The sequence below is a fragment of the Pomacea canaliculata genome, linkage group LG1, assembly GCF_003073045.1.
Source record: "Pomacea canaliculata isolate SZHN2017 linkage group LG1, ASM307304v1, whole genome shotgun sequence".
Classification (NCBI taxonomy): domain Eukaryota; kingdom Metazoa; phylum Mollusca; class Gastropoda; order Architaenioglossa; family Ampullariidae; genus Pomacea; species Pomacea canaliculata.
This window is the reverse complement of record NC_037590.1, coordinates 18118380-18225031: the sequence shown is the minus strand read 5'-3', so window position 1 is coordinate 18225031 and position 106652 is coordinate 18118380. Positions and strand designations below refer to the sequence as shown.

At 38.6% G+C, this 106652-nt stretch overlaps 8 protein-coding genes and 1 non-coding gene across 12 annotated transcripts; 3 read left to right on the top strand and 6 right to left on the bottom strand.

The window, feature by feature from the left end:
* Nucleotides 1-7044: 7044 nt before the first annotated feature.
* On the top strand, nucleotides 7045-20111 carry LOC112567037 (sodium/calcium exchanger 2-like). Its single transcript, XM_025243503.1, is given in 16 exon segments — nucleotides 7045-7296; nucleotides 11037-11560; nucleotides 11562-11621; nucleotides 11732-11824; nucleotides 11826-12035; nucleotides 12297-12432; nucleotides 14433-14509; nucleotides 14710-14877; nucleotides 15421-15573; nucleotides 15575-15618; nucleotides 15917-16146; nucleotides 16464-16696; nucleotides 16918-17023; nucleotides 17375-17553; nucleotides 17857-18189; nucleotides 18699-20111. Coding segments are annotated over 15 exon segments (2475 nt in total). The 5' UTR covers nucleotides 7045-7296; nucleotides 11037-11341; the 3' UTR covers nucleotides 18933-20111.
* Nucleotides 20112-33970: 13859 nt separating this feature from the next.
* LOC112564236 (protein disulfide-isomerase-like) lies at nucleotides 33971-39654 on the top strand. 2 transcript variants are annotated; one of them, XM_025238928.1, is made up of 11 exons: nucleotides 33971-34209; nucleotides 34931-35131; nucleotides 35502-35635; nucleotides 36026-36163; nucleotides 36396-36500; nucleotides 36698-36817; nucleotides 37334-37534; nucleotides 37949-38069; nucleotides 38239-38417; nucleotides 38600-38690; nucleotides 39025-39654. In XM_025238928.1, the coding sequence occupies exons 1-11, from the start codon at nucleotides 34065-34067 to the stop codon at nucleotides 39042-39044; spliced, it is 1455 nt and encodes a 484-aa protein (XP_025094713.1). In that variant the 5' UTR covers nucleotides 33971-34064; the 3' UTR covers nucleotides 39045-39654. The 2 variants fall into 2 exon arrangements, with proteins under 2 accessions (XP_025094713.1, XP_025094704.1); XM_025238919.1 differs by having other exon boundaries at nucleotides 33972-34209; nucleotides 38600-38686.
* Nucleotides 39655-39794: 140 nt separating this feature from the next.
* Nucleotides 39795-49524, bottom strand: LOC112564228 (protein C12orf4 homolog). The gene is given in 14 exon segments (XM_025238905.1): nucleotides 39795-40254; nucleotides 40582-40707; nucleotides 40990-41223; nucleotides 42785-42978; nucleotides 43217-43338; nucleotides 43768-43852; nucleotides 44429-44529; nucleotides 45005-45126; nucleotides 45687-45786; nucleotides 46293-46474; nucleotides 47067-47134; nucleotides 47137-47211; nucleotides 47613-47774; nucleotides 49367-49524. Coding segments are annotated over 13 exon segments (1659 nt in total). The 5' UTR covers nucleotides 47773-47774; nucleotides 49367-49524; the 3' UTR covers nucleotides 39795-40164.
* Nucleotides 49525-55278: 5754 nt separating this feature from the next.
* LOC112556395 (tetraspanin-15-like) lies at nucleotides 55279-66695 on the bottom strand. 2 transcript variants are annotated; one of them, XR_003097723.1, is made up of 9 exons: nucleotides 66517-66695; nucleotides 65933-66118; nucleotides 65368-65442; nucleotides 60806-60913; nucleotides 59449-59562; nucleotides 59161-59211; nucleotides 58542-58649; nucleotides 57876-57990; nucleotides 55279-55986 (listed from the first exon to the last, which is right to left on the bottom strand). XR_003097723.1 is itself a non-coding variant. In XM_025225370.1 (8 exons), exons 1-8 carry the CDS (start codon nucleotides 66655-66657, stop codon nucleotides 55900-55902), a joined length of 870 nt encoding a protein of 289 aa, XP_025081155.1. In that variant the 5' UTR covers nucleotides 66658-66694; the 3' UTR covers nucleotides 55279-55899. The 2 variants fall into 2 exon arrangements, 1 of the variants encoding a protein (XP_025081155.1); XM_025225370.1 differs by lacking the exon at nucleotides 57876-57990 and having other exon boundaries at nucleotides 66517-66694.
* Nucleotides 66696-67253: 558 nt separating this feature from the next.
* Nucleotides 67254-73608, bottom strand: LOC112556404 (matrix-remodeling-associated protein 7-like). Its single transcript, XM_025225383.1, has 2 exons — nucleotides 73340-73608; nucleotides 67254-71354 (listed from the first exon to the last, which is right to left on the bottom strand). The coding sequence occupies exons 1-2, from the start codon at nucleotides 73578-73580 to the stop codon at nucleotides 71083-71085; spliced, it is 513 nt and encodes a 170-aa protein (XP_025081168.1). The 5' UTR covers nucleotides 73581-73608; the 3' UTR covers nucleotides 67254-71082.
* LOC112556377 (exocyst complex component 7-like) lies at nucleotides 73600-84185 on the top strand. The gene is made up of 21 exons (XM_025225336.1): nucleotides 73600-73754; nucleotides 74487-74652; nucleotides 74762-74846; nucleotides 75367-75475; nucleotides 75594-75711; nucleotides 75943-76114; nucleotides 77112-77187; nucleotides 77860-77918; nucleotides 78070-78125; nucleotides 78253-78362; nucleotides 78686-78790; nucleotides 79111-79230; nucleotides 79412-79471; nucleotides 80520-80558; nucleotides 80878-80940; nucleotides 81357-81423; nucleotides 81591-81659; nucleotides 82027-82243; nucleotides 82363-82447; nucleotides 82611-82652; nucleotides 83143-84185. The coding sequence occupies exons 1-21, from the start codon at nucleotides 73704-73706 to the stop codon at nucleotides 83377-83379; spliced, it is 2106 nt and encodes a 701-aa protein (XP_025081121.1). The 5' UTR covers nucleotides 73600-73703; the 3' UTR covers nucleotides 83380-84185.
* A 391-nt stretch (nucleotides 84186-84576) lies between these two features.
* On the bottom strand, nucleotides 84577-100086 carry LOC112556383 (stereocilin-like). 2 transcript variants are annotated; one of them, XM_025225349.1, is made up of 23 exons: nucleotides 99935-100086; nucleotides 98323-98454; nucleotides 98033-98195; nucleotides 96316-96463; nucleotides 95692-95801; nucleotides 95192-95295; nucleotides 94734-94936; nucleotides 94516-94557; nucleotides 93734-93903; nucleotides 93124-93273; nucleotides 92606-92817; nucleotides 92007-92116; nucleotides 91516-91651; nucleotides 91222-91417; nucleotides 90847-90943; nucleotides 90081-90309; nucleotides 89366-89547; nucleotides 88525-88683; nucleotides 87776-87921; nucleotides 87346-87485; nucleotides 86966-87063; nucleotides 86645-86789; nucleotides 84577-86443 (listed from the first exon to the last, which is right to left on the bottom strand). In XM_025225349.1, the coding sequence occupies exons 14-23, from the start codon at nucleotides 91359-91361 to the stop codon at nucleotides 86376-86378; spliced, it is 1404 nt and encodes a 467-aa protein (XP_025081134.1). In that variant the 5' UTR covers nucleotides 91362-91417; nucleotides 91516-91651; nucleotides 92007-92116; nucleotides 92606-92817; nucleotides 93124-93273; nucleotides 93734-93903; nucleotides 94516-94557; nucleotides 94734-94936; nucleotides 95192-95295; nucleotides 95692-95801; nucleotides 96316-96463; nucleotides 98033-98195; nucleotides 98323-98454; nucleotides 99935-100086; the 3' UTR covers nucleotides 84577-86375. The 2 variants fall into 2 exon arrangements, with proteins under 2 accessions (XP_025081134.1, XP_025081142.1); XM_025225357.1 differs by having other exon boundaries at nucleotides 89366-89544.
* Trnan-guu lies at nucleotides 88309-88382 on the bottom strand. The gene has a single exon. It is a non-coding gene; the product is annotated as a tRNA-Asn (tRNA).
* A 1293-nt stretch (nucleotides 100087-101379) lies between the features above and the next one.
* On the bottom strand, nucleotides 101380-102736 carry LOC112572519 (pollen-specific leucine-rich repeat extensin-like protein 3). The gene is made up of 2 exons (XM_025252271.1): nucleotides 102700-102736; nucleotides 101380-101957 (listed from the first exon to the last, which is right to left on the bottom strand). The coding sequence occupies exons 1-2, from the start codon at nucleotides 102734-102736 to the stop codon at nucleotides 101380-101382; spliced, it is 615 nt and encodes a 204-aa protein (XP_025108056.1).
* Between the last annotated feature and the right edge of the window lie 3916 nt (nucleotides 102737-106652).

Here is a 106652-nt window from a genome sequence, read left to right as displayed (position 1 = left end):
CATCTTGCACGATCCAGTGGAGCATGGTGTATAGTGCTTGTCACAAGACAGGATCACTACCGAGTAGCTCGGTTATCTTCGCGTCTGACTGTGATTTCCAATCATTCTAATCATCCTTCAAAACTCTTTATGTCAGGACAACAAACAAAAACGTCTGAGAACAAAAATGAAATTAAATATTCGAGATCCACATGTACAAATATTGACATGCGCAGAAATAGAGATCAGAAAGAGGACACAGAAGGGAATTTCACCATAAATTTATCTTTTGTGTGGAAAGGCCTGGTTTAATGACGACAGGATTGTACAAAGATACGTTTGTGCTGTCACAGCCATATCCAGCGAGAAAGCTAGAACCATATGCTAAGTGGCTGTATCTGTGTACACACGTGACGTCACAATTTTGACCTTTTTTATTCGCGGTGATGCTTACATGCGTGTCTTGAGAACGGAAGGATGATTTGGGGAAATATTATCTAGCACTGAGCTTTGTCCATGAACAAAAGCTCACAATACTAGACCTTTAAGGCTCCTGTTTTAGCAATGGTCTGTCATCCATGCTTGATGAGATTTACCACAGCTCTGACAACGGAAAACCACACAAGAACGAAACAAATATATACACGTGACATTAATGACGGAAAAAAAATGTGTACACGTGACACCAACGACGGAGATACAAATAAGACATTTTTCTGCGCCAAGTAAAACATGAAACAAACGACAATGTCCCTCTGAGTTTTTGCTTGTTTTATATTCTTTATGTATAAATAGGTTAATAGGAATATTTTCTTGCCTTGAAAGTTTTTTTCAAAGTCGTAATGCTTTTAAAGTCATGACACGTCAGAGCTGGAGCGTGACAATAGCTTGCTCAGTTAGCACGCAAAGTGTTCGTCAGAGAAGAGCTGGAAAGGACAACCACTGCAGTTGGGCTGAGAAAAGAGTAGTTTTTTTCCCCCCATCTGGTTTGCTTTGCATTATTAATAAAGAAATTCCTTGTTAGATAAAAAAGTGTTTTACTATTGGACTGTAACAGCAGAGTTCGTTGTATTGAATACATGAACTTCTGACACTCTAGGTCAGGCAAGCACAGTAAATACTCCTTTAAACATGATTATTCGAGACCGCATACAATCGTTTAGTCAAAAACATGCAGTTTCAGCAAAAATACTTCAGACAATTCACAAAAGGCTAATTGCTGAATGCAGTGGAACAATAAACCTTTATGCTTTTGTTTGAAATCGTTGACTTTCCACATAAATTTCTTCAGTTATAGGTGCACACTAAGCAGCCACGATTTCGGTGAACGTGTCACGTTGGCTGTATAAGGGAGATAATGCAAACTCCTAAAAACGGTTTTGAGTTTCTAAGGGATGTAATGCTAATAAAACATTTTAATAGATTAATATGTAAAAAGGATCAAAGTTTTACTAATATTTCAAAATAATATAAAGCAATATTTTTGACAATAATTTAAAATGTTGAAAATTTGTTAACTTTTTTTTATATTCAGAAAAACTATTTTAAATTAGAAATTTGTAATAAATACAACAACTCACCTATTACATTGTTTCCATGTAATATGCGCTGGTTATGAACAGAAATAACACTTCGCATACCGAGGTCCGAAGGCAGTGAATTAGATCACTCAGTTACTGATATAGTCTCATGAATTTCAATGTACCTGTTCACTGTCGGCCCTTGACCTCATCTTTTTGTATTTTATGCTTGGAGCTAGTACTTACTTTTTTTATTTTTGGAGTTAGTACTTACTTTTTAAATGAAAGTCAAGCAGGAAAACTGCATCACTTAATTCGATCACGTGCTGCCTTGATTAGTTTTTCAAATTGTACCCGCTGGGAGCAACTCTGCGCGCTCTCTTATTCAACTTTATTTATATTTTGTTGTGCGTTGTGTATTAATGATTCTGTGTATGCGTGTTCATGAAGGTGCATTTGATTCCTGTCCTGAAAGCTGTGCACACTTGCCTGATGTAAAACGCTTTGAGTCCTAGCTGTTGATGCTGGAGAAGGCGCTATATAAATGTCGGGTACACCTGTCTCCAGGGTTAGTATTTACAACAGTCTCTACGGAGAGGCCACCATGGTCCTATGAGCAATATGTAGAAATCAGTATTTATAAGCCGTGGAGTTACTGTTTAACGGTTATTTTCTGTGGATCTCTTTGCATGAGTTCGGTTATCACCACACTGTACAGATCTCGAGTACATCACTGTACCTCGATCCTTTTCTTCAACAATTTTTGCTTTAAAAAATCATCTTATTGTTGTCTTAAACATACAAAGATGCATTTACAGTGACATAACTTTATTGTTTCATGAGTTATTCGTACACTACATTTTTTTTTCAATGGCTTACTGTTGTCTAGTTCTCTTTCGGAGCCTTTACAAACTGCTTTTCCCCCAACCCCCAGAAACACCTCCATTATAGTTACTTCCCTTAGTCCGTGTTTCTGTAAAATAGAAAACAAGTGCGAGGATTACTTTACTAGTTATTGAATTTATTTTACATTTTATCAAAGTTTAATTTGTCAAACGCTGAGAAGACTGGGGAGTCAATTGTTAGTGCCACACTGTGTTCTCCATTCACTCCTCTCAAATTCAGAAGCAGTCCTGGGATTGCGTCCCTTTTACAGGGCTCTATAGTGATGACAAGAGTAGTTTCCCCTGTAATGTCTGTATAAAGCGTGTACTGTATTATTATATTGTGCTGTAGTATTCTCGCCCTCTCAGTCTTTCCCGTTTTCACTTTATCCTTTTTTCACGAGACAGATGGGAGGGGCGACGGGGATTAAATGCACTAAACCTGATATATATTGGGTGAAAGGGTGAGATTAGCTCTATATAACTGCGCCACTGCCACTACTGATAATATTTATATATCGTCGTGAGTTTATCGAACAACCAAAGGATCAGTTTTCTGGAACGCATTTATGACTTTTGAGAATACCAGTGCTTATGTTGCTATGGAAGCAAGCAACTGACTATTATTAAGCAGAAACAAGCAAATTAAAATAATGGTAGATCAAAGCCTTGCAAGCGAGCTTGTTAGTTTCCAAGGCTACAGAAATTGTTGACCGTGTTTAAAAAATGTAACTCTGTTGTACACACGTTGTCTTAGTAAAAACAATAATATTTAGTTTGTCGGCAAAGACTTCAAATCCTTTGTTTTTAACAAATAGTAGTAGTTCGATCCAGTGTTTATGTGAGTTTATGCAGGGGAGCATTTGAGCTGAAATGGATATCTTCATTGAGTAGGCAGCTCATTTATGTAGTGACTAACATACTGCGACCCCTGACTACGATAGGCCCACGTGCAGGCCAAATAAAATGATGGTGTTTGCCGCCTCGCCGCCTGTATGAACACGGATGCTTGCCAAGCTGTGTAACCTACTTGTGCCGCCAGAATATTGACGGGCCGCGGCGCCGTTGCGTGAGCATCGAACCAAGGATAGAGAAGCCAGCGGGATTTTTTTTTTCCTCTTTTTTTTTTTTTTTTTCTTTTTTTGTGGCACGGCACATGGCGCTTAAGTGTCAGCTTGCAGTGACTGCCAACGAGAAAAGGGGGTGAGTGAACTTACAAGTCCATTGCCCGTCGGATCTTACAAAAAAGTCATCGTACCTAGGCTATCCTCGGTGCGCGGAGTGCATGCAGCTTCATTCAGCGAAAGTAGCGTTTGCTCATGTGGTAGTCGTGATAGTGGTGGTGGTGCCGCGCGTCTACTTGGCTTTGACTGTTGCTTGCCAGACGGTGAGTGTGCAGGTATGTAATCAAATGATTGATGATCCTCACGTGTATTTTAAACATCTGTTTCGCTGTGCAAGACCTCCACTCGATAAAACTAACAAACAGTCTGTTCGTGCTTGTGTATGCGAGAGCGTGCATGCGGAGTTTGATCGCGTCTGCATGTTGAATCTCCATCTTCATTCCTCTATATGAGATGAAAATCAAATTTCGGGTAAATTTTACAAGTCTTCTGTCGTTCTTCCCTACGATTATGTCCCTGCAGTGTATTGTAACTGAATAGCCAGAAGCTTGCTTGCAGATCAATACGTGTATTATCATGCAGATTACATCCCCCTGCCACCCCATATCATCACACCTTTCCACAATCCTTTGTGGGGGAGGCCCACGAGTTTTAGGCCCAGAGTCTCAGACCTGTGAAAGAAATACTTTTTTGGTTTTGTTTCGTTTACATATCAGTGAATGGCTACTTGGTCTTCCTACCACGAGTGCGTTTGACGCGGTGAGCTACTTACAGTTCAGTGTCCCTTGTCCAGAGAGGCAGGGGACTTTTTCTTTTAAAGTTTACGATGAGTACTCGTCAGTTTATAAACGTTTGAGTCAATAACGCTACATATAACTCAGACTTCCAAATGAACACTTAATTTATTTAAATTCGTTATATTAAGCCCTTTCTAAAAAAAAAAGGAAAGAAAAAAGAAAAAAAGAAGAAAAATAAGAAAATTCCGATAGTTTGTCAGGAAGACTCTTTTCTTGTTTACTGATAAACCAGCAGAGCACCGCTGCAGCTGTTGCTGACCCAGATTCCCCGTCCCCCCTACCCCTACCACTACCACCACCCTCGAGCCCAACGGTATTTGTGTTGGACACAGATACGCATGCAGTCCGGCCACACGGTTGGTATTTTGTCCATGCATAACTGTGTGACACATTCGATTACTGCACAAGCTGTCTAGTGGTTCTGTCTGGTATAACTATTGTGCACAATACACACAAACACAGCGGGGTAGCTCAGTCTCCCCGTTACACCTGACCAGTAGCTTAATTAGACACCTTCCAGGCACTGCTGCCTGTCTTGGAGTAGAACCTTAGTGCCATGTCCGGTTTTGGATGTTTAGACTTCTGGAGTAAAGATACTAATAAGTGATTCTAATTTTTTATTTTTTTATTTTTTTTATGTATTTATTTTTTTATTTTGCGTGTATTCTGCACACGAGTCAATTTGTTGAGGAATACAATAGCTATGGACAGATCACTAGCACTCGGCTATATCACAGTAAAGTACACCCTAACCCTGGAGCAACCAGTGATAAGTATAGCTAAGGAGAATCCCAAGGAAAGCCCTTGTACAGTAGCCACCGGGGATAAATATAGCTTTAAAATCTCTCAAGAAAATCTGTTTGAACAGTAACTATTGGCATAACGAAGTTCCCTGTGGGAAATGTCTGTCGCGATCAGTGAGTCACTTCCAAATAATTTTTTATTGTGATGTAGCAGCTGGTGTAAATAGCGGAACTAAAAAAATTAATTTCAAATTCTTTTTTCACTTTCTCAAAATCAATACGAATACCGCAAGCTGGTCCTCATTTATTACTAACCTCGAATAATTGCAGGAATCATTAACGAAAAAATGTAGGGACATAACTAACTGCTCCAGCAGTGACCAGATGTAGGTAATTGCTCACCCGAGCCGCCAACAAATGTTAATGTTAGTGCTATAGGTACAGGCAGGCAGGCAGCAAATGTTAGGTCTATATGTACATGCACTGATGCATACACATGGACACGCTTGTGCACTCTTCCTTCTTTGCCCTCCCTATGTTTGTCTCTCTCTCTCTCTCACTTCTACCTGGTGTTTCAAGAGAACAGTTTTTGTGTAAGTGTTTATGCGATCCTCCCAGGAGTTTGTCTGGAAATGTTCCGAGGGAGGAAGAGAAGCAATTGCTGCTGTGAATAATTGAACTTTGTGTGTGGAAAACGAACCCAAAAACAAATACAAAAACTGTTGCAGGAACGCGCGAAATGTTGTTTGTGCTATTAGTGTGGGAACACACGCCGTTGGTGGTGAAACATAACGTCACTGTCGACTGGGGGACGACACGTCACTACAGGACACTAGGGCGCCATGGACCTGTGCGGTCAATACCTTTGTGTCAACACTGTTAGCTGCTCCGATCGTTCGTTATGTGCATGTGGCATCTGTTTACAAGAGGGCTTCTTTGCTGTGATATACAGCTTCAGTTGTTGAATCGGTGTAGAAGGCCAATTTAAAAAACATCTTTATTTATGATTTGATTTGCTTGTTTTTTTAGCTTGTTATCAAGAAATAGGGGACCTGGGTAGGCGGGCTGTCGGGGTAAAGGGCCTGGGGTGGAAACACAACAGGCTTTTCTCACTCTTGGAGTTTTTTCTATGGAGCGGGTTCCTATACAAGTTCGATCCTTTAACCTGATTTGTCATCATTTCTCACGTGTAAACAACTCTATGTTCAAGTAGTGACGTACATCCTGGTGCCTTTGTCCTAATGTTTGCAGTCTATGTTATGTCACTGAATGAAATGTCGATTTTGACAATCGAATTGTCAGCAGATGTTTTATGTACTTGGAAAAATAAATTACGATTACAATTGCAAGGGGTCCAAAGAGGTCGTTATCCCCGGGGCTCGTGCTGGCTCTTCGCCGGTCCTGGAGAGTGGACCACACAGCTGGACAGACAATAATGTAGAGCCATATTATTCACCTACTTTCGAGGAAAAAAGGATTATCCTCCTTTGGTTCGAGTATCATCATCCATTTACTAATTACGCTGCAGTTGATACTTTTTTTTTAAAATCCTCGTCAGGGACACGGTGACGACCAGAGGTAATCAAGGTATGGTATACTTCGATCGTCCCTGAACCACATTAATGTCAGGAATGTTGGCGGTGGGATGCGTAGGAGGCAAGACGGTAATGGATCTCGATCCTGTAACACGAAGCGAAGAAGCATTCTAGGGTTTCATAGCCTTATAATCTGAGTACGCACGCTCGTTTGAAGCATGATGTTCGCTGAAGTGTAACGCTGTGACGTAAAGATGAAGATCGCTGTAGTAACACTACATCCTGAACTCTCTTACACACATGTGAACATAAACACAGAGAATACGGCCATTGCTTCTGAAGTCCCGAGTTTGATGCTTGCATTTACATAAAATCTTCGAGTCCTCACTAAGGCCTTGCAGCTTGACAACGCATACACACACCATGTTGTGGACAGTACTGTTCAGCTGCGCGCGCACACAGCGGGAGGGGGAGGGAGAGATCTGTTTGCCTACAGTGTGTGTTTCCGGTAGGAGGGAAGAGTCGCCCCTGCAAGGTGCACGCACGTCCTACAGCTACCACGACCCCTGATCGCGTCTCAGGTGACGTGTGGGGGCGAGGACGTGGGGGGTCGTCGTGCAGGTTGACTCAGACCTGAAGTGCCTTGAGGATAGTGTGTACTTGCGTGACCGTTCACTGCGGCGTGTGATCAGGAAGGCACGGGCTTCGATGAAGGTAAGTAAGCTTGCCGGTCTTGTCTGATGGTTTCCGCAGATCATCAAGTCACACCACAGACGCCGTTTATTTACATTGCACCTGTACTGTGGCTAGATTGAAATAACAAGAGAAGCTCTCTTCCTTTGATGATGATCCGTATGTTTTAGACTGCATGCAAAGCAGGAAGCTGAAGGGAGTTTTTTTTTTACTGTAAAGCTAAATGGTATTCCACGCTTACTGGTTACTTTGAGTACTTTAAATTCATTGCTGTATGTCGGAAATGAAACAATTGTGCAGTTTGACTACAGAAGTTTAATGCACTTGCAAACTTTTGAAACGTGATGATACTTTTTGTCTGGTGATATCTGTTGGTAGACCCGCAAAACTTTACTCTTACTTTCGAGTCTGTTGAGTAGACACTTTTGCTAATATAAATCACGGTGTGAAACAGACCAAGACTATACAAAATAATGATAATCCGATGAAGGATGTGAAATGTTCTGTCTTAAGATTGCGAGGATTTCGCGCAAGCCCCTTTTCAGCCAGTTAACTCAAGAATCGTATGCTATCTATACATGCAGAGACTTTTACACAAACATACAATGCATGCAACTCTCTCCTCATTGACTTCTTTTGCCGCTTATTCGTGACCTACCTGCAGTCATCATCAACTCACGAATATACACATTCGTTATCAATTATACTAACGAGGACAAATTATCCTTCACTCCAGTAGCCTGTTAATCAGCCATGACGCTTGTGTGAGCAGTGTGTGTTCATGGTTGTGAACCTGGTGTAAAGAAACTGGGCCGCACCCTGCCGGTGTCTGTCGTTAACTTTTTCACACCCAGTTGATTCTTCTTCCTTGTCTGTGTACATGTTATGTGTAAGTGTTGCTCTAATATATTGTGTGAGTAGAAACACCAGTTTGAAATGTTTGAGTGCTCTGAGTGCGTGTGAACTTACGAATTTGAAGTGCATACCTGTGGTCATTTATTAATTTGCATTTACACCTATTTACTACTGACAGTTGACATATATCTGTGCGTGGGTGACCTTTCTACACAGACAGGACATCTCTAACAGATCACTCATGATTATCATTTTTACTGTTCTCATTGCTGTCTGAACCCTTAGTCACTCAGCCGTGACCTACTGGCTGCAACGGTTTTTAATGAGGTTAAAGTGACCTCGTTATACCGACTACAGCAGCCTCGTACCACACGCGCTGCCATGTTACCTCGGACCAACGAGCCGCAGAGAGGCAGCAAGTTTCGTGTTTCTTACAGGAGTGATGGAAGAGGAGATGGAAGTGTGCGCCATTGATAATCATGTCAGTCAGCCATTTGCTCAGCCTAACCTCCCACGTCAGTGACGTCAGCTTGACGTCAACAGGCCCCCTAAAGTTACGTCAATAACCGATAAATCAGAAAGTCTATCGTTTGATGACAGACGAAGGACGCAAAAATTTGCAAAACACAAAAAAAAAACAAACAAACAGCAAAACTGGTCAAATAAAATGAAATGTTGATTTAGAGTGGAAACAAGCAGCGGTGTTTCGAACGCTTAGACATCGAAATGGACACGTATCTTACGTGGAGTTCAAACCACTTATCAAAGCTCGGTTGCTTGTCCAAAAAATATTGTTTATGACTTCTTTGAGGTTCCTGTACCTTTGTTTCTGCCTATAGTTTTGCACATAATGTCCTTTATAAGAGAGGACATCTGACGGTGAACGTGCCTGGTGATCTTGCTCCATGTTGCTAGTTTGACCGTATCATGTGGCCTCCTGGCTGATTGGAGGAAGAGATTGGCGGTAAATGCTGTCCCACTCACCCACTCTCCCTTCCCCCTGACTGTGAAATGTCATGGGAGATTAAAGAAACAATTGCAGTTCATTATGAGCTACTCGCAAACTCGAAATGTTGCTGGGTGCCTCCCATTAACTGTTGGGACTGGAGCGTATCGTGTCGTGCGCAAAGTTCACTGCGCTGGTCTCTCGGGAAGGTGCTGCTGCTGCGGCTGAACAATTTGCTGGTGCTACGAAATCTGGTAATTATCCTTCATCCATCCTCACCGATCTTCAGCTGACACCACAAGGACGGATTCACGGCTTTAGAATCACGAAAACAGGTGTACCAGCCAATGAATGAAAAGAAGATAATAACCGATTATCTCTCTCAATCATCCATGATAATAATAATTTTAGTTTTGAAAAAAAATTAAAGTGTCAATTAATCGTCAGCAATATCAATCTGTTGATAGGAACGTAACCATACTAATAATTTATTTTAACATATTCAATAAGTATGTCTTGGTACTGCTAATAATGTCCCTGCTGACACCAGCGTTTTAAGAATGACCGTAAAACAACGGCAACAACAGTCGTAGTAAATCCAGCCTCACTAGCTACCTACTCGATAGCTTCCAAAGTCTATGTCAGTCTGAAGTAAATCTTTCCACTACTTTGATGGAAATTCCGATGTTAATTGATATGTTCCGTGCGTACGACCGTATATTTACAGACAAGGGTGTGCCTCATCTTGCTCTTACTGCATCAATCCTCTATCATCCGACCCGCTCCCTGACTAAACCTCCATTATCCCTGTGGCGCAAGATGTCAACTAAATTTTCAGCAGGCTCTTTGGATCATTCAACCATGGACACTGCTCAGCCACTCGAACGAATCAACTGTGCCACAAGAGCATTTTTCTCACAAGAGCTTTGCAAACAGCACAGGGCTTTTCTTTTCAAAAAATTTCCCACGAATGTCTTCATAACCTGCTTTTCATCCGTCTAGTGCACTATTCATCGCCTGCGAGATTGTTCGTCTGCCCCTGGAGCTGAAATTTTATCTGGGTCGGGAAAATAGTGGATGGGGGAGGAAAAGGAGAGGGACAACTAGGCCTCGGTGGGAGGTTGCAGTGTGGAATGCAGTGTCAGAAACGAAGCTGAGCTTGAATGAGTGGGCGTCGACGATCTGAGCAAATAAAAAAATGTGCCAGGGCAAAGCCAGCCGCGTCTCTCGTGTTTGTACACTCGTCCCAACTCTCTGGCCAACCGGTAACAGGGAAGTAATGGCTGAGGCACGACAAAGCACGTGCTGACAATTGACATTTTTCAATCCTCTATTTGCTGCATGGACCCGAACACACGACATCTTGACTCAGAGCGATGTGCGGGCGTGCCGACACACATCTGAACATGTGCTCGCCGCCGACGAGGAACGGTGACTAAGTTGTCTGATGATGATGGAGGCAATAGTGTGTTTGCACCGTTCACAGGACTGAGAGTTCATACAGAGAAGCAATCGATTCCAGAGAATTGTGAGCTTTGAGCAGCAATTGTTGTGGTGATTGTGAGCGCTGCAGCTGTGCGTTTCTAGTCATAGGTGCCGGGTGTTGTTGATGGTGGAAAGGAGATTCTATGTCGTACTAAGTATACCAATCTATCTCCCTCCCTCTCTCTCTGTTTTCATACTGTGACTAAAATGCATTACAACAACACATTATCGGGTTATTTGTCATTTTGCCTGATGAGTGTTATCAAGGAACACCTACATGTGAAAAATACATGAAGAAGTTGTTGCCCTGTTTACTTGGACGAGATGTGTCGTTTGGTTTCTGTGCTTTTCACTTTTTCGCTTCATTTATCCGAATACTATAATTATTGAGTGCATATTATATGTAGAGGGAACAATAGATTGATAGAGTGATGAATGAACATACTGACAATACATTACTTTCTATAATCAACAGTTCCTTTCATCATCGTGGACCTTTCCTTGCACATAGGCGTTGCTGCTTGTCAGGACACTACTCGATCTCATCCCATGTCCACTGATCAACAAAGTCCGACAGCAATAGGTTCAACTGTCCAAATGAGCCAAAGATCGTCAGCCATTGCCAACTCCGACGCTGACGAAAATTGTGTCCAGTGTAAGCCACACTACACCCAATCATCAGAGTTAGGCAAACTCCGTTTTTAAGGGAACAGGACCAAAACGCATTAAACTAAAAAAGCCCGAGGCCTAGTTAATGACCCCAGCTAACGAAAATCCAAAATGGCTTCCAACGCCAGCAACGAAACGCTGCCCGTGACCTATAACCCCTACGACTACCCCTGCAACGATGGCCTGCTGCTGCCCATCACCAGCGAGTTCACATGGCCTACCTGGGTGCGCGCCGCACTGTACCTGACAGCCCTCCTCTGGAGCTTCCTTGCCGTCGCCATCGTCGCCGACATCTTCATGTGCGCCATCGAGCGCATCACCAGTAAGACCACGCATTGTCCGCATACCGGACTCGGAGGCGCCCGAGGGATTCCGAGAGCTCAAGCTCAAGGTGAGTGGGGTAAAGGGGCGAGCGTTTACAGTTTGGATACATAGAGAAGGCCAGGCTCTACTGGCGATACTTTCACTCCATCCTCTTACTCCTTACTCTATGATCATCAGGTGTGGAACGACACCGTTGCCAACCTGTCTCTGATGGCACTGGGCACGTCCGCTCCGGAGATCCTGCTGTCGGTAATCGAGATCGTGGGCAACAAAGTTCGTGGCCGGGGACCTCGGGCCTGGCACCATCGTGGGCTCGGCTTCCTACAACCTGCTCTTCATCACCGCCATCTGCATCATGTGCATACCCGGCAGTGCCACGCGGCGGGTGGCCAACATGCGGGTGTATGCTGTCACGGCCTTCACCTCTGTCTTTGCTTACGTCTGGCTCGTCATCGTGCTGCTGGTCATCAGTCCTAACAAGGTAGGCCGCGCAATTGTCTCCTCTTTGTACATTTGATCGCTTGTCTATAAAGCGGCCGTTCATCCGTCAGTCATATGCCTAACTTTATTATAATTGGGACTGTCTCCCTTGTTGAGTGGATAGATGGTGCATGAAGGGGTGTAGGGCTAGAAACGGGAGATGAGAAAGAAAGAGAGGCCTTTGTGTGACCTCATACTTCTGGATTTGCGGAGATGAAAAATGACCGCTTCTAACACTGCTTCTATATTTGTGAATCACAAGATCGAGCTGTGGGAGGCCATCGTCACCTTCATCTTCTTCCCTGTTCTCGTCATCCTTGCCTACGCCGCAGAAAAGAACTTCTTCCTTGCCCGCAAGGCAACTGAGATGGAGCCCACTTTTGGAGGCATTGCCATGGGTGAGTAACATTTGTGATAGTCTCGAATCTTTGTCACAGGTATCATTCAATGACTCGTGTGAAAAGGTCTTCGCCAAGGCTAATAGTAGGCGTGTTACTGAAAGTCCTCGCTATGAGCTAGTGCTATCGTCACTACCAGACAACTGCTACTAGTTACTGTAGCAGTTAGTATTAATCACTGGAGGGAGGGGTAGTTACTGCGATATAATTCTATCGCGGTAGATCAAGCTTGGTCTTGGATTAAGCATTTGGTCATCTAGTTTTCTTACTGGAAATGTGTTTCGGTTCTTTGAACGAAAAAAAAAACTTCCCCCTGCTCTGCACAAAACTATAATGTCCATCAAAACTTTTGTGGTTTGCTGTCAGTATCACTTTAGAGTCAATGAGGCGAGAGGAGGCTTGTGACTTTATTTATTTCTCCATTTTCTCTTCCTCCTATCTTCTCACCCTTAAGTGTTTGTTTCGTCATTTGTAAACTTTCGAAGATCCTATCAGTGAAGGATCAGCATGGACTATTTTAAATCACTTGAATACCAAACACTTTAAATCTTGGTTCTCATATATAATGATGAAGTCAATAAATGGGACTCACAATTAAAAGTCTTCTTTTCTTACTTTTTTAATTTGAAGTTAGAATCTTGTGGCAATGGAACACTACTGGGGCCAGAATGGTTGGACTCCTGTCCCACTGTGATGTAGTCCCCGAGTGTTCCTCACTTATCTTTTTCTTGAACTGTCTGGATGTACATTTACAGACTGGACCACATTTTCTTCCCTTAATAGCAGAGCTCTCCAGCTTGAAAGCCTGTAATCTGTGAATGGCGGAAGGCTTGTGGGATGTGACAGACTGGCAGCCTCTGATCGTCTGAAACAATTTACTCCACGGAATGTCAGGGATGCGCTTGTTACACGGAAACCTTTCCCTCAGGAAGGGACTCAACATAAGACGCTATGTTGTCGTGCTCGGCTTTGGGTCGCCTTTCTAGAATTGTCTCCTTTATTATACTCGAGGTTCATAACTATAAGCTGCACAATGTAGGTTAAACTGTGCAGCAGTGATGCCCAACCTTTTTCGGCCTGCGGGCCATACACATCTCCGACATGCGTGTCACGAGCCGCTTCACCGCAAAAATACAAAAAAAGAAAAAAAATCTGAGCCAACTTCTGAATGTCCGGCCTCATCGTAGAGACACCAAGTCAGAGCACTGAATCGAAATGTTCGTCCATCGAAAAAAAGATTGAGAGACGCCCCTACGTAGGGATAAATACTTCTTCCCTTTTTTCGTTTTTTAAGGTCTTTTTTTATTACTAACATGCCGATTTCCTGCACTGTGGGCAGAAGTTTCGCGGGCCGGATGGCACCGCGTCGCGGGCCGGATGTGGCCGCCGGGCCGTAGGTTGGGCATCCCTGCTGTGCAGGATCGTCAGACATGCCAGCTGTGGGGTGGACCTTGCTAAGGTCGCAGCCTGTCTAACAAGTTTTATAACAGTCTTATAACGTCTTATCGATGATGTGAAAAAGTCTTCGACGTATGAGATGAACGGAAATTTGTCGAAGGCTGATGACAAGAAGTACATCGGCATTGGCTCCCAACGGCATGTACTTCTACGACTATTGTTTGTTTATACTTCATTAATAATAAACAAACCAAGAAGAACAAAAAAAAATAGCATTAAAAGAATAAATATTTCATTGTAGCATTACGGTTCTTCAAGTATCAAATACTTTTAGTTAAATAGCCTGCTGTTTTATGTAAACCTCATCGTTTATCGGGTTTTTTTTTTTTTCTTCAAGCGCAAATTTCTATTTAAAAAAAACAACAACCAAACACAAGAAAACGGCGAATTTCTATTTTTTTTTAAATATAAAATTGGTTCGTGTTCTCTTAATGATCTGATAATTGTCAGAATAACAAGCATGTTGAAGTCGCATTGTGTATTAAGGTAGCCTATGGCAGACAAATACAGAATATGTTTTGAACAACATTGTTTTTCTGCAGATGGTAAGGTGACAGAGGAGACGCGACCTTTAAAGCCCAAGCTAGATGAGGAGGACGAAATTTTTGTGATGGCTAAGGTAAGTCACTCGTCTATAATTTCTTTAAAGAAAAAGACATCTGCTTCAGAACTTCCCACTCTCGCACCCACCCCTCACCAAAACACACACACACACACAAGAATAGAATATTAAGATAAAGGCCTTGGTTCTCGTTGTTTGCGGAGCTCTCAGAGAGAGAGAGAGGAACTGAACGTTTCTATCATTTAAAATGTGTTCAGGAACTTGGGCGCGAGGAGGACATGACGGAACAGGAAGCTGCCAGAATCGTTGCCAACAAGATTCTTGTGGAGCGACCACACGACAGGGCCTGGCATCGGATCAACGCCACCAGAGGCCTGACCGGCGGACGCAAACTCGTCCCTAAGGTCCTAAAGACATTTGAGGATGTGAGTAGCTTCCTTTGACATTTATCGCCATCATTGGCGTGAGGTTCTGGGATTGTTTGCCTTGCTGTGAGATAAATAGTCTCCCCTGCAATGCATTTCGTACGTATCTTCGATTGGACCTGATAGAATCTATCGTCTGATGTTCTAACATGGAAACCAAAGCATATAGACACAACCAATCTGAACTTTATCTGGAATTTACTTTTAAATTAACTTGCATTAAACCTGATCAGAAAAAAATATTCTCTGTGACTGATTTTCGAGAACATTTTTGTATCTCTACCTATTGGAAAATTTTAAAGATTTTTGTTTACAGCGGCCATACTGTCGGATGTGTGCCCCTGGTTACCATAAAAAAAAATTTAGTTAACTCAAAACTTTGTCCACGCGGGATCACATCAGGGAAATACAGTTATGTCTATTCTTTTGCTAAAATACTCTCACTCATCCTTCTACATCCTCACCTCTAAAAAAAAAGGTCGACTTTTCTGCTGATTTTAGAGAAGGTCTTTTAACACCTGCTTTTATTGTTGCTTTCTGAAGCTGTACGACAAGGTTCAGGGTCCTGGAGACGAACTAGAAGAACGAGCTTCAGCCATCGTGCCAGTGGACCACTCGGAAGGAGGGAGGCACCCGGTTGTGGAGTTCACGGCATCGGCTCTCGCCGTCATGGAGAATGAGGGCAAAGTTCGTGTGGGGTCTCAGACGGCACGGCAAACTCAACTGTCCCGCCAAAGTCCGGTCAGAAGCTCGTCACTCTGAGATTATATTTGCGATAATTCGTCTTCTTCTCGAAAATTTTTTTAAATTGTGTATATGATTTTGTTTGTCTTTTCTCTTTCGCGCTCTGTGTGTTTATGGAATGGCGGGGTTGAGGGGAAAGAACCGATGCAAACGATTTACTCATCTCGAAGGGGGAAGGGGAAAATAATTCTCGAGAGTTAAAAATAAAATAGGAAATTCGTCCCATGGCATTTACTTGTACATTTGTTTGCCTTTTTGTCACTTAAACTTTTTCGTTTTCTCGACATCCACCCAGGGTAGAGACAATCAACGGTACAGCCGTAGCTGGCGAGGATTACAAGCCCATAAACGAGGTGGTGACCTTCGCCCCCAACGAGACGCTACGGCAGGTTTACATCGACATCGTCGACGATTTTGAGTGGGAACCGGACGAGGTCTTCTTTGTCAGACTGCAGACCGAATCCGATGATGAAGTGCGACTGGGAAACACTAGCATCTGTCAGATCACCATCATTAACGACGATGGTACGTTGTTTGTAGATTTTCGGCGGCCAGTTCCGACACCGGTCCGAAAAAACACCCATTAGAGTCCACTTACAAGAATTAACAAACAAAAATCAAACACACATACATGCACTTTTCGGGCGCTCTCCATGCACAAGTATGCGCGCGCTGCTGCTTGGAAAAAAAAAAAGAAAACAGAACTACTCACACAACCCAACAAATCAAACGGCTCGGCGATGTTTGGATAGGAAAACATCCAACTGTGCGAAAAATTTTAGCATCCTCCTGGGCACCTCCTCTCTCCCAATCCAATGATTTCCTTTGTGGTCCGTTCGCAGAGCCCGGAGTGTTGGCCTTCCCCAAGCCCGGCTTCATCATGAAGGAGAGCGGCTTGGCGGCCCTCGTCCCCGTCGTGCGCACGGGCGGGGCTGACGGTCACGTGAGCGTCAGATGGCGCACGGGCGACATCACTGCCGTCAGTGGCAAGGACTACTCTGGCGGCGAGGGCGAGCTCTTCTTTGACAACCAGGAGACCACCAAGGTCATCGAGATCCCGCTGTTTGAGACCAACGTAAGTACGTGGTCACGTGGGCGCGGGGAAACCTGGGGAAACTCTTTGTCCCTGGGGAAACTCTTTGTCCCTGTGAAAGGTGATGATTGCATGTGACGTGCAGAAGAAAGCGACATGATGACTGATGAAGTGATGAACTATTTAAATGATTGTGTGGAACATTCTGAAGAAATGGACGTGAGAGTTGATGATTGATTTAAATAATTGTGCGTGACGTGCAGAAAAAAGAGAGGGACGACAGTTTCCAGATAGAGCTGATGGATGCAGGAGGGGGCGCCACCATAGGAAAACTCAATAAATGCATTGTCACCATCGTCAGCGATGCAGGTGAGGATAATCTAACCCTGTTTCTTCACTCTCCGCTTCACACTAGCAAATGTCAGAAGGAATGGAATACTTTAATTCCTTGTCTTACTTATTTTTTTTTTCTCAAAGCGATTGCTTTGTCTTATTCCTCTATTTTTAGCAGCTATGTCCATCACAATTTCGTCCTCAATCTTCGTTGGCTTTTTCTTTATTTTTAGTCATCCCTTTATGCTCGAAATTAAGCCATTTCGTTCTTGTTACCATACCGTCTCTCTTTCCTCATTTCCCTCCTTCCCAAATACGTTGGGGATTCTATTTTGGTTTTGTTCTGTATTTGCTGAGCGATACTCAGCCTACAAAGTGTCTGTACAGAATACACCGGCCTGGTGAGTCGCATTGTGAACCAAGCCAAAGCCAACCTGGACCCCCTGCAGCTTGAGAACTCCACGTACGCGCAGCAGTTCTATGAGGCGATGAACGTCAACGGCGGGGACGTGGAGACGGCCTCACTCTTTGACTACGTCATGCACTTCCTCACTTTCTACTGGAAGGTAGTCTAGTCAACGCAGGTTTAGTTCTTCTGGAAGATACTGGTCAACGTTGTCTTGTTTACACCCGTTTAGCTCTACTGAAAGGTACCAGCGAGCATTTTGTAGGCTACATGTAAATTGTCCTGTACCCGTTTTACGACTCTGAAAGGGAGGGTACGGCTTTCGAGAAAATATTATTTGGATATATAGGTCTGATCGGTTAGCGTTGGTTAGTGCCCAACTGTGACAAGTTAGTAAAACTACCGAGGGCCTCATTTTTTTGACGAGGAATCCAAGGTTATAATTTCTTCTTCTCTTCTTCAGATTATGTTCGCTTTCATTCCCCCCACCCAGTATTTCGGGGGGTGGCCTACTTTCGTCGTCTCGTTGGCCATCATCGGTTTTCTGACGGCGATCATCGGCGACCTGGCGTCCATCTTCGGCTGTGTCATCGGCCTGCCAGACGCCATCACCGCCATCACGTTCGTGGCGCTGGGCACCTCCATGCCCGACACCTTCGCCTCCAAGTCGGCGGCCATGCTGGAAAAGACAGCAGACAACTCCGTCGGCAACGTGAACGGTTCCAACTCTGTGAACGTCTTCTTGGGACTAGGGCTGCCCTGGCTCATTGCGGCCATCTACTGGAAAGTCCAAAACGTGAGTGCTCGTTCCTGGTGAATTAAACGCTTGTTTGCTGTTGATCCTTGTTCTCTCTATTTCTTTCTATGTCTCATTTTCTCTCCCTCTCTCTCTCACACACACAGTAGGGAGGTTGTCTGTTCGACATTTGTATACCAGCTTTCTGGTGGCGCAAACTTAACATCTAGCAGTCAGCTAAGTTCTTAATACTTCATAAAATATTTTTGTATACCAGCTTTCTGGTGGCGCAAACTTAACATCTAGCAGTCAGCTAAGTTCTTAATACTTCATAAAATATTTTTAAGCGCAACTGTGCACCCGGTCCTTGAAGGGTATCCGTGTCCGAACCCGAATTCGTACACAGTAGCATCCGTATGTTTTCCACTTGACTCACACACAGTCTCACCACCTCACTCCTCAATGACCGTAAAGTCACGTGACTACCCTTCCTTTTAAGAAAAATACTTCGTCTGTCGTGAGCCTCAAAACTCAGGTTATCTCCCCTATCTCTTCTCGCCGTGACACAGGGCTCGGACTTCGACGTGCCGGCGGGTTCGCTCGGCTTCAGCGTCATCCTCTACACCATCACCGCCGTCATCGCTATCGCCATCTTGATGCTGCGCCGCTTCTTCGTGGGCGCGGAGCTCGGCGGTCCTTCCATCCCCAAGTACGTCAGCGGCGCCGTTCTCATCGTCCTCTGGTTCCTCTACGTCCTCTTCTCTTCTCTGCAAACGACAGGAGTAATCGACGTCACTATTTGATGATCTGACCTTTCCTCAGCCTTCTTTTCCATGCATCGCCTCACCATCTGGTTCTAACACCATCATCAAAACAGAAGCTACCTACTTTGCCTTCCTCATCACTGCCTTATTTTGCCTACCCAGAGGACCAGCAATGGTTGAGTGCACCGTTTGATTTAATTCCGTAAAGTTTTGGTCGGTTTATATTATAATATTGATGAATATTGCTGTTTCAGATACTGTTTCGGGTCCGTTACTCTCAAACGGATGTTATATCGTGTTTTGGACCGCCACACTTTTCATATTTCATCAAAAATTCAGACAAGACTGGTCTAACACGAGAATGTATCTCTTAACTGTTTGGTAGGAATTGTGTATGGTAACTTTATAGTAACCCCTGTCATGTATCCTTGAAGCAAACCTCAAACACTGACAGCTGAGAACAGCAAACCACTACAAACCATATCTTGTCGTGTTACAAGGCTAGAGGGGATGGGGAGGGATGCAAGAAAGCTGAGTAGTATCTATGAACACCTGTAAAGAAAAATGAGCAGGATGGCCTCTATTAATTTATAAAAATACCAGCAGGTTCTTGCAGTTTGATGTTTTGTCTGAAAAAGCGGTGTGTAGTTCTCAGTGAGAATTCAATAAGCTCTTGGGTCGGCAACAAACGAAAGGACTGTGCAAGAATGAAAGCACAAAGTTTTGAGCTTTCTTGATTTATTACTTTGAATATTTTATTTTCTCTTTTTAACTTCCGCAATGTTACTTTTGCAAGTATTTCGTTTTAAAAATGTGCTGGGTGCATCATTTTATGAAGGTAGATGTCTTGGTACTGGTAAATATCCTTTATTAAAAGAAGAATCATTTCCTTTCCTATCTTTAAAGATTTATGATTAAAGATTTTTTTAAGCTATCGTAATGGAAGAAGTTTTATATCTTGTACATCATGTCTCAGATTTCACGTTCTTACCCTGATATTTTATTTGCCGAAAGCTGCAGAAAAATACCATTTCTGGAGTTCACAAGAACAGGAGGACTGCTGAACAAAGTTACATTTCTAACACTGCTGATTGTATATCTGAAAGTTTGTATTGCCAAGTTGACTGTGTAACAATGTGGCTCGTTGTGCGATGGTTTATGTGTATATAATTTAGACTGAAATGTTTCTGAATTTTGTCATAAACCTGTGTCCCTCTCTCGGCTTGTTGTCTTAGTAACACGAGTGCCGCGTGTCATAGCCTAGCCATGTGTAGTCTCAGTGCAAATATTACAGTGAATTATTTGAGTAATCACTGAGTAAAATTGTTCCAGTATCTTGTATGTGTAGGCTGGTTCCCAGTCACTTAATCCCCAGACACTTCATCCCCGACACTTCATCCCCGACACTTCATCCCCGACACTTCATCCCCTAGACTTTTAATCCCCAGACACTTCATCCCCAGACACTTAATCCCTAAACTAAATCCTTAACTATAAAAATTATGAAGTCAGCGAAAAATTTAATTGAAATTCAAATTCAAATCATGCTATTAACTTTAATGTCATTTGAACATCTACAACATTAGTTAAAGTTCATATAAGCTAGTAAATTTAATGTTCTTCAACAATATGATATGAAAATTGTTCTTGAGTGTCGGGGATGAAGTGTCGGGGATGAAGTGTCTGGGGATGAAGTGTCTGGGGATTAAAAGTCTAGGGGATGAAGTGTCGGGGATGAAGTGTCGGGGATGAAGTGTCTGGGGATTAAGTGACTGGACACCCTGTAGGCTGGCTGATTAACAATGTTGTATAAGGATTGCCGTATCTAATTTCAGTTGAATGACTGGAGTGACTACAAGAAAGTAATAAGAAAGAGGATTTTTGAAACAGCGGAGACAAGGGACATGTTTCTAACATAACTAAACTGCTTACACGACACTAGAAAATAAATACTCTGTAAAAACAGTTTATGATTATTTTGAACAGGGATTAATTAAAATATCTATTATTGTCCTTAGGGGATATATTTAGTGCCTAGCTTATTTAGCTTATCCTAATCTGTGTCTTTTCTTGACTGCCATGTTTTTTAAAGCGACTAGGCGATTTTAGTTATGTTGGTGCTATTTATTTATAAATTTTAATGTCAGAACTTGTGTTTGCTTAATGCCAGAACATAAACTTTGACTTCAGCTACTTGTTTTCAGTGCGCTTGTATATATATTTTCAGTGCTCTTCCCTTCCCAATGTGTCCATTTGGCATTAGTGTGAATGGGGGGGGGGGAACTCTGTGTGGGTGGGGGCGGGGATGTAGCAACGAAGATAAGTTACTAGTTGACACAGTGATTATGTCACTTTACTGATATTTTAATTTAAAGCAATTCTTCCTCCCCCTTCCCCAACTACATTTAACTACAAACACAAAACTTATATTTGTCTTTGCAAGCAAATAGTATTAGCTTTCTTTTGTAATGTCTTTCATTGACATCAAATATTACTTCAGCACTAAAGTTTGAGATTGGTCTCGAAATTAAAATAAATACAGTAGAACCTTCTAAAATCGTGGTTTTTGTCTCTAATTGTGTAAAAAAATCTCTACAACATAAACTTTAAAGGCTAAAGAATAAAAGGTAGAAAGTAAAGAAATATAAAAGAATAAACAAATGTATTTAAATTTTAAAGTAATATTGAAGTGAAAGCTACGTATATATTTAATTAATTGTAACACATTCACCTTCAATTGGCTGCGTTGTTATGAGTAGATTATTTCCCTTGCTATGCGGACATGAACGAGTGTGTGTCATGGTGACACCGTTTGTGTGCTTCTTAGAGAAAGGGGGAAAGAAATATCCACAAGTGCTTGAGAATTATATAATTTTCAAGTACAATATACAATATACAAAGATGACTTTGGCATCGTCGAAGAACGACAAACATCTCGTGATTCCTGAACGTGAGTCTTTAATTTCTTCCTTCAGAATCAGGCTACACTGTTCTGAAGACGATTTTATTTTATTTTTTAAAATCTACTTGTACTACTTTTACTGGGAAGTGTTTATCTATGTATATATTTAATGTTGTAGCAGCATGGAAATAATAACAAATCCTTTTTTATATATAAAAACGGAGATGGTAGAAGGAAAACTAAATCTTTACACTGACCATAAAAATAACACTCACTGGAACTTTCAACATGTATCCACCTGCCTTCTTCAGCAACTAAATGCTAAGTGATTAGTTTGTTCAGTGCACACCATCCGGAGATGAACTCGTGACATGTGACTGAATGCCATTGTTGATGTCCTCGACGACAGAGACATTCAGAAAACTTGAGCTGTTATACTCGTCTACTCCAAGGGATGCATACTTCTTCGAAATCATGCAACCATAATAATAATGTCCCCAACTACAATAAAAACTTTTGTTCGAATTTTATAGAGAAATGACTTTTTCTTAATCACGTTTTTGTAACTGTGGCTCACCTAACACTGTACGTGTGGGTAAGACCGTGGTCCGGATTGCGAAAAAAAAATCTCATTTCTTTCTTGTCACAGTCCGAGCCTTTACCATCTCGTCTGTTAACCTAACTTCTTTTTTCTCCATTTTAATCTTTCTCCATTTTAATTTTTCTCCATTTTTTTTCTCCATCTGTTAATCTAACTTCTATTGTCTCCTCTTTACCCCATTGTCTGTTAATCTAACTTCTCTTGTCTCCCTTTTACCTGTTAATCTTCACATTTTCTCTTCGTTCTCTTCCTCCGTCTCGTCTTTATAGATGTATTTTCAGCTTCAAAACGCCTGTGGTGGACTTGAAATAAAACACTGTTCTCGATCTTACAAGAATTAAATAATATGGTGTTGTATGATGAGAAGACAGGTAACCTCTAGGACACACTTAAGGTAATCTGTTCCAGCAATTGATGGGGCTTGGTAGTAGGACCTGTGGCCATACGTATATAAGCATTTTCCGAAGCGTTTTTTTTTTTTTTCGTTTTTTCACACGCGAGATCATACATCTCCATAATAACGCACACACGCACACACACATGTGTCCACACACAAACACATCCTCCACACACAAACACACACACACACGCAGAGAGAGAGAAAGAAAAAAAGTTCTCTGTAAGTCTTTATGAGGTGGCCACCTTAGACTTACTGATAACTTCAATATCGACAGGTATTTTTTCCCTCACATGTGCTGCACACAAAGCTTATTGATGTCACCTTACCTCCCTCATAAGAAACCTTGAGATAAGCCTTCAGGGGAGGGTAAGTCTGCTCCTGTCGCATGAGAAAGTCACGGCCAACCGTCATATGGTCCGAGATAGAGAGCCGAGGCCACACAACTAACTGTAACCTGAGCCTCGACCTGACAAGTGCTGAGTCCATCAAAACTGGTGGCAATATTTGCTTTTGTAAGACATAATTAAGATTGCTTTCACTTTCATTCTTACAGGTTTGGAAATTATGTAAACCTGAGAGTTTGCTTGGCTTTATACATTTATGATTTTAACAACTGATTGTCTGATTTGGATTGTCACGGTGTCTGAATACTCAGTGTACTCTATATCTCACTCGTTCCTAATTCCAGTATTGTACTTTCATCCTCTCCCTGCCCCAACTCACACACTCAAAGGTCTTCTCAAAGTAACTTGTAAAAGGATTCATAATTATATTATTATATTTGGACTTTTTTTTATGTGACAGTCATAGACGTTTTGCCAAGTATCGTTTCATAATGGCGATATTTCCTCTCTGTGTCTCACACTGATGTATCATCAAAACTTAAGTGACTCGTCTAGCGATAGCACACACAGATATTTATGCTACAATTATCTTGTCACCACCTCATCAGAGGAAGGGTCCACGGGTTCGCCTGTCTGTAATCCCTTTGCTATCACACTGGAAGCCCGGCAGCTGTCACGATCGCGTCTGATGCCGTTGTCTGATAATGAATGCTAATGAGGTGGCAATAAATTCAATCTTTAATTCCCTCACTGCGACTAGACGCTCGACAGAAGGAAGACTGCACGTGCGCAGGTGGAAGGAAGAGTGTACATTTGAAGTGCGTGGCTCTGTACACGTCACCGTACTGTGTACGTGGTGGTGGTAAACAATAATAAACGCGTGATTTATATTCACTTATATAACATGATCTTTGCGCTTGAGGCAAGAACGAGACATGGACAACATACAAAAGATGGAAGGATAAATATCAGTACTAATGACTAATAAAAGAGAAATATAGAAAATGGAAAGAGGAATTGATGACAGCTTGATTATGACAACAAAACAATGAAGACACCTAAGATGTTTTTTTCACATGACTTACACATCCTGTAAAGTAGATGCTATACAGAGCTGACACTTTAATCAAACTAAAGTTAAGCAAAGTTTCTTTGGTTTTTTTGTTTGTTTGTTTGTTTTTGTTTTTTTTTTGCGTTTTTGATATGTTTCAGCACATGCTGACTTTGACGATCATTTGCTTCACATAATTTTTGTTGAAATGATTCTATCCAGGCCGCACAACATATAAAATTTACTCTTCAAAAATGTATCCTTCATAAACTCTGCATATTGCTATTATCGTAAGCAGCTCCTTTCAAATCCTTTTCCACTCTTTCTACTCCACCCACCCCGACTCTTACCCCTCCCTCTCCTCCCTTTCTCGCACTGTACGTGAGACGCAATCACATCAGTCTCTGAACAACACTCACAGCGCCGCACCCAGTGTATGTCACACGTGTCCGCTCGCGGCCAACCACACAATCACACGCACGAATTCTCATGCAGTCAGCGTAGGACACGTCAAACGCTCGTACATATTGATAAGACTTCCCCTTTTGACGATCCGTTGCTCCCAAAAGGAAGTTCCTGTAAATGAAAAACTTTAAACTGTACCGGCAGTCGGAGGTCGGGTAGGTCTGTGGCTGTGCTTCTCAAACGTCAATGTGAGCGGACCATCTGTCGTCGGCTCTGTCGTTTCTCAGGGCGGATAGTCGCTTTGTGGGAATAGAACAGGGAACATGCAGGTCAGGGCTATGTGAGGACTGGGGCATATAATGCGTGCACAGCTGCATGCAGGCTGCTCTGACTTACAATGTCCACGTGTACACAGTCTAGTTTTCATATACTCTGTCAATTGATCCCTTTGATGCAGAGCAAACTGGCTTTTGTATTAGTGGTATAGATAGCATTGTGCTTGTGATGTGCTGTAACATAATATATCGTTCTTTAACGATCTAGTCCCTACTACTTTTTTCCAAATCTGAGGGAATTTCCTCTTCCTCCAAATATCTCCGCGCACAGAAAGAAGCCAGTGTAGATGCGTCACGATTGTACACATAATTAGAATGTAGTCTTAGCTCTCCTATTGGCTGAGGACTTGACAAGTAAACGTATTCGTGTACAATTCTGATGTTTGTTGTGTTGAGTAGGGATGTTTCTAGGTGTGCATCTCGAGAACAAGAGGTACTGATATTCACCCAGATTTATTAAGTCATTAAAAATGCATGCGACTTGTCATTTTCAAACCTTTGGCCATTGTCTTCATTTCTTGTAGTGATGCAGGCTTTGTCATCTCTGGTACTCTTGTGGCTGATTTTGTTATAGTGTTCAGTAACAAGTAAATATATCCCTTACCATATACTACAGATGGCTGCCTCGATTTTTTTTTTAAAAAGAGGAAAACTCAAGCGGTGTCAACATTTAACAGCACATCTCTCAATACTTTCTTTTATAAGAGTAAAAACAAGTGTTGCGGTCGTATGTAAAATAATGCTTTAAATTCTGCTTCCCCTTTGTAACCAAAAAAAAAAAAAAAGGTTTTGAAAATAAACGATTTACACTCGATAAACTTGGGTTTATACACATCCCATTTAAGCATGATAAGTGTGTGTTTCTTCTTCGCAAACTGACATCAGGCACTGACATGCGTGGCTCAGGCGAAAGAGGGGCTAATGAACTCTCGTGTGAAATGCAAATATATTCTACACACATACACATCTGTAATCTCCAGCTTATTAATCAGCCAAAATCAATGTTGACCGGCGGGTACGTTCCTTCAGTGAGAGCAAAGCTGACTCAACTCATTGGTGAGAAGGTGTAGGTAGCCCCATCTGTCTATAGAGCCTGGGCCACAGCTGTAGAGAAAACAAAAGAACACTACTTTGTTCTACCATACTTTGCGACACAGCTATTTGAATAATTGCCTGAGGATTACATTTTTCAAAGGTTACAGCCATGGAGGAGTCATGCAGTTTGGGGAACAGTCAAATGTGTGTGTGTGAGATTGATTCTTGATTGCTTCAAGAGATCAGTTCCATCACAGTGTAATTATCTAATAAAGTAACTACACACCATTTTAAAATATGTTATATATATATATGTGTGTGTTTTATATCTATTAACAAATGTGTTTACGTGCTTCAGTCACTGTTGATCGCTATCGATGGACACTCAAACTCACACCAGGCTTTGCCGATGTCTGCCGTCAGCTGTCGTTGCCAAGTGAACCGTTTCATCCAACTCGCCGACTCTCGTTTTATTCTGTTGATTTACTGATCCTTGCTACAGATCGACTGCCTCGTTGGTGTCCCGTTGATGGCTTGTCAATGTTGCATGAATTTAGTTCTGTTTTAAAACTGAGGATCATGAGCTCATTAAAAACATGCTTAAACTATCTCCTCTACATCAAACGGTAAAACAGCAACCTAGGTGTCGCACAGTAAAATTGTCAGACTTTTGAGAAATCTCGATTGACGAAGCTTCACCCACTCCACGGCTTTTGTCTTTCTACAAAGTTGGGCGACTTACCGGTGACTTTACAATCATGCAGTCTACCTCTTGTTCTAAAAAATTATAGTTTTAATGTTGCTCTCTACAGTTATTCGTCTAGCCCTTGTTCTGTTTTTCTTTAGTTCTTTTTTCAGTGAAATCACTGTACGATAGGGACAAAAGCAACTTCAGAGTTTTATTCTATGTTCGATTCTGACTACAGTCACGTTTAAAAAATAACAAAAACGCTTCTTGGTTTTATTTCTGTTTTTTTCCCCCTTTTTTTGTTATCGCTATGTTTTGTGGGTTTTATTATATTGTATTGAAGTGTAGTTAGTGTACAAGTTAGTTTTAGAGTTTGGGCTATGGTTATCTATGGTGAGGATTTGGGTTTGAGGCTGATTAAAGACAAAATAAACGGACAGGATGCAGAGGTGGTTGCTAAACTGGGTGAGAAAACAAAACTCGCGCTTGTGTCCCGTTCGTGTACCGGCTTGCGTTCCCTCATTTTCAACCGTTAGAAGGGAAATGGAATTCTGCACCGACGCCATCTGGCTTCTTGTTTGAATACTTTTCATCAGTTTTTGTGAGAAGTGGCCCAGGTGACATGTCACGAAGATCCAGCTGGCAGACGAAATTGCTGATATAAAATATGATTGAAAAAGGACGACGTGGCAAAACAAGACTTTATGCTAGAAGGTATACAGACTTGTTGTTGACATTAGGCTGGACGACGTGGTACAAACAATTTTGGAACAAACATGTTTACAGTCACCAGGACATCTTCCTCCTTTGCTAGAAATGTGTCATCGGCTATCGTTGTTTTATCAGATATGTTTCGGGCTGGCTTATTGACCGTGACTAAAATTCATGTTTTTAATTAATGCCTCCCCTTGTTTTATGTAGACTGATGTTTTGTCTCCACATTTGTCATTTAAACAAAACAGCTTTTACCTAAGCAGCAAGATGATAAACTACTGATATAGTCGTAGTGTTTTAGTTTGATGGTTGGTGACTGGAGGGATAAATGGAAGGACGGAGGGAGAAGGGTAGGGACTGGTAGCTTGCATGGTCGGGGGTGGGAGGAACTTGTATGGATTAAACTGAATTTGTGGCCATATGTAAGTGGTCGTTAATGTATGTGTTGATAATTATGATACCCAAGGTACTTAAGTATTTTTTAAAACGGCAAGACATCGGGAATCGGTCGTGTGTGAAAAAAGAAATTTTAAAAATTTCAAAAAGTATTAATTTTTCTTAACTTGTCCCACATTCCAAAAAAGCAAGTGCTACTATACTAAGAAAAGAATAGATATCTTTTAGACCATCTTGCTGTTAGGTGGTATACATAGTCGATGACCTGTACTTTAAGGTCTCAGGAGCAAACAAGCGACACTGGTATATTTACTCAGAAGACAATCACTAAAACCTGGACAAAATGTGTAATCCTTAGTCTTCATCGAAGTGATCTGCTCTACTAATTAAACATATCTCTAGCGGTGTGCTCCTTACCACCTGGTGCAGCGAAGGTGGTATAGTCTTTTCATGTTGGAAATAAATACCTCATTTTATGACATCTTTTGCATTTAAATGATGACTGTGAACTGATGAAAATAGCATGCTTCCTGATAATTGGATTATTAGTTGGTTTTGTTTATTTCTTTTTGCTCACCCTTCTTTTTCTGATCACTTGTTCCATTCAATGTCGTTTTTGCTATCTCTCTCAAACGCACATATCTTTTTAAATTAAAAAAAAGAGTTCGTGTTTCAGTAATGCAAATTTGACATGCTGACATTCCAATTTAAGCAGCTGACTCCTTGAATTGCTTTTAACCCCTAAAAATTGATTTTATTATCGTATATTCATAGTTATATATTATTATTTACAGTATTAATTATCTGAAGGTAATTATATATTTTACCTTTACTCTTTTTAATACAGGACACACTGTGTACTTTGCCCTCCTTCGAGTGAGTCAGTCAGTGTTGTGGTTTGGGGCATATGCAGCGGAATGCATACTTTTTATAACCTTCTTTACTTTATTATAGTTAATAGGAAATTATGAAGAAAGATAAAATGGCTGGTGAATGAAGAGTTTAGTAGAACTTCCTATAGTTTGCTATCATGCTCTTTCAAGTGACTTGTAGGTGCCCGCTTCATGCAGTTTCTTACCAGTATGCAGTGTCAACCATCGTCCAACATCAGTTTTCCGAAATATTGAACATTAAGCACTTATTTCAGCAGTATTCCCGTAGCTAGTACTAGAAATAGATTGTAACCTTTACAAGAATATTACACAGAAAAATGCAGTGAGTACAGCTATAAGGCTGAGGTAGGGGTGGGAGTGAACACATTTTCTGACCGCGCCACACATTCAGCTCTGAACAATCACATCTGCTCGAAATGTCACAGAGACCTTTTGGAGTAAACCTGTTGATGTTAGGCAACATTTCATTTCCCTTCGAAATAAAACTTTATTGTCATGTCACGTCAGGTACTTCCCAACACCACAACCACTATTGTCATCGACATTGTTTTTGTCTTCTCGTCGTTCATCCTCCTCGTCGTCGTTAATTCATCATCATCACCTTCTGTTGAGTTAACGTCTGTGACGAATTCTTTACGATCTTGCCTGCAGTTCGTGTGTCTGTTTGTAGAAGGAGGTATGTGTGTGTTGGGGTGGGTGGGTAGGAGGGTATAGATGGTAAGAGTGTAAAGAGACAAGTTCCGTCAACAGAACAGCAGTGTAAGTAAACAAGAGAACAGGAAGGTATAAGTAAACAGCTCCTTTTTTCCTGACCCACCTCCCACCACTGACCGGTAAAACATCCCGGCTGTACCACAAAACGAAGCATGACTATGTCTTGTCCTAAGGATCAAAGTAAAGGTCGCCAATTTACGAGATGACTTAACTCATGACGAAGCCTAAAGAAAGAGTACCAGTGGTGGTTGTGTTGATGAGCAGTCTTGCGAGTGGGGATTTTTTTAAAAAATCATATAGATTATTACTTTCGTGTGACTGGCGAATATTCATATTCAAGTGTACGAGAAAGAGAGAGAGACTATATTTATCGTTGAGTCAGATAACCTCACGTATGTACATTGCTGTATTACTGGGAGTGTCACGTAGCCACGACGTACTGACGTAGACACCTCAGAGCATCAATATCATGATGAGTGGAAACCTTCGCACGCTCCAGGCAGCCTCAGGGTGGCTGAAGAAAGAAGGAAAAATGGACAGAACACAGTATCGTTCGACTCTCTCCTTTCAACATCACACACATATGATTGTGGAAAACTAGCCACCCTGCAGTAACACGAAAGTAACAGCTATAAAACAAAACAATACCTAAAATTTCCCCGGAGACTTTTACAAGGAAGTCTACGTGGCTGTCGGTTTTATAGCCATGCGTGACTGACCTGCACAGCAACACCCTTCACGGGTCAAGAGTCATCATAATAATAAAAGCTTTTCTATATCGCATTTCCCTGCTGGTGTGCTTTGACATAAACATTCGGCTCACAGCATGAATGTAGACTAGTACATTTTATAGGACTTTTTTCCCCCCTCCGTAGGTAGGCGCAGTTTGTTGTACGGAATTTAAACAAGTAAAACCCACTACATTGCAAGGTTTACATTTCGCTTTTTTTACAGCCAGGGGAGGGCAAAGAAAGATTTGTCTGAATACTTAGCTCGAAGCTTTAGGCCAACACCGTTGAGAGCAGAGCACAGTCCTGTTACTGAGGAAGCGAAGGTGACAGTGGTCTAGAAACAGACGCAGAGCAAGATGCAGGATGACACAAAACACACTTATCATCAGACGACATCGCTGAGATGCAATCATCCAACATGTATTCTGCATCAAAGTAGATTAATGGACGAGGACAGAGAGGTGGGGATGTCTACGGGCAGACGATTGCTTTGTGCCTGTCGGATTTTTGTTTGTTCTGTTGGTTGGTTGGTTGGTTGGTTGGTTGGTTTATTTTTCATCTTTACGTAGTTTTCGTCACTTGTCCTGCAAGGTTTACATTTAAAGATGTGTATTTCTCGAGGCTTCAGGATAACTTTGATTTGTTGTTGTTGCTGCTGGATTGTTTGGTCGTTGGGTTTTGTCTGGTGTGGTTTGATTTTGCGTTTCGGTGCTTGCATGCCGTAAATTGTATTTGCTTTGCTTTCTATTGTTCTAACAACACCCGGTGGTAGAGCTACTGCTCGGTCGATGATATATGTTTAAAGCTGTTTCACTGTAACGTGAGCAAAATATTGGCCTTTTCGAGAGATAAATCTATCGAGAGGGAGGAACGACTAGAAGTTGTGGAGGAGAACTATGAGGGAAGGTCGACCTATTATATTGTACTCGTTAGAAGTCACAGATCAGGATTCTCGACCTAGAGTTACGGACAGAGAATAAAGAATAAATAATCTTACTGTCAGGCTTATTATCATTTCCTAGTCCTTGACCGAATATATGTCCACAGCTGTGTTCTACTCACCCACTCTGCAACGATTACAGTCACGGTTGCACGTTTCTGATTCAGGTCAGACATACTATGGAGAACACAGACAGTCCTGCTACCCTGCCCCAACCCTTTTATTTTTTTGACACGTAGACTTTATTTATTAATTTTTGGTGCTATACGAATTTCATGTAATTGTTCAATTAGCGTTATCGAAACCTTAATGTGCAATCAATGTCTGTCGTTCCTTCATTAATACGAAAACCAGACACTTTTCTAAAACAAAAACACATTTGAGGTCAGGGTGTATTTTGTTAAATTTCCACATCTGAAAGGTCGTGAATGATAGATTTTCTGTATAATGGAAAACAAATTTGGCACTTTCAACGGCTACAGTGATTTCGTGTCACCCGTGTGTAGTACAAAGATAAAGGGCCACCAACGTCGCGGTCGAGGACAATAGGGTTTCGTGTGGTATGTGCCACCATTTCCAGGTCCGGCCACTGTATGGGGTCCCGATTTGGGCGGCTAGATATGGTAATTGTCAGGAAACAGAGAACATGCAATCAAAAATCGTGCAACACATCGCATAAAACACACACGTGTCACTGGTGTGACTGCGACATAGTCTGATAACGGCCATCATTAACCATTGTGCACACCTGCCAGGTCCATCGATTGTACGCAGCTAATAACCTGAGTAATAAATATACCGGTAGTGTCCACAGAGTTTTCAATTTACTTGTTCAACGATCGGAAGTGAAGCTGAAGCTTGTTAGCAAAGATCGAATGTCTTTAAGTCGTGTGGGAAAGGGGAACCAAGAGAAGCCATTTAACTTTTTTTTCATTCATTTTTTTTTTTTTTTTGCTCTTGTTGAAGATTTTTACCTTTCCTTAACTTCCTTCCCTTGTAGCTTCTTTTCCCCTTCAGTCACACTTGTAGTTTCAGATAACTGCACACACTTGATAGCTATCTAAACTGCCTTCGAAATGGTTCAGAGGGTTGTGCTCATCGAAATGGTTCAGCGGGTTGTGCTCAAATGAAATATGTGATATTTATTTCTCTCAAAGCGATTTCTCTAATATATGATTTCTCTGACGTTCACACACACACACACACACACACACACACACACACAGATTGCAAATATACATGTGAACATACACGTCACAAAGTGAACAACAGACCCGAAGTTTAGTCCCTGTTTGCAACGTTTCGTATAAACTGACATTCATACCTATACAGTTACATCATAATAATGCATCTATAATTGAAGATACACGTAAAACACATCTTTCATAAAACGTTAAAATTCTAAGTTAAGGATACTCCTTTTCACTCTTATTAGAAGTAAACCTCGTGAAACTGATGATCGAATCACTTGTTCGAAACAGTCATATATTCAGTAAAACGTAATCGTGTACTGTAAGATATACAGCAAAGAAAAAAAAAACATCATCATATATTCGAGCAGAGGTGGGGAACGTCCAGCCCAGGGCTTCATCTGTAATGAAGGTCCGCGGTGTATAGCCCGCAAAGTAGTTTGACCCGGCCCTCCAACGAAAATGCAGATTTAAGTATGCATATAATAAAGCTTTTTTTTTCCCCCTTAACAACATAACTGAATATTAAGTGACTAATAATAATGTAAGTTTTGAGGGACAAGCAAGGAACCTCCATGAAGGGACAGGACACATACGAGTACATGACGGGATAGACACGCATATGCTTTTCAAAACTGCCTGCAGCCTGTATGGAGAACTTTAAAGAACTTAATATTTTACCTTCACCCCGAGCCGATGGCTGTCGCTATACATGCACATAGCATCACAGATATATGAAAAGTTTAGAAACTATAGCAGCTCTTACAATGAAAAAGTTGATTGTCAACATTGGTGTATACTTTAGTACAGACAGTACAGTTCAGGCCCACAAGTTTGCAACATCCTCCTTTCATGGATTTGTAGAGGATGACAAAATGAAAAAGCTTTGGCTGGTAAAAATTGGTTTGGGTTTATGAGTTTATTTGTGCTTGTGCAAACACATTCTGTAGCTGTAGACACTTTGTGAATGCCATATGAACTCCTCCATCAGGAGGCGTGTGTGTTAATAGTCATTCATATTTTCACTGCACAACCAAACAAAAAAAATTGTGCATTAAGAATAACAAGGTTGTGTTGCTACATGTACTCTGTTTCATCTATATATAGGAACTTTCTAATTATTAACATATATTTAAGGCATCTAAATAGTTGTTTCACTATGCTTTTCATAGAAGGAGAAGCATATTTTTCGAGCATCTCATAACGAAAAGGCAGCGACTGCCAGGCTGGCATTGCACATGCTGCAACAGTGTTAACAGGCTGTGGCGTAATATTTAACTACTTCACCAAATAGAGCAGGAAAATTTGTAAATAGATAATTTAATATTGCCCGTAAATTATGTTATAAATATCAGAATGGTCCGTGGAGGGGAAAATGTTCTCCCTTCTGCATTAGAGTATCAACATCGACTGCTTTGCCTTCAGGGTTGTTTTTTTTTAAAGGCACTTGGAACAGCAGCAGAGAAGATGAAAAAGACCACGCCTCCCTCGCAAACACAGCTACTCGACTTTGCACCCCGGGCCTGTCTTTTGATAAAGGCAGACCCTCTATCGAAATGACAATCTATGATTGAGTTTAAAAAAGTGAAAGTGTTCCCTCCTGACAACGCGACACGTTAGGTATCAGACGGATGACTGACGGTCGTCGGTGGCAAAATGAGGCTCACGACAAGCCTGTCTACTACCCACGTGACTTTATTTTAGCCAATCGTGTTTCAACACGCCTGTTGATCCGTGAATATTACCTCTACCGGAACTAGTACCGGTGCCACGTTGAGAGTACTGTTCTTTTACATTTTATCTTTTCCAGGAGCCACATCTGCTTGCACAAAATGAAAGTTTCTATCATAATATTGCTTTCGTGTTTGACTGCAGCATTTGCAGAAGATGTGAAGGAAGAAGAAGGAGTTGCTGTTTTGACAACCAAAAATTTCAACTCGTTTATTGACGATAATGAGTTCGTTCTTGTGGAATTTTGTAAGTAGCAACTTAAAATTAAACGGTGGTCACATACTTGCTACAAACACTTTTCCTAATGCCCTGCGTGACAGGGAATAAGTTAACGATGATAGTATTGTTGTTAAATAAATCTTGGCTGGTTGGTAATTCGTAGAATTTTGTCGTCTGCAATGTCGGGCGAGCTAGTTAATCAGCAACTTCCTATAAGCAGACACTTTTATTATTGGCGGAGAGCTAGCCATATGGCTGGGGATATATCGCACGTACCACAAAAAGGGCTATTTATCCATATTAAAGAATTTGTTTCCCACGAATAAAATGTCTAGATGTGGGTGTTCGAGTCAAGAAACGAGTTCATTTTGATATTAAATTGACCGTTGGTGGAGTCATGCAGTTTATCGTTTAATTAATAATAATTGTTCAGAGTTTATTAAATCAGTTATCCCATTGCTCTTTTAAGTCTTTTTTTTTTTTTTAAACCGTGAAATGGGTAACTAGCTGTCATTTTCCCTTTTATAGTTTACATTTAATGTAGTTGCTTAAATTAAAATCACAAGTTTTATTTACATTCCTGGTTTTAATATGTAGGCAAGACAAAGGATGAGGATACTTTTACGAATTAGTTTTAAGATTGATAAAACGGTTGCTTGCTTGCATTGGCAGTACATTTTGTGTAATGAAAGGTACATATTGTCCTTGTTTGTAAACAAATTTTATTCATAAAATAACTTGTCAACAGATGCACCGTGGTGCGGACACTGCAAAGCTCTGGCTCCTGAATATGCTAAAGCTGCACAGACTCTAAAAGATGAGAACTCCAAAATTCGTCTTGCCAAAGTAGATGCCACAGTTGAGTCTGAACTTGCAGAAAAATACAGTGTCCGTGGTTATCCCACTATCAAGTTTTTCCGCAGTGCTGGCACTCCATCAGATTATCAAGGTGAGTATTAAACCTATTTAATATATGTTTCCATATAATTCATTTCTGTGGTATTGCTTTATTAAAACATCAAAGCTGAATTTCTTTGCTGTTAACTAAATCACAAAATTCCTGAGGTTTGAAGATTTTTTTTATAGATTATGATGTATTAAGCATATTAGGACAGTGAGATACTTCAGCATTACATGTACATGATACTTGCTGCTTTTGAGTAGTCATTTGATTAGGACAGTTTTAATACCCTAGAATATAGCAATGGTTCAAGATTAGAGTAACGGGTTAGCTGAGGAGATATTGGCTAAAGCATATGTTTTGTCACTGTCTTGCACCCAGCTTGATGCTGTAGAGTACATATCATGTTCACATGCAGCTGGACGCCAAGCTTCAGACATCGTCAACTGGCTGAAAAAGAAGACTGGGCCACCAGCTGTGGAACTGAAGACTGTCGATGAAGCCAAAACATTTGCAGAGAAGGAGGAAGTTGTTGTGATTGGCTTTTTCAAGGTAATTTGTACAACTGCTCCTTCAGTTTCCATGCTTCAAACAAACAATTCATTTGAATGTTTGTATGCTTCAGAGAATTCAATAAATTATTGCATTCAAGTGCTATACTGTAAGTGCTGTATCACATAAGTCATAAGATGGAATCTGCAAAATTAAATTGGTTTCACATATGTATGTACATATCTCTTTTCTTGTCTGTTACATGCTTTAAGCAGTTATCTATAAACTAAAAATTAGTGTGTGATTCTTTGATGGAGCATGCCATGTTGGGAGTGAGGTCTTGCGTTGTTTAATTCCCTATATTGAGGTATATAAATGTAAGTACAATTACAGGAGAAAGTTGTGTTGCATTTAATAATATAGACTAAAATTCATTTTTGATGTGTATAGGATCAGGAGAGTGAACAGGCAGTTGCCTTCAAGAAGGTTGCTAGCACTGTTGATGACATTCCCTTTGGCATCACTTCCGAGGCTGATGTTTTCAAACAGTACAATGTTGACAAGGATGGTATTGTTCTTTTGAAAAAGGTAACATTCTTCTCCCTAATATTCAATAAAATCTGTATTTTTTTTTCGTTTGTAGTGAACTGATATATTTCTGTGAATTTTTTAGTTTGTTGTCATAATCAAATTAATGACACCTTGTTTTTCCAGTCATTTTCTTTTTTAAGATAGTTTATACACGTTTGCTAATTTTTTCTTCAGACGCAAAGCACAAGTAATCCAGTAATTTATGGGACATGTTGAATCTCTTTGGCAGTTTGATGAGGGCCGCAATGACTTTGAGGGTGACTATGAAGATGATGCCATCACCAAATTTGTCCGTGCCAATCAGCTGCCTCTGGTTGTCGAGTTTACACAAGAGGTTTGTTTCTTGTTGTTGGACCTATGTACATATATTATTATGGAATGTTTTTACATTCTTATGTAATGGTATTCTATTACAAAGCAACAACACATTCTCATGCCTTCTGCCTCCATTTTAACATGTCATTTTTTTACAAATTGAGCTATCTTGTTCCTTTCTCAAATTGTGATAATGTGTCTTTCATCTTTAACCAGTCTGCCCAGAAGATCTTTGGTGGTGAAGTAAAGAACCACATCCTGCTGTTTGTGAAGAAGGACGGTGGAGAAGACACAATTGAGCAATTCCGTGCTGCAGCTAGCAATTTCAAGGGAAAGGTATTAGCTTTATATATTGGAAGCTTAACTGGCTAAACTGGTGTCTAGCAGGATTCTGAGATCAAACTGTACATTGATTTTGAAAGTTAAATCAGCTACATGATATCCTTTAACCAAGAAGCTAGTCCATGATTTTCTTAATTATTGGGTATATTTTTGCATCGCAGTAGTTTTATACCTGTAGTATCAGAATTTTATTAACACAACACCAGTATACAGCATTTATCTTGTGTCACTAAAGCTGTTACTGTAATGAAGTGGACAAAAAAGTAAAATTTGTTTGATATAGTTAGGTGAGCCTGGCAGCAGTTGGCATAACACTTAACTGACAGCAAGGATTTCTAGTGCTTAAGTGGAGGTTGGGTCTGATAATAAGGTACAAAATACGTGGTTTGCAAGTAGATACTTCACAAACCAGTATGTCAGTTGCTCCAATTTACATAGTTGCTATTGATGCTTTAAACTGTTCACAAGTATTTGTATTTCTGCTGATTCTTCCAAGTTCTTTTTGTTTAGGTGCTGTTCATCTATCTTGATGCAAGCAATGAAGAGAATGGCCGTATTCTGGAGTTCTTTGGTCTCAAGGAAGAGGAAGTTCCAGCTGTTCGTCTCATCCAGTTGTCTGAGGAAATGTCCAAGTACAAGCCACCAAATGCTGACATAACAACCTCTAGCATCAAAGCTTTTGTTCAAGACTTTGTGGATGGAAAGCTGAAGGTACATATACTTAAATATTGCACAAAAATATAAAGTTTCTGTTGCACCTGTTTAGACACTTTGTTGTGAAAACAATCCTAGCAGTATTATATTTTTTTGTTTTATATTATATATAACTGTCACTTGCCTTCTTTTTTTCATTGCTAATATTTTTCATGTTTTATTTCTAATTTTATTTAGTAACTAGAGCACCTTCCCATGTTCATATAACCCACTGGGACAAATAAAGTTGATCATTGTCATTGTTAGTGTCGTAAGATCTAAAATCACTTAGCTATACTAATTGCCTGTGCTGTTTTTCATTTTTCTGTTACTGTGAGATAGGACTTACTAGTTATAGTGTTAGGTAATTTTGATAACTTTCAGAACTGCTTTGTTCATTGGCATCTTAAAACAAGTTTTTTTTTTTGGCAGCCACACCTTATGTCTGAAGAAATACCTGCAGACTGGGATGCCAAACCTGTCAAAGTGCTGGTGGGCAAAAACTTCAAGGAAGTGGCTTTTGCAAAGGACAAGAATGTGTTTGTTGAATTCTGTAAGTGCTTGAATGTAGTGCTACCCTGTGCTCCATCTTTATATATATATGCAGCATAAAATAACTGTCTTAGATGAAAAGGGGGTGGAGTATGTTATATCTTTAGCCATGTGTGTTTATATTTTGCATATTTGCATTTTGACAGTTGCTTGCTCTTGTTAACTTGCAGATGCTCCATGGTGTGGACACTGCAAACAGCTTGCACCTATCTGGGATGAGCTGGGCGAGAAGTTCAAAGACAATGATAATGTTGTCATTGCCAAGATGGATGCTACTGCTAATGAAATAGAGGAGGTTCGTGTGCAGAGTTTCCCAACCCTGAAGTTTTTCCCAGCCAACAGTGACCAGGTATGAATTATTTATAAATTATCATTTAAACCTGTCCATTAGTCACAAGTATATTATTTTTGATGGATTAGGGCATTTCTTCTTGGTTTTTTATAAATTTTATTTTTGCTTTGTTTTATTCTTTCATTTTAAATTTCTTTACATGACTGCAATTTGACACTAAAAATAAGCTTGTCTTGTAGGTTATTGATTACAATGGAGAGAGGACACTTGAAGGATTCACCAAGTTCATTGAAAGTGGGGGCAAGGATGGAGCTGGAGTTTCTGAAGTAAGTAAAAGCAGCCACTTAATATTTTGGTGGCTGGAAAAAAATGTTACGTGCTGTGTGGTACATTTAGAGATGCTGCCAAGTTGAATGCATAAACTGACTTTACTAATGCCGTGGCAGACAGAGCTATATGTTGTATCTTATGTGAACATGCAAGTTAAAGAATTCTGCAGGCTAGAAAAATTACCAAGATTGGCAACATATCGGTTTCATGGTAGACTTAATGAGCAGTTGAGAAAGTGTAGAGTAGAAATGTATACCAGGTCTTTAAGTTTCAGCTTTCAAATTTGTCTTCACTCTTTCAAAATTAGACAAAAACATTTGTTGTGATGTTTCAGGAAGAGGAGGAGGAAGATGAAGAGGAAGAAGAGGAGGATGATGACCAGTTGAAAAAGGATGAGCTGTAATTCTGTACCTTGTAGTTGAATTTTTGTTTTTTGGTCATGTTCGTCTTCATCCTGATTGTGTCTCATTTTGATGTCACCATCATTTGTCTTGTAATCATTCTTATCATTGTCTGTGCAAAAGTGTGATGTGTCTGGAGATTGTGCCTCCAGAAGAAAACAGGTCTTGCTGTAATGCCTGTTTTATAAACTTTTGTCCTGTTGAATGCTAATGGAAGTTTTTTTTTTTTAATTGAACACAGTGTATGTCAGGAAAAATATTGGAGGCATAGCATATGTTTGCAAGTAAGTTTTAGTAACAGGGTGTACCTGTTAAAACTACAGGGATCAGTACTGCAATTACAGCTTTGGACTTTTTTTATCAGTTGTCATTTCCAGAATGTTTGTCATAATTCAAAAGTTAGTAGCATTCATGAGTGCTTTTGAGAATATTGTTAACGTGGCTCCTGGGGAGAGATATAGCCGAGACTATCGGAGATTTCTGTCCAACATAAGCAAACTTGAGTGCATGTGTGTGCATGAAACCAGATGGAGTTTAAGGAAATAAAACAATATTTAAACAAATTGTTGGTTGTCTTCATTTTAGAATTTAACTCAACTTGAGGCATTTCTGTTTGATTATGCTTGAGGCAAAATATTGAAACAATGGAAGACAATTTATTGAAAAAAATGGTTTAAATAAACAACAGAAGACCTGACCAAAGTATCGAAACAATGCAAGACAATTTATTGAAAAAAATGGTTTAAACAGAAACAGTGTTGACAAGACCTGACCCTGTGAAAATGAGTTGAAACTATAACATGAAGAAGATTTGACAGTGTTTGTGATAACTCGTTTCATAGGCACGTAAATTCTATAGCCACAAGTCTCCAGGGAACTCTTGGTCAAAAAAAAAAAAAAAATTTCAATATATTTGCACTTGCACAACACATCCATTTGACTTGTACATCCATCCATGTGAGGAAAACAGCAGGCATGATAAAATGCTGAACACCTCAAATGCATACACTTGCTTATGTCTTGGTAGAATAGAATAGTGGAATCGCATGGGTGGGTGGATTCTGGGTTCAACATTATGTTGATTTCACAACCAGCGGATTAGATAGGCGAAATATGCCTGGTAACATGTTGCTGATCTGGGCAAACATTTCTTCTGACATCCCCTGCAGAAGAAAAGTCAAGCTGTACAATAATAAATTGGCACACTTTCAAGACATGGGCATCTCTTGCTGTTAAAAACAGCGGGCTATTTCCTGTTGGTGGTACTTTTGTTTTTTTTAAATCTTGTAGAAATGAAAATGTCCACAAAAGTGGCTGAAAATACCTTAGCCAAATAAAATAAAGACCATGGTTCAAGCAGCAAATTTATAATGTGGACATAAATGCCTCTGGTAGATATAGAGCAACAGATCAACCAGTAAGCATTCAATGTTAATAATTTTCATTAAGATACAATTACAGGATAAATGTCAAAAAAGCATGCGGCTTACCCTTGGGACTAGAAACTGGATTGTGCGAGAGACCAGGCTACTGTAGGTGGCCATCTCAATCATAAATCCTTTCACGCACTTAAACAACAGTTCAGCCCTCTTCAAGCACCATGGGATGGTCATTTCCTGAAACCAGCAGAAAGGGAAAAAATGCTATTTCAAAAACATCTTTAACATATTGATAGCAGCTTGTGAATATTTTCAATGCTATCTTAGAAACAAATCGAAATGTTTTTAAATTCCTTTGAATATGTACCAGATGTCAAAGTGAATTCAACTGACAAAACGAAAAGTTACAAAAAGCTTGAATCAAGCTTAACAAGTTAAAAAAAAAAACCAAACTGTATCAATATTAACATGTTATTTATAACATTTAAATTATAATTAAGTCTTAAATGAATAGTTTACCTCTGTCATCTCGTGTGTCAGCAAGAGTGGTATAGTCAGTGTTTGGATGTCATAACGAAAACACAGTCGAATGATGTTGCGGATGCTTAGAATGGCTGGGTGGCGTGAGGTGATGTCGCCTGTCCGTACATTTTCATCCACTACCAGGTGAAAAACCACATGTACTTCTGACAAATTGGAATGTTTTGTGAGGTAGAAATCACCAGTGTGCAGTCTTGCACCCATTGACTTATCCTGAAAGCCAGCAAATCAACATAGTCTAGCAACAGACTGTTGATAATAAGTGCACTTAATAACAAAATTGTTGATTTCTTATACATTGAAAACTAACCTTGCTTTACCTAGCAAGGGGAAAAGCGGTTACGAAGAGCATCAATCTTTGTAATTTCTCCATCAGCTTTTTCCAAACTGCTTAAGTTTTCTTTTTTTGATTAGAGAGATGGCATTAGAAATCTGAAACTGCTCTTTCTACATCAGCTGTCACCTAAAGTACTGACAAGCAAGAATGCACGTGAAGTATATGGGTGCCTGTCACTGTGCTCCATATTGGAACATTCAAGCTGCATGAAGTGAAATTATATGCACAGACTGCAACAAACTATTCACAAGTTAATGCTGCTTAACAATTTTATCTCCCACAGGGAATTTATGCCTTAACAACAAATATATAGTGTCACAATATCCCACGCTTATTGACAACCTATTTTCATGGTTTGACTCTATTTCCAACAAAACAAGTAATGTATTTTGGGAAGGGCCAGCCTCATAAGATCAAAGCCAAGTTAGCTGAGCAGGTAGAGTTTTAAGTACCTGGTGTAATGTTTTAATGCTCATGTTGAAAATATGTGTAAGAAGTCTAATCAGAGGCTTTACCTTTGGTGGCAGCTACAAGGTTTTGATGCTGAATTGCACATTAGAGAACATGTATAAAGAGCATTGGTAGACACCATTATTACATTTAATGTTATAACATTGTTTGAAAATCTAACCATAAAAAAGAAAATAGAGCAAAATTATCAAGGATAATCAAGTTAAGCCAGTAACATCACTAGCAGTAAGCAAAAGCATCTTTGTGTCCACCATAAGTCTGTTAAAAGAGGGAAGGATGCAAGATCCTCTAGGATTCCATGATCTACTTCACAAGTCTTTGCATATAATACTCCTGAAGAATGATTTCAATCTCCATTTACCAAGAAAAATCTGTAAAGGAATTTATTTGTCCCTCTAGTTGTAAACATCTTACTTTTAAAACCACATAAAATCACATCATGCTAAGCTTGATCTGAAGTGTTGTGATGATGCACATCCCCACCATCCTTAATCTTGGTGGTATGATGTGGGTTGTTCCTATGAACATTTTTTGCTGTTGCTTTCACACAGTGAGTTTTAAGGAACAGGGTGATATGAGTTTGAGGCCCACACTTTAACTCCTGCTTTTTGATTGATTTTTCTATTGTGCAATTTTCATGCACAATTATATTTTACTTGTATAATTCACATGTAATTATCTTTGTTCTTTTTCATACACTCTGTTTTGCTGCAAAAGGAAAATTTACATTGCAGCATTGTGTTATTTAACAGAGAATACATTATTATTAACAGATTGCATATACATGACAAAATTTCTCGAACTCCGATGACATCCATGAAACTTTCATGGTAGCTTTAAATAAATGTGAGCTAATGATATGAAGATGATTGCTGTAAATATGAAAAAAAATCTAAGTTTAAAGACTTTTACCCTACTGCTGCCAATGGAATGGCTTGATAAAATCTTAAGAGCAGTTGAACAAACCTGATTTTCTGAAGACCCACTGCTGTTGCTGCCACTGCTGTGCACACTAGAACTGTCAGTCTCTTGTTGCTGCTGCTGTTGTCGTGATGCTCGCACAGTACTGGCCTGTGTTAGAGCTGTCTCGACTGCTGACAGCTGCTGCGCCAAGTCTGGGAAATGGAAATCTGTTGACTGCTCGCAGACTGCTGCAAATTCTGCCCAAGCCACAATAATAAGTAGTATGTGTCTGCATCCATTCTTGAATTCTTTCACTTAATTTACTTTTATTTTATTACATATGCAAGAGTATCTGTAAGACCTTATTGAATACTTCAGTGGTAAATACTGTCTGCCTGCTATACTACAGTACATCATTATCCAACTTCTGACTAAAATTGCCTTGAAAATCTTTTACTGCTGTGATGAATGCTTAATAACAAATCTGACACAAACCTCGCTTAATGCCCGTGTAGGAGTTAAGCCTGTTGTCCACCAGGAGTATAAGACCACACAAAGAATTTGAGTAGAGGGACATGGCTGTTTGTAGCCTCTGTGGCTGTGGTACAACAATACCCCTGCAAACAAAGTCAAATCTATCAGACCTAAACGTGCTTTTAAGATGCAGAAATTAGATTTGTTATTAGTTCCTTAAAACCCTTGTTGTATTTAGGATCTGAGAACTGGGGATGGCAATTAAAGAGAGAAGCATTCATTCTGACAATTGAGATTATTTCCCATTTAAATTCTTAGAGGACAACATAGATCAAATAATACAGATCTCTCTATTTTGCCATCTCTCCAAATGCACACACACAGAGTTTTACTTCGCATTAGTATAAAGTGAATTGCCTTATAACATCTATTATCCAGCATCTAAAACAGCACAAACATATATGCTTACATTCAATCAACAAACAAGCGTAGGAATTCATGCTTTTCTTGGTGCACAAGTAATCACTACCTCCACCCACCCCCCACCCCAAAAAAAGAAAATGTAATGCTACCCAACAGTGTGTGGTTTATGACGGCATAAGTCCATTACATGGGTACACAGCAATCGCAAGTTGTGGGTTGTTTTCATTTGTGCACCTGAAAATTTCATTTAGCATTTGTTTACTAAAAATAATTGCTCCAATGTAAGTGAATTTCATCAACAATGGAACGTAAATTTTTTCCACCTGAACCTTAGTGACAAGTACTAGGTAAAAATTTCTCAAATCAAGTTCAATGAAATCTTTGCTGCTTGGTCAGAGTAATTCTTGATCACAACTTTTATTTGACTATGGCTGTAAGTTGGACACTTATGGATTTTGACTAAGTTTGAGCAGTCAAAGTGCAGTCTTGAGCTCTCTGTGTACAAGATAGGATATTTTCACAATGTAACTAGAGTGACCAAACCCAAAAAAGTAAAACAAGTCAGTGCCTCTTACATCTGTTAATGTATCAAATTAAGCATTAAGTTCAACAGGCCTCTGGCTTTATGTTCACATAAAGTGGAAAGCTAGATGGAAAATAAGTCTTGAAAACTTGCATATTGTTTAAACTTAAAAACTATGAACAAAGAATGATGGATCTCAAAACCAGTATTTTCCCTCCTCCCTTCCCCCCCAAATTTCAGCTCCTTATTCTAAAAGGCTTTAATAGTGCTGTTTCTGATGTAGTTACCTAGGTGTATGGTAAAACTTTCCTCTAAACGTGACAACTGAACTTGTCTTTCTTCATCTTCTGCAGCCGGGAGGGCAGTTGTCACATTACGCATGCGGTTACTGCATGAAAATAAGGGGAAAAAGAAATATACGTATGACAGTTTGTGCAGGAGCATTTTCATAGCCTCTAAAAAAAAAACCTGTTAATCTCACAAAATACTTTGATTTGCTTCAGTTCTCAAAACCAGGTCATCTTAAATATGGTCGATATTATTGTTGTTGCTGTTCCATACCAGTACTTGCATCTGTCCTAAAGCTGTATGACCTGTGATATACATCCTGAATAAAACAGTCCAGTGATTTAAGGAAAACAACAGTACAAAGTTTCAGAACATCTGGGATTCTTCAAATAGAAAGAGCTAGCGCACAAACGCATGCACACACACGCGCGCGCTCGCTCGCTCGCATTTGAGTACATACTGATGTGTGCGCACACACATTGTTTTGATATAGCTGAAAGAACACAATTTCTCTCTTTCTCTCTCTCTCTCTCGCAAGCTTACATGATGGGCAGTTAAAATACACAGTGGCTCACACATAAGGAGGGGTGCTGGCAGTCTGGGTGTCCTCGTACACTCTGTGCACCCAGTCATGATACTCTCTTTTCTGTTCCTCACGTAGTTCTGATAGCTCTTTTGCCCACTTAGCCTCAACCATCTGGAATAAAGGCCTCAAGTAAATATGATGGTAAATGGATGTAGATATTTGTGTATGGAATTAATGCAATAATTCAGAAGGATCCTTAAGCTACTGCTCACTATGGTATATTTACCAAGATGTGTCAATTAAAAAACTATGACTAAGAACTGAAATAATTTTAAAATTAAAAAAAACTTTTTCAAAAAGTAAGTGTATTACTGCAGTCCAAAGTTAAGACATTATTCAGCAATTTGATAAAGCCACTCATAAATTCCTTTTTTTTCCACTCTGAAACTATTCATGACCTATTTTAAACTTTTGAGAATGGATGGCTACATCTGTAATTTAGCTCATCTGTCAGCTGATTTATATTTTATAGTAATAAACAGATAAGAACAGCTGGAATGTTGACATATAAAGTTAATGGGAACAAAAACCTACCAGACAGGTTCATCTAGCTGTAAATGGATGCAAACATTATAGTTTGATTAACAAAATCAGTCTAAAGAAAGTTTAATAACTATTATTACTGTCTAGCACAGGTGAAAAAGGGGACATTGCAGTTTTCTATGACTTACCTGCATATTGTCAAAGTGTCTCTGGGCCAAGACATTGATGTCATCATCTTTGAAATTTTCCCCAACATGCTGCAAAGCCTCCTCCATCTCTAGCTGATGTCTACAAGCATTTCAAATATTTGAAGATTTATTACTTGCAGTACTATGCTATTGTGACTAAAACAAATTTATGCATGATTTCGCTGCATCTTCTGCAGATTAAAATTATGACTCAACTGTACTGGCTTACTTTTTATAATATATTTTAGTTATATTATTATTATGGTTTCAGTTGTGAGCATAAAATAAGAGAACAAAGCTATTGATCCCTGGCACAGAAATAATAGAACAGACAAGAAAACACTGAGATACATAAGACACATTTTAGAGCAGTGGTTCTTAACCTTTTTTGAGGTACCGAACCCACAAGTTTCATATGCACATTCACCGAACCCTTCTTTAGTGTTATCACGAATTGCAGGTGTGTCTTGACCTCTGTGGCGGACGCTCTGCCGACCCCTGAGACTGACTCACCGAACCCCTAGGGTTCGATTGAACCCAGGTTAAGAACCACTGTTTTAGAGGAATGTATTAGGAGTATCAAACACAAACTGCATAAACACTCACTTCTCTTCCAGACGCCGAAGATCTCTATCTCTCTGCTGAGTTAAATTCTCCATAGACAAAGCATATATATGTTCAAGATTAAGCAGTGTCTCAAGTGCCGGTGAGTGGATGAGAGTGTGGTAAACTTTGGGAAATGCATGTTCAGCATCCTTCTTTTCAACAGAAGCAAAATCTTTCACCTCCTATGTTGGGGATGAAAGAAATATGATCAGTAGTATTAAAATCCTCCTCTCTTTACACCAGATTTCTGCTTCATTATACACAGTTGGATTATAATCCTCCTTTCTTTACATTTGTTTTGTTTAATGTTGTATACCCAGTTTTCAAATCATTCTCAAAATCTTCTTCTTAGCTAATCCAGCCAAAGAATACCTTTTTAATCAATCTTCAAACACTTCTTCCCAGTATAAATTATTGGTTTAGAGAAGTACCACAGCAGAATTAAAGCAGGAAAATATTCTTTCAAGCATCACTTGAGAATGGACTATAGCTCTAAGCTCGCTAGACTAGCATTACAATTTCTCAGGAATAAAATAAATGTAAAGCAGCAAGCAGTTAAATGTACTGGGAATAAAAGGTGCATACCCCAAATTATCCATCTTTAAAGCCATACACACATGTAATCAAAGCATAAGAATACATGCTGAATGATTACAATAATCTTTTTTAGTGGCAATTAGAGGAGGAAGAAAGACAAAGCACACTATATCAATCATCAGCTGAGCAATTTTTTTTACTGATGTTTATGGATTTCTGACATATCTGCCATAATACCCGAGTGTAAGCTTTGATCCAACGGTCAGTCAAAATCTTGACATCACTTTTTCCTGTTTTCAGCCTTGAATGCATTCCTCTCCATTCTGATCATAAAACTTGCATGTTTCCTTCAGTACAAATTCACTCAACTTAGCTTCCAGCTCTGTCAACAGAATAAAACTGTAATACTGTAACTCAAGTCTCAGGCTTGAAGTGTTTGCCATTTGTTAAAGGAGACAAAAGTTCATCTAGAAATTTTACTAAAATTCTATATACAAACATGTGCTCTTTCATATATTATGAATGAATGCACTCTAGCCAAGTCTTTTCAAGCTCACATGTGCAAATATGCTTATTTAGTCTCGGTACACTCTGTGCATGCACTTGCATGCATGTATCTGTGTTTGTGCATTTTATGTATGCATGCATGCACAGGAATGCTTATACAGCTGCAGTCAAAATAATATGTAGCCCCAGCCAACAGAATAAGTTGGCTTTGATATTAGGGCAGAAATAATGTTTGCAACAATTCTAAATCAGAAGAAGCTATACTATTAAGCTAACCATCAAGTATATTGCATGGCAAGTTGTGCATTGTTTTCAAACGACCAACAAACTCTGCCGCCGAGGACCTCAGTGGAATTGTAACAGGAACTGTCAGCCGCGAGGAGAGGCCTCTGCTGCTGAAGTTAAACACAAAGTCCTTTTCCACACTCTTCGGCATCTCTGGGGGAAAAAAAGGAATAACTATGACACAACTTGAAATAAAATCTGTTTAAGTCTAAAATCCAACTATTCTCTAAATCGCAATCTAAGCTGCTTTAAGTATGATAATTTCACATCACTTAGAAAGAAAACTGTCTGGCTTAGCAAGCATATGTGCAGACTGAAAAAAAAAAGAATGGTAAAAAGATGCCTGTATTATTCCCACATCCTTATGTTATGGCATATTTCTGATCAAACTTGATTTGAAGAATTTATTTCTTGTCCACAGACTTGTTTTGTCCTTCAGCTGCTGAATGACAACGCTTCCTTCTTCCTGCTGTTTATGTTTGCTTCTTAACAGTATGAGTTGGATTATCAAATTTTAATTCAATTGTTTATCCATATTTATTCTTTATCTGAAGCTCAATTTGTTTTATATCAGGGCTTCTGCTAAGGCTAGATTCTTTGGGGTCCCAGGGACCCCTTCTTCAGATTTTTAAGGGTTCCCTGTTCTTCGGCCAAATTTGAAGGGGACCCCATTGACGAAAATTGAAGGGGTCCTCCAAACTTGTAATGCGTACTGTACGCAATTTTTTGAGTAAGCAGAAGCCCTGTATATTTTCTTTTCTTTGTCTATAGTAAAACCTATTCAATATTTTCTGAAGTCTCACATTTTACACTTGTTTTTTTTTTTAAACCTCTTCTTCTGCCATTTTGCTTTCACACAAACACACACACTTTTAAATATATATATATCTTAATGTGTGTGTGTGATTCTTGTTAAAACCTATGAAAATCCACTTCATCTGTACATATCTGACCAGATTTTGTAGGAATTCTCTTTTTATTTATAGGAAGATCATAGACTACATGTGGCTTAAGGATTTTGTTCTGGGTCATGTTTATTTTAATGTTTCTTTGAATCTGTACACAATGCTACCCTAACTCAAATGGAAGAAATCTATGCAGATCAAATTCTAGGGTATCCAATGAGAGAAAGTGAAAGACAGAGAGAAAGAAGGAGCAAACGAGCGAAAGTGTAAAGTGACAAGTTTTATTTTCCCTAAGATGCCATGCAGTTTGCTGGTGGCTCTGTATATATATATATGAAAAATTTAGGCAGAGCAATTTGGAAGTCATTCAAAGGATCCCTTACATCTGACATGAGATTTTCTTTACTTTGTTCCCCCTAGCTACATTACGAAAGCTGCCCCCCCCCCTCGTCTAGTCACTTTTGTCCCTTGAATTTGAGGAAAGGAAAGGAACTCTGCCAGTTACAAAAATATGAAGAAAGCCTGCAACTCTCCCTCCCCCGCCCCTTTTTATGGCAAAAGGGAGGTAAGAATTCGTATTTCCTATACAAATATCGAACGATGATATATGTGTTTGTAACTTGAGCGGCAACTGATTAGTTGACAATGCGACAGATTTACATGAGATTTGTTTTTGTCTGATAAAAAATATAGCGAATGTATATAATTTTAACAAAGAATGGAATCCCATTTCTTAAACATTGTTTAGCCAAAATATGTAAAATGGCAAGGACTTTTCCATTGGCATTTTTCTTTTCATTATAAACCAATAATGCATTTTTTTTACTTGAATATACATACTTGCTGTTTGTTCTGCCTCATCGATGCTTCGCGGAAGTGCGGGCGTGTTCTAGGAGAGACTACTCTTAGATTTAGTATCGTGCCACAAAGGCCCAAACCCTAAACGTAGTTCTGGACAATTTATGTTTGTGTGTACACTTCTGCTGCTGCCTCTAGTTTGTATAATTTACACAGATGTAAAGCTGATCTACGACTAGTATTTAAAACTGCTGACTGTAATATCTTCACAATACACAACTGAGTCTCTGTATATGTATGCTTTATTCACATGCTCTCTCAGTCCCAAATCCGTCTGCTAATTCTTTTGTTCGCCTCTTGCTTCTAGCAACAGCCCAGCAAACATGAAGATTCGGTGGGTTGGCCGAATCTTGCGTGTTTGCTGCGAGACGATTAAGTCCTTCGATGAAGTACTGATCGATCGTGCCTTACGGATGTGAAATGTAGACTCTGCTTGCCCATACAGAGAGGAAAATCAAGGCATTTGAGAACAATTAAGCCCGAAGAAGCTGCTCCAGATCTCATAAAGAGAACATAAAACCAATGACTGTACAAAACACGGTCGGCACACTCATAGATCACTATAAATTCCTATTTGCAACAGCTAGTCGATCTGGTTTGGCCATGTGACCCAGCACAACAGTCGATCTGTCGATGACTATTCTTGAAAGTACTTTGGAGGGAGGGGAAGGGGAGCATTGAAGCTTTTTCTTTTTTTTTTTTTTCGCCGAGCCAGCAACTAAGGCCATATCACGGCAAGGCAGCCAGCTCTGTAAACAGATGCCACATGTAAAAAAGAACAGCGTGCCATGGACTAGCTGAACGCAGGACAACCAACCTTGTATTGGCGACAGATGCTAACCGTTGCGCCACCGGACCTCTTATACTTTCGAGGGAGGTCGACGCTGCAGTGGCCAGAAGAACTAGCTTACGAACGTAAAGGAGTGGACCATCGTCCAAGATGGCCTGAGTAGCGGGCCTTGACAGCCCGATCCCACAACGACCGGCACCAGAAATTGTAAATGAACTAAAACTTAATCCGCAAAGGGATATCGAGAGATTGGGTTAATAGCCAATAAGTATTCCTCACGTAAAAGTTTTTTTTTATGCATGTTAATCATTAATGATGCCAGAGGTTACACATCATCTATAAACATATTCACATGAAAACAAATATGCAATTCTCCAACCCCACCAAACAAAAATATGCAGAATCAGTTCTGGGTTTCTCACTAGTAATCAATTATTAAGTAAATACTTTATCTGAAGTACAATTTTCAGTTGCTGATGCTGATTCTGTGGTATTCAAACATTTTTATTCATCTTTTCCTCCATTTCAGTTTTATTAGCTAGGACATCTCTTTCATGCATTTGAGTGGGTCAAGAGAACTACCAAACAGTTCATAATCTTTTTCACTCGCATATGCACATATATAAACAAGTAAAAATGGTACACAAATCAGCTGGCTTTTTTAATTGGACATAAATAGAGCACATAAAAAGCAATACAAAAGCCCATACATAATAAAATCAGGTAAGCTGGTAAGGGTGTTACTCCATACACAAATACCTATAGCCACAACACTATGATCACTGAGGCATTTTTTTAATGATTACTTATCAGTAATAAATCAATAACTGTATGTTTCAAGGAAGAAAAGTGATTAGATACTACCATTTTAAACACGTTTCTCTCCAAGAAAAATTGTGTTTGCACGAAGTTTACAATTTCTTAAAACATTTGGCATTAACAAAATTCTAAAGAATGCCAAAATAAAAATGACAACTAAAGTTGAAATACCTTAACAAGCATAGTTTGACACTCCGGAGTCGCTTAGATAATTTACCATATTTTCTTGATAACCTCACACTCAGTCCATAATGTCATCCAATTTAAGACCAAGACTTGGAGAAGATATCTGTACCACAGAATTATAAAAATCACTCATGTCGTTGTACTTACACAGTAATCAGCAATATCACTTGAAGCCATTTAAATTTTATGTATATATATACACACACCTATACAAATGCCACAAGACTAATTTTCTCACAACACAATTAAAAACATTCTAAATTCAGTATATGGGCTTTAGACTTCATCAATTGATTAGTTAAAATTACTGTGTTCCTCTAATCATCTATAAAAGTTCAAAACGGTAATCAAAGTCAGTGTACGCAAAGCAGTTATAATTGAGATAGGGCTTTCTGTCCACAAGCTCATGTGAAAAGGGACACAACAAAGGATAAATTTACTAAAGAGATGATCTGGAATGTGCCTACATGAACACAAAAAATGTTCAAATAGACAAAAGAAAGAAACAAACAAAAAAAAAAACACCAACAAAGTGTCTACTACATGTGTCCAAGTACTTCAATGTATAATTTACAGCCTAGATCACTACCCTGAATATCCCTTAAAACAGGAAAAGGAATGCATCAGTGTTTTATTAATCTCAAGACATACAATGCTCAGATAGGAAAATAATATTCTGCCATTGACATTGATTTAAGTACAGTACCAAAGAAAGCTCTCAATCTGCATTTCATGAACAAAATACTTAACTTATGCCAAAAGAATACTAACGAACTTTTTAACCTGACTGTTGAAGACTGAGATTTCAGGACTTTTTTTTTTATTCTGATAATTGAGGTAGAAGTTTTCAATATAGTTTTCCCTGGAAAATTTGTTTCTGTTTTTAGAGTATTCATAATGTGACACCAACTAAAGAAAACAACTGCAGTCGTTGAGCAAAATCAGCTTTACAACTGTTCCAGAAAATTTGTTTGCTTGCTCTTAAGAGCTTGTTCCCATTGTTTGTTAGAACATACTAACAGACACATGAAAATAGTGGTTTTAAACATATTTTTTGAGACCCAGATTGTCATGGAAGAAATCGGTAATAGCACAAGAAACAGAAAGGGCTGGCTTTCTTTCTTCTGCCCCACCCCATCCCTCCACCTTCGCCACAACAAAGAGTAAATAATTAAAAAATGCTGTGAATATTGTTTATCTTCAAATGAGCATTTTGTAGTGACATATTATGCAAATTAAGTTTTTGTAAACATTAAATGCTGGTTATTTGGCATTTATAAAACTATATACTGTTGATAATTGTTGAATATGCCAAACTATTTTTTTCTTCCAAACATGAACTACTCCAAAGTCATGGGATTTTAAACACATCCCCATCCAATGCCAAACATAGTTGACAGTCAACTGGGAGGTGGTTTATAAATCTGGGCTGTAATCTCTGAATGTTAAATAATAAACAAAAATTCAAGAGCTAGGGTTTTCATCTCTGCTGTTCCTTTTAGAGAAACCTGTGGTCATAAGGGATCCCACAGAATATGGCCAATCATCCTTTTTTTCCCCAAAACCTGAAAGCACTATATATTCTTATGATCATGCCACAGCCATTTATCTGTAAATGGCACTTGCTGGGAATTACAGATCTTTACAAACCAAAAAGCATAAAACTTAGTTTAAAACTAGTATAAACCTGAAGAATACTCAGAATATTATGCACTGCTTACACAAAAGCCTATTTTCAGCAATATAACAGTTCTGTGACTGGTACTGTTCAAAATATGTAAAAAGTGATTATTTCCATATATCACCGGTAGTGGTTCCATTCATTACTCCAACCACTGCTGCTACCATACAGTACAGGATAACAGCAATACACAAAAAGTCCAATAACAAATAACACCAATGCTCAGAAATGTAACTCATAAAAGTTTATACTAAAAGCATGGTATCAAATTATATAAATGAAAGGGGAAAAAAGGGGAAATATTTGAATTTCTTTAAAATTTAAACATCGATTTCAATTCTAAGAACATTAAAGATCAATATGATGGGGAAATGTAAATGAAAATAATGATGCCCCATTCATTAGTAATTTCAAAAGTAAAAGCAAAGACATTAGTCCTGATAATGGGCATAAGCTGACTAGAATCTGTTGATTATATATTAAATTAATTTAACCTTTTGAAATGTTAATTACCTAATCAAAAGTTTGTAATTAAAACAAATCTTGACCATACAGATCATACCCACTCCCTCTTCCCACAAAAAATATATGGTTACAATCACATAAAAAGCATTATTTCAATAACATTTTTGTGTAAAATCACAGCCAGATTACTTAAAAAGAACTGTACTGATCTGAAATGGGGGAAGGGATTAGTTCCAAATTACACCCTAAAAAAAATAAAAAGTCTAGTTTCTTTTCTTGAAACAGTATAAAACAAGAAATCATTCTATGTCAGTTTCATTCTCATTTAAGTGAAGAGAAAATACAACCAGCTTCACTTTTTTCCCAAAATGTTTAATGTGTATTTTTATTAGTGTTGATAGTAAGAGAAGATTTTTATTTAAATTTAAATGATCCACTTTAGCCAATATTCGTTATTTGTTGATCTAAACAATGCCTTCTTATTATGTTGATTTACTAGAAAAAAAAGGATTTACATATAGTATTTAGGTTTGGTCATGTTGCCTGACATGACACCTTGCCATAGACAGTTCTACGGGGTTATTTTGAAGGCAGTCAACACCAGAGCAAGCAGAAGCTGGGTGACTACTGTGAACAATTGGCGTGAACTTGTATGCAGCATTCCACTGAGTTTTCCCTACGACCTCGGGTACCAGTTAAAGGATGAGAAGAACACATACGATGTTTGCTGAAAATCTAAAGTGTCTGTCCAGTCAATTTAGTACCTGGATGCACAGAAACTCAGAAATATTCCAGATGCACCATCATAATAGGGACACAAATTAACTAAGCATTTATATAAATGGATGCGTATACATGCCAAAATATATACAAGAATTACAAGTCTGGTACGCTGTAAGTGATATTTATCAAGAGAGAATTCTTTTGTTTAAAATGTTGTTAAACAACCATCTATTGCTTCAAGCTGCATGAACTAAATGCATGCAGTGCAAGGTTACAAGGTGCATAATCTGGTATTATCACCCAAATCTATCAATATTTAGCACTTCGTTACAAAATACCACTGCTTTTGTCAAGTGAGGCACTAGTACAGAAGGTGTCATGAAAAGCCACTGACACCATACCTCTTCAACAGAAAATGCTATGGTGTATTAGTGGACCTACTGCTCAGCATGAACAAAATTCTCTCATTAAAACTTGCATTATTTGAAAAAAACCAACAGGTAGGTTTTCAGAAAACACATATGGTCCAAACTAATAATCCTACAGTTCTAAAATAATAATTATCCAGGACTACACAACCTTTGACAATTCTTCTCAAGTTAAAAGAAAAAAGCATTTCAATTTGATTGTACCAATATGCCAGTTCAACAGGATTTCTTCACAATATCTGTCAACAGACTATCTCTTTAATCTTTTCTCACCATGCAGCTCACTGAATTCTCTGTTACCCTGAGTCTTTGATCATCAGCTACAAATGAGGGGTGTGATTGTATGCAATATTTATACTATCACCATCCCATTCCCACCATCACTGTAAAATAGTTGTGACTCTGAAATAGAGTGTTTATACACAGTACATGACTCAACAACCCAGGCAGACAATTTAGAACTGGCAACTGCGATTATACAATCAAAAGACTAAAGAATGCACTTTTTCAGTGCAGCACATGTTTATATGGTGCTAACATAAATGATTTACAGTCTAAAGTGGCTGTTTGTAGCAAGAAAAATACAAACTACCATGGACTACAAAGTGCAAGAATAATGGTTCTGAGAGTGATAAGAAATTATGACAGTAGAAAAGAACAAAAAATGCACTCAACCTATATTTTTTATGTGTAATATTTTAGAGATAGAGGAATCAAGACTTCAAAAACATCAAAAGGTATTTGTAAGGCAGAGGTACATTTTCCTGACAACATGCAATTTGAACCCACAAAGTCCCGAAAACAGATTTTCACAGTTGACTTTATATTACATGAAGAGATCATTTCAAACCAGGATGTGACAAATCCAAGTTAGCGTAAAAAAAATATCAACAATATCCAATATCCAAAAAAATGTCTGGATGGAGGGAAGAGAAATGCCAAAAAGCTCATTAAAATAAAAACAGTAAACAAATAATGAAAAGGTGTGATGAAGACATCTGAGATTCAAAGGGAATTGCACTGCTCACCTTCTGCACCAGGTAAAGCCTGGAAAGCTTCTCACACAATGTCTAATGACAAATATCAAAGATCTTATCTTTTTATATGGCAAAACAGATAGATGCACCTGAAGAAATTGGCAGTCAGCATGGACTGTGATCAGGCAGCCTTAAAAGATTTTTTGTTGTTGTTGCACAAATCCTTAACAGTCCAAATATGCGGAAAAGGGAAAAGGTTTTTAACATGAAATGTTCCTTCAATGACTGCTTCTTCAAAAGCTAACTGTAACTGCTCCATCTGGTAAGACCAGCAACTAACAAGATTTCACAGCTGCTTTTACACCTGGCATTATTCTGATGTGTATTAGCCTACTGGTGCATGTGACTAGCATCTACAATTGGAAAAAAACTATGTCACAATTCTTCTAGCCAAAATACTGGCCCACACGATAACCCTTCTGGTACTGTCCAACACGGCGGATGAAAAAGTACACCAGCAGGATTCCAATAATCTGTAAAAAACATACAGAATGTATTAGTGATCTGAAAGGTTACTTACTAAATTAACAAGCATGAAGTATATCTTAAATAAAATGCATGTTCATAACACATTTTAACACTATTAAAGGTCTACCTGACTGGCCTGAGTTAAAAAACAGATTCTGGTAGATAGAGATAATATAGATATATTCTGAAACAGCAGTTTATTATTATCTAACTTCAAAGTTGGAGATTTGCACCTGTAGTCAGCAAGTTCTGCAAAATTGCTCTCCTGCATGAGAACAATGTGCGATATCAGAGCTAGTCCCAATCCACACTAAACATCTAAACAATGCCCAGTTGTCTGAACAGTGTATCAGATTCCTTGAAAGATGTCAATTTATTTTGCTCCTGTGAAGATCAAAGTCTGCATAGTCTTGAAGTACAAAGCCATACATGTTTGAATCTGAGGAATGTAGGGATTCAGACACACAAATATCAAATGAATATGCTGAAGTAGCAGATAAAGCAGATAATGAATGACTTCACTGTTATGACTAGCATGGGTCAATGTTCGTTAAAGTTTGCAAACTGCGGCTGACCATTAAGCAAAAGAGAAAAAACTTTCAGCAACATCTACTAAAATATTGAAAAAAGGAAACGAAGCAAGTGGAAAAAAAAACAAAATCAGATATACATTTTTCATAGTTTTGTGTTTTTTATATGAATTTGCAAATGCCCTTTAAAGTTTTGATCAGTAGCAATTTTGTAGCAGTTACCACTGTCTTTGCTTAGGTGTATGCATATAGTACTTTCATATTGAATTCAAGGGGTAAAAAAGCACTTATTCTAGTAATATTTTGACCTAACTGTAAGTATAGCATACACTATGGCACTGGCACTGTCACTGGAATTCAGGAGCAAAAACAACTTCCAGTAACATTCTGCCTAAACTGTAATTAATAATAATTACTTACACATATTACGTTTTAGGCAACTTAAACATAAATGATTTATTTAGGCAAAAAAAAATCAATATAGAGCCCAAAAGCAACATATAAATGTCTTGTTACTCACACAGGGAATCACTATTACCAGTGTATTTGTATGTGTGCGCTTTATGTCAAAAATGACAAGAGGCACTGTAATCATTGCAACTATATCAGTGCTGACAGCTATATCAGTTATAACACATACATCAGAGTTGGCAGGATCAGATAAAACAAAATCACAGAGAAAAATGAAAAATAACATTTAACATGTGCTTTTTTAAAACTTAACTCAGGTTGAAAAGTCTATTGTTTCTTATTGGTCCTTACCAATGTTGGACACTGCATAAACAATGTTTTATGCCATCTATGCTGTGCTTCACCACAATAGCTATCTCCTTCAGAACTCTAACTGTTCCAGGTAGTAATGTTTGTTTTCATCTGTCCCATGGCACTGTGAAACTATCACACTAGTATACTGACTTACTTAAAAAATGCTGGCTTTCTACATTTACAACTGCTGAAGACCATTGCTGCATTTGCAAAACTTAGATCCATGTGGCTGTAGCCAGGAAACCTGGACTTTGTTGAGCCTATGCCACAGACATGACATAAACTTTTATCATTACTGTGTTTCTTAACTGGCACACTTCTTCAATTAACTGTGAGCAGTAACGTTTGTAAGTACTGGTGACTGTACACATAAAAAGAAGGAAGTGCATTTTTACTTTTGGGCACGACTTGGCTGTCCTGTGGTTTTTATGTCACAGTACATCTCACATCTATATACATTTTCTGGATAGTGCTTTCATTCATATGAATAACAATCCCATATTGAGTTTGTATTATACTACTTCATATACTACCACTATTTTTACTTCTAAAGCCGTCACTGTCTGGCATTACCATGGCTGAATTATTTCCCTACCTACCTTTTTCTGCTGAATTTCTTTTGTTGTAGTCTTCATGATTTCCTCTACAAGCTTCTTTGGTATTGTAATGTATTTATGCAAGAACCAGCTTCTTTCTTGTTTCTTTAAGACCAACCTGAATGGTTTGCATTTTTTGCAGATATCAGTAGATATAGGTGCTACAAACCTAACCTGTAAATTTCAGCTTCCAAAGTCCATCTGTTAATTATCTGCTAGCAAAGTACACGATTCATACCTGCCATTAACAAGCACCAGTAATGGTGTATTACGTCACGCTAATGTACCATCCACAAGGTTGCCAGCAATCAACACCAAACAGAAAGAGAGAGAATGAGCAACAGTTTGGACTATTCAGACGTTGAAAGTCTGCATTTCTTGTGCTAAAGCAGCAGTTTTTCAGAACCACGAGAAATGCAGACTGTCAGCATTTCGAATAATCCAAACTGTCACTCATTCTCTTTCTGATGTTGTGAATCACAGAGAGTGCAATCTACCTTGGTACGTAATGCTGCGTGTTTTAAGTTCCCATTATTATTATTATTAATAGAAATTTTTAACCAAATCTAGAAAGAATCAGAAAGAAAACATATATGAAATATGAAGACCCTTCAGTATTCTCCATAGCTCTATGTCCATAATACAGATGATGTCCTGAGATGATCCTACCTGTGGAATGGCAAAGCCAAGAGCTATAGCTCCAGTCAGGTCAAGGTGCTCTAGCAGCCAGTGCATGAAGAAGTGGGTGCATCCATTGGTATAAATATACTTCTGAGCCTGCACATTTTATCATCAACTCCATGAAAACTCATCTTATTGTTACTGTAAGAAATATTGGCATAAATGTACTTCTGACTCTGCACATTTTATCAGCTTCATTAAAACTCATCTCATGTTACCCCAAGCAACCTTTTCTCTATTTTCAACTGGAAACCTCTATGTGCAGATTTGAACTCTTTAAAAACTATGCATTATCAAGAACCAGACCATTCAATTTTATAAAGTGCATGTTTTTTGGTATCTGCAAATGCACTCACACACATGCATGCATATTTAAGTGCTGCTAACAGCTCACTAGATTTACATTTTCAACAAGGAGTCTGTTTTATTATTTTAAAATCCAACAACTAAAGTTACAAATTTTTAAGTTTTTAAAAATGTAGCTAGAGCTACAAATATCCCTGAACAAAAACCAGCAGTGGAAACACAACATACACTTATTTATAATGAGTACATAGTTCTATATTTCTCATCAAACAATATCAACCACTGCAGTACTATTACTCACAGTCAAGTTTCCAATAACATCATGGCCACAAGTTTCTGACAGCTTTATTCCCTGCAACACAGATCCCCATTAAAAATCTGACTCAATACAGTCTGCCATTTATATAAATGGAACAAATTCATGTAGTTAGAATCACTTTTTAAACTCAACAATCAAACACGGAATCACTATTTAAACTATTACTGTTCTAAAATTTCAAGTTTAAAATTGTCATGTTGTATTATGGTATGAACCTGACATGAGACAGTCATGATATCCAGTTGAGCACACAAAATGTCCTTCATTCACCTCCTGACTTCGACAGCAGCTAGCAGGTACTCCACACAACTTTCCATGTCTGCAGAAATAGTCCTCATTCATCTCTGAGTAGTCTCGGTATGACCTCAGTCCACAGCACTCATACTAAAGTAGGCAAAAAGAAGCAAACTCATGCATATCCAGGCACAATATCATGCACTCTCTAGAAGACTGTAAATTCTTTGAACTATTTTACATCTTTTTACACCGTGATCATGAAAAGAAACATCATCAGGGCATCCTAGCATCTCAGTTGCTACCCAGTGTCATTTTCATTGTTATTTGCAAGTTGTGCTAGAGTAATAAATAAATTCCAGACATTTGAAAACAAAAATTCCACTTCAGTTTATCTTAAGAGTTTCCATCTAGTGTACAAGTGTGTATCCGAATAGCATTTTATTGGTAATTCCCTCAGTTTCCAAATTCATAATTTGCTCCTTGAAAGCAACTAGTGTACAACTATCAGTGTCTATAAAAACCGGTGCTATGTTCCTCTGGTATATCTAATGGAATAGCAATGATTTACTTAACTCAATGAAAATATAAAACAAATTTTCAAAACATAAAATATAATATTTATTCACCAATATATCATGTGCAGCATTCGTTTTACAAATATTTTGAATTGTGTATAGAACTGGTGTATAATATAATATATTGACATTTAATTACTCATAACACTGAAAATATGCTTTCACACTGTTCACTTCCCCTTGCTGCAAATGTTACAGCCAGACCAAAGGCACATTTGAAGAGAAGCCACAAGCATTAACCTTTGCTTCTGCCTATCCCCTCAGGGATTGTGGCAATCTTCCATTATTATTCCGTCAACAGCTGGTGACAGGAAGTGATGACAATTACAATAGATGCTACCTAAAGAAAATAACCCACGATGTGCCTAAAGTTCACCCTCTATACCTTCCAGCATGTCAGATAGTACTAGGGGTCAAAAACATTCAATGGGTGGCTTCCCTCCTGCCAATGAATGGTTGTTATTTTATGCTAAGTCAGCACTTAAGGTTTTATCACAATAGGCTAATCCAGCCATGTAGGTCATCATTCTGGTTGTTTCTCAGACAGAAAATTCAAACTAGTTAGTTACTATAGACTTGCCGGCGAAAGGAAATTACTGCACTCCCAATAAAGTAGACTATGTTCTATGAAATATTATTACTTTAAGGAGCTTTCTTCCTTTTTGGTACACATCATTATGATTGACATGAAGTAACATAAAAAATACTAAAAAAAAAAAAAGCTAAATAAATACTCATAAAAATACAACAAATAAACCTCTCACAAAGAATAACGTTTCAGACAGTCCCAGAGAAAGCAGTGGACAAAACTATACCCGGTTCTGTAGGTAGTCCATAGCTCTTGCAAGTCCCTCATTCTCTTTGTAACCTTCCACAGCAAACATTAACTCTGTACTTAGGACTGAGGCAACTCGCTTGGCAGTCTGAAAGCAAAAAATTTCTATTGCTTTAGTTAAATTCTTAAAAGCCCTTGGTACAGAAAATTTAAATATTTGCTCCTTGACTTATCTTCATTTTCCAAAATATTTAACACACTTCACCAGGCTGTGTAATATTAGCCAGTACACTGTATTACATCAATGGCAATATCAATGGCATTATAAGATAACTATAGACAACAAGACTGTTAAAAGATGTTACAACACTTATTTAATTCATCAAGGCTTAAACTGGTAAGCTGGTTAACCCTCTTAGCACCACATAAAAATATAAAATTACAATGACTGGTTTATAACTGAAGACAGTGAAGATGACAATAGGTGAAGTTTGTTTTTTATTATTGCTGCTCTGAGGTAAATATTAGACCAAGAAACCTATGCATTTTTGGAAAGGAGAAAACTTTAACTTTGCAATAAATGTACCGAAATTGACTGGAACCCTCAGGGGAAGAGGCGAGTTGGGAGACCAAAGCAGACATGGAAAAGAACAGTAGAGAGTGAGGCAAAGGATGTCGGAACCACATAGGCCCAACTAAGGGGTGCTGCCCAAAACCAGGTCCGCTAGTGAGGTGTTGTTGCGGCCCTATGCTCCTTGAGAAGTAACAAGGAACAAAACTAAACTAACTAGAAGTAATGAAAATCGTCTTCTCCATGTTTCCTGGCAAAGCCACGATTGTGGCTCATTGTGCTAAGAGAGTTAAATGCTTGGACTTTTGTGGATATTACTATTTGTCCCTAAGTCATAAACAGAAGCATTTTCCTGCATGCATCTGTAAATTTATTCATATAGAAATACATAGACATGCTTATACATTCTTTCAAAATGCTGGAGATAAAGCCCTCAAAAAAAAAAAAAAAAAAAAAAAAAGCCTGCATAAGATGCCACATTAAAATGCTGCCATTTTTTCTAAGCAATTATAATTTTTAGAATTGCAGCCAGACTTGTGTAGTATTTAAAATGATCTCTCATAGAGGAGAACTACAACATTGTCGTTAAATAGCCTTTCATAATAGCAATAATTAGTGTTTACCATCCATAAAATGGTTGGGGTTTTCAGATGCATAGTGAAAAAAAAATAGGTGTTTACAGACTGTTAAAAACTGTTGGGTTCTTTTTTTTATTTATTCAGATCACTCCCCATTAGACAGACATATTTTAAATGTTATTGACAGTGGCAGAAAAAGTGCACACTGCTTAATCCCTGAGTATCTGTTTTAATTAATTTTATTATTTTATGCATATGCATCTAAGTCCCTAACATTATTACTCATTAATCACAACATACTCAGTTTTCATGGCTGATTTATTACATAATGTCTTATGAGATGAGATCTTCAACCTAACCTCCTTTACATTTTTAGACCTTTTGGCAAATTTTCTTTACATGATTTATAAAAGTTCCTTCATAATGGGAAACTCTGTGTAGTTCTGTAATAAAGGCAGAGCAAAGAACTAAAAAGCACACAATAGATTATTTTGATACAATATCCAGCACCTCATAAAATACAGCGTGTTTTGCACTGAAAGGGTGGACTCCTGTCTATGCATATGGATAAGCATATGAGTGCATGACACAGTCTGAGCATTGACTTAGGGACTTATTGGCATGATTGGAAAGTTACTGGTTTAAAATCTAGCACTGTGCTTATTAGTCGTGTTTCTGGCATTACTTTCTTATCTTTCCTCTTTTGCATGCATCTGGTTTAGGGATCAATGTATCTCTAAGGAACTATTCTATTAAACAAAAGATTTTCTTGACTTGCACAAAGCTTAATTTGCAAAAATGACCAGTTAGCATAATCAATAGGAAATGTATTAATCAACATGTTCTTTATTACAAAAAGTGTTCAGCAGAGAAGGATGGTGCATGCTCCCATATTATGAACACAATCTGGGTTCCAGAAATAGCAACAGATCAATAACTAACAGGCTAGTGTCTGGTGTCCTTGGGGAAAATCAGCAGAAGTGCCCCAACAATCTTCTGTCCCCCTAATCTCCACTAACAATCTTACAGTCCTTGATAAAACTCTAGCCTTTCAAGGTACAATTTTTAGGAAGAGAGGCAGAAAGTAAGATATTATGAGGAATATTCTGGATCGAGTTTACCTTAATTACATCATCAAAGGCACAGAAAACTCACCCTATGCAAGTACAGCTAGTTTGGGAATGTTATAATGCTAGCTACATCTTTGTTAATGATTTAAATAAACTCTTTAACAATTCTCTTCTCCCCTTGACTCATCTCCCTTATCCCTCTTCCTCTTCTCTCTTTCACACACACACACAAGATAAGCCATGTACATGTTTGCTAATATATCATAAGCTTTAGAACATCTCAACCAAACCTGCGAAAAGTGCAAAAATCTGCTAACTATTTAAAGCATGTATGGTTTTCTTAGTATTAAAATACAAACATATTTGTAAATCTCATCAAATGGAGGTAAGACCAAGAGGCATACTTATTTCAGCACTCACAAAGTGGAGCTTTTAAAGCTTGAAAAGTTTACTTCCAAAAGAAAAAGAGAATCAGGTTTAAAGAAGTGTCAGTAATCACAGAGAAGAGAAAAATTCTCTAACCATTCTATTTATATGGGTTGTACAGACACACATGCACAACACACACCATGGTCATTCAGGGGACTACTTTATCTAATTGTTGATGTAGAATAAAAAATCTCTGATGAGAAATAAGTTCATGCTCAGGGGACCACTTTATCTAATTGTTGATGTAGAATAAAAATCTCTGACCAGAAATAAGTTCACGCTCAGGTTAATTGCAAATTTTCTCTCTTTTTGTGAACTAAGTGGCTTCCATGATAACAGACCTGCTCTCTGGCTGTGAGCCAGGGAGGAAAGTGTGGAAGCTAATTATGGCCTACATTAACCCCCACTGCAGCCTGTCTAGCACATTCGGATCCAATGTCAATAGCACTTTTCTGACCTTGCCCTGACCATCACCTTTTTATGGAATTCTTTAATCTGCCTCTAGCAACATGTTAAGTTACATGAGTTTTGATTATTTCCCTACTGTAATTAAAAAAATAGTAGTAATCTGAGGTTAATAACCAAAAATTCTGTTGATCATTAAAAATACCATGCTATGGATGCTACTCAGTTCTGCAGGGTCAAGACTATTGCACAATCAGACACTGATGCATGCAGCTTATTAGCTGGAAAAGGTACATTTGACAACAGCACTCACTTTACTTCCAAGGATATGTTAGTGGTTTTACAGATAGAATTTAGAGTTGATGAAATCTGAATGGCCTTTCACTAGTTTTAAAATGCATACAGGAAGGGCATAAAGATTTAGACAAGCTAATTTCAATACACCACTTTTACAATTTATATCCACAAAACATCTGCATCTGTCCCTGAAGCTCCTTGCTCCTATGTCAACAGTGCCACTCATTTTCATTTCTCGTACAAATTTCTTACTGGTTCTTTCTACATGCTGAAACAATTCAATAGCTTCCTGTACAGTTTTTCCAAGTGGTTGTCCCTTGATAGCATTCTGTGCAAGTATTTCTTGGGTTTCCACACTAAGTTGCCACATAATTATTTCAAGCATTTATACCCCAGCAAGATGTACAGTCTTTATTCCTATAAGTTTCTTGGGAATGTTTAATGATGGGCTCTTTTTTCATTTTAAATTTTAATCATTTTTGTTTTAATTAGTCACTGTAGATATTACTGGATGTTAGCAGGATTTTGTTAGTTTGTTGTCTGATCTTTAATCATCATGAGCCTCTGATAAAAGTTTTAGTCAATCAATGTACTTTTATTCAAGAAAAAAAGCATATGCCTCAAAATTATTATGCTTTTTGATTTGTTAATCATATAGGTAACACTCTATAATTTAAGCATTATTAAAGCAATGGCATTGCATTAACATTTACTGTTCTCTATGATAATTTTACTTATAATAGGTTAGCTGAAAGTGTAAAAAGGTGAGATAAACTCATAAAGTGTATAACAAAATTCAACTTTATATTCAATAACCTAGAAGTGAACACATAGATAAGACCATCACTATGACCTCTTGCCAACAGAAACAAAAAAAAAAAGTGTCAACAAAGTTAATTATGCAGACCATGTCCAGTTTTAAAAATCAGTCAGGAGTTATTATTGACAGTATTTTCTGTGTGGACTGAGCTCTTATTTTTTGTAAAAAAGGAAAAAAAAACCCACAGTAAGTGACAAAATTTTACACACACTAAAAAAAAGCTTCCTAGGTCCTTGCTGCTAATTATAATCTTACAGTAGCACATTTGTGCTCACAGTCCCAACCTGGGACATCTCAAAATGATAGAAATTCCTAACTTTTTCTTATGTTACTTGTTGATGATCTTATTAACAAGCAAAATTTTTTTTAAACCCACAAAATGAGAAGTGTACATCAGCTGTTTACAGTGACCAATAGACACACATAGCCTACCTGTTCTCTGTAGATGAAAGCAATTACACCAATGGTGACTTGGACCAGAAAGGAAATCACAGTAATGACCAGAAACTGGAAAAGGGTAAAAGAAAAATTATAATGATAATGATGATTATGATACTAACATTAACACAGAAGCAAAAGTTTTATTTATAGGTCATCACTATAAATTCTCATTCTTGACCTATTTAATATCTAGGGGGATTTACACAAATAGCTTACTAAAAGTAAACTTGCTGTAAAGAGGTTAAGGGTGTAGAATTTTTACAAAAAGACAAAAAAGCAGAAGCCTTGTTGGGAATTATTTTGTTTTGTTCTTGCCAATTTCCGCTTTACCATGCTATTCCAAAAATATTGTGAGCACTGGGTAAATGACAGAGTAAGGAAAAGACAGCAGTTTGTGACACTATGCATCAGTCGATAACAATATTTATAAACCTACATAGAAGTTCGTGGTCAGGGTAATATCTTTTTCGGAAAATTGCTTAGTTTCAGGCAGTTATTTTGTGTACACATGTAAGGAAGGAATTAGGAATAACAACAAAATATTGTTCACACCTACCACTTTCAAAAGAATGATGTTTTCAGTAAGCGTCCCAACCATGCCACAAAGGGCATTGGCAGCAATGACTAGTCCCACAACAATCAGAAGAGCCACAGGCAGAGATAACTGGTTGTTTAGATCGGCCACTTGCTGCCTGTGCAACTCTACCAACACGCCGATGGCAACCAAGATGATGCCCACAAACTGTAAAATAAATTACAGTTATTATGCTGAAGTCTTAACAAATCCCATTTCCAGTTCATTTATTCATAACTGATTCATATGATTTTTTCTTAAAAGAAATCCACAAACTGCTTCAATCTGCCATATTATTGTTTGCTTTCAATGGCTATGTATTAATTCTGTACGGTAGTGTTAAATTATACTGTGCTCGCGCACTTTAGTGTCAAGTATTTACAACAGCATTGTCATCTTTTATTTATGTACGCATGCGATAAATGCCACAAGCGCATCAATCGATCAGTAGTATTCTTTGACATCTCCTGTCCGTGATTGGCACAAATCGAAGCTGTATAATACAGCGGATTTATGCCGCTTTTTTCACCCACGCATATTATTTGAGAATTTAAACAGCCACTCACCAGGAAAAGCAGAGTATAAATAAAGAGAAAAAGCTTGTTGCAGCTGTACGACGTTCGGGCACACAATGGGTGTCGAGCATATTTACGTTTAAAAGCGTCTGCTTCAGGAAGCATCTTCTGCATCCCGTCGTTGTCCGCCATTTTGCGTCTGCCTTGTCGCTACCTCTCGCTCGCGCTAACACCGTAAGGTCAAAGGTAAGCGAAAGGACAAAGGTTATCTGGTGTGTTCGGTATTCTTGTGGGTAGATTGGTTCGATCTGAATGCCTACTATTTTAGTTGTATAAATGTCTTTATTTATTACTTGTCTTGTGCTTGAGCTACTGCCAGTAGCGGGGAACGAAGGATCAGTCTAAACTTACGAGGACTAATAACGTCAACGAATCTACAAAAATCCACAAATCTGTGTTCAGAATGTGACCTTTCCAAACGAGCAGATACATGTAATAACAATAATAAAAAGACATGTGCATGAGGTTTTGAAAAGAACCACCAATGATCGAGCATCATCCTATCGATCCCTCATAAGTGTATAAGAGGCAAATACAACACATTTTCTAAGTTTTGGTTAGTTTTAAATCATGTCTCACACCTTCTCGATCTTTAAAGAATGTAGAAACAGTGTCGTGTAAGTGCGAACTGAATGCAGACAAATGTGTAGTGGAAATCGTCATCGACCAAAAGAGTCAGTCTCCCTTTCTCGTTTCATATATTCACACACTTCACAAAATAGTCAAACAAATATGCTCAGTATTTTAATGTTGACGTGCTGTCAAATGGTAACATACATGCACACACTCCTTTTTAAACATTTGTCCAGACAACAAACGTATTCAACATTTCATATCTTGACACAGGCTGCAAAATGGTACTATCCTTGCAAATTACTATTAACTGATTTTTGAAATATTTTTCCTTTACGGCGAAAGAAAGGAGTTACTTGTAAATGCTGTCCCAGACTTTTGGGTAAAACCTTTTTTTGCTCCTTGGAAACAGCATATTTGGAGAAACAATTATACAGGCATACCTTGTGTCACATAGTTCAGTGTAACTGTTACTTTTATACTTAAAACAGTTTCTAACATCTGTATCCCATCGTCTAGAAGTTTTGAGGTAAATCTCATAAATGGGAAAACTTGAATGTCTGAATCAAGTGTACATCTACAATGATACTAATGACAATCCTACCATACACTGTTCTACAAAGAAATCAGAACCTCTGCATTATTCATTTATGGAATAAGACTGCCAACAGGAATAATTTCAAGGCACATTTAACAAAGAGTGTCCTAAAACCTGGTCTGGGTTCAGGGATCAGATATAATTACAAAAAAAAAAAAAATCCATTGGCTAAACTGTCCAATATTTTAGATGAATCGTCACACACTTCCAGTCACTTTTCTAGAAGCATATGTTTTAATTGAGTTGTTGATGAAATATGGAGCTGCCTCTAAGTGTAATCACTTTGGTAAAGGTAAAGAATTCCCATAGCCTTATGGTTGCAGTAGCAGTGAACATAATGTATGTGGTCCCATCTTTAGGCCACAGCATATTGAAGGTGAAGCCCAACCTTCTCATTCTGCTACATTACCTTTCATTACAAATCATCTTCCCCTTTCTGTTAAGCTGATGCTAGATGTTTAAAATTGTTCAGCCATAGACCAGAGCCTTAAACTGGAAACCTGCTACACAGTCCAGCACACTAATGATCAGGGCTTATATTTATGAACATGGGCAATTTTACCTATAAGTTTCAACTTGGGAAGGTAACTACAGTTGGTTAAGCTAATGTGAAAGGCAAACTGATGCAAAAATTGAAAAAGTATGTGAGAAGCTGCAGAAAGAACAATTGTTAAAGTCATTTTCCCCTGATGTTCAACTATATACATAAAGTATTTTACTGACCTTTGATAGCAAGTAATGAAATATCACACACATTTCATGTTGCAAGTTATTACAAAATGTCTTGAATGATGAGACCTCCGACCTAAACTGTTTTGGTTTGCTTTTTACGTTTTCAAAACCCCTTAAAAATTTTCTTTACATGATTAGGAGTTTGGTTTTTATTTTGAAGTGTGATTTCTTCCTTGATAGTCTTTTTTCACCAATCACATGATCACACTTCAATACTTATATACATGCCCTTGAGGCCAACCTTTAAATGAGCCAGAGCTTATATAAATATAAGGTACATCAAATTCATCACAGTGTGATAATTTTTGTGTCACCCAAAACTGCATAATTATACAGCAGCTATGACAAGTACATGAGAATAAATATGGACAAGGGTATGAGTAGACTGACAACAAGGAAATGAAAACACAAATGATCACAATGGACATTCCATAATAACAACTGAATTGGAGCTTAAGACAGATGTCGAATCAATCTATTTTCTGCATGGTGTCCAGAAATTGTTCAATTACTATATAAATGAATATATTAACATGTGTATATATATACATACAATATCATAAGGACAAATATCTTTACCACAAGCTCAGTTTGAATTCACTATCAACAATTCTCCAAACCTTTATCTCTGCAAACTGCAAGTTAATGTTAAGACAGCTGAGAATTGCACACATCACCACCAGGACAACATACAGGGACAAAAAGTTTTGCCTGAAGCAGGAGATGATAAGACCAAACTGAAGCTAATTTTCCACCTCACCTCACATGGACTTGAGGTCTTTACATCTGGGCAGTTTTTTCCCATCAAATGTTTGCAACAATAAAGGGAAAAAAAATCATTCCTTCTAAGTGGGGCAGAAGGAGGAGCTAACTTTACAATGTCATGCACACTCTAAATGTGAAATCTCCACTTTAACTCCAGACCTGAGTTCTTTCTCTGCATGTAGCATCTATTTGGAGGGTCATATGCTTTGTCATGATAGAGCCTTAATTGCTGGTTCATCATAAAACACCAATTTCTCCAACCTTGTCCAGACTTCTGAAGATACAAGTTGTTATATCCGAAAAAATACCACACCTTTTTATATAATTACCAACACAATGTATTGATTAATACAATAAATAAGAATATCAAAAGTAATAATACTTTGTTCCAAAACATTCAGAGGTTCAAATGTAAAATTATTTATCATCTTCTGTAAATAACCTTTAGGATTTGACATGTACATGTTACTGAGACTCTTTTTTCCACTGAATACAATCCAAATCTTAGTTCAAAAATGTCAAGCAGCATCAAGAAAAATTAGGGGGGAAAATCCTTCACAATTATCAGTTAAAATCAATGTGCTTTACCCTATATTATTCCTCCAGCAGTAATGTCTAATTGTTAGACTAAGATGTTTTATCAATGTTTGACAGGGTGCGTGTAAAGTCTGAAAACAAGTCTGAAAAATATTGCTTTCCTTACAGGTAAAATGGATTAAACAGAATGAAATGTGAGAAATCATCTTCTTTAGTGGCCACCAAAAATGGACCATAATGGAACCAAAGCATAAACTTAAGAAGAACAATAATAACTGAAATTGCTTAGCATATTTCCTCATGTGAAAGAGATCTAAATGTGCTGTGAGCAAAAGACTACAGGATAAACAAACTGACAGCCAACCATACAGCAAAGAACACAAAGGTCAGCAAACAAATGACCATATAAAAAAGGGAGGTAGTCATTTCACCCACCCAACCCCCATTTGTGCTAACTTGGTCCAGCTATGGCCATTTTGCCCCATGTGAGATCATATTGTTCCAACACTGAAAGCTGAATCTTTCCATGCCCAAAAGACAAATAGATCACCAATGACACAAGTAGCTATTACCAACAGAGTTTCGGGGATCATTTATGAGAGATAATATTTCTTATACTATGTCCTAATGTTGCCAGCACGCAGTTGTGCATGATTTTGTAGTTGTGATGGTGGCTCTCAATCATATGGTAATCTCCCACAATTAAAGACTAGGGGTGAATCGATTCTGCAATCAAAACCAGAAAACACTAGATTCAATAAAAAGGCCTGTTTACAGTGTTGAGATGATACAGTGAAGGATGGGCCAATTTTACTCAGGAAGGGTCAAATATGAGTGATCCCAATAAACTTAAGGTAGATGCACGCAAGCTGCACTGTGATGTGAGATTCACGAGACAATGATGCATTAATTATACTTCTTAGTGGTCTGGAAAAGAGAGATTTACTACAGAGAAAGTAATATGTAGTGTAAATGCTAGTAGCACTAGTCAACAATTTTTGGCCACCCTGAACAGCTCGCCATATTCTGACTCAAACACAACTTTTTGGAAATTAGAGTAAAATAAAAGCTGTAGTCATTTCTAAAATTTAGTTACAGTGATCAGAATATGAAAGGTGATTATTATAAAAAAATTTAAACTATTATATCATGTTAAAAAACACAATTTTTACGTATTCCATGAGAAGGAAACCATTTCTTTCTGGCCAAGTATTATAATTAGAGAATGTCAATGGTATAGATATGTGCCTGTGAGTGTACTTGCACATCTCTACATGTTCATGGATACATACCTACATCCAAAGAATGTAACTATTGTTTTGAAAAAAATCTATTAATATGTACTCCAGGATTTAGAAATTTGCATAGAGGCGCATCTGGTCTTGCATTTCCTCCATAGAGTTAATGCCAAAACGTTCTTTCTGTTCCTGCATCAGTTTGAAAATTTGTGACAGCTGTTCTCGCTGACGCTCCCTCTCTTCTGCTAACTGTTCTTTTGTCAGGCCCTCACATATTTTACGAGTAGCAACTTTCTGTTTGACTTTCTTGATTTCTCCCTGAATGTGTTCACAATATGTAACTGGGTCAATTACTGGCTCATCGTCAGTTTCGTCAACTTCATCGCCTGTAGAAAAATATACATCAATCAAGTTTATTATGCCTGTTCATTAATTATAATTAAAATAAACTGTTATTGAAGCTGTTGTGCATGTTGGACCTAAATATAATGAGACTTCCAGGTGAAGTATACTGTATACATTACAAAATAAAAAAACATAATCTTGAATTTAAAATAAATATTAAAATTTCTATCAAATTCTTGTAACATGGATACTATATTATGTCAGAGAGAGAGAGATCAGAGAAAAATCTGGGTTCTTTAAGGACTTATCTTACATGAAAAATAGGTTTTAAGAGGTTTTAAGTCCAAACTGGAAAGCATATACAGGTAGTCCTCGAGTTACGTCATTTCGTGGTTACGACACTTTATACGACGCTCATTCCGACTTACGAGGTTTAGCGTTGTAAGTTGAACTGTACGTGCGCCTCATTCCACATGTGGCGGAAGTCATAGAGTCCAGTACAGTACTGTACTGCACAATATTTTACTGTACTTATGCTTATTCATAATTATGTAGGGTACTGTGTTAAGATAGGTGTTTGGATAGGCTAAGTGTTTGCAGTACTGTACTGTTATTATGGTACAGTACTGTATGAACATATGATCCGACTAACGTCGAAATTCGGTATACGACGCCGCGTAAGAACGGATCAACGTCGTATGTCGAGGACTACCTGTATTATCCTTACTGCACAAAGAAATGGAAGGTGTTCCAAATATCATGTTCAGAGAAAGAAAATGAGCAATGGCTGAAATTCTCCAGTCTGATATGTGGGACAGTGAGAAAACTAGTGCAGGCAGAGCAAATTGACCAGCCAGGCTAGTAGGGCAACACAAGCTCAAGAGGGACTGGAGCAAGACCATGAACAACACAACAGCAAAGTATGATGATCTTCAATTTGATGCAAGCCCGAATTGGGAGCCAGTGCAGATCACACAGTAGTGTCACATGATCAGCCTTATGTTTGTGGAATACAATGCAAGCAGCATGGTTCTGGGCTATCTGGAGCTTATCAAGCAGACAGTCGGGGAGATCCGCAAACAGTAGACTAGCCTGGACAGTACAAATGCTGACATAAGCTGCTTGGGGAAGCAACAGATAGGAGATGTCTGATGTAGCTGATCCTGTGCAGAACAATGTACTTGCAGACTGAGCAAACATAATTCTTGAAGGATATTGATTTTTCAAAAATTACTCCACTCCAAGATTTCTGACAGACTGAGAAAAAGTAATTATAATTCCAGAGAAAGTGAGCGATGTGGACATAGGCAGATGTTTCAGCATGTTTGAAGGATAACTGACTCAGGATGACAAGTCTTTTCTTCATTGAGCTTTAATTTGCTCATTAACATCTAGTATTTGACAGAATCAAGAGCTATGTAGCCATGACTGCAAACAGATAAAGTATCGTTTGACACCCATACCAAAGCAGTCTCAGTTAAGTGGTGCTGAGGGTAAGCTGACTGGAATGGCTTAAAGAGACTGTGGATACAAAGTGTTGTAGCAGCTGGTGAAAGACATTTTCTTCAGAATCTTAAATAAAAAAAGGAATTTTTGAGACTAGGTGGTAGTTCCTTTTAGGTCATTAAGGGTCTAATCCAAAACAAAACAAAACAAAACGGGCATTTGAGGCGAAATGCCTTATAAGAAGCCGACAGAGAATAAATCGGCTGGCTAGCACAAAATAATAGACTGGCCATACCATTTATGAATTACTTACCTAGTCGACAGCTGGTGGAATAATAATGATTAATAATTAATAAATAAAAGGAATTCTTCAAAGGCTTTTTGGAGAAGGTATGAATAACTTTTCAGACTTCGTAAATTATATATGCGATTGCAGTTGTTTCTGTCTGTCGTTTATGATCGACTGCCTCCAACTTAAAAAGGCTCTCTAGTTTTAATAAAAGAGAAAACATCGAAACAATAATTGAATTATGGGTAATCATACGGGCTCAAGGCGACTGCGATCATCACATTTATCTACCTGCTATTTCTCCATTTGTCTTGCTCTCTGAAGCAGACGACACATCTGGCTTATCCTTTACCGCTGATATTTTATCAGAAATCTTCTGCGGCTCTTTTTCTGAAGTTCGAGAAGTCAGAATTTTATATTTCAAGTAAGATGTTGAAAGTAAAATGACTGTTACTGTTACTAAGCTTGCAAATATCACGTATAGCGAATTTTGCATCAAAAAGCCTAGAACTTCTGAACCAAGCGACGCCATCTTGTCTCAACAAATTAACACATTCTCGCGAATAAGTACGAGACCTCGCAGACGACAGTGGCTGCGACAGGAAGAGAATAGGACTTACACCCCTTTCTCCCTTATGCTGTTTACAATAACGCGATGGACGAACTAGCAGAGTTAAAGTATGACATCGACCGAAAGCTTGATAAGGTTTGTCTACCATGTTTGCTTCTTTTGCATTCATAAACATTAATGTTTGAGACTCACCCACCAGCAATAGCTAAAAGTCACTATATATCGACTACCCATGTCATTTGAATCTATCTTATAAAATATCGCCTTATTACAGAATCATCAAACACACCCACCCACACTCATTACTGTGCAAATTTGTCGTAAGAATGTGTCGCATCAGGTCCTTTGATCAAAAAACTGTTAAATGCACGAGGTATACAAAAATACAACAATCCAAGAAGTTTCAGGAGCATTTCAAAGATTTAGATATAACACATGCAAAAGTCTCAAGAAATCTTCAACTCAGATCCTACTCAAACCCGATATTGTCTCAGAAAAAGACGAGGTAGAGTGATCATCCGCATGTAAGTCGATCATTGATGCACAGAAACTTTCAATGTTTCCTGAAATTAATTTGGCAGTTCCAATCACTGTAATATCTTACAATAATTAGTAACATTTAATTCTAGAGAAAATTGTGTGAACTAAACCAAACATTGCTGACGGTGTTAGTCTTTATCCCAAGGGTATTAGATATGGCGTTAGAACTGTAGATATATTTGTCTATGTATGATTGTTCATCTGACAAAAAGATTAATAAAAATGATCAGATCAATCCAAAATTTTGTTAAGGAACATTTGCAAATGCAAAAACCTTTATTCAAACAAAGCCAATTGTTAACTTTGACATGGAAATTTTTGTTTCAGGAAGCAAATAATCTTGCAATGCTAAAAGACTGTTTAAGTCGATGCAGTGCAAATTCTCAGAATATGTTGGGCATACTAACAAGTTTTGAGAGCAGGCTTCAGCGACTTGAAAGCACGATTGTTCCTGTCTATAATGAGACTGAAAATCTTCGAAGACGCCAAGAAAGTATCCTCTACTTACCAAGTGATTGCTTGCATTAAAATTAACTTATTTTAATAAATAGGCCATTAGAAGATTGTATGTCTTTACCCATAATCCTTAACTTATACAACAGATATTGAAAAAACTATGCATAGTCTTGACACTGTGCTAAGCCATTATCATGCAGCTAAAGATGTTGAGGCAACAATCAAAGAAGGGTGGGTATGCTTGAATGTCTGTAAGTGGAGCAGAGAAAACTAGATAAATGAATTATATATATATACAAAAAGTGCACGGAAGAAGGTAAACATTTATGCATATAAGTGTGAATGGACATTATTTTTTCATGAGTTAAAATTGTTAGCTTAATAATGTTAGATTTAACTTTAATTAAAAAGAAAAATGTTGGTGGCTATTAATAAGTAAAGATGAAATTATGATACCCTTTGGGCACGATAGGCCACAATCGTACGTGGCTTCGCTGGGGAAGCCTGGGGAAGAAAATTTTTATTACTTTTATTGCAAACTTCAAACTTTCTCCTTTCCAAAAATGTGTAGGTTTCTTAGTCTAATGTTTACTTGAGCGCAGCAATAATAGAAAACAAACTTCACCCACTGTTGTCTTCACAGTCTTTAGTTATTAGCTGGTCTTTGTAATACTTGTACTTTTTGGCAGTGCTCAGAGGATTAAACGTGCCACTATTTTGGTAAAGATAGTCATGTCTTCGTGTATTTCAGGCCAGCTGCCTGTGACCTTGATACATATCTGGCATGCATGGAGAAAGTGTTAAAGGCGCAGAAGTACTTTCAGGCACAGACAGGTGGCAAAAAGGAGCTAGAAATTATTGTAAGTTTCTGTCTATTGAGCATTACATGAATTAGTTAGCATTTATTTCACGGAGGTAATAAGCATGGCATTTGTATTATAGATGAATTTATCTTTTTCCTCTCCCTTCACTTTTCAGAGTCACATTTTTATAGATGGTATACAGGCACTGCAGCATGAATTTCGCTCTTTGCTGAACCGTCATGGACATCCAGTTCCACCTGTTGTTATTGTTGACTTGCTGTCAGCAGATGAAGGTAGAGCTTGTATGTCTTGTGATAAGAGTGTTTCATTTTCTGATTGTCTCAAATAATCTTTGAAAGCAAATTTTTCTTTAAATAAAATTACAGTCTTATGAAAATATCTCAGTCTGATTCCTTGAACTGCTTTCTAATACTTTAATGTCAAAAAACTATGATTTTTAACAGCAGTATTTATTTATTTTTTTAAAAAAAATTGTTTCCATTTTTTCTCTTATGTTTGAGCAGATCTGCCACCAGTTGGAACTGACAGGGATGTTGGATTAGAACAACTTCCAGAAAAGGTGGTTACAGATCTGATAACTATTTCACAGTGGCTGGTGGAACAAGGTCAATCACTTGATCATCTCAAGTCATATGGACAGGCTCGTGCCAACATACTTGCACGCTCTTTACAAGGGTGAGAATTTAGCTCTTATAGAAATACAGTCTTTATTTACAGCATTTTGACATGACAATTGCACTCTATCATGAGTTACTGTATAAACATTCTTTATGGGTAAACGCCAAGGTAAAAACAAAGTCTTGGCCCTAAGCCCTTGACATTTTTGATTTAAGAACTATAAATCAGCTGTGGGAACTAGGTCACAATGACACTAAGAAACATCCTTTGTTACCCTGCGTTTAAGGTGGCGGTTAAGTAGGGAGGCATGAAATAGGACATAGTAATAGGACATGCTGCTCTCAATGATAATGTAACCAGGCCCTGCGTGGACACTTGCTTGCTCTGTTTAGCAGCACATTAATGAAGTTGAGCACATAAATACAGAAATAGAGTACTGTATCAAAGAGCTTTGTATTAGGTGCTGTATTTTTGTATTCCTGTAGACTTGTGTAGAAGGAGATAGATACCATTATGTTGTGTAACTGTATGATTCCACTTAACTTTATCCTATTCTTTTTCATGGATCTAGCTATGATCTAGAGTTTGTTCTCTTGCTTTTGTACATGTGTAGGCCTTGCACGAAAGAGCAAGTGGATATGAATGACATCAAATTCATGTGTATGAATGATGTAGATGGGAAATTTGATGTGTGAAAAAGATATAGTCATTAGGGAATTGAAGAAAATTTTTAGAGAATGAGAGGAGATAGGAATTTGCATTTAGAAAGAAAGAGAGAAGTTAACAATTCTTTTAGCTTTGTTTCTAAGATTCTGTCTCACTGAGGCTTTACAAATAGGAGACGTTTTACTGTCCATGAAATTGTGCTACCATCATATAATCTACTATATAAAGAAACAATAAACAAGCTCTCTGGTGTTGTGTTTATTACTCGACCAGCCTAACCCTGTGTAACCACTAAGAGGGAGACATTGTGCTGGTTACATAAAATTCATTACTTATTTTGTTAATTAAATGGACTGTGCTTGTAATGCTTTGTTTATTTTACTTCTAGGTTGAAAGAGCACCTGCGCTCTTCAAGTGGCACTTCATCACAGCTTTCTTTTATCAGTCAGAATTCTCCATCCATTGTAAGTGATATGGTTTTCATAAAATTAGTACTTCATGTGAAAGCTATTGGTATGAAACTTGTTTTATCCAGACTAAAATTATGTAGAAATGAACAATATTGAATTTATGCATTTGTTTCTATATTTACCATTTTGAGAATATCATAGAAATATTGCTAGTTTGACAACAGAAATTAATACTTTATTTACCTTTTAACTCCACTTTGAGTTTGTAAATGCTTTTTGGGGAGCTTACAGTATTGCCTTAAGCAAAAACTAGTGAACATCACTCATTTTTGCACTTTGTAGAATTATTTCCCCAGATGAACTCTCTTAAGGTAATAACAGCAATGGAAATATTTTAAGGTCATCTTTTTTTATGTCATTCTGGGTTAAAAGATACATTCTTAATAAAAAGATCATGTTTTGATTTTTCATCATTTTTAGCTACACTTTTTCTTTCCATCCTTACATTTTTGTGCTGTTGAAATTTAAAATTTATTTTCAGTTATTGGCCTGCTTTTTTATTTTTTTTTGGATGTTTTGATTTTCCAGTGTAAAGGACAAGCAGGTTTGAAATAAATATTTATTGTTACTATTTTTCTGTTATCTTTTAAACTGTATAACAAAATGGAGATCCCTAACCAGTGAATTCTTGATGGTTTCAATTTTGTGTTGTATTCTTTTATGCAGGGAGGGAAATTTCGGGGGTCAAAGGATGCACCTTCAAGAAAAAGTATGATGCGGCTTGTGTAAGAAACATTATAAATTTTATTTGATTTTACATTTTCAGCGAAGTTGTCTTCTGTGTGCCGGATATAGTGATTCAGCTTAAAATTTTTTGCATTGTTATGAATGTTTTCCCGTCAGAAAATTTTAAAGTATTGTGTACTTGTTTTGCAGCAATAACTTTACAAAAAAGGCATCTAGTGCCCTGAATAAATCAACTTTTGAACCAGGTGAGCTCATCCAGGTTTTTATTCATATTATTATTGTATTATTTTTAAGACTTCTATTTATTAACATACACCCTTAGGATTGTGACTAGGAATGTAAACTAGGCAAGTGTAATTGCCTTTCTTTCAGGGCACAGGCGTCAAGGGTCAGCAGCAAATGACAGCACACGAGACGATTCAGCAGACTTAGAAGCAGACTTGTACATCAGTGAACTCAGTGCACTACTCAGACTCATGCAGGTAAGATGAGGGGATGGGCACTTAACTGTGATGATGCATGTTTCAGTTGACAGCGGCATGCAGCAGTGGCAAGATTTAATGAGCCATGAAAGCTTATGTGCCTTTATGTGCATGGAGTTTTATATGGTGCATCATTAAATCATGTCTTTAATTGTATCTTTATGTTTTTTATATTTCTTTCGTTGATCCTTCTGTAAAGCAAGGAAAAGCGCTATATAAATTTCTGTTATTATTATTAAATTAGGATTTAGTCTAAATGCACTTATACTCTTCTTTAGATTTGTATGCTCCATAACTTTCGAATTTAAATTGTGCCTTTTCAGAGTGAGCTGCACCTGATGAAGGGCATAGTGCCTCAGAAGAACAAGAGAAATGTTTTTGATACTGTCATACAGCAAGCCCTTGACACTGTAGTATCTGAAGGCGAGGTATGCTACTTTTGTATGACTGTCACTTCATAAAAATTAGTCCCCTCATTCTTTATTAATTTTACCAGGTGACCCAATTATTAGTTGCAGTCCCTAAGTACCTAATAGTCGGGTCATCTGGTAAGTATCAAAGAAAGAGAATTATTCTGTTCTTGTGAACCCTCTAGTACATGCTTGTGTTATTGTGTCATTTTCCAATTAATAATTTCACAATTTCCAGTGAAAAACAAAAAGACATGCAACTTTCTAATGTTATGCTGAGATTTCCAAAATAATGATAATGCAAATATTTTCAGTTTATTTGATCATCTGTTCATCAGATGATTGCAACAGCAACCCGAAAGAGTATGCAGCGCCATGAATACTCTGCAGTTCTGTCTATTTTCCCTATCGTTCGTCACCTGAGATCCATCAAGCCAGAATTTGATTTAATATTAGAGGTAGGGAGAAGACTTTCTTAAGGATAGTGGGAAAACTGCTGTGCTAGTTTTCTAGTCATCCTTAAAACTTAGTTGTAACTATGAATTTCTGAACATAAGCTATATAAGCTGCACTTGCTGTTATTTGGAGATTCATTATAGAGGCTGGTAGATTTCATTTTACTGCTATGTTGTTTTCCAGGGCTGTCAAGCACCTACAAGATTAAAACTTGCTTCTTTGTTATCGACTCTTGATAGCACGGTAAGTTCATTGAGTTAAAGCAGATGTAAAGCAAAATTTCATTGTCTGGTAGGCACGTGGTTCTTGATAAATATATGTTTCTGACAATATAAAGAACTTTGAGTAGAGGAAATATCCTCTGGATGAACATTTTTATTTGAAGTTAAGTATAGTAAGTAAGGAAGATATAAATACCCCAACCTTTAAAGGTATCGCAACAGTTTCTCACTCAAAATCGTCTTTTATTCGGTTTTAATGCTTGTATTACTATCATGATAAACTTTTGACCATTTACTTACCTTTTGAAGACAAATTATTACATGATTAGAAGTACGTTCGAAAACCATATGTTTCCACACACGGATAGGCCACCATACCAGAATCAAAATCACACAACTTCCTTACCATATATCCTTCAGTTGACATCACATCGGGAATTCTTTTTCATGATCGTAATTGCGAAACCTGCCATTGGCCACTTTATGTGTGCTAAACATTTCGTTTTATTGCTGCTTTCACCATTACATTCATTTCAAATGTTATATGATGCATCATAAAAGACCTAACACAAAGACCTTGTGTAATGCTTTGATTTATGTAGAAAGTTGTCATCCAGTTTTTCCATCCATGTTTTTTGGTTTATGTTCGATATTCACCGCAAGCAAAGTTTTGGACATTTCGGGAACGTGAAAACTATACAGAGAACCCTTGACGTCTAATTCTTGACAATTGTTAGATTTTTTATAAGTGGCACATAGCTCAAGAGATAAGCTACAGTCATTACTATTAATTTGATTAGTCTGAGATTCTTTATCTGATACTTTCATCATCTACCACTGCAACTGCATGCAAGATTCTCCGAGATGCCAAAAAGCAGATGAAAGTTTTTGTGTAAAACAGCTTCTATTTTACAAATAATCAAGCATATTTACTTAAAAGTTTAATAAAATTTCTACAACAGATACTCCTCTTTCTTTAGGCATAGCAGTATTACCATTTTTTAGGCACTTTGTAAACTGTCACTATACCTTTAACACTATAAAGTGTTCCATTTTCCTTTCTACTTCAGGGTGCCAAGGCACTAGAAGAATTCACAGACAGCATAAGAGTAAGATTGGAGTGTTTATTTCATTATTTCTTTGAAAAGAGGCAATAACGAATCAGGGTTTTTCTCTTTGTATATATATATATACATGCACACTTATATATAATTTTAATAATTGTCCTGTCTTTAAATACCCCAAAAATGGTAGGTATGCCTGAGGTCAAAATATATGTACTGAACAATAATAACAAAAATATAAATACTCCAAGAGAACAAAACAATTTTTGCACTGATTTTATGGTTTTAAAGAATCAGATGATTAATATTATTGGTAAATTATTATCATAGACATACTCACACACACACGATGAATTTGTTACAGAATGATCCGGATAAAGCTTCAAACATGCCTAAAGATGGAACAGTTCATGAGTTAACAAATCATGTATGTACATTGCTTTTTTGTTGTAATTATTATTATGATAATATGTGGCAGTTTAATATCTTATATCTTTTAAGAACTCTTTTAGATTTTATTCTGAATCTTCCAGTTTGGATATCAGAAAGACGATGAAAATGGTGACGCTGGTTCTATAATTTTGTGACTGGAGTTCATAAGTAATGTTCATAATGATGTAAGTGTCTTCAATGAACTTCACTAGACTATTCTAGAGAGAAATAATACCTATGTCAGCTAAGTTAAAAGTCTAGATATATTCAAAACTGATAAGAAAGTATGATTTTTACCAGCTGTTGGCTGGGACCTATTAGAAAAAAAATAGGTCTGCATAGATCTAATTAATGCATTTTTAGAATATATGTTCACTAATTGTTAAAAAAGAAATTGAACTGTATTTGCAGACTATAATATTCTTGGAGCAATTAACAGAGTATGCAGAAACTGCAGGAGCAATGTTGCTGATGCATGGTATGATTTAGACAGATTTTTTTACTAAAGTTCTACATGCTAAATACATGTTAAGTGCACATGAAACATCTTCACATCTGTATTTGTGGATCTGCATATGACATGTTTTTTTTTTATTTCTCATCATCATCACTTTTATTTGTGACCTGATGATTTTTCTATCTTAGGTGAGCAAGCTACTCCATCGGCGATGATAACACCAGAAACATGCAAAATGAAAGTTGCAGACTACATGAGTAAGAGTAAAGTGTGCTTCAAGGACGATAGTACTAGATTCTCTGTCCTTTTTCAAATACTTAATGCTTCTTTTGTTTCTATCTGTTCATGTATATATTTTAAAATTGAGAGACAACATTTTCCTTATAAAATGATCTTATTTAATAATGTTGTCTTTTTGTTTGTCTCTTTTTTTTGAGTTAAACCCCAGCTAATGTATGTTTTAATAAAAGTTTATATCAATAATGCACAATATGTGATATTGCATTATTATGTTTTGGTTGCAAGAATATTTTATTTATAAAAAAAACAACAACTTTAGATTCTGTCGATCAGTATAAGATATCAGTATCTACAAAGTTTGAGCAAAGAAGATTCTGGTTTCAGCTCGAGTGTTGTCAGCACTGGGTTTGAATTTGAGTAACAAATCAGAAACATACAGTGAGCCAGGCCTGCGCCCAATCTTCATGCTGAATAACTTCAATTACATCATCAAATCTTTGCGTAAGACAGGGCTATTAGACTTGCTGCTGCTGTGGAACAAAGAGGTAGCTTTATACTATGAAGAGCAAATAAGGGAGCAGAAGAGGATTTACTCACAGAGGTAGGAAGAAGCTTAGTCTTGTATTCTTTGTGCTTCTCTGCTTACTGCATCTTCTTACAGATTCATTTAATGTCTTGGTGTGTACCACACGGCAAATTAATTACTGATGGATTTTGCAGCTGGAGTAAGGTGTTGCACTATATACTGGAGATGGACAAACCCATGTCATTACAGAGAGCACAGAACATAGATTCTACAGTTAAAGTAAGCTTTACTTTTCAATCTTTTCTTTAAAATATAATTAGTTGGAACAATCCACTCTTTTATCAACTGTCTCTTTAAACTCAAGAAATATCTATAAAATGTCTATAAAAGGTTCAATCTTGAATCATTATTAGACAAGCAATGGTTTTTTTTTTTGTTCCAGCTGAAAGATAAAGAAAGGCAGAACATAAAGGACAAGTTTACTGTAAGTTAAAACTCTGTGGCTTAGGTTATGATCCTAGTACATTTTGTGTTAGAATTCTAGACAGATGGTTTATTTCTTTTACGGAAACAGTAACAGAATAATGCATATTTAGTCTTGATGGTACTTAATGTTTCAGGTTTTGTCAGGCTGCATTGTACAATGCGTCTTCTTTTCATTATTGATATAATACTTTGCTGGCTTGTCGTGGGTAAACGTAAAGATAATCCCATGACCTTACTTTTCCAAGCCCTAAACAAGTCAGGTACCCACTACGCAGCTGGGTCAACTAGAGGAAGTAACACTATGTCATATGTGTATTGAACCTGCTAGTGTCTGCTCATTCAAGTTTGGATCCATTGCTCTTGCCATTAGACTGCTTCCCTTTCTCATTATTTCACTGATAAAGTTATTTCATGTTTAGTTTCACATTATTAGAAGACATTGAGTGAATGCAAGGTTTGTCGATAAGATGATGATGGGATGTTCTCAGGGCTTTAACAAAGAATTGGAAGAGATCCACCGCATACAGAAAGCCTATGCTATTCCTGACCCTGAACTGCGTCAACAGCTTATTAAGGAAAACAAAGAGTACATGGTGCCAAGATATCAGATGTTTTACACAAAATACAGTGTCCTCAGCTTTACAAAAAACAGAGCAAAATATGTGAAGTTTGATGTCCAGGCTGTGGGCAAGCTCTTGGAAAGTTTCTTTGATGCTTCGGCCTAAATTGTTCAGGAGCCCAGAGTTGAGGCAGTTGTTGGTACCATGTCAGACCTTGGTACAGATCTGTGAAGTGTGTCTGCAAGAGTTTGCCTTGTTTTTGTTGTAAAGTGACAGCCTACATTTGTTAAAATATATTTGTGATCAGCTTTCCTGCATAAAGGAAACTCGTATGTGTCCTCTAATTGTGTGACAGAAATTGTACATTGGATATCTTCCTCGAGATAATGATAAATAAATGAATGTGTAAAGTGCATGTGGATGCAAGCTCGTTGTGCTGCACACACAAGACTACAAACAAACCGGCAGTCAACCAAACAAGAACCATAAGCATCAACAGTCGAATGACACCATGCAGACATGAAATAAGTGCACGAATGAAGATGAAGAACTGAGGAGTGAGCAGAAAACTTGTTCATAAAAATGTGTTGGATTCAGTGGCATATGTCCAGTTTGGTGTAAATATTTGTTGCACTAGAAAGTTGAAATTCTCCTTTTTAATGGAAACTTATCTGAGGATTTCCATTTGTAAACTAGAAAATGCTGCACGCTTCCTGTTTCACATAACACAAAGCTTTATAATATGTATGTTTTCTAAACTGATCTGATACGGGATTGCATTCTAGATATCACGCCAGTGTCACTGAATAAAGCTTACATCTAGTGAGGACAAATTAAATGCTTCAGTGTTATTTGAGGCTGGTAGATATTTTCAAATAATACAAAAACATCAGGTTTTCTAGAGATATTACATGCTAATTTATATGTGCAATATTCTGTCTACCAAATATACATTAAAAAAATATAACTTATTATTTTGCACCACCAGTGAATTTCTGATGTATGTTGTGTCTTTGGTTATGCTTTATCCCTTCTCTTTCATATGCGCATTCACATAATTAGCAAGTGCACACACACACCCCCTTCTCTCTTTTTGTTTTCCATTTCCATCTTCTTCTTTTTCTTTTTTTTTGTGATAGTGTGGTCCGGTGGTGCCTGTCACCAATATAGTGAGGGTTGGCTGCCCTGGGTTCAGCTCTCATCTCGGGCACGCTGTTATTTCTCAGCACGTGGCATTTGTTTACAGGATTGGCTGCCTTGCCATCATATAGCTTTAGTTGCTGGCTCAGTGTAAAACACAAATTCCCCTCCCCCCATCTTTTTTTATTTTATCATTATAACACATCTCTAAACAAACATACATAAGATTCGAGAAAATATTTATTAGCAAGAAATGTGAACAAATTTGTAACAAAGTCTTGAAGTTACTCCAGCAGTCTGGTAAATTTTGTCATGAAACACCGATTAGTGGTAGGTCTGAAGCTGATAAGACACATACATGAAGACAGTGGTCCTCTGAAGAATAACTGTATATAACATAGTAAAGACATTTGAAAGTGGGCAACTGGTCCTGTGTACAATGCTGGTTCACTTCATGAGGAAAGTTGTCAGTAAAACCATAACATGTAGACAGGCACAAGAGTTAAAAGGTCAAGGATGGAACGTGGTGATGGTGGCAAGAAGATAGGTTTTTAGGGAGAAAGCTATGTCGAAAAGGAATAATCCCACAAGATTTAACAATTGTTTTGCACAAAAAGAATACCGTCTGTAAAAATAAATATTTAGTTGGAATAGTCCACTTGTTGCTCAGTTTCTATAATTCCTTTAAATTTTAAAACAACTATCAAGATTGCAAGTGATAAACAGTGCAGCTCTTGAAAGCTTTGTCATTAATGTTAAGATTAAGGTGCACTGGTACAACAAAAAGGAAAACAACAGATGGTTTTAAAACCATTTATACCTTCTGTACCTTTGCATAAGTATCACCACCTGTTTGCACATACTTTTCTGAAGGCTTTTGTAAATGTGTGTGCGTTCGCGCCCGCCGGCTGTATTTTATGTTTCGGAAGAATTGTTTGGTTTTTCCTGTTCCATTGCTGTTAAATGTGAGATGCATGAAATGTTTCAGCAAAAAGAGAGTAACTCATTTACCAGTTATACGTGTAATCAGAGAGTGTCTTTTGTTTAAGTGAGTGCTTGCGCAAGAAATAGTTGGTAAATATTGCTAGAGAAGGGATCGCGAATCCACATGTCTCTGATGCGTGTACTGTTCGCTTTGGTTTGGTGGTACATATCTGGGCAAATGTGAAATAACAATAATATCTGATGTGTTTCATTTGAGAATGATGGCTCGTGAGGAAAACCTAAAATGTGTGTTTGTGCCGAATGCACGGAAAATACGTTAAAAATGTTGATTTTTAAAAAAAGTGTGAAAATGTGCACGTGCCAAACGTCAAAGGGAAATATTTTCACAAGGTAAAAATTAGTTGCAGTTTGTGCCCTTCTGCCTCTCATCTTCAGCGCACTTTCCAAAATCGTGGCTTTACACACAGAATAAAACGTGCCGGCTTATGACGAGTAAACGTACATAAACACATGTTTGTGGCCAGTGAAAAACCCTTGGCCGGAAGGAAAACAACCTTACAGATACAAAACGAGGGCATGAGAATCTCCCCCTAAAAATATCACAGACGAGTGTAACATTTAGTGAGCAAAGCTCGTCTAGAACGCGCATGTTCATTATTCTGGCCCGATCCTAACAGTCGTGAGCATCGTGTGGAATGTTTACAAAGGTTTTATTTTTCTCGTTGTAGTATCTGCACAGAAAGCGTTTGATGCCTGTTCCAAAAAAAAAATTATATTTGGAAAGTATTGAGCAGATTCGTGTCCAAGCAGCTGATTAAATTGTTCATTTTTACATTTTCCTCTAAAATTAAATAACAATTGAAGATCTCTTCGAGAAAAGTAATAGAAACAACTTGAGTGTCGGCAACAAAACATCTCTATTACAAATGGGATGACTGAGCTGCCTGGTTATATTTTCTGTTAACGTGTGTTCCTGCAACAAGTTGGACTTGATAGTTCTGTTGACTGTTTTCAAAGGAACTGACAGATAAACAAAACTTCCCACGTGACTACTCGGTAGTCTGTCATGTACCCGCTCAGTATGCCATGATTAACCACACAGCAGTCCAGGTGGCTGCCAGTGTTGATGCTGTCACGGAGACTCCTGAAAAGCGAGGAAAAGCTTGATTATTAAAAAAAGTCCAGGCAACGTTTCTTGTAACAGTTAAAACCGGTTGAAGTGCAGGGAGTGACCGGGTTGGGGTTCGGGGAGAGCAGAAGTATTTGAGGACAGGGTGGACGATGCTGCAGTTTTCCTGCATCATCACTTAAGCTGATAAACCTTTCTGCGAAGTAGAAAACTAACCTGGTGCGCCACTTGGGTCTGAGATGGTGGCACCAAGAGCTCTCAGCTGTGCCTTCTGGGCAGGGTTGAGAACGCTCAGCTGATCATCTGTTACACTGAGAGCCTGGGCAGTACTCAGAGATGCCATTTGCGACACGGTCAAAGCCTGACCAAAACAAAAAATAATCTTGACATACGGAGGGAAACAATGTACGTTTAAAAAAAAATCTCGTATCCTATAAAGCACGTTGACACGTTTGTCCAGATTGAGGGTCAATAGAGTTACTACGTGTTTGTCCAGATTAGAGTAAATAGAGTAGAATGAAACTGTGGAGGTCTCACCGAGAATGCGGTTGGTTTGATCCGTACGAAAACGTCCAACGAAATCATTGACAGCTGTGTGCTGCTCAACAGCGACAGACTGCTGCCGCTCAGTCCAGCTGACCAAAGCCAGAGGTACCAGAGAGCAATGTCAACACATGCCATATGAATCTCAACACCCGACAAAACGATCTCAAGAGACGGAAAGCTCAACATGACAAAATTATTTCTGGATATATGCACGTGTGTGTAAAACACATTAAGCCCGTCTTGCGGAAATAATAATAATAATATCAACACAACACAAAAATATTCACATTAAAGTACAAGAGACGTCTTTCTCAGGGCAATACCCGTATTATGCACAGGAAGTTTTAAAGAAAAGAGTGAGGTGTGCTCACCATACAAGACATCAAATGTAGCTGATTGTGCATACGTCCATTCTGTCACCGACCCCAAGGCCTGCAGTCCCAAAGCAGCCCATGCTTCCAGCTGCTCCGCGCTGCAGCTGTACAGCGTCCCTATCTTATTCAGCGCATCCCTGTCGTCAAATAAATACATTTACCAGGAGGTTGAATGGTGGTAAAATAAATCAGTACATGTATTGCTATGTCAACAGCAGGTTTACTGCATGGCTGTCGAAATTAGAACAAAATTTCTGAAACAATTAAAACCAAAGTATTTAATTAAAACTTTGAATTCAAACTGCATCGACCACAAAAGGCATTTAATATTCGTTTGTGCATTCATTTTTTCTTGATTGATTGATTCATTGTTTACTCGAGTCACCGCACACGTGTGGTTTGGATGAAATTCGTGAAAGATATTTACTTGAAAGCAGATGTAGATATGCTCGAAATCTGTTGTGCAGTGGCGCCACAGGCAAAGTCACCTATTTGTTGCAGGTGACTTCCAGTAATTGCAGAAATGTTGTTGTTGATGTATTTCTTCAGCCAAGAAGAGAAGCCTGATTTTAACTGTCAGAAATGGGGTAAAAAACATGCACAAGCTGAATTTCTCTCTTAGGAAAAAAAAAAAAAAAGACTTTCAGTCACGACAGCCAAGTTAATGGTTATCATCGAATACCAAAAATCATATTAAAAAAACACAAATCCTACGTATGAGTACAATAACACTATGTTAACTGGACATTGTTTACAGTATTCGAATCCCAAACATCCTCCACATTTGCCCCTTCGCTGCTGAGTGGGTAAAGAAAAGGCAAGGCCCCGAACAAACTTTAATAAATTCGCGCCTGAGAGGTAAAATGAAACTGAACACATAACTGCCTAGCTACATAATGTTTTAAAAGAAAATAATTTGATACATACTAACACACAAGAATTAAAAGAATAAAAACAAATCGTCCCTGGGTGGGCTTGAACCACCAACCTTTCGGTTAACAGCCGAACGCGCTAACCGATTGCGCCACAGAGACAGATGCCTGAAAGATCGAATGATAGAAAAATGAGTAGGTCTTGTCTGTCCATCGCGATCTTCGGATATGCATTGTGCCCCACAGGTGCAGTACGTTCATTCTCAATTTCACACCTTTTACTTTCTCTTCGGCTTTGCTTTACCTGATCTAAGGTCCACCCGGTGTACTGTCCAAGCGTGCTCAACACATCGAGATCCAGGTTAGCGAGAGAGGTAATTTCACTTTCCGACAGTCCCTGGGCGATCGAGCCCATTCTCTGTATCAGTTCCTTGGTCCAATTGCTGGACTGCTGGCCCCAGGTCTGTGGGACAAGAAATGTTATCAGCAAGATTTGAGTCACACTCTTCATGAACTTTTGTTTCGATAATCCTTACAACCCGCGTTGAAAGGAACTATAGTCTCTTTATTATTATTTGTAGATATGTTGTGTATAATATATTATTGTTTATTATACACTAAAAAGTATCTTTGATATTATTGAGCAGTTTCACATGACGTCATCAAAACATGCGTCTCCACACATTTAGCCTCCGATCGTTCAGTCACCGTTACTGAACGGGCACTTCAGTGCTACCGTTGAAAGTTTAGAGAACATAATTTTACTGACACTGCCGGAATACTGCCTTAATTATTTTATCCTGGCTCAGGAACAATGTTTCTGCTTGCAATTTTAGTTGCTCATCCACTTACTTCTGCCTCAGTACAAAGTGTGTGTGGAGCAGTGCCAGAATGATATAATGTAGTACAAGGAAGCTGTTTGCCTTCTAGAAGGGTTATGATCTTCATTGTGTATTGAAATAGCAAAGTGAAACAGCTGAAAAGTGGTTTTTAAGTTTCTCGAGAAATTTTATTTGTTTGATTATTTCTGAATTTCTTCCCATTGTATGGAATAGAAAGAAGAATCATGCCGAGTTTTCTTCTGTAAGTACTGCATAGGATGTGTGGATAATGTAAATCCTAATGATAAAGATGGTTTAACTTGCCTGCTTTGCTTTGCCGATCAGTGCTGCCTTCTGCTCCAAGGACCAACCGGTGGCTGTTCCCAGGGTTTCGGCACAGTTGTCGAAATCTGTTGTATTGAGATCATTTATCTGCTGGACTGTCAAGACGTTGGACTTCGTATCCAAGATCAGAATGTCTTCACATGTCACCTGCTGGGAAGCTGCTTGCACACACAACACACACGTACGCACACGCATATGTACACACACACTTATATTAAAAACTGCTTTTATCAAATCTTTGAGACTTTTTTTGTTCAAAAACAATGCAATTTTTAGCATACGTCCATGCGCGCGCTCACGGTCGCAAGTACATTTATAATATATATTAATATACAAATAAATATTGATGACCCACCCAGGACGAATTTTTAAATTTCTTAAAATTAAACTAAATTCTGAGCAAGTAACACTTCTTCCCAGCTACCCTCTTTCTTTCATAAATACATCTTTAAACATTGTACATCACGAGGTCAAACGAAGAACACAACAACTAATCAATCTGCGTCGTAAAGGCAACAGTCGGGAGAAAAGGAGACTCTGAATTAGGCAGAGCCATGCTGAACCCTCATGCTGCACATATGATGGCGATCAGGGTATCGAAAGTCCGACAGGCCTTGTTCGTTCAGTTAAGGCAATCAGAGTCATGTAATGAAAAAGCAGCATATTTAGGAAGGGATGGATGGATATCGCCAACCTGTGCTCCGTTTTCGTCTTGTGGCAGGCGTGGAGCTAGGTGTTTGTGCCCGATAACGTGCCCTGGCGTCGAGGGCCTTGAGGAGGCCGCAAGTGACGATGTCGATGAGCCCCTGCTTGTCTGCATCACTGAGGGCCGACTTCTTCCATTGACCCTCGCGCATGTCCACGCTCTCCTCACGGTCCTTCACGGCCTCCACCAGTCTGGACACAGCCTCGTACAGACTCCGCTATTGACAGGTCATGTGTATGTTAGCACAATGTTCGTGAAAAGCTGAACTAACGATGTTGAGGGACATGTAAGGGCTGGTAACAATTAAACACTGTGAAAATGCCGAAATAATTTTTTTTCTGGTAAGATCTGTAACTCATGCCGCCGTCAAGTTAGTTAACAAGTTGATGAAAGCAAGAGTTTAATAAATTCGATCTTCACTATTCATATTTTAAATTTGTGGTTGCTAGCAGCACAAATCTGACACCTCAGCTTACACCTAAACTTGGAAGTGTCGAGGCAGAGACATGGCTGCAGTAAGGGTAAATTGGCGGAAAGAGGAGAGTGTATTATGTGTTAGGGTGTATTGTTTTTTTTCATTTGTGCTTTTATTCATTTTTATTTCGTATCTACCTAGTGGTGTTATTGTATTGATCAATGTTACTTTTTTTTTTCCATTGAAACTGAGTTCAGACCTGCATATACAAGCAAAGCTATTTAAACTGTAATAGATGCACAGAGAGAGAGAGAAGACGAGAGTTGGTGAGGTTTTTACTGGAGGGATTTGGTCCAGGCAGCTCTGTGTACCACAGTCAGCGAAAAGAATCGTCCCCCTTATGGCTACGTCGTCAGCATCCATGTTAGAGCAAGACCTGCATTTGGGAAGAACAATTTCGTCTGAGAGAAACTTTCTGTTCAGGTAAATACTAGCAAACGTCAGGTCACATGTGATCTTGTAGGAAAAAAAAGTTTAAGAGAAAGAAAACTTTTATTGCGATCCACCTCGATAGTAACTGTCTTTATTCAAATTTTCTATCTATGCCCGTTACAGCCTCTCTGTCGCTTTCTCTTTCTTTCATGAATTCTCTCTCACTTAAACTTTTTTAATAAATTAATTTCGTTTTAAAGTGACCAAGCTAATTTCACATACTTGTTGGTCTTGGAGACCATCACTTGCTGCAGAGTCAGGAGGTCCGACTGGGACAGTTCGGGACATGCCCCAGGATTGGCGCCGCATCCAAAATGGCCGAGGGCGTCAGCTGCTTGTAGCTGGTTGAGTTCAGAGAGCATAGCAAGTATCCGAAGGCCAGAGCAGTCGTAGAGTTGATCTCGGCACTGGCATTGCCCTGCATGTAGAAAAGCAACAGCAATAAAGAAAGAAAACAGCGACCTCCGCAATGATAACGACAACGACGGCGATGATGATGGGGGAAAGATAACAAACCGAGAGGTAGGCGTCGTACGCGTATCCCAACATCTGCTTATTCCAGTCCGCACTAGCATCATAAAGAGGTTGTCTGCCCATGAGCTGCACGACTGTTTTCTTGCCATCAGTGTCCAGCGCTCGCAGTTCTGTCAAACTAGAAAACAACAGATTTCCTGTAAATGGCGATTTTCCAACAAACGTTTTTGTCACGGTCACTAATGCTTTACTTTTTGCTTCATTGTTTGACACTTTCCTTTATGTTTTTAAACAAGTCTTTTTCAGCCTAATAGGAGGAAATGTCTTCTACTGTCCTATATGGATGTAATTAGTGAGTTGTACTATTTTGTAACAGCAGAGAAAATAAAATGCAAAACAAAACAGAAAAACACAGAAAACTGGGCACACATAAATAACGAAAGAAAGAAAGACAGAAATAAAATAATAAAAACAATAAATAAATAATTATGTGTTTACAGTAGTATAGGCGAGTAAGTAAGAGTTAGGTTTACTCTGTATTCACGATGGCCTGAGGACCCAGCTGGGCAACATTTGTCTTCGTGATGCCAGTCTTGGTCACATAAGTCAGCACCAGTCTGTACTTCTCGGCGATGGCTTGGGCCTGCATGTCACAAGTAGTAGAGTATTAAAGTAGCTTCAGACATCGCATCAACGGCAAACATTGCAAGATTCCCAAACATGACATCCTCTCCAATCATTGCATCCGTTATACAACAATCTCAAATATTTTATCAGCATCAACTATAATACAGAAGTCGGACATTAAAAAACAGTTTCCCCAGCAAATAAAACTAGTCCTGAATATTACTGTGTCTCAATGATTACTGAAAGCTCAACTAATTACACTAAGCTCAAACATTGCCGCGATCCTAAGCAGACACATTAAACATGAAAACAATCCCAGACATTACAGAAATTGTGAAAAGCTGCATTAGTCCCAAACATTAGAGCATGGCTAAATGTCACTGCAACCCCACTCATGATGAAAGAGGTGAGACACGAGCGCAGCACTGGCATTATTTTTTTAAAAGAACAGTTGCTTAAACTGCTAACATCACTACGGATATTTATCCACGTGGTGCCACCGTACCGCCTTGAGATTCTCGCAGTTGGCCTCCATAAAGGCTGCTTGCCAACTCTCGATGGCTGCTGTTGCCGGCAGCTGGTCCACGTCATCCAGAGAGATGCCGCAGATCGCCCGCGTGTCCCTCATTTCTAGCCAGGTGATCCTTGGTGATGTTGGACAGTCCGTACCCAGCGAGCCACTATCGCCTTCATCATGCTGCTGTACACGGCGTAACACTGCCGAGAGAGGGAGAGGGGAGGACAAAGGTTAATCTTTAACTGTTGATCGAGCTGTTGTCAAAGTATCTCTATTGCTGCCTTCAAAATGTTATCGATAGTTAAAAATGTGAAAATTAAAAATAAATATCTTCATGCATGTTTGTAAGTGTGTTTGTGTGTGTGTGTGTGCCTGCGCGCGTGTGTTTGCGTACATATGCATTTGAGCGTCCACCACCACACCCTGACGACCACCACGGCCATCACGACGATGATGATGACAATGATGTTATCCACCATCTCCACCAAAAGACGACCGCCACTTACCTGCGCCTGTTGCTGGCACTTATACTGGCAGTTAGAGGAGTTCAGCAATATGTCTCCGAGAGAATTTCCTTTTTCTAGCTGCTGGGCAGAGACGTCTTCTGAGAGGTTTCCCATCTGGCATAGCTTCTCTTGCAGCTGCGCTGTTGTCAACTGCATTAAACACAAAACTACATTCAAGACTAACTTCATTTATTTTCATCTTGTAAAACAAAACTTTAACAATATTTATTTTTTAACATATCCTTACCTCGCCTTATGTGTTAGTTCTACCCAGCCGTGGATTACTTCTCGCAAAAAAGTAGTCCTTTCCCCTCTCGTTTCCAGTTTTAAATGAAATGGACAGCTCATATATATATATATAAATAATGAGAAGGTTCATATTATATATTACTCATTCCATGTTTCTGCACATTTTTGTACACTTCACACACTTCAACTGACATCACAGTGAAACCCTCTCAACAACAACGACGAACTCCAACACCCAAACTCCAATGGCCTGCAATGGTGTATATTAGTGAGCGGCTTCAGACGGACGAAGCTGCAGAAGGAATGAAAGAGGGTTGAGAAGAAAGATGAAAAACGAAGGATGGATAAACACGTTGCCTACTTTGTTCAATATGGTCTCTCGAGTCGTTTTGGCCATCTTCTGAACATCCGCCGCAAGCTCCCCGACGAGAGAACCAACAGCGTCGGCAGGACAGGCTCTTGGCATCGGATGGGGACATAGCAGGCAGCAAGTTGCGCATGGTCTTTGAGGTCTGATGAAGTCAAAGTGGCCTGGAAAGCAAGTAGTTACTTACACGACGGTTAATTCACGTTTAGCAGTAATCTATTTCTATATCAGACATGTTTCCTTCGCCATCCCTATTCACGTTTACAGCCGGTGACGACTATTAATAGTCTGTTAAGCATGTAAAAGATTGTGATTGTGCGACCTCAGATACTTTATTACCTGAAAACAGTTGCTTTCGTCGGTTGCAAGGTATTGTATCACTGAGGTCAACACTCACATGACTTCATGCTCCGAATTTTGTGGCCACTTAAAACTTCCCAGCATCTCTCCAACAGCGATCCAACCTTCTTGGTCATCTAGTTCTCTAGTTTGGTCGATTAGCTATGGTGTGTTTTTTCTGATGTGTTGTTTAACAAGATGTAACAGACTGTACAATAAATCTTTTACCAGGCAAACCTAAAGTAATGATTATCGAGTTGAGGGCAGAGGTGGTATCAGTGATTGATTCTGTGTGCCACGGAGCTAAGGACGATCTACATGGAAGAAGCGTTTAGAGGAGCTAAGCGGGACATGGAGACAGGAAATTTGCGAACATGGGAGCTGAGGGTGACACGTGAAATACTTTCAATAGTGTTGCTTTGAAAAAAAAAACTTACTGGCGCCTTGTCTTTCATTTGCGTAGCATATACCTGGCGTTGCTGTCGTAAATGAAAAAAAATTATTTTAGTAAGACCACATATATATATATAATTTTCTTAAGTGTGTATTTTTTATGTAAATACATCAAAGTACATATCTCTCACACACGGACGCACGCACAAACGCACACAATCGTCCGTATGCACGCACACAAACTGGACATAGGAATTCTCACCACAGACGCAGGCATGTCTACTTGGGCCATGCTGCTCGACGTGGTTATACTTTTCAACAGTGCAGGTGCCAAGCTGGCCAGCTGGTCAGGCAGCAAGGTTCCAATAAGCCATGGGTACGAGTTCAAGGTCTCGATTCCTTCCATGATTTGGGGTCACCCAGGTTCATCTTGTCTCGCAGTTTTCGGGTTAGTTGTACTGGAAGCTGTGTGCATTCACAATTTCAAACTTGAGTCCCCGGTTTGCACAGTGTGTATACAAAGAAGGTTTTTATTGACCAAAGATCAGACAATTGAAAGGAAATTCTTGAATTCTTTGCATTTCTCAGTCTTGCATATTTGTGGACAGTCACTTCACAAACATACAAACAGCAGAGAGAGAGAGAGAGGTTCACAGAACTTCTGTAGTTCAGTCAAATCCTTTACATGAAAAAAAAACGGTGAACGGTAATCTCACCAACCTTGCCGAATTTTTCTAGACTTGTGAAATTGATGCTTTTCAATATCTTTACCACTTAAAAGGTCCCAACATCTTTCCAACAACGGGTCAACCGTAGTGAGAAACCTTTAACACAAGTAAATAGGTTTCAAGCTGCTTATAAATGAATTTATTCAAGCGGTCTGTCTTTTTTCTTATAATGACTGAGCATTGGTAAATAGAGGGATGGGGTTTTCATACATTAGATACAAATATACATGCATAAAATCCGCATGCACACCAATCATATATACAACCCTGCGTATAAAACCTGTGCATACTCTCACACTCACACTCACACATAAGTAAAACGCACAAATGTACTCTTCTCCAACACACACACACATATATTAACTGCTGTGAAAGCATAGAGCATCTCATACTCCCTTACAACTTGTATCAAGCTTTCCTAAAATTATGTATCAGCTGGACTTCGTGGCCATCTGTGAGCTGAGAGGCGCAGGTAGGAGACGGGAAACTCACGTTTTGCACGAGGCGACATCCGAGGCGTTGAACAGTTTGGCCACCAGGCTCTTGAGGCCCGCATCGTCCGATGTCCCCACACATGCCAAGGCCTCTGTAGCATTTTGTAGCTGTGAGCAAACAAGTAGTATCACAGCTGTGATGTAATGTGAGGACCCCTTGACACTACTACAATAAACTGGCGTCTCTGACATCACAAGAATTCGTGACAAAAAGTCACAAAATCAATCAGGTAAAAAAATTTACAAAGGGAAGCAACTCACAAAACTGGTTGGGGAAAAAATGGAGATAACTCACAAAAGAATTGTAAAAGTGGTTTGTGCGTTTAGCTTTTTTTTTTTTTTTTTAAAAAAAAGTTTCATTTGGGACACGATGGCGTGTGACATAAGGAAGCAATATAGTTCTCTATGGCTCGCCATAGATACTCCAAGCACTTTCCTAGTCTGCCTTTCCAGTGACTGAGAAATGTTTTCGCGTTTATGTTCTAGAAATGGTTTTAAAATGTCTTGTAAATGTTTCAGAAATATTATCATTTCCATTAAATGGATTAGTCAGGAATATTTTTAAAGTTTCCAGTCGATGCTTCATCTAGGAATGTTCTCGATTTGTAGGTCTGTGCCTCACCACTTTAGGGGGAATCTTGTCGAGGGCAGAACGTGGGAAGTCGCACACTTTGTCTCCCAGCTTGTTCAAGAACGAGGCATTGACCGCCGTCAGGTTGATTTTCTGGAGCAAAACACTGGCCCTCTCCCGGCTGTACAGAGTCTGAAAGCTGTGCCCAGGATAGTCATGCTCAGGTTATATGCAAAATATTTGTTTCCTGCCTGAATACACCTATTGTAACAACGACTTGTATTTTGAAGCTAGAGAACGACTCGGATGGCTCAACGAGGGGAGAGGAAAGATATATATATAAAGACAGACAGAATTTGAAAAACTTTTGAAATTTCAGCACCTCTCTATATATATATATTTATTAGAATACGTGCTGGCTAGTTGTTGCGGGCGCTAAAACAGCGGAAAATGACTTCAGTCGTGCCTCCGAGTTCAGGTCTGCGATGCAATACAATAAGCCACTCTCCCCGTGATTTAAATTATTTATCGGTTCCTGTTTATGACTTTATGCAATGACGATTTATTTAGAGAAAACTCGTCCTCTAAACACAAATTGTTTGGTGTATTAAAATGCGCACAGAAAACTTATCTAAATAAAACACATGAATATTTACAAATTGCAAATACCCATTTATACATCTTTATATATATATAAGTTCTTTCACAACCCTATTGTTTGTTTTTATAGACTTTAACAATGCATTGCATTATTCTGTTCTAATTCACGGATTGCTTTGATAAATGCAAGATGCGAGTTGAGTCTCTGTCAACTAATAAAACAAAATTTGTTTTTAGTATATATATGTACATGTAATATATATAGAGAGAGAGACTAGGAAAATATTTCTATGCTTTGCTGCTGCATTTTGTCAGACCCTTTGTACATTGATTTCAAAGAAGTCTGTCCCGGACCAAAGCTAGAATCAATACACTGTGAGATCGATACCAGAGTACCAGAGCAGCAGACCATGACTGCAGGCAAAGCCGGCAAGTTAAGACTGTCAGGGTTCCTGCCACTAATGGCACCAGGCGACCCGCACAATGCATTATCTAAAGGTCATCAGAAAGTATCATCAAAGGACGGATCTGCTTGCGGAGGATAGAATGTCTTATGGCCTTATTATTAAAGTAGCCAGCACTCTGAGTGAGCTAGTGAGTGAGTTAGGGTTTTATTATCGCAGCAGCAGTCAGAGTGAGTCAATGAGTCAGTCATTCTTTTAGTTTTGAGATACTCGACTTTTTTTCTTTTTTTTTGTGGGACTGTGATTGAAGGGAACTGTGGAAAGGAAACTTCTAACCTCCACTCACTGTAGAATGGATTGTCCAAGCAAAACCTCACATCACATCAAGCGATTGTTCAAGCAGGGCATCATATATCCTCATATAATTGTTTATCTGACCTATGTATCCGCAATACAGTGTAAAGGGCTTCAAACACAGCTCAAAAAAAGAAGAGAGTCTGGGAATACTGACTTCCATCTCAAAAGAGTCTCGTTCAGCGTCAGTTAAACTGTTCAAGAAGATAAACAAGAACAAGCAGGATAGAAGAAGCTAGACTTGGCAGGGACGAGCTCGACAGGTGAATGAGAAGCATCAGCACATATAAATGTTGGCACAGTTCAAAGCAGCTCGAGCCCCACCCACTCACCTCCAATAAGCTCACTGCAGCACCCTAACAAATTAACCCTCGGTAATAATTAATTACTCGCGACTGAAGTCTACTCACTTGTCCATAATTACGTTCACAGGGGCCTTATCCAAAAGGTCTTGGGGAAGACTGCTGGAGAAGTTGGAGATGAGCATCTTCCACTCGTCAGCCGACAGGTTACCTATGCGAGCTCTGAACTGGTCAAGGAATGCGGCCGCCAAGTAGAGCTAGACTGGACAAGCTGTAGGACATGAAAATACTAGTACTTACTTTCTTTTTCTTTAGCGACAAGCACGCGCATCACAACATATTTCTGTCTCTTAGATATACCATAAACTACCCAAAGAAGGATTAAAAAGTGAACTTACTTTCTGAACCTGTTCCATGCACGCAAAAACCTGAGTGATCGTTATGAGGTCTTGGACCTCCGCCTCTAGGAGACCGTTGCAAAGGAGGACTGTGTCTGGGAGTGCCGATTTCAATGCCATGAGAGTCTCTTTCTATAACAGATGAACATGTAGGTAATTAATGTGGCTACACAGAAATGTTTTATTTTTTACATGCGTAAATGTTACTGAACATAATATTCAGCAATGTGCTAAAACTGATATGTAAAATTGTTTATTAGGAACAAAGGAACACTGAAATAAGCCAGATCTGATGTGTGAATGTTTATTCGATACATGATACCCAGAAATGTGCTAAAGTGGACGGTTTTTTTTGTCTCGCCAGATTGTTTCCTTTGAGTCAGTTAAAACAAACAGCGCAAGTCAAGCCACACGTTCACTTAAATGATTAATAGAAGCAATGTAAATGATCTGAGTTCAAATTATTGGGTCGTAGAATCAGCAATTTGCTTGCAATCGCATTCTAAAACACAGCTGCAGGGGATTACATGACCACCATGTTTTGTTGTTGTCGAGAGACATATTTACCACTCTTCCAACGCGAGAGTTTGTTTTCGGTCTCGTCAGAGCAAAACATTGGAGTCATGGAGCTGGGGATCGAGCCCTACAGTGTTGTCGTGCTAATGATCCCCTTTTCATAGAATTGAAAGAATGTTGGCGCAGAACAGAGCATTGTTTTGAATCCGGTTGTGCCACATATTTTATTTATTTTTTTGATTCTTGCTGACTGACTCAATTGTTCGAGTTTACTAATCGTTTCAACCGCAGTTTGTTCAGAGTCAGTGTCCAGCATCAAAGGTACCTGATGCCTTGATGTCTTGTCACACAGTATTCATGAATTAGTCAGTTTGTAGTCCAAAGACAATGGCGTTCTCAGTAATGTGGACGGGAGCCATGTTTTATTTAGACACGATTGTAAGTAAATGGTTTTTAAGACCTGAATGTTAAGAGTAAGGGTTTCAGAAACGCCATTGTCTATTATTTTAACACAACCTGCTAATTATACAGCCAGGACCACAGCTAACCAACCTTTAATGTAAACCAGCGCTATACACTCACCATCAGCAGTATCGCCACTACCACTACAATTATCGCTGTCTTCATTAATTTCAAACGAATTTTTTTCCGTCCTTCCGTTAGTCAGTTCGTTTGTTCCTGCTTTCTTCCTACATTATTCTTACGCTTTGTTTTGTCTTTCTTCATTCTTTCCTTTCTACCTTTTTTTTTTTTATTTATTTTTTTTTTGCTGTTGTTTGTTCGTTAGTTTTTTTTTTCACTCCCTCTTTTTTCTTTTGTTTCTCCTTTTTTATTTTGGTTAGTTTATTCCTTACTTTCTGACTTCATTATTTCCTTTATGTTCCTTTTTTGTTCGTTAGTTTATTCATCACTTCTTTTCTTTCGTTACTTCGTTCATTTGTTTGTTGCTTTTTTCCCTTCCAGCTCTGCTTTGTATACGTGTTCGTTAACTTTTTTTTTTTTACATTCCTTCTTCATTCTTCCATTCATTTCGTTCCTGCTTCGCTCATTTGCTAGTTCAAGTCACTGGCCAGTCGAACTAGAGGTAGTTTGTTACCGTCAGCATGGCCAGCAAACTGGGTGAAACCATTTTCGTCGTAGCCTCCTTGTCCAGAGAGTTGAGCAGCACTGTCATGTTAGCTTGGGACTGACAGCAAACGAACTGCAGAAACCTGCTGCCGCCGCTCTCCGAGGTGTTGTCGCTTGTCGCCCGCTACACACACACACAAAGATGCACATATATATATATAAGAAAGAGAATTTCACGCAGAAAAATTCTGAACAGGCATTATGCGTCTATCAAAAACGTAAACGAAAGTATTGAGCTGTTACAGAAAGATTTAACAGTATTAAAGTGCAAAGGACACAACTACAGGACGTTTTTAAATATGGTCATTGAATCTTTGAAAAACGTTTTCCAACGCGCATTAGTGTTGTAATATATTATAGTGTTCTAATCAAATAAATGTTATACTAACTTTTCATTCGGTCAAGCGTGATTTGTTTGTTTGTTTGTTTGGTTTGGTTTTGTGTTTTTTTAAAATGCTTATTATAGGTCTAGTGGTCTTCCATTCTCCAGAAATATGCATTCGAACATAGTAATAGGCCAGAAATAATGACGTCACGATTGTGCATCGATACATTTAGATTGTGAAGGCCTCAGCCAATGGGAAAGCTGGATCATGTATTGATAGGCGAGTCTGTTGATAAGTGAGACGTCACGAGTTTGAACTTTTCCGTGCATGGTGATGTTTGTTGAAGTGTATTTCGAGAACGGAAGAAAGAGGGATCATCACCCAGATTCTTTGAAACAGTATCAAACTGAGCTTTACAAAATCATTAGAGAAAAAAATTCCACGACACTACATCTTGAAAATCAGAGTCCACAATGTAAGAATATTTTCTTCAAAAATGCATGAGGAAAAAAAAATCCTTTTTGTGTAATTTTAAACGCGAAAAAGACTAAATGCTTGCACATTGCATAACACAGACATGTTTGTTAGGCTCCCATAAGTTCCCATCTTCGCAGGAAATTTCTTGCCAACAACCTACAGCCTAATTCGTTGTAATTACATCATTAGCTTACATCAGAGTAAACTGCCTTTGCACAACATGGACGTCGAAATGTGCAGTCTTCTTGACTTTTGTACTCTGTGGATTGACAGAATTAATTGGCTGATGGGTTGAGAGTTTTATGGATTGATGGCTTGAAGTCGCACGGTGCACGCTTGTTCCACACAGCATCCAGCAAGTCAAAATATTGGTAAAGACGAACGGTTTGTGTTAACAGGCATGGGTTGCTAATGTGCTGATATCTGTCAACAACAATCGAATTGTCGACGAAAACAGTTGATATCTGTACGACGACACAACAATCAATCGAAGTCAATGAATGACGCAAATCTTCTGACAGCAAGTTTACTTTATTTCGAAGAAAAAAATTACCAAGAATCAAATACGTTAGTACCTTTATTCTAATCTTATGCTCGACAAATTGTGTCTCTAGTGCTGACGCTCCCCGTTTTCTTCTACCCTGGCTGCTTTCGGAGCTGTGGTTGGTGGTAAGGTCTCACCGGACGTCATCGGGGGACGGCTGAGTTTTCCAGGAGGCTGGGTGGACAGCAGCGGGGGTTCGCTGGATTTTAAAGGGCGCTGGCTGGACGGCGGTGGGGGTTCGCTGGAGTATAAAGGTGAGCGGGTGAAGTTTGAAGGGGGCTGGCTGGACAGCGTTGGGGGTTCGCTGGAGTATAAAGGTAGACGGGTGAAGTTTGAAGGGGGCTGGCTGGACAGCATTGGGGATTCGCTGGAGTTTAAAGGTGGCTGGTTGGAGTTGGAAGGACGTTGGCTGAACGGCGGTGTGGACTGGCTAGAAGTCATTGGGGGTTGGCCTGAGTTTGAAGCGGGCTTGCTGGATGTCGAAGGGGGCGGGAGCTTCTCACTTGTGATCAGGGCGCTGGGATTTTTGACGGTTGTCATCCTCGGCGGTTCAGAAGAGCTAGAAGGCGGTAGCAACACCACCGGAAAGAGATCTCTGGAGATGTCCAGTACTTCGCTTAGGGTCCGCCGGCTGAAGTTAAACACTGCATCACACAAAGCACTGCATCACACGCTGAGCACTTTGTCTCATAAATCACATGTCTCACGAAATATGCATTGCCAGAGACAATTAGGTAGAGTCCAACAGCCTAGTGACCCCAGGGGTGTGATCATAAGTGATTCAACGTGCCTAGCGCAACGGAGAGGAAAGCTCAATCTTCTCGATGTATTGCACCTTCTCATCAGGGACCTATGCTGGCATCTGTGGGGGGAAAGGGAATCTTCAAACTTCAACAGGGTTCCATTCTACAACCTGCTGCTCGACTAGTCGAGAGTACTAGCCATCAGGTTTTGGAGTCCCAGCAGTCCTTTTTTTTTTTATTTGTAACGAGCTTCAATATTGTCTAGCGATTAAACAGAACAATAAAAATAAACATGATTGGAAACAAAATGTACAAATGAAACGGCCTGTGATCTTTCATAGATGAAATGATCGTTCCTGACAGATTTGGTGATGATCTGACAAATGTTCTCAAATTCTTCTTTATTTATGATTTAGTATTAAAAATTGCTATTTAAGTAATAACAAATTATATATTTATAAAATAAAAGGGTTACGTACTAATTTGTTTTTAACTATTTATTAGTCTCCATTGCACACAAGGGGAAGTTCTGCTGCAATCGTCTCATCATGATTGGTAACACAGCATAATCATGTGCACCATAATCACACGCGCCGACACCATCTTTCGTGGTGTGAAGAGTTACGGAGACTGACTCTCTCACCTTTCACACCACTGCCCATGCATGTCTGGTCGCGCATCATCTTCAGCCGCCAGGCGTCGCTTGGGCTGACGAGGCCACGAAATTCAGCCGTTAGGTCTTGTGGTGGGGTCAAACACAGACTCAGCCATGGTGGTTGTAAGCTTCAATTCCAACTCTGACCCCCCTAGGAGAGATTTCATGTCTTCCAGAGTCATCGCCGTGCTCCGTATCTGCTGTCTTGTTGCTGGCAAATGAACTGGAAATAAAAACCTTATTAGAGATTCACCCCTATGCTACTATACTGTCCTTCATCAGGTTGACAAGAGGTAACAGATGACAAGCACACTCAGAAAAATGAAATAAAAACAAAAATGGTCACCTATCGCCGACTTGAGCCCTAGTTTTTGAATGATGTGAAAATGCGAAGGCGAACTGCTAGCGAGCATGCTGCTAACGAATGAAATATAGCCACTGAAACATAGGGCTACATGCTTTTAACAAAATTGAATTTGATTTCTAAAGCTATGTTAAACGGATTGTATCTAATATAGACACCGAAAGACCTGCTGGCACGCTAAAAGCAGAAAACAGATTAAATGCGATTTAAGCAAAACGAACATGACGAGTTTATTTATTTACTTACTTATTTGTGTGAATTAACAAACCCTAGAAACAAAAGAGAACCCTGCCGTTACTATAAAAATATTTCGGTGTAAATGTATTTGCCCAGGAGTTCATTCCAGTTCTTATCTACACTATTTAGGAAGCTAGTAGTGACACTAGCAAAAAGGTGAAATTCAACATAAACTTTTATGAAAAATAAACAAACTTACCAATGAAGAGGAACGTTGCGACTGGAAAAAGAAAAATGCAAATTGTTGTGCTCCATACAATTTATAATTTTCATGTAAATGATTAACGACAGAAAAAATTTGTACCAAAATATTATTCCATGAAGTGTTTATTTAAAATTAGCACCAAACGTGAACAGGCAGACGGAATGAAAGTGGAATAAAAAAACAGATCAGCCAGAACAATTGAGACAGAAAAAATATCCCAGCTCTTTGCTTGAGCCATGAAGTCGAACAATTTTCACTAAAAATTCTGCTTTAACTCGAAAATTATTTTATTCTTTTACACTCATCTCTCACAGAAACGATTTGTCGAAATAAATGTGTGGACAGACGGATTAATCTTCTATCACAACCATGCAAACACACTCGACAATTTTTGTACAATCGATGACCGAGAAAATTGTGATTTTGACTTGATTTTTCAAAAGCCACCTTTTTAATGTAGTATTTTTTTTTTTTTCTCCTGCTATTTAACATAATTGAATAATGCTTTCATTAACGGTGTTTTGTCTGGAGCGCTTGTACAGAAAAATCAATGATAAGAGTTTTGATGCATGGAAGAACCGGTTCCAGTCTGGTTATTCACTCCCTACCGCCATACTGCTCTTCGAAGAACAGCCGCAAAGATCGATAACTCTAGGTTTTCCCATTTTGCTCTGCAGTTACCTGCCTTTTGCTCGTCTGCTGTTTTCCTTTCTTGATTGACTTTTAATACTTGAATCACTTTTCGCATCTTTAATCTTCATATTTACTAGTCCAATAATTTTCTCTCATTTTAAAAATTGACATTTAATTTTGTAAGCGATGTCATCGAGTTTTAAATCAGCAGGAGTGATAGCTCAGTACTTTGTTCATGTCTGGAAAAAGCAATCATTATTTTATAATTACTACTTCCAGCTTGAATGATTGTCAGCTCTATTATTTTCCTTCTTTGGAAAAAAATCTTCTTTCGTTATCTTTCAATGTTTTCATAAGAAATCACAAAACCCACCCTTACATTTCTTTAAAGAAAGACTATGGGTTTTGATTTCTTTTTCAAAACAGTATCAAAACTTCCAGGAAAATAATTAGTCTTCATATTATTCACTACCGTTCTGACATTGTACGGATAATTTTAAAAACGTGTTTTTATTTTTAAATTGTGTTTGTGCGTTTACACTGAGAAGCTTGTCAACTAGAACATAGTAACTTATCATCAATCAGTCCGCCATGGACCGTCTGTCTGCCTGTCTGAATCTCTAACTATTCTAGCACTCAATGGCTTTTCTGTAGGCTTGTGATTCAGAATAATAATATTAATAATGTATCTTTATGTCACTGTAAAAAATAATTATTTTTTATGTCAGCTTATTCTCTCTCCCTCCAGCAACGCACAGCGCCTTAAAAATTCAGTGAATCGTTCGATCAAGCAGGCAAGAAATCAAAACAAGTCATTAATAGGCTAAACTCCGCTCAAATTTGATGTTTTCAGGAGAGCTTTCTCCATTCGGGAATACTTATCAATTTCCAATGACTTTTCATCAGAATCCAGTTAACGAGAGCCCTCGGGAGACTGGTAGAGTGAACCAGCGCCATTTCATCCCCGATAAAGTTCGCGAGGACGAAATGTGCGTGCAAGCGATTAAAAAAGGAAGGATTGAGCGATAGGAATTTCAAATTAACCGCATTTAAACATAGAATATAAAGAGTGGTGGTGTGAATCTCTGCTAATAGTTTTTTTCTGCTTTGGGGTGGCTGTCACTACTCAAAGACTAGAAACGTAGCGGTCTGTTCTGCCGCTCACCCAATTACTCTGTTTGGCTGGCAATGTTCTCATCATTGACGATGTAGGTGTTTGCAGGTGTTACAGGAGACATGTACAGTTACATACAAGTGTTGAAACAGCTAAAATGATTCAATAACTGCTTTTAAAAAGAGCAATGAAAAAGACAAGACAAAACAGTCCAATAAGACAACGATGAAGACAATTTTTACTTACCAGAGAAAGCCTCTGAAGAAGCAGGCTTGCCATTTCTGTAGACCGTTGGAAACTAATCAAGGTAAGTGTGGTCACGCGGTCTGCTTCTGGCTTCAGCAGAGCGGGACCGCAGAGCACACGATGGTCGCTTGTGTGGCTCTGGCTAACGGGTGGACAACGTCAGCAGCGCGGACCTTAGATGACGCTGGGATGCGCGCGCAAACGGGGTAGCAACCAAACGCTGTGCCAGTCATGTCCCTAACGACCTATTCTTTAGGTACACGTCAGTCCTAGGACATTCTCGTCGCTTTTATTGATTTCTACTGTCAGGCCTTATGGTTGACAGGTTCCTTGTGTCCTGGACGAAGACATACAAGTTGACTGAAGTGCATAGCAACGAAGGTAGCCACAGAAAACATCATTTCCTCCTTGTCTTTTCTGTTATTTTAGCTTCTCGTCCACCCCTCTCTGATGGGTATACAGGATAAATGATTAAAAACTAAAGGTGTTGTCTTGAGAACTTTCTGCAGGCACTCGAGTGTGTCCCACGTCAGCAGCGATGATGGAAGAGAGTGCGGTTGTTCTTGGAGTGCTCGGTCGTGACCTCAACATGACTTCACGGTTCACATACCTGCTACGGTTGAGTCAGAAAATTTGGGGACACTCTCAGACAATCTGACTTCTCTGATTTTGCATCATTAGATTATGTGTCTCAATTTTTCATTAGTAAACGATATGAGCCAATGATTAAAGCTAATATGGCAGCTGTAGTGTTGACAGGGCATCGGTCAATTCTTGTCATCAGTCACATCATCATCATCATCATCATCGTCGTCGTCGTCGCCGCCGCTGCTTCACCTTCCCCAAATATATATTTATATATTCAGGTATTTATTCCCGTCAGCTGGGTCAACCGGGTGCAAGTTTGAAACTACTCGGGTATCGAACCAGCAGGCCTCTCGGCTGTCCGCTTCCCCAGGAGTTGAGGACAGTCAACAGAAAGTCGCATTGTTTTGTTAAGATCAAGAAAGTAAGACGCTGAAGACAAACATTGAGGACGATTTTATCAGCGAGCTGAATTTGTGGATGATGATTATCGATACTGTATTTGCAATTGTAGACATAATCGACACAGCTCACGTTATGTTTTAATTCAAGTTTAT

Coding starts and splice junctions, on each gene's coding strand:
- LOC112564236 (XM_025238919.1), top strand. CDS start 34,065: ATGAAAGTTTCTATCATAATATTGCTTTCGTGTTTGACTGCAGCATTT. Junction 37,535..37,948: donor TTGTGGATGGAAAGCTGAAG/GTACATATACTT, acceptor TTTTTTTGGCAG/CCACACCTTATGTCTGAAGA. Junction 38,687..39,024: donor ATGGAGCTGGAGTTTCTGAA/GTAAGTAAAAGC, acceptor GTGATGTTTCAG/GAAGAGGAGGAGGAAGATGA.
- LOC112556395 (XM_025225370.1), bottom strand. CDS start 66,657: ATGGCGGACAACGACGGGATGCAGAAGATGCTTCCTGAAGCAGACGCT. Junction 66,119..66,516: donor TTTATACTCTGCTTTTCCTG/GTGAGTGGCTGT, acceptor TTTATTTTACAG/TTTGTGGGCATCATCTTGGT. Junction 58,650..59,160: donor ATGTTATTGGAAACTTGACT/GTGAGTAATAGT, acceptor TAAAATGTGCAG/GCTCAGAAGTATATTTATAC.
- LOC112556404 (XM_025225383.1), bottom strand. CDS start 73,580: ATGGCGTCGCTTGGTTCAGAAGTTCTAGGCTTTTTGATGCAAAATTCG. Junction 71,355..73,339: donor GACAAATGGAGAAATAGCAG/GTAGATAAATGT, acceptor ATTTTTCTACAG/GCGATGAAGTTGACGAAACT.
- LOC112556377 (XM_025225336.1), top strand. CDS start 73,704: ATGGACGAACTAGCAGAGTTAAAGTATGACATCGACCGAAAGCTTGAT. Junction 82,244..82,362: donor AAGAGGATTTACTCACAGAG/GTAGGAAGAAGC, acceptor TGGATTTTGCAG/CTGGAGTAAGGTGTTGCACT. Junction 82,653..83,142: donor ACATAAAGGACAAGTTTACT/GTAAGTTAAAAC, acceptor GGATGTTCTCAG/GGCTTTAACAAAGAATTGGA.
- LOC112556383 (XM_025225349.1), bottom strand. CDS start 91,361: ATGCTCTCTGAACTCAACCAGCTACAAGCAGCTGACGCCCTCGGCCAT. Junction 90,310..90,846: donor GCCTGGACCAAATCCCTCCA/GTAAAAACCTCA, acceptor ACCTGTCAATAG/CGGAGTCTGTACGAGGCTGT. Junction 87,922..88,524: donor CCGGGTGGACCTTAGATCAG/GTAAAGCAAAGC, acceptor CATTTCTGACAG/TTAAAATCAGGCTTCTCTTC.
- LOC112572519 (XM_025252271.1), bottom strand. CDS start 102,736: ATGCGCGACCAGACATGCATGGGCAGTGGTGTGAAAG. Junction 101,958..102,699: donor CATGGGCAGTGGTGTGAAAG/GTGAGAGAGTCA, acceptor TGTGTGATGCAG/TGTTTAACTTCAGCCGGCGG.